Source organism: Sebastes umbrosus, chromosome 6 (genome assembly GCF_015220745.1).
Source record: "Sebastes umbrosus isolate fSebUmb1 chromosome 6, fSebUmb1.pri, whole genome shotgun sequence".
Classification (NCBI taxonomy): Eukaryota; Metazoa; Chordata; class Actinopteri; order Perciformes; family Sebastidae; genus Sebastes; species Sebastes umbrosus.
The window spans coordinates 28294111-28436904 of NC_051274.1; the positions used below are offsets into that span (position 1 = coordinate 28294111).

General features: G+C 39.3%; 9 protein-coding genes across 18 annotated transcripts in view; 4 read left to right on the forward strand and 5 right to left on the reverse strand.

Moving 5' to 3' along the window:
- Window positions 1-3550, forward strand: part of kif5aa (kinesin family member 5A, a) — a 24617-nt gene extending 21067 nt beyond the window's left edge. The window contains exons 27-29 of one of the 4 annotated variants that reach the window (XM_037773795.1): window positions 70-121; window positions 706-790; window positions 1620-3550. In XM_037773795.1, coding sequence (XP_037629723.1) covers window positions 70-121; window positions 706-784 — 131 coding nt within the window. In that variant the 3' untranslated portion in view covers window positions 785-790; window positions 1620-3550. Of the gene's footprint in view, window positions 1-69; window positions 122-705; window positions 791-1616 lie in introns of all 4 variants that reach the window. The other 3 variants (XM_037773796.1, XM_037773797.1, XM_037773794.1) reach the window with 3 other exon arrangements.
- An 18876-nt stretch (window positions 3551-22426) lies between these two features.
- Window positions 22427-55611, forward strand: LOC119490105. 3 transcript variants are annotated; one of them, XM_037773316.1, is made up of 25 exons: window positions 22427-22724; window positions 35844-36041; window positions 36947-39146; window positions 39228-39431; window positions 40088-40208; window positions 40389-40482; window positions 40632-40718; window positions 41201-41317; window positions 41419-41517; window positions 41705-41856; window positions 42342-42480; window positions 43629-43751; window positions 43850-44047; window positions 44616-45304; window positions 45398-45844; window positions 47506-47755; window positions 47931-48020; window positions 48327-48653; window positions 48740-48910; window positions 49096-49273; window positions 49367-49483; window positions 50870-51154; window positions 52071-52300; window positions 52598-52656; window positions 53588-55611. In XM_037773316.1, the coding sequence occupies exons 1-24, from the start codon at window positions 22722-22724 to the stop codon at window positions 52634-52636; spliced, it is 6558 nt and encodes a 2185-aa protein (XP_037629244.1). In that variant the 5' UTR covers window positions 22427-22721; the 3' UTR covers window positions 52637-52656; window positions 53588-55611. The 3 variants fall into 3 exon arrangements, with proteins under 3 accessions (XP_037629244.1, XP_037629246.1, XP_037629245.1); XM_037773318.1 differs by lacking the exons at window positions 52071-52300; window positions 52598-52656; window positions 53588-55611 and adding an exon at window positions 50399-50437 and having other exon boundaries at window positions 50870-50949; XM_037773317.1 differs by lacking the exons at window positions 52071-52300; window positions 52598-52656; window positions 53588-55611 and having other exon boundaries at window positions 50895-51031.
- A 679-nt stretch (window positions 55612-56290) lies between these two features.
- LOC119490211 (protein-glutamine gamma-glutamyltransferase 2-like) lies at window positions 56291-66534 on the forward strand. The gene is made up of 15 exons (XM_037773446.1): window positions 56291-56392; window positions 56777-56962; window positions 57115-57348; window positions 57525-57643; window positions 57803-57931; window positions 58602-58770; window positions 60150-60282; window positions 60462-60565; window positions 61794-61882; window positions 62147-62300; window positions 62578-62666; window positions 63819-64002; window positions 64115-64275; window positions 64973-65109; window positions 65931-66534. The coding sequence occupies exons 1-15, from the start codon at window positions 56383-56385 to the stop codon at window positions 66076-66078; spliced, it is 2046 nt and encodes a 681-aa protein (XP_037629374.1). The 5' UTR covers window positions 56291-56382; the 3' UTR covers window positions 66079-66534.
- A 4195-nt stretch (window positions 66535-70729) lies between these two features.
- On the reverse strand, window positions 70730-76093 carry LOC119489319 (kelch-like protein 10). Its single transcript, XM_037771564.1, has 5 exons — window positions 75487-76093; window positions 74027-74513; window positions 72516-73103; window positions 72153-72302; window positions 70730-71138 (listed from the first exon to the last, which is right to left on the reverse strand). Exons 1-5 carry the CDS (start codon window positions 75603-75605, stop codon window positions 70791-70793), a joined length of 1692 nt encoding a protein of 563 aa, XP_037627492.1. The 5' UTR covers window positions 75606-76093; the 3' UTR covers window positions 70730-70790.
- A 2876-nt stretch (window positions 76094-78969) lies between these two features.
- atp6ap1a (ATPase H+ transporting accessory protein 1a) lies at window positions 78970-89190 on the reverse strand. Its single transcript, XM_037773392.1, has 11 exons — window positions 89007-89190; window positions 86666-86792; window positions 85656-85730; window positions 85266-85459; window positions 83960-84000; window positions 83227-83312; window positions 82984-83133; window positions 82142-82299; window positions 81810-81860; window positions 81060-81297; window positions 78970-80699 (listed from the first exon to the last, which is right to left on the reverse strand). Exons 1-11 carry the CDS (start codon window positions 89135-89137, stop codon window positions 80490-80492), a joined length of 1461 nt encoding a protein of 486 aa, XP_037629320.1. The 5' UTR covers window positions 89138-89190; the 3' UTR covers window positions 78970-80489.
- A 1716-nt stretch (window positions 89191-90906) lies between these two features.
- Window positions 90907-98858, reverse strand: taz (tafazzin). Its single transcript, XM_037773443.1, has 11 exons — window positions 98727-98858; window positions 96664-96812; window positions 96127-96255; window positions 95996-96041; window positions 95826-95911; window positions 95522-95602; window positions 95362-95403; window positions 94415-94477; window positions 93707-93759; window positions 93549-93626; window positions 90907-92884 (listed from the first exon to the last, which is right to left on the reverse strand). The coding sequence occupies exons 2-11, from the start codon at window positions 96770-96772 to the stop codon at window positions 92783-92785; spliced, it is 789 nt and encodes a 262-aa protein (XP_037629371.1). The 5' UTR covers window positions 96773-96812; window positions 98727-98858; the 3' UTR covers window positions 90907-92782.
- Window positions 98859-99649: 791 nt separating this feature from the next.
- si:dkey-150i13.2 (mitochondrial carnitine/acylcarnitine carrier protein) lies at window positions 99650-106544 on the reverse strand. Its single transcript, XM_037773658.1, has 9 exons — window positions 106151-106544; window positions 104596-104688; window positions 103845-103972; window positions 102820-102910; window positions 102124-102241; window positions 101605-101677; window positions 101385-101494; window positions 100257-100378; window positions 99650-100152 (listed from the first exon to the last, which is right to left on the reverse strand). Exons 1-9 carry the CDS (start codon window positions 106259-106261, stop codon window positions 100090-100092), a joined length of 909 nt encoding a protein of 302 aa, XP_037629586.1. The 5' UTR covers window positions 106262-106544; the 3' UTR covers window positions 99650-100089.
- Window positions 106545-108329: 1785 nt separating this feature from the next.
- Window positions 108330-114697, forward strand: ndnl2 (necdin-like 2). 3 transcript variants are annotated; one of them, XM_037773661.1, is made up of 11 exons: window positions 108330-108415; window positions 108845-108908; window positions 110351-110470; window positions 110573-110636; window positions 110811-110890; window positions 111005-111099; window positions 111233-111312; window positions 111781-111823; window positions 111950-112012; window positions 113852-113966; window positions 114266-114697. In XM_037773661.1, exons 2-11 carry the CDS (start codon window positions 108858-108860, stop codon window positions 114359-114361), a joined length of 807 nt encoding a protein of 268 aa, XP_037629589.1. In that variant the 5' UTR covers window positions 108330-108415; window positions 108845-108857; the 3' UTR covers window positions 114362-114697. The 3 variants fall into 3 exon arrangements, with proteins under 3 accessions (XP_037629589.1, XP_037629590.1, XP_037629587.1); XM_037773662.1 differs by having other exon boundaries at window positions 108372-108438; XM_037773659.1 differs by having other exon boundaries at window positions 108398-108415; window positions 108769-108908.
- Window positions 114698-118152: 3455 nt separating this feature from the next.
- Window positions 118153-133335, reverse strand: si:dkey-96f10.1 (6-phosphofructo-2-kinase/fructose-2,6-bisphosphatase). 3 transcript variants are annotated; one of them, XM_037773656.1, is made up of 14 exons: window positions 132866-133335; window positions 127585-127710; window positions 125272-125368; window positions 125041-125107; window positions 124457-124531; window positions 123445-123501; window positions 122809-122930; window positions 122461-122668; window positions 121965-122111; window positions 120829-120933; window positions 120101-120230; window positions 119837-119899; window positions 119612-119676; window positions 118153-118607 (listed from the first exon to the last, which is right to left on the reverse strand). In XM_037773656.1, exons 1-14 carry the CDS (start codon window positions 132948-132950, stop codon window positions 118548-118550), a joined length of 1407 nt encoding a protein of 468 aa, XP_037629584.1. In that variant the 5' UTR covers window positions 132951-133335; the 3' UTR covers window positions 118153-118547. The 3 variants fall into 3 exon arrangements, with proteins under 3 accessions (XP_037629584.1, XP_037629585.1, XP_037629583.1); XM_037773657.1 differs by lacking the exon at window positions 132866-133335 and adding an exon at window positions 132178-132656; XM_037773655.1 differs by lacking the exon at window positions 132866-133335 and adding an exon at window positions 128836-129045.
- Between the last annotated feature and the right edge of the window lie 9459 nt (window positions 133336-142794).

Here is a 142794-nt window from a genome sequence, read left to right on the forward strand (position 1 = left end):
TTAATGATTAGTTAGTATTGATCATGCTTATCAATCAATGAAAATAAATTATTGTTTTGTTTCCAACAGGTAACAACCAAATCGAGAGACAGAGTGAAACGAGAGACATCAATGACAACAGGTGAGGATGTCAGTTGCAGTAAAACAACAGTAAACAGAAACACTGAGCTATTTATTGTTTCTGATCCCTTTAACTAACTTAAGACTAGATTAGAATAAATCAATTCTTGTCATATTGTTCAATCAATTTATTTTTTGTCAGTTAGACGCCTACACGTCTATGGAGGACAGAGGCTGCCAAAATAAAAAAATTAAATAAATGACTAGATAAATCATTAAATATGCCATTAAGTGTACCAAAAATAATATTAAAAATAAATAGGGGCATCAATTAATTGATCAAATGTGATATTTCTGTATAATTTGCTTCTTTTTTAATACCTATTAATTACCCTATCTATTTACTCTTCTATTCAATTTCCTTTTTTATTTATTTATTTTATGAACTTCTAAATTTACGTATTTATTTTTACAATTATTCTTATTTAGTTAAAATTTGTTTATTTATTTTATTTCATTTATTTATTTATTTATGATTTTGGCAGGTCCTGTCCTCCATACATTTCATGGGACTGTTATTAAATGCAGGATAACGATATAGTTGTTTGTGTACTGACTGTTGTGTTTGTGTCTCTGCATTACAAGAAGTGAAGTTCACTGTAGCAGCGAGGTGGATGATTCAAACAGGCACTACGTCATTCAGCAGGAGACCGCTGCAAGTTAATGCCTGGTAAATAACAAAGTACACTGAGTCACACACACACACACACACACACACCATAGACCGTATATAAGAAGTGGACGTAGTCACCATGACGTCACCCGTTGGTTTGAAGCCTCGAGTTCGGCATTTTGGCCGTTGCCATGTTGTTTTTTCGCAACCAGAAGTGACGCGAGAGGGTGGAGCTAAGTACAACCGAACACTGAATAACACATTTTCAGGCAAACAAAATGGTTATAATTAACTTTGATGAACTGAAAACACACTGTGAAAGGGTTAAAGTTGTAAGATGAAAACACGGACAACTCCCAGACCGGACAACGCCGTGGTAGCGACCTGTCAATCACAAAGCATCCCCTGCTTTATGGTCTATTTGACTCTAAATGGGACCATAATTTACTAAATGAACATCATGCTGTATTGAAGAAGACTTGAAACTAGCGATTGAGACCATAAACTCATGTTTACAATGTTTACTGAGGTAATAAATCAAGTGAGAAGTAGGCTCATTTTCTCATAGACTTCTATACAATCAGACTTATTTTAACAACCAGAGGAGTCGCCTCCTGCTGGCTGTTAGAGAGAATGGAAATTGCTCTAGACAGGGCCATTCGCGTTTTCACGATTTCGCGTCGGCCACTTTAGTTAGAAGGTAGTTGCAATCTGCAAACTCAATGCTAGATGCAAAAAAAAAAAAAAAAAACATTGCTATGGCTACTAAGAAACATCTGAAACATTAGAAAGTTAATTTATAATCATTCAATAGAACTTTTAACAGATTTAACTGTATTTCTCTAAACAATGACTTCCTTTTATCGTCTCTGTCTCTCTCCAGAAGATGACCAAACACTGTACCCAAGGACCCTCCCCTCCCATCTGCATGCGGCCCGTCCCTCCACTGCATCACCGATGAAGATGATGATGAAGATCTGTAGCCCTGTAGTCTTCAAACTAGATGAAGCCCCTCCTGCTCCCATGGTGACCATTCTCACCCTCAGGTTTGGGGTTCGGTCCCTCCCAGTTCAGTCATTACAGGAAGTAAATGAAGTCAGATTTTTTTTTTTAATACAGAACGTCCGCTTGTAATCAACTCATCGATGTCTCGGCCAATCAATTTGTCACCAGATATCACTGATTACCTCCTGAGGTGGTTGAACTGGAGCGGGGCTGACTCCATCCCTGATGTACACACACATGTTGTAAATAATAGTGCTGTATACTCCAGTAGAGGTTTTTGACCAGCAACTGTTTGTGTGAACGCACAGCCTCCACCGTCCCCTGCACACATCTTCTTAAGGGCATCATGTGGATGACATACTGTAGGCAGCAGACGTGACCTTTTTCTCTGTCGTAAATAAGAGTATAGTGTGTAACGCCAGCTTGTAACAGAAGACCCACACTCTGCATGCATGTCGCTTAGCGGGTTAGCTTTCAAAATCTTTGCATGTGTCCTGATTCCAGTCAGGAGCTGGTATGCTGCGAGTGAACGGTCTGATCGACTTCGACAGATGTCACAGAAAGAGAGAGAGCTGGTTTCCCTTTAATCCCGATCGTGGTCTCAGTGCTTTAGATTTTCTATTTTTAAAGTAAAACTGGGCTGTTGTGTTAAATGTGGTCCAGTTTTAATTTAATAGAAGAGGACATAAGGTGCGACATGCGTCAGGGAAACCCAGCCCAGACTGACGGGGGGGGTCTGTGTCGAGGAAACCTTTTGTAATCGCTTTGATACTGTGATGTTGCAGCTGTATGACGCCATTGTACATTTCAGGTAATGCTGCCCACCACATCCAATTTATCGTGGATTCCTCCCTGCATCGCACCCACTCACCTTGTGCGTCTTCATACCGAGCCTTAAGAAGAGCTGACTCCTCATGATCAAACTAACACGCTGTCATGTGCATACATTTGTAATTACTACCTCTAGAGCTACTCATTATATTACAGTATACTATCATCCTCTCAAACGCTGAGTAAGAGCTGATCTTAGAGTTCCTAGAGAGCTTTAGAATACCAATAGCTGTAAGTAGATTTAAAAGCTCTTATCAGAGCAGTAGTTATGTTCCTCTGAAGTTTCATTCATACACAGATTCCTCCTCCATCATGTAACAGGATCAGGACTGGGCTTCTAGTGCAGCAGAGGACCAGAAAGGTTAGGTTCACCACATCAGGGCAGGTCAGACAGTGTCTACAGGTATACTACATTGATATTCAGATATTTTCCTAAACTTTCTGGTGCATTTTCCTATTTGGCACCTAGTATGGCTGAAGTTACACTATTAACTGTGTGATCTACATTTTGATTTTAAAACCAGCTGATTAGACTGTTGTCAGGATATTAAATAGGCGTTATCAGTCGCTATAAGCACCATAGATGTGGGTTGATAGGGGCATACTACACCCACTAGTGGGTTTTATAATCTATTCAAATGGTAGATCACCGAAAGAAGGTATTAAAGAAGACGACAGCGACCGTAGTAATTATGACAGGAGCAGAAGCTGAAGTCAGGTGCTGTAGTTTAGACACAAGCCCCCAGGAAGTGCGCTGGACTTTGAAGCAAATTTTCGTAGTGGCCAAAACGGCGTCACTACAACTTCCTGGAGATTCAGGCTCTCTATATATGGGCTGGAGGTCAGGGGCGATGGATGGTTTTGTTGCCTAAACCTAAAGAAGCATTTTTGTTTGTGTTCAAAACGTAACGTTTCATTCAATTTTCAAACATGTTAGAACGTAGGGCTGTCCTCGAACAAAGAAATTCTTAGTCGACTAACACTCATACGATTTTGTCGACTAATCGATTAGTTGATTTAATCGACAAATCTGTGAAACTGAGTTTCTCCACAAAGAATCACAGCACTTTAAATCTTGTGTTTACAAGAGATGTGCTCATAAGTTTCTTAGAAATAAGTAATTCAGCATGAAAAAGCTTAAAAAAGGACTAATCAACTAAATAAATCTTAGTCAACCAAGATCAAAATGACCGATTAATCAACTACTCGACTATAGTAGGTGGAAGCCCTATTAGAATGTGTTGCTTTTAAGTTTCACTTTTACAACGTAGTAAGTGTTGTTGGCCCCTAATGACTCACATCTATGGGGTTTAAAGCGACCAATAACGCCGTTTTAATGGCCTGATAACAGTCGAAACAGAAGCAAAGTAACATCTCAAACCCCTTTTAGACTGTATGGAAGTTATTCAGTGACTCAGTGCTTTTTAATCAGAACCATCCGATGATTAGGAAGTATCTGCAAACGAGTCCCCAGCTGAGCAGCCACCAGTCTGGGATGGACGGGCCGTTTCCACTTGTTGGTTGTAGCTTGTTAGGTTGTGCTGTTATTCTTCTGTTATAAATCCTGACCAGCCAATCAGGATAGAAGAGAGCAGCAGGTGGGTGACGAAGACGTGGATGTGTTCGGACTGAGCTGAGTCACTGAATAAAAGGACGGATTAAACCAGAAGCGTGTCGCTCTTAAAGGAAACACAACAACCAAACAGATTTTATACTGAAAAATATGTGAAGTTCAGTGTATCACACGGCATGACTGGACTTGTTCTACGTGTAAATTAGCCCAAATAGGAGCCGAGTATGTAAAGTGAAGGTCGTCTGATCTTTAACAGCCTCATTTATCACATTACCGCTCTGTCTCATGCTCTCTACTGGCATTAACAACATCTCAGGGCTTCACATTCACAATCCACCATGTTCCATCACCACCGTCTTCCTCATAGAGTTTAAACCACGCGAGTGCTGATGAACAATCAGTCTAGTGTGTGTTCTTCGAGGCTTAGCAGATGAAACGGGATGATAAATCTACAGAAATAACTTCATATCACATCTCCATTCAAGCATGTGACATCCATAACATAAAAGATCCCCTCTGGTCAGACCCTACTGTACGTGTCCAAGCGAAACCCTCTATTTGACATCATGTTTTAAGTATAAATAAATAAATCTAAAGGAGGGGGGGAAATGTGTACTATATTGTCACCTGCTGTCCCACTGTCTGATTTCAACATAATCTAAAATACATGTGCTATATATTGTTAATCTTGTAAGTAAAATAGCGTGCCATGACATACTGTAGTAAAATGCAAAAAAAAAAAAAAGAAGAAAGCTATACACGCTATCTTTGTTCAGAGAAATGTTTGTTTTATTTATTTCTGTATGCCTATACTGTAGCGTCAACATGATTATGTGAAGAATCACAGTTCTGTATATATAGACTCATCACTATGCTGTACTGTATGTGAACCATTGTGTTGTAGTAAAAAGTTCAATAAACTTGTAGAAAGGAGTTTGTTGTAGGGATTGTTTTGGAGTGTGGGATGCAAGAAAGAGGCTGTCCCACACTGTCCATGTCTCCATCTAGTGGACGGATAATAAAATAGTATTGATGCAGATTTCACTGAATGAAGAGCCACTTTATATTAGATGACTCTCTCTCCTCTTTCAGCCCATCGTCTCTGAGAAGAGACAGCTGCCCTCAGCTCGACCTGCAGAGAGAATAAAGGTATACAGAGCGACCGCATCCATGTCGACTCCCTTTATAGAGTTTTTCTGCTCCATTTAGAGTGAAAGAGGGAAATGCTCCACTTTAAGATACTTCAGTGTATTCCAGTTATTCATATTCCAGCTGTATTGTTACCCTGTTAACTGCAACTGGCCTAAAAACAATTGATTTCTATCAGTCACTGCTGGTGAGTTGCATGTATGCCGGGCGCTCTCTGTTGTTATAACAACCTCTGACCTAAACAGGAAGTGAATTTTCTAACTATGCTATAAAAAGGACTTTTGCCATAAAAAAATGATGACATGTCATCAGTACAGTTACATACACCGTATCTCATATTTACCCGACCATACTTTAAGGAGATATCAAGGTGATGATAACACAGTATGCAGAGGAAAATACGCTTTAAGTCTAATCAGTAGCTTCTTCTATGTATTGGTTTACTTGATGGACATGTAACGTTGGGAAGAAATATGCAATAAACTGCACTGTGTATTTTAAATCATCAAGCAACAAGCCTTTGTTACATCAGTCATGTGAAACATAAATATTAAATGTATTTTTCTTGTCACAGAAGAAGAGGGGTGGGAATTAGAAACCCTGCAAATCTGAGACTGTTACATTAAACCCACTGAATCCCTGTACTGCTGCATTATTAGCATACTATATATATACTGTATTTACAGGTATATATACAGTAGTATGATAATAATGCTATATACTATATAGTACTGGTGATTATCCTCTGCATGAACAATGTCATCATCACCCATATTTCTCAAATTCTGTTGAAATGACGTAAAGGAACTTCCTCAGAGCCTCTTCTATCATAATAAGCTGCTCTTCATCTCTTCATCGTTCCCACGAGAAAGGAAGCAGTGATGTAAACAGCAGCGGCATCATCAGTAGGCTACATAAATATCTTTTTAGCCTGGCTTTTCCTATAATGTTTGAATTATCTCTCCCTGTTTATATGATTTTAATATTGCATCCTTTTTGTGATGTAGCCTAAATATATTTTAACCCATTTGTGCCCACAACTGAAGATTTAATTTCCTTTAGTGGAAGTGTTCTCTGGGTCGGCCTATAAGCACAAATCTGAAGAAATGTTCTGTTTGGCTGAAAAGTGAGTTTTTCTTATGATACTATATCTAGTATTTGGACACAGGATGGGACTACTGTTTTTACAATAGACTCTATTATATTTTAGGAAAAAACAGAAGTCCCATGTGTCCAAACACTACATATAGTATGATAAGAAAATGTCTGTATCTCAGAAACTACAAGGAGCACAATCAAGTATTTGATATCTATGAACTCATAACAAGTTGAATATCAAAGATATGCAGTGCAAAATCATATGGAAAACATTTAATAAACTCAATGTTAGAATTTTTCCTCATTTATCAAAAATCCTGAGATGTCCATAACAAATTTCTTTTGACCAATCAGAACATTTTGACATATTTCCTCCTGAATATAATCTTTGGGCATAAATGGGTTAATTTGACAGAGCAGAAAAAAAACAAATAAATCACCAGGTCATCAATGCATGATCAATATTCAGATAAAAAACAACAACATAAAGAACAAACATCCCTCCATGTTCATCTAACAGGTAAGATTCTTTATTGCATGTGTGCATCAAAAGTGTTAAGTGTGATTGATTTACTGATTGATTGATCTTATAAGGGGGGGTTAGAATGATGGATACATGATATCCTAATGTGTTTTTTTCCTTGTTTAGTTCCCTTCACTTCTAAATCGCATACTTTTTCTTTTTTACTTTACTTTTTAGTTATGTTTTTACTACTTAGGCTACTTTCTTTTCACGTACTGCAGCTGTCCTTACAAAGTACACATTTTTTGCATGCAGTATACATTCAATTGGGACATACTTTGTTGTTGTTTAACTTTTGTTGTATTTTTAAAATTATGTTAGCTTAGATCTTTCTTCCTTTTTTGTTATCTTTTTTTTCTCCTCCTGGGGTTGGGGGGAGGTCCTTTCTATAAGCCTGCGGCTTCTTGACTTCTCCTGACACATTTCTTTTTTTTTTTTTCATTGACTGGATTTTGTGAAGTCTTATATATGTGCAAATAAATAAATAAATACTAGATCTTTTTCTTTCCTACTAACTGCAGTAGTAAGGCAGTGTGTGTAGTCCTATCGGAGCGCACTGCTGCTCATTGATTTGCTCTCACTCAGCAGCGCGCATTGATCTCCACTCCGCTCTGCGCGCTCCGGCTGCCAGGTGGGTCACAATCAGTCACACTGGAGACTCTGCAGCAGCAGGAGGACGCTGGAGCTGCACCGCCGACAAGACCAGGACAACAGGACAGGACAGGACAGGACAAGACACCCTCCACACCTCCAGGTGGACACAGCTTGACTACTCCGGTAGCTGCTCGCTTGTTCCTGCTGCAACTCCAACACAGTACGCACGGTAGAGAGCTCCACATTCATTAAGTTTGTTAATGATGTATTGATAATAATAATAATGGGGGGTGGCCTAAAGGGGCACAACAGTGTTTGATTTAATCTTGAAAAGCTAAACCACAGACAGAGTTGTTGCAGTGAAGCTTCAATGAGACTCTTTGTGTATGAAGTTGGCACAGTGGCAGTAGTGACTCTGATTGACTGGTCGCATGACGGTGCCAAGCTGACCCAGCTACTGTTTGCCCTCTGGAGAGTCACACTAGATCAAGATCCAATTGCAGAACGAAATCGATTTTAATTTACAAGTCACAGTGTGGTGGATTCATAATGTCATGTGTTGTGTTCTCTGGAGTCTCCAGGCTCTGTGGTTTGGTGCTGTGCGTAAATGTGCACACATTAGTGTTGTAGTGAAACTGCTGTACAAGCTCGATTAGAAATGCATGTACTGCAGTATGTTGCTGCTGGAGAGCCAGGAAATAGCCTGATCCTGAATTATGTAGCTGCTGGATAAACATCTGGTATTATTTGATTAAAAAGGATTTTAATCAATATACAGTAGGGCTGCAGCTATCGATTATTTTCTCGATTAATCGATTAGTTGTTTGGTCTATACAATGCTGAAAAATGTTGATCAGTGTCTCCCAAAGCCCAAGATGACGTCATCAAATCCACATCTCCAAGATATTCAGTTTACTGCCATAGAGGAGGAAAGAAACTAGAAGATATTCACATTTAAGAAGCTGGAATCAGAGAATTTTCACTTTTTTTCCCAAAGAAAAAAACGATTAATCGATTATCAAAAATTGGCGATTCATTTAATAGTAAACAACTAATCGATTAATCGTTGCAGCTCTAATATACAGATCCAATCTGATAACGTAATACGGTGCTGCACAGCCAAATGTGTCCGTATGCCAGAGCGTATCTTAATAATTCCTTATTTATGTCTCATTCATTTTCATACACACATCAGCACCAGGAGGATTGTGTTTCACTCCTAATAGAGGAGGAATTAACTCATGCAGATATCCTTTTAATCAGAAGCCAACCAGGAGGTGATAATCTCCCCAACTATGTGCTCTGCAGGCGGTCAGTTACATAAACCTAAGACTGATGATGTGATGACACACTCTCACACACACACACACACACACACTCACACACACACACACTCACACATGTAAGACAGTGTGCTCGAGTGTCACTCGTCTAAATCAAAATTAGCCTGATTGAGGATGTGACTCCTCTTCAAAGGGCTGATATGTGATATTCATCGTATCGTTGGTGTTATTCCACCTGGAGAGTTTTGTTACTGATGACATGTTGTACTGCTGAACTCTTACAGCCAAACCTCTGCAAGCTTTTATTATTTTAGACGCAATTGTGTGATTAAATTGGATCGTTACACATCTTTTTTTCTCTTGGTGGATATAACAGTAGTTGAGTTTGTAAATTAACTCATTATTTATTGCCATATCATTATTCCATTGTGCCAAAAACACTATAACATGTCATTAGGGACGGCCCTTCTTAGTTGATTGGTTGACTAATCGTTGTTTTGTTCAACTAAGATTTCTTTAGTTGATTTGTCGTTTTTTATGCTGCTTATTTCCAAGAAACTTATGAGCACATCTTTCGTAAACACAAGATTTAAAGTGGTGCTTTTGTGTGATTCTGTCGATTAAATCAACTAATCGATTAGTCGACAAAAATCGTGTGAGTGTTAGTCGAATTTCTTTAGTGGAGGACGGCCCGATAGTACATGTCATGAACTTGCAGTCATTTTGATTTGAGATGAAAGAGGACATGACGATTTGCAAAAAGAGCAACATAACATTCGATTTAGAAACTACTAACTTGTAGTTAAACCAGTACCAGTGGCATTATTTTTAACTTAATTTAGATTTTCTGGTTATTTATTCATAGATTTCTTTTGTACATAAATATCATAATACCTTTGAAATGAAAGAGATAACTAGTGGTGGAACAATTACTCAATTAATAGATTAAATAACTGACTATTATTAGTATTAATGGGGGATTTGTCTGATTTTCTGTATTGGCTGAATTGAACTGAAGAGTTGATTATTTCAGCTTCACAAACATGAAGAATTGATTTTCTTCTTTTTTTTTTAAATAATATCAAAATTATACAGTGAATATGTTGGTATCCCTCTGTATGCAAATTTTAATAGGCATGGGACGATTATCCTCGCCAAAATAATTGCGATTCATGATATTATCACCATCATCAAAATATGCTTAAATCTGTTAAAATGGCACTAAGACATACTGGAATCACTTTACCTTACATTTAAGTAAGAAACAAATATTTTATTACATCACAGGTAGGACACACATCTTTCTTTAGTGAACATCCTTTTTAATAGAAATCAAACAATCAATAAGTTAATCATAAATCATAAGGTCTTCCTGCATAAATAAACAATAAATAAATGCAGAATTGTGTGAGTCTGTTCTTTCTTACATGATATTTCATGTCTTTTCAAATCAGGCTCCTTTTTTCACTTCTCCACCATGATTGCGAGCTGGACGACTTCTTCATGTCACTCATGTGACGATATTCACGATCATCCTGATAATGTAAATTCACCACGATCAACGTATTGTGAGTGTTTTACATAGCGATACGTGATAAAATCCTATTTGGTCCCATTCCTAAATTCTAATAAGTACTTTAATAAAAATATTATTAATACTTTGGGCTTTGAAAATGGTGGACTTTTCTTGTTATTTTTTGATATTATAGGCTAAACAATAAATTGAAAAGGTAATTGATAGATAATCAGTAATGGAAACAGCCCTAAACTGCTCTCTCTCTCCTAATGTTCAGTGTTCCTCCCGTGTGACCTGAACTCTTCGGCATCCTCGCTGTAACCAGCTGTTACTGTCTGTCCGTGTCTGCGTCTTCTCTGCTGTGTGGGCGAAGGTTATAAATAAGAGGCTGGAGGTTTTTGCGTGTGTGTGTGTTGTTTAACCAGCTGCTGGTGGAGGTTTGTTTGTCTCTCTGAGTGCAGGTGTACTCGCTGGCCTCTAGATGCTGTTCTCGGGCCTGTTTTAAGGTTCCCCCCCCCCCACCGACCAGCACTTACCGGTACCACCCTGCTCTTATCTCAAGGATTTGAGTCTATTTGTGTTGCTGGGTCAGCATCACCTGTCTCCTGTGTTTTAGCTGTGTGTGACGTTTTGAAATGTATTGTTCAAAATCTGTCCAAAAAAAGCCTGAAATGTTTGTTCCCCCTCCTATTTTAACGACACGTTTTAAAATCTTTAAAACAAGTACGTAGATGTATATATAGATGCCCTTTGTTTGGTACATATGAGTGATGTCATGAGGTTGTAGTTTGTTCTTTTTCCGGAGACGTCAAGGCTCAAAATTCATTACGTTGACCTTCAGAGATCTCTAGTGATTTGAGAGTTTGGGGAGGATCGCCTCGCTGGAAAATTCACTGAGAACACTTACAGCAGAGAAAAAAAGTTGAAGGACCTATATTTTGAGGTTTTTATGCTATTCCTGATCTCTGAACAGCTCCCTTATAAATTATAGCCTCTAAGTGTGTGTGTGTGTGTGTGTGTGTGTGTGTGTGTGTGTGTGTATGGTGTGTGTGTGTGTGTGTGAGTTCTCGTCTAGACAGAGAGGAGCATGGGAAAATGGCCCCGACTTTGCAGGATAGACCACCAGCAGTGACAGTCACAAAAATATATCTAAATATTGACAGCTTGATATCCACAAACTCATCAAACATGCATACAGTAGGCTACATATCACACTATTTTGTATTATATATATATATATATATATATAGAGAGAGATTTTTTTTATAGATTGTTTTATATATATAAAAAAAAATCGACAGGGAAAATAGTTTAGAATTCAGTCTTCCAGTAGTTTTTATGAGGATCACAGATCTTATCAAAGAGATGAGGTTTAAAGATTTTTACCACTAAGTAGAAGTCTGATTTTCTCCATTCCCAGAGTAATAAACAGATCCCTAACCCAGTGTCTGAAAGTAGAGTGTCTAGAACCGCCAACGGGTAAAATTTACCCACGGCTTACCCACTTTTGTTTCACTAAAATATTCAAGTCCCCCAGTCTGTGACTTTTCCTAAAATTGTGTTATGCAGCACCCCCTATTGGTACAATTTTAAAGATAAAGCCAGATTCTGAGAAAATGGCCTTCTATACCTGTAAGCACCAGCGGGTAATATTTACCCCTATAGAGAAAGCAGTCATTTTCATACTATTAATGATGTATGTATTTTGTATATGTTGCAATGGCAACACCTTTTGCATACTTGCCAACCGTGAGACCTCAGAAATAGGGAGGATTTCTAAACCAAATCATGACTTTTAAAGAATGAAAATATTTTAGATGGAATGATAATTTTTACATCATTATTCTCATTTTCACTGGAAAAAAATGATTATGGTGTGATTTTTGCGGGGTCTGTACCAAACAGAGATATTTTCTTGAGTCTTTTTGACACATTTCGCATTAAACATATATTGCGCCTCCTGCGATATGAAAATTGCAGTAGGTAATATTGCGATTTTGATCAAATCTTGATTAATTGTGCAGCCCTAGCATTTAACTCAAAGCACCACTCTGCCTAAGAACAGTCTCACAGAGTTGCCACTCTTATAGACTCATATTATAGTCTTGTTTATTTACAGAAACCAAACTGTAGGAAAATGCAGTTTAATGGTGATGTGATCAACAACGTTTTGCCTGCTGTGACTTGACAGTCAAGGCCACGGTTGCATGTGAATCATATGGGAGTCATAGTATTAGAACCAGCCTAAGGAACACGCACTGGATGAGTCAAACGTAAAGGTCTGTAAGACCTCGCCACCAGGCCAGAACTGGGTCAGGTCTATGGACTCACCACTTTTCTTAGAGATAACAGTAGTTGGACATTCATTTACTGTAACATGTTGTAGGAATATCAATAAGAACTGGAATATCTTGACTTGTATACTGTCTGTCTTCTGTTTCTTTTGGTCACGTTAGGTTATCTTTATACTCAATAATCAGTGTCCCAGTTTCCTGTCATGACTGTCTGTCTATTTTGTTTGTACATCCAGCTACTGTAGGCATCATATTTCAGTCAGACTCACACTCCTGTGAGAACAATATGTTTAAAAAAGTCCAGCCAGCCTCACAGTTCATTCAGAGTGACCCGAACTGCTCATGGTGATTTATGACGGACGGGGTCAGCTCCAGAGGAGGCTGTGAGAGGTCACACAGTCGGTAGACGGCCAAAATAGACGCCTCTCCTTAACCCCCCCACTGGGTCGATTAGTCTCTCTCAACCCGGAGCTGTTGAATCACGCTGCCTGGATCTCTTCTGGGTCAGTCTGTTAAAAGAGCTTTTCTGTAGTTCACTGTTGTGCCCATACTGGGTTTAGCATTGGTGTGGTATAATATTAGCACCCAATGGAGCACTGAACAGTTTTGTATGTCACACGGGTGTCGCGACCATAATGACTACATTCCTGTCGTGCCTGTCTGCACCTTTACAAAATGGGTCAGTACGTGACATGTATAGGTCGTTCACCAGGTCGCCTATAGTGTCGCTGTACTAAACTGGAGTTGGATTTACCTGCTTGGAAAAATCAACTGTAAAGGAATACTTCACCCTTAAAATGACCATTTGTATATCAATTACTCACAGCATGTGACCTTCAATTCTTGAAGACAACTTTGTTTTTCTCACATGCCTTCATGGTGCACGGAGAATCCGAAAATGGAGTAAATCCTTGATGAATTGAAGTAAATGGAGGACAGGTTTAACAACAGCAAAACTATATCAAAACAGCCATTTACAAACTTTAACCAGTCGTATGCTCACTACTTCCCAAACACATGTATTTTTGCCAAAATGTTACTATTTAAAACACTTACACGCACGCGCAAGCAAGAGGCGGTAGTGGCGGACGTGTGGGACAAACAGGTGGTGATCACCACAGCTGAGTGTCAGTCAAGGTCAACACCATAGACTGTATATAAGAAGTAGACATAGTCACAGTGAGGTCATTCATTGGTATGTGGAATGCTGTTTTGAAGCCTTTAATTCAGCATTTTGGCCATCGGCATCTTGTTTTTTTTGCAACCAGAAGTGGCACGAGAGGGTGAAGCTAAGTACAACCGAACGCCGAATAAGTAATTTTTAGGCGATCAAAAAGGTTATCATCAAATTTCATGAACTGAAAACACACTGTGAAAGGGTTAAAGTTGTAAGAAAACATGGACAACTCCCAGACCGGACAACGCCGTGGTAGCGACCCGTCAATCACAAGGAAGCCACGCCCTAAAGTATCCCCTGCTTTCTGGTCTATTTGACTTTAAATGGGACCATAATTTACTAAATGAACATCATGCTGTATTGAAGACTTGAAACAATCGATTGAGACCATAAACTCATGTTTACAATGTTTACTGAGGTAATAAATCAAGTGAGGAGTAGGCTCCTTTTCTCATAGACTTCTATACAATCAGACTTCTTTTTGCAACCAGAGGAGTCGCCCCCTGCTGGCTGTTAGAAAGAATGCAAGTTTAAGGCACTTCAGCATTGGCTTCACTTTTCAGAAGAAGAGGTAGCCCACTGATAAACACACACTGCCCCTCTTAAAGGGGCATATGGCACAGTTATTTTAAAATTGCAAAAAATACATAATATAGAAAAGGGAAACAAGCTATTGAGATCTCAGCTTATATTGACTTAATTTGACCTTTGACCTCCACATAGACATCAGGCATTGGATTGGCATTGGAAGGACTGGCTGTGGTTGTTGCTGCTTGGGTGAAAACCAATGTGGATGCAGCCAAGTGCACTTCAGCAGCAGAGAAACCATAGGGTTGTTTGCCAGTCTCTCCGTGTCCACTGACCACTGATTACAGATCACCAAACACACAAACAGTCAGGAATGAGAAGCTTGTGGTTGGTGTTTTTCAGATTGAGTTAGAGCCAAATTCTTTTCATATCTTTTCTTTTCTCCAGATGGTTTGACAATCACTGCACCAGATAACTGATTCGACCTTTCAGCTTCAGGTAGTGATCCTGTATCTAATGATGCTTTCTAGTAATTCTAAGAAATAATTAAGGTAACAGGACTGTACATTGAGATTGATATTCTTAGTCATACTTTCAATATGATCAAAAATACAGAAAATAGTTAAGAGAACTTTGTTTTGTTCCTCCCATGGTCTTCAGGAGACTCAAACGACGCTACTTCCTGTTGATCACGTGACTTGTGGAATGTGACAAATGTTTAGAGGGGGGATGTGTTAGGGTAACGGGAATGAGTGAAAACCTGGAGACACGGCTAAAATGTGTATTTTAACTGACATATCATGACAATGAGAAAGATGTATTTTATGTCTAAATTGGAAAAGGTACATAATAATACAAAAAACAAGATTTCTGAAGGATTGTAATCATTATATTTCATGGTGAAATCCTATTTTTTAAGTGTTCTAGGTAGTTTTTACTAAAGTTTTACGTGATGTATCTTCAAATTGCAATTAGGACAAAGTGCAGGACACTTTCTAAACTTTACTAAACTTGATATTTGCCTTTATCATGCTGTAGGACCGCAGTACACCCTTTCACGCAAACTGAGTGATAATTACCAAATGTATTAGAGGGACATTGTTGAAACTCAATGACGAATGTTGAAGAAACTGTAATGGTTTAATTGTTTAATTAAAATGTCAATAATTGCTTGAATAACAGAGGAAGTCTAGCTTCCCCTAAAAATTACAAACATTACACGGGACTTTCCCCCAGTAGACCGCTATTCATGTGGAACGTAGTAATTTTAAGCCAAACCATGATGTTTTTTTTACTAAACCTAACCTCGTAGCTTTGTTACCTAAACCTAACGAAGTAGTGTTTTCGCGTTTCAATTTACAACGTCAACCACGTGTTTTAAAATTTATAAAACGGTGACTATAATCAGAGAGAAAATATGTTTCCTTCAAAACGTAATTGAGAATGCAGTTTAGTTGTATGGGAACGTCATTTTGTGGGAGACAGGGTTGTCTGGTTGTCTGATAAGAGCATCGCCTACTGTCAAAAATATTAATCTGAACTTGATTCAATAGCTTTCTGAAACCTACAGCAGCTGCTTCTCTGTCTGCTTGTGCTGTTTTGAAACATGCCTGATTCCTAAGGACTCCATAAATACGTATAAGAAACACTGAAGCATCCAATTGCTCATAAAACTGTCAATTATATAAACTTCCTGTGCAGCCCAGCTTCGACTCCCTCCCGCTCGCTGGGGGAAATGCATCCCCAGTTATGTTAACTACTTTACAGAATGGTAATGAGGTGCGAGCTGCCTAAGCCAGAGTTCGGGGACGATGCATGCTTGAAGTGTTGAAGGCAAAAATAGAAGGCCAAGGCTCGAGGTGCGTTTGTTTCCATCAGTGGATGGATTAGCAGCTTCTAAACACTCCGTTCCATTAAGGCTATTGTAACAGAGTACATACAGCGACTCATGAACACACACACACCTTCTTAAATCCGCTCTGACACATCGATAGCACTGCTTCCAAATACAGTAAAGCCAGTGTTACATTCAGAGCGGCATGCTTGTTTTATTGGCTGTTTTTATCTGTCTGGAGCTGTTAATGTTGCATAGACACTCGCAGAGGGGATAAATAGAAAGATGACAGGGTAGACCGCAGATACAAACCAAATACTACCTGCAAATACTTTTTATGGTATGTTTTATAATCTGTGACTCTCGGAGTAAATTATTTAAAGGAACAGTGTGTAACATTTCGGGGAATCTTTTACCAGAAATGGAATATAATATTCATAGCTATGTTTTTATCAGTGCATAATCACCTGAAACTAAAAATCGTTGTGTTTTCGTTAGCTTGGAATGAGCCGTTTATATCTACTTAGGATGCTTAGATGGACGACATGACAGCTCCCCAAAAGTGAAGCCAAAACATCTGGATCGCCCCCTGGTGGCTGGCTGCAGTATAGGTCATAAATCCCGCCCCCTCCATGTTAGCCGATGGACATTAGCCAAACTAAAAAGTCAAAGTACACGTCAAATACATTTTTTCCCAAAGATGGTTTCTGTCATTTCAGGTAGTTCTCATCACATCGATGTTATATGTTATATGTTATATGTTATATGTTTGGTTTCAATTGGTTATTTGATGCTATAAAAGGTGGTGAGATGTCATGACGGACAGTTGTGATTCTCTCTCGCTGACGAGCTGCAGCCATCCTCTGTCTGATCACTACTTGCAGACCAAATGACGTCAAAGTCTCAATATGGCAGCTCCTGTATGCGGGATATTTTGACTTCACTTCTGTAGGAAGTGGGAGACACGTCGTCCATCTTTATATACAGTCTATGGTTTTTACGTTACCTGAAGGCCACTGTAGTTCTCCGACACACTTGTGAAACTGCGGTAACGTGAGCTGCAGAGTGTAAAACCGTGGCCCTGCCAGCCATAGTCTGACTTCCGTTGCTCCTACAGTAGTGTTATTATGGTGAGGACAGCCTCTGAGCAAGGAGAATGGTGTTATCTCAGTTTTGCTCTCAGCGGCTCACGTTACCGCAGTCTTGGAAAGGGAGGAGTGAGCGGAGGGGCACTCCAGTTGGTTGCAATCTGCAACCACACCACTAGATGCCGCCAAATCCTACACACTGTACCTCTAAAACTTTTCTCCTCTTATATTTTAACCGTTTAAGTGACACAGATCTTCCTAAACTTCAACTTGGTTTCCAGCTAGGTTGAAAGAAATTCTTGGAATTTGCAAATTGTTCCTGATTTGACTGAGAAATCTAGGTGTAGTGTTTGCACTGTTTCCAACTACTCAGTGCAAACTGTGCAGCTACAGTGCAGCATGTGAAACTATGTTTTGGAGAGATTTGAAACCCTGCATAAAGGATACTTAGACATTAAAATGCAGCAGTGATCTTCGTCTGAACCTCACATGTCCCCCCTGTATGAGTGGGTGTGTGTCATAGTGAAACAGTTATCATCCTCTGCTGGGTGAACAGTTAGTGTCTAAGGACACACACACACACACACAGAATTATATTTATTTTTAACCAGGAAAGCCGGTTCTGTGCAGATTCTAATTCACAATGACGCCCTGACAAAGAAGCAAAGGAGGAGGGGGGCAGAGATTTGGGATTAAGTAAAATGTCCTGTTTATAATATGCATGAGTGAAACAGAGAGAGAGGGAGAGAGAGAGAGAGAGAGAGAGAGAGTGAGGCTGAATAAGAAGGGGATTTTCAGAGAGAGAGAGAGAGATGAGGACAAGGGCGACAAGGCCTTGGCTGCGACCAGTTGAATCAACAGCTTCTCTCCTCTGGCGAGGACACGCTCGCTCTGCTCAAGCCTAATACCACAGACATGCTGTCACACACATACACACACACACACACACACACACACACACGCACACACACACACACACACACACGCACATCAATTTTTCTCTCTCACCCCGGCGCTCCCTGCCACTTTTTCTTCCCGTTCTCCCTCTCTCTCTCTCTGTGTTCCTTTGTGGCTTTTGCTCATTTGCCTTGTCACCCAGTAGAGTCAGTGCATTAACAGCCTGGAGGAGGACCAGAGAGAGAGAGTGGGAGAGGGGGAAAGGGGGAGAGTTGGAGAGGGGGAGAGGGGGGAGGAACATGAAGACAACAATGATCCAGTATATATAACAACAACATCAACACACATGCATGTCCTCGAGCTTGTTCTCAACTGCAGAAGTCGAGGCAGAGGGCACGCCACTCTCAGATACATTATGATGGATAAGTTGTTCTGTTGCCGGGTAGGAAACAGCTGGAATTTCCTTCTAGTCTTATTGGTGCATCATCAGCCAGTCAAAGCCATTTATGAAGCTAAAATGGCAAAAATAATCTGGTGTCTAGGGCTGCAGAATTAATTGAAATTTTATCGAAATCACAATGTGGCCTACAGCAATTTTTTTTTTTTTCCGCATGAGGTGCGATATTTGTTAAAGATGAAATGTGTCAAAATACCATTTTAAATGTAATATTGTTGTGCTGCAGAGATGTCCTTGCCTGCCCATCATATTCTACAGATTTAAGAAAACATCTTTGTTTTTGGTACAGATCCCCACAAAAATCACACCATAATCACTTTTTATATGTTTTTTTCAATGAAAATGAGAATAATGATGTACAAATTTGCATTCTCTCAAATATTCGCAAATCATATCACACTTGCAATATCAGTCTAAATAATCGTAATTATATATTTTTTCAAATTCGTTCAGCCCTACTGGTGTCAGATTATCAAATGCGAGGATTTGCAGCATTTTATATGACTGTTAATTGAATGGCTTTTGGTTTTTGGACTGTTAGTCGGATGCTTTGGTGGCTATGTTTTACTATTTTATATAAACAATTTTTTGATCGTAAACATAATGGACAGATTCATTGACAATTACTGTTTGTTGCAGGCATAAATAAATATAATACATTCATATTTTTATATTTAACAACATAAGCCAAGTTTTAAGTAAAGAACTTAAACTTATTCAACATATTCCTAAAAGGTAATAATCGCAACGTTCAAACTGGAAAAGTGTCAAATTGAAGTGCAGTTGAAGAAGTCAGTATGCATACTACATTTGCTTGAGTTGTTCTCCCACAATGCAATGCACAAAGAAAATGGAGGAGGTACAGTACTTACAGCTGGTGAGAAAACAGAAAGCGCACGCACTCATGAAATGGTGTTAATGTAGTTTTGCTGTCTCTTTGTGGCTTCCACAGTTGAAGTACATGGATATACTAACTGCAAAAATACTGTGATGAACTATGAAAATGTGTATATTTATACTGTTATGGAACAGATTAAAGCTGCTGTAATCAATATATTTATATTAACAATGGAAAACATGACTACTTGCATGTGAAAGCGGTCGCTCATAGCAACACAGAGAATTATCACCTGGTTCGTCAGTTCCCCCCAGCGTTTTAGTATCTTTCAGCTCATTGTTTTGGTTTTCTGGCCTGTAGCCCTACAGTTTTGGTTCATGCTCACTGCTCTCTCATAGTGTTGTTTTCAGCAGCAGTACTCTACGCCACCTGCTTGGCACCAAACAGCAGACAGAGTTAGCACCTAGCTGGTGAACGTAGTGGAGCATTTAGCAGCTAAAGAGCCAGATATTTCCCTCAGGAGGTGGTGGAGATCAAAAACAGAGCTAAAAGTAGAGTGAATATTACACTTCAGCTCACCAGGTGGCCAGAAACACGACTCCAAATGGTTGCTAATGTTGCTCCATATGTGCCGGGTCAGAGAGAAAGAGACCTCACTGTCAGTCTGTCTGTCTCTCACTCTCCACTTTGACATGACCAGGTCAAACATACAGAGACAAGACATTCTTGCTACTGTTTCACAGCAGCTTCAGTCAGTATGATGTTTCACCCAGCAGCACCGCCTCATCTGTTCTTTCCTCCTCTCTCACGTCTTCACCTTCACCACCATTTCCTTTTCTGTCTCTTCTCTAGTTTCATCTTTCATCTCCAAAATATCCTAAAACAGGATGACGAACTTCAGGTCTCCATAACAAACATGATTAGGTAGAGCAGTCATCCTTTGGTTCACGTCTTTTCAGCTCAAGTGCCTCTCCTGTTGTTTGTATTACGTTGGTCTTTTTCCGTCCTTCAGGGCAGATACTTCTCTACGTCTTCTCTTCTTCACGTGTTGCTGGCTTCCACTATCAGGTCCCATCTCTCAGTTTGTTCTCACAATGGTCTTGTGACAAGAAGAGCGAAGCAGTGGTGGATGTTTTTTTGAGCATTGAGCATATCAAACAATTTGTAACTGTGCCGCTGCAGCCGGCTGGTTAGCCCTCTGGGAAGCCGACTGATTCCCTCCTGATCTGAGAGATTGCACAAAATAGTGAAATGAAAAGTGTTCAGAAAAGTTTAACACAAGAAGCATAAATACTATTAAGCATGATAATACAATATTAGAGTATATTATTTATGTAAAACATATTTATTATATGTCTGTATGTTATTTCCCAAGTAATGTGCAGAAAGTTCCTTCAGTGTCCCATTTTAGATCTTGATATCTCTTTTTACAGTATATATCTGTATCTGCCATCCATCAACATAAAAACATATGGTATTGATACCAGTGTGCAGTTACTGAGAGCCTGACTCTAGTGCATGCACATATTTTTCAATTTGTTTTCAGTTTATTTTACTCTAAACTATTGTATATAACCAGTGTGGATATTTCAGTTCTTATTGAAAATTAAAACAGTAAATGGATTTATTTGGCATCAGTGAAGGTGTGCAGCATTTGTTCAATATAATGACGTGTGGTTTAATGATTTTTAATTTCAGCTAACAAAACACTTATATAGACCTTTTCAAACTTTACAACTAGGGCTGTCAGAGTTAACGTGTTAATGCAATTTAATTTTAACGGCAATAATTTCTATTAACGCATCAACGCAACCTGCAAATTTTAGGCTGTAGCGGGCTTTTAAAACTAGAGTGAAGATACTGGTATCATTTGAAACTAGAAAAACCTACAGTAATTAATCCATTGGTACCAACCACGTCATACTAGCTTTTCGTGAAGAAGGCTAAATAACGCTCCAAACTTACGCTAAATTTTAGCAATGAAAATAATGTCCAGAAACCCTCACAGGTACTGCATTTAGCATAAAACAATATGCTCAAATCATAACATGGCAAACTGCAGCCCAACAGGCAACAACAGCTGTCAGTGTGTCAGTGTGCTGACTTGACTATGACTTGCCCCAAACAGCATGTGATTATCATAAAGTGGGCATGTCTGTAAAGGGGAGACTCGTGGGTACCCAGAGAACCCATTTTCATTCATATACCTGGAGGTCAGAGGTCAAGGGACCCCTTTGAAAATGGCCATGACAGTTTTTCCTCGCCAAAGTTTTGTGTAAACAAGCTAGTATGACATGGTTGGTACCAGTGGATTCTTTAGGTTTTTCTAGTTTCATATGATACCAGTGCCATCACTCTAGTTCAAGGCAACATGTAGTAGTCCCAATTGTATGCATACTGCATGCAACAGTACATACTTTGTAAGGGCAGCTGCAGTACGTACGAAAAGTAAAAAGAAAAAGTATGCAATTTGGAATTTAGCGATAATCTTAACCATAAGCACCACGAACCTAATCTCAGCCCTAATCCTAAAATGTAATGAAAAACCCTCTGGGGACCAGCTTTTTGTCTCCAGGTGATTATTCATAAGGTGACAGTTTGACCAGATTTACCTCCTCACAACATGAGTAATACACACACACACACACGCACACACACACACACACACACACGCACACACACACACACACACACACACACACACACACACACACGCAGACACACACACACACACACACACACGCACACGCACACGCACACGGCTTGTTGGTGCCTTTAATTATAACTGTTATTGCCCCGTGTGTGTGTGCATAATGTAAGAAGATGCCACAGAAAAATACCTAAGAATTTGCACTTGCATACTTGGATTTACTGTGAAGTCTCTCTCTCTCTCGCGCGGTCTTTCTCCCTCCCTCTCTCTCTCTCCCTCCTCTCCTCATGTTTGGTCACACTGACCCTCTCAGACAAACATAGCGGCCGACACTCGAGGTGCAGCGAGAGGCAGAGAGCAAACACAGAGAGACAGAGCAGCAGCAGCAGCAGTAGCAGAGAAGAGAGCTCAGTAAATCAGAGAGGGAGAGGAAAACAAATCAGAGACTAAGTGCAGCTCAGCGGAGGACTTGACGAATGCTCATCCAGCTGGCTTAAGGTCATCCTCACTCACTCGGCTGTGAACGAGCGTCCGGGCAGAATGGATTTCGTTTTGGTCCGGCAGCCACCGAGCGGCTCTGTAGATTACTATCACTGCTTTTGGATTATTTCTGCTGTTGTGATGAACGGGAACGACAGCAGGCAGAAGGGAAGATGGTAATATGACACATATGCTCTGTGTGTTGAGATGCTTTTACTTCCATCCTGTTCTGTCTTTGTTCACACAGGATTTTGTCTTTTTTTGTTTGCTACAATAGCTGTCACCTCTGAATCATAATTTAACTTTAAACTGCCCTCAAAGTTTAACATTTACTCACTGAAAATGTGTAGTTCATCTTAAATGGCATCTTTCCTCCACTTACAGTAGCTCTCACTAAGAGCTTAAGAGCTGTTGGTATTGATTTATTTTGCTAATATAAAGCTTCTGTCATGTCCTGAGCTTGTGTTTACATGAAGACCAACCTGTCTAAAGGTGTTGGATGTCTTGTGGCATTTCAGCCTCCTGGCGTTCAACTCATAATCCATCATTTTCCTGTCATATACACGTCTCTGTGAGATGACAGAGGAGGATGAGTTGCTTTATGTTACTCTTACTTTAGTAGATGGCTTGAAAGTTTTGAATAACATCTTTAGTGATGAAACAACAAGTCGATTAATAGATTAGTTTAATAACAGAACATTTGTTGACAACTATTGTTTGTCATTCATCAAGCAAAAATGCTGAGCTTTTCTCTATTTTATTTCTTTTGTACATTGAATATCTTTGAGTTTTAAAACTATTGGTCAGATAAAAACAAGTTATTTGACGACGTCACCTTGCACTGTTTTCTGACATTTTTATCAATTAATGGTTAATCAGTTAATTGAAATCAATCAAGAAAATCATTACCAGCAGCTCTAAACATCTTATATGTATAGATCTTAGATACTGCCAGATCGTACACACTGGACCTTTAACCAGGAAGTCTCTTGAGATTAAAATCTCTTTTTCGAGGGAGACCTGGCAAAGATGGCACGCCATTACAAAGTTAACAAAAATTATGAAATAAAGCATGTCAAAAACAGAAAAATAAAACAAGGGACAATAGATACATAATACAAAATCCAGTTTAGGAATAGCAATTGCCTTCTTCCATTACACAGTTTTTAATCAGAGCTTAGAGGGAGACAAAATCATGAAGCTGTAGCGTGTTCTGAAGGTTATTCCATGACCGTGATTCATTCACGTAGAATTTCTTTGTACCAGAAGATGTGACGGTTACAACACTGTTTCCTTTATTAAATAGTACTACAGTCATTTATTTATTACGTCCTGACATGCAGTCTCTTATGTTGAAACATGCATGTACTCTGACATGTGTACAAGTACAGCAGAGCTCCCAGAGCTCCCACTGGCCGCTGCTCTCTGCTGGGTGTTTTGACTTGAGGTGAAGGTCTCAGGTTACGGAGCGTTACGGCAGATTTCACAAACCAGCTACTGTACCTGCTGCCTCCTTCCTGGATCACCGTTTACTGGCATGTGAGTCATGCAGTAGGAGAAACCGTCCTGCGGCATCAGGAAATAAATCACTGCTGTATGGATTTGAGTTTTGAAAGTTCAACACTTTCTTTTATTTTGTCCTGTTGAGAATCTCAGCCTGCATGTTTCTGAATGTGTGTGTTGTCACACCTCGGCTGCAGAGAGGGTGTGCCCGCCCGGTTGCACATAAAGTCGATTTTGTTTGGCGCTCTCTGACTGGGCGGATGTTATGTACTGAAGGGAGCTGCGTTTTTAAAATGCCCGCCCAGCTCTCCTGTAGGTTTGATTTGGCAGGACACTGTACGTGTGTGTGTACCGATGTGATTTTCCCGCCCTGTTTCCTGCGTATTTGCCGTTGAGTCCATTAACCCGACTATTCCTGTTTTGGGAGTGACCTCAATGTTTGGCTATTTGTTCCTGTGTTGACCCGGTTACACAGAGCATCCTTTTTTCTCTCAGCAGAAAGACGTCTTGTCTCGTCCCGGTGATGTAATGGAAACAGTCGGCTCAACAGCTCTGTTTGCAAAACTACAAATCATCACCTCACCTTTACACGGAGCCCGCTCCTTTACGTCGTGTTGGCTGTAGGAGCTATAGGCGGGGTCTGCATTCAGTGTACGCAGCAACACGTCCGATGATATGAAGAACTTTTCAGTGACTTTGAGTTGACGGGTCGACTGAGCTGGTGTTGCTGTGAGGCAGCTGTTCAAAGTGTATAACTCTGATGGGTGTGGACAACTGCAAGTGTTAATTTTTACTCTCTCAGCAAAACAAACACCGATCATTCCCCTGCCTGGTTTTGAGATTCAGTGTTTTCAGCCAAGCTTTTTTTTCAAGCAGAGCTGCCCTTCACATGAATACACTCACACATCAGATAAAGCTTTATATGATTTATAAGTTCCAGTTAGTGAGATCATGATTTGATCTGAATGTGTCTGCACAGTTTTAGGCTTCAACATGATACATTTTTAAAAAGATTTGATGTCATATACTTTGATGTTAGGTCTGATTAGCATGACTTGAGTGTAGTTCATCTGTGTTGTCACCCATATTATCTAAGTGATTGTTTCTGGGGCCATATTATTCTGAGAATACGCTAAGAAAGCCCCTAACAGAACTTAAACATTTCTAGTAAGGAGACCTGAAGAGTGATTTAGGACACTTCTCAAAGCAAGTCTGAGTAAGGAAGGGACAGAAGCGTTTACTTTAGTGAGGAGGTCTGGTTGACGCATTCTTTTAAAAAGGTGTGATTGGTAGATTCACTCTGATTCAAAATGTACTCTTAGTGATAATGGGCATAGAATGGATTATGAAATCGATAGGCCTAATAATAATAATAAACTTTATTTATACAGCACTTTTCAAAAACAAAGTGCTTCACAGACATTGGATGGGATGGCGAGCACTTCTAGCCATCCATCCTCTGAATGCTCTACGTCTCTAGTTTGTGGCTGTAAAGTTTCATGAAGCTGTGATTATCCTAGAGGTCACCACAGGTCATTTTATACAGTGAGGTCAAATTAAAAAAAAAAAAAAAAAAAAATGGTCTCACTACAATGAAATGGCTACTATGGGGATGAAAATCATTACACATGAATACAATTGGGCTCGTTGGATGCACAAGAGTCTCAGCTTTACAGTGATACCCAATTTATGTAATTCCAAGACTGTTCAGGGACCCCAGTATGCAGAAATATTCAAACACATCATTTTTAGAATAGGCAAAAATAACACATTTATACTGCATTCAAAAAAAAGGGGAGACTCGTGGGTACCCATAGAACCCATTTTCATTCACATATCTTGAGGTCAGAGGTCAAGGGACCCCTTTGAAAATGGCCATGCCAGTTTTCCCTTGCCAAAATTTGGCCTAACTTTGGAGCTTTATTTATTTAACCTCCTTCCCGACAAGCTAGTATGACATGGTTGGTACCAATGGATTCTTTAGGTTTTCTAGTTTCATATAATTGCTGTACCTTTACTTTAGCTCTAAACCTGATACAGCCTCTGAAAGACAGTGAAGTCGGTCTGCGGGTCTCAGAGGGTTAAGGGTTAAGGGTTCCAAAAGTCTCCAAGCAGTTTTTCACCTTAGGAGCTTGCTTAAGGGCTAAGATACTTTGTGAATAACTGTAGTCTTAACTTTAAGGGGAAATTCTTAGAAAACATCATAAAGAATTTTCTTAAAATTTGGTCACTGAGAGGAACTCTTTTTACTGTGAAGCTTTATGAATACGACCCCTGGTTGTTTGTTATGAAACCTGCCGGTGTGAGTTGCATTGAGCAGCACAGCTGTGAGCTAATTACAGATGAGATGAGTGTGTCAGTGAAAGCTAAGCCACACTCTGATATAATAACACGCCTCGCACACACACACACACTAACACACGGCGCAGACGCGTCACCTCACTCACGACGAGTTTAAAGACACGCTTAAAGTCTCGGCTCATTCATAATTCCCTGACGTGTTCTTTAATGACTTAAACACAGGCCTCGCCGCCTCCTGACTGCTACTTTACAGCCACCTTCAAACCGTCCTGCTGATCAAGGCCGTCATGATTAGTGTTTGCCTTCCGCAAGCTTCGCTTTTCTGATCCCTGTCAAGCTACTAAATATACCGTCTGGCCGTCTCAGTGCCTCGGTGGTCATGTACAGTAGCTCCACTCAGCCTGTGTTTATGTCCGACCTCGGTGTAATCTGGTTTGTGCTCGGCTGTCATCGGGTGTGTTGAGGTAGAGAGCCACAAGACGTTGCACTCAATAAACAAAACGGATAAGAGGGAAAAAAAACACTTTTCTGACTCTCTTTGTACCTTTTAGTCTAAAGGTGCAGCTTTTAGGCTAAAAGGTACAAAGTTGTATCTAAAAAGGTACATCCATTTACTCCAAAAAAGTAAAGCCCCCCCATTTGACAAAAGGTGGAATTTGGTACCTTTTCTATTTTCGTGCTGCAGATTTCAGAGCTGTAAATAGCACAAGAATAGTAAATTATTTACACAAGAAATGCTCAAAAGAGATAGCCTACTAGTGTTTTTGGCCAACCAGAAAAGATCTGATATTGTGTCTATTTTCATCTCAAATCTCTATTTGGGCTGCTGTATGAGGTAGCAACAATATAGAGAGACAATAAGCTAAACTAATTAAATATCCAAAGAATTGATTCCAATACATGAAAATTCAAAATAGAATTGTCAAAGGACACGCTCCTCTGACTTATTCAGATTTATGCTTATTTGTAATGTCAAATTATACTATTTTGTAATAATAGACACTGAAGGATAAACCCCTTGGGATGAACCATCTCCTTTTCAAATGGGTCCTTAGACACAAACACATGAACAAAGACAAAGTAAAGATGGTGCCTTCATCATGCTAATTAACTTAGTTTGTAGTTACTTAAAGAGGTCCTATTAAGCTTTTGTGCTTTTTCCCCTTTCCTTTAGTGTGTTATATAGTTTCTTGTTTGTGTAAAAGGTCTGCAAAGTTACAAAGCCCAAAGTCAACGCCAAAGGGAGTTAGTCTCCTCAACAGAATCACTGCTCCTGAACTGCCTGAAACGCCTCGCTTGAAGTCCCGCCTTTTCTTCCGTAACGTGGTGATGTCACCAAGTAACACATTTGCATAATACGTGCCTAGTGGCTAGTTTGGCACGCCCTTAAACAAAGCTAGTTAGAGCGGAGCTGCAGCAGAGTCCGAAGAGTTTGGTTCGGTTGACCAATCAGAGCAGACTGGGCTTTTTCACTCTCAGACAGACGGTGAAAGAGGTGCTGCAGCACAGCCGGTATGAGAAAAGTACGTTTTTTTAACATCAAAGCATATAAACATGTTCTAAAATAAACCTCAAATACAAATATCAACCTGAGAATGAGCATCATAGGTCCTCTTTAAAATAATACTTGAAGTTTGATATAAAGATTTGTTGATGTAATTCAAAACTGAAGGAGAAACTGTGATGAATAATGACGACTTCTTCACCATTTAAAGAATCTCAACTCTTAAAGGCATCCGTCTGTTTTAACAAGGGGACTCTTCATCACCGCAACAAATTCTGCGCCAGCGCTATAATCTGTTTACTGCACAATTGAATTTCCCTCCCAATTTACAAAATAGTTAAGATTGTTTGTCACTATCGGTGTTTCCTGGTCAGGGCACGAGAGCTGCTGTCATTCAGAAAGATGTCATTCTCAGTGAATCAGACAGCAGTTCATCACACTGACATGACGCAGATGTTAGCAAGGGAGTCCTTTCTGCTGAAAAGACAAGGTCAGATGTGAAAAGTTTGTTTTGTTGTTGTTTTTGAAATCTTACAGTGTTAAAGGAACATTGTGTAACATTTCAGAGGATCTATCAGCAGGAATATAATATTCATAAGTATGTTTTCATTAGTTTATAATCACTTGAAACTAGGGATGCACCGATACCACTTTTTTCAGACTGAGTACAAGTACTTACATTTGGGTACTCGCCGATATCGAGTGCCGATACGAGTACTTCTCTGTGTCAAAAGACCCTCGTTAACAGTCAGCTGGCGGGTGTGAGCGACACACGGCAGGCTGGGGACCTGATACTGGTATCGGTATCGGTGCATCCCTAATTTCAGGGGATCTATTAGCAGGAATATAATATTCATAAGTATGTTTTCTTTAGTGTATAATTACCTGAAACTAAGAATTATTGTGGTTTTTGTTAGCTTAGAATGAGCCCTTCATATCTGCATAGGGAGCGGGTCCTCAACAAACACAAGGCTTTAATCCAGGAGACCGCTGTTCGTGTCCAGTGGGTTAAGTTTCACTTTCACGTTACAATCCGTCGATCGTTGGTGTCCTTTGTTCACAACGTCAACGTTTCACTGTACAGACCGCACAAAAAAATTGAAGCCAAACCATTTTGTTTTTTTTCCTAAACTACAGTGGTTTTGTAGCCTAAACCTAAGCAAGTGTTTTTGTTTGAGTTCACAACATTAAACATGTGTTTACTGTGACCATAAAGTGATGCCAAGGGGGTCTGACGAAGCGTCTGTATGTGACGAGTTGGGATGAGAACGTGGTGGAAATACAGACCAGTAGCAAACACCTGTGTGCAGTGTAGCAGAGATTTCTAGGATGGAGAATGGTCAGGTGGAGAAGTTGCTGAAGTTTTAGTCTGGAGATTTTTCCGACAGAGGTCGGATACAGAAGAGTGCCCCTGGAGTCGATAGGAATTCAGCTGATGCAATTAATTTTGACCGAAATGCGTCGTCCGTCCCCCCGACCTTGACTCCTCAGTCACTGACTCAGCATCTAAAAATGATCTTTTATTTAACAATGTTCCAGGTGGTTAAAGGTCACATTAAGGACTCATACTTCCTCTGATTCGTCCTCTAATGAGACACAGCAGGAGGTTGAATGGGTGAAATGTGAAGGTAATAGACAAAGATTTATAAATCTGTACATTCAGAAATTCATAGGAAAGTCTAAGGTTGTAAGTAGCCCAGATGTCTTCTCCAAAGAGTAGACCAACAGGATTTAAATCATGTGTTAAGCCGGGCACATACACGAGAATGATTTGTGTTCACTGGCAGTGTAATATCAGATATCTTACACAAATATATCACCATTATATCCATCTAAAGTGATGGGAAACATTAAAAAGGGTGCATTTGTCATGACTGGAGACACAGGTCAGACCTGCTGATTGACGATGTTTTAACCGGAGTAGCTGTGTCATTTTTATAAGCTAGAAAGTGCTCAAGATGCTCATATCTTTTTGTTTAGGTGATTTTCATGTCCAGTTGGAGGATTACATGCACACAGTCTAGCCTTTTTAAAACCCATTTGAATATGAATATATTGTCCTTTCAACTTAATAACAAGACGTTATTTAAAGATTGTCGGGAATACATATTTCCAGAAGTTGTAATAATGAATTGGATGAAAGAACTCCTTCCTGTAGATAAATCCATGTCCGTCCCTCAGCTCTTCTTTGTGTGGGCAGCAGGAAAGCCATTATCAGTAGTTTGTGTAATCCAGTGGTGGATCTGTGGATATCAGCTCTTTTTTTTAAAGATGAAAACCCGCAGATGTAAACACAGGAAACGGATTCTTTTCATGCTTATTTAGAGTCAGTATCAGTGTCTGTGGAGGCTTTGAAGTTTGGCCAAATCACATCCGTTGTGCTTATTGTGCTTCACATATTTCTCAGGCATTTTGTATACATGATATTACACAGACTGAATATTTGTGAGGATACTTCATAGGACTGAGGGGGGTGGGGGGGCACAGTAGTTATATAAATAAGTAATAAGTAAAGGAAAAAATACATTTTCTATTGAACTTAGTGTACAGTAGCAATCACGAAAACGAACTATTTCTAATCTCTTTAAAAAACTTCAAAGAAATAGGTGCACATTACTACATGGTATCCATCCCATAATACAATTTGTACAGGTTTTCTTTTTCTAAAATTCCCCTTTAACACCAACTCACACATAACATGACCCACTTTCTGTCCAGAATACAACATCTTAAATAAATATAGAAGAAATATAGAGGGAACTTTAAGTGACAACAACACTAACAAAAGAAAACAGACAAAACCCCCCAAAAAACAAGTGTTTCTCATTACATCCTTCATTGTACCCAGTAGTTCTACAGTAGCCCAGAACGGACAAACCAAACTCTGTTAACTTTTCCTGCTTAGGCCGGAGTCGATAACGTTACTCGCTCCCGCCGCCGCCGCCGCTCTCTCTCTCTTGCTTCACCACTCACTTCCCACATACACCCACACTCTACGCACTGGCTCTGCTCCAAATGGCTCTAGAGACGGATATTCACGTTTTTGCGTTGGCCAGCGTAGCTCTCTAACACGCTTGGCACATGGGAGAGGCTTCAGTTGGTTGCAATCTCCTCACCTCACCACTATATATACCATCAGATCCTACACACTGGACCTTTAAAGACATTCTCTTTCAAGTTTCTCTCTTATTAATACAATGTGAATATTTTTCATTCTTTCCAGGATGCAGTTTGTCCCCATCATTTTACCAGGAATGAAATGAATGAATGATTTTGGACACAATTTATTCAAAATGCAGTCGCCATCTAATGGCACAGTTGGGGTCATCCTGGAGGCCTAGATCTAAAATGCAAACCATGTAATCTCAACATCTGCAGCTCGACCTCTCCCCACATTTCCTGTCACTCTCTGCCAGATACTATCAAATGAAAAAATGCTCAAAATACATCCTAAAAAACGTCACAAGTGAAGACTTTATTAGGGAGGAAATGTCCCACAGGAATTTATTAAGTCATGCATGCTTTCCTTTTTTCCACTGTTAAATATTTAGTTCTTGTCCAGGCAGGAACCTGCTTGACATCAGGAATGTGTTAAGACTATTTCTGTTTCATAATGATACTGGACAGAGACACTCAAACTGTCCTCGGCTCCCTCACTGGGACATCTTATCCACAGTAATGTGAGTCGTCATTTATTTCAGTGGCTGAGAGAGATCCTGGTGTTTATATAGAGCTGTGTGAATCTGCAGCATGCTGGTCCAGGTCCATACAGTCCACTCATACACCAAATGCTGGACACACACACATAAATAAAAACTCCCACAAAGCATTTAAACAGCATGACAGTGTGTATTCTTGTAGGCAGACATACAGTAACTGTTGATGTTGCTTCTCACAGCTGACTCATATTACCAGCAGTGTTAACACGCTCCAGGTTAGAATTTCACTCCCGTTTTGTAAGCACTCCAAAGGCTAGAAAGCATTTGCACGTCCTGTCACCATCCCCAAGGGAACCAACCTAACATTAACATTTATGTTTAGTTTTCTTCTTAAGGTCACATTCATTTAAATTTCTGCAATTTGCAAGCTGCCCTTTGCCAAGAATCCCATCCCAGACCTCCCTCACCGACATCTGAGAGAAAACAGACACTCACTGAAGCAGGTGCTCATTGTCTTCAAGATGGGGAAGCATTTCATTTAAATTTTATGAGCTGTGAACTTAATTTGCTTTACATTACATATTGTCGAAACTCAAAAGCAACGCACGTTGTAAAACTGAATGAAACATTGCATTTTGAACACAAACAAAACAGCTTCTTTAGGTTTAGGCAACACAAACACTTAGTTAAGTTTAGGGGATTTGGCTTTTTGGCTTAAAATAACTACGTTTCAAAAGTGAAAGTAAAACTTAACACACAAAGACAACTACACATTGTTGGTTTCATACGAGATGCAAAACCCCGACTCCTGGGCATAGACTGTGTATAAGAAGTGAACGTAGTCACCGTGACGTCACCCATTAGTTTGTGGACTGCTGCTTTGAAGCCTTTTGGCCGTCGTCATCTTGTTTTTTTGCAACCAGAAGTAACACGAGAGGGTGGAGCTAAATACAACCAAACGCTGAATAAGACATTTTTGGGCAACCAAAAAAGGTTATAATTAACATTAATGAAGTGAAAACACTGTCAACGTGACAATAATGCGGCGGTAACAACGCGGTGGCAACGCAGCAGTGACGCGGCAGCAATAACGTGGCAACGGCAATGCGGCAGCAGCAACGCGGCAATAACGAGGTGGCAACGCGGCAATGGCCCTATTGACTTAAAACCTTAAAACCACTTATAACGCATATTTAATGGCCTGATAACTGTCTGATCAGCTGATATTGTGCTTTTGAGCCTGCCACCATCCTCCTCTCATCCTCCTCCTTCATGTTATTATCATGATGACCATCACTGTGTTGTGTCCCAGCGGGGTCGAGGCAGGACTGACCAGAAAGCTCTGAGTCACGGTGTTGTTTCTGGAGCTGTGGGGGCTGCGGACTGCCTGAGAGTCCAGCATTGTTAGATCATACTGTAAGGGGATGAGACAGAGAGGGTGGAGGATGTCTGTTGTTGCTTGAGATAGAGAAAACAAATTAGAACATGCAGAAGCATATATATATATATATATATATAAGAAACAACAAACATAAAGGGACACAATACACAGGATAGGAAAGAGAATTCAGTGAGAAAGTCTGCTTGTTATACAGCACAGATCTTGCAAGTCTGAACGCCCTTCGGAGATCAGAGAGGGAGATGAACAACAGATAGCAGAGAGGCAGTGAGCCAGCATTAGTCTGAGGGGACATAACTCATCACACCCTGCAGTAACACACCCTCCTCTGTTTCCATCTCATCCACGTCTGTCTTTCTCCATCACCACAGCTGGAAACCAGCGAGTTCAGTGGAATGATTTTAACAAACAGATATGAGACTGTTATCGATCATCTCAATTAACTCCACCAGAAAGTGAATAAATGTATTTACCAAATCTAAATCAGTCATTCCCAAAGACTGGGTCGGAAACCAATGTTGTAATGTAACAAGTACATTTACTCAAGTACTGTACTTCAGTACAATTTTGAGGTTCTTGTGCTTTACTTGAGTATTTCCATTTTATGCTACAGTACTTTATAGGCTACTCCTACTCCACTACAATATACAGGCACATATTGTACTTTTTACTCCACTAAATTTATCTGAAAGCTTTAGTTACTTTACAGATTCAGATTAATAATACAAAATATAAATCAACTAATATGATGTATTATTACAGATTAAGCTACCCAGCAGTATATGAAGCCATTCAAATTAGCCCCACATTCAACAGCTGCAACATTAAAGTACACATTAATGCATCAATAATTATAATCCAGTAATATAATATACATGATTCTGAAATCGGCCATATACTGCATAATGAGTACTTTTACTTTTGATACTTTAAGTATAATTTGATGTTAGTACTTTTGTACATTTACTTAAGTAAAATTTTGAATGCAGGACTTTTACTTGTAACAGAGTATTTCTACACTGTAGTGTTGCAACTTTTACTTAAGTAAAAGATCTGAATACTTCTTCCACCACTGGGTCGGGACCCAGTGGTGGATCGCAGGAGATTTTATTAGGATCGGAAAATAAATTTGCAGGATTTCTTCCATCATCTTTTAATATTTATATCTGCAGTTCACCTTTGAGCCACATGAGGAAGCCTGACAGTTCGTATTGTTCTGATAACTGTAGGCCTACTAATAACATTGAATCTAATATGAAAGGCCAGTTTACTGTTCAGGGTAAAAGAAAGAATCAAATAGCCTGTTAAGTTCACCTAAATGCATTTATTTGGTCTCATTTATAAAGTATTTAACATGTGTATAATGTTTTAAATAACTCATCGCATGAGACTAAGTTGTAATTTGTCAAACGTATCTTTTTGAAATGGCTGGTTTACATATTCAAGATAATATAAGGTGATGCGGAAATGGCAGTAAAAATGGTCAGGAACAATCATTTAGGCACAAATTTGCTCTTCACATGATTTATAAATAAGGCCTATTGTAAATTCACGATGGTTTGTCATTTCTAAAAAGTGGGTCCCCAGAAAAAACTGTTTGGGAATCACTGATTTAAATGATTCTTTATACTCCAGACTAAACTAAGCTGCATTTCCTCGCTCCTACACTGACGCAATCTCATACAGTAAACGACACTGAGCACATGCCTGAGGGGGAAACGGGCAGCAACATTCACGCTATGCTTCGACATTCACACACAACCCTCCCTGATGCCATCCATCTCCCCACAGAGCCTCAGCCGTGCATGTATATACATTGACCCCGAGGTCCGCTGCCGTGGCCTTTGCCGGCTGCTAAATAAAGCAGGGCCTAAAAGAGGGTAGCGGGCCGTGAGTTCAGGTCAAAGGGAATGTGAAACCATAAACCAGGAGGCTAGCTAGCCTTGAGACCAGTGAGTGTTTGCTTGGATGTTTGCTGTCAGGCCGGCTGACTGTACGTTTAATGATGAGCACAGAGTGTGTTTGTGTTTGTGTAGCTATTCTCTCAGCGGGCCACGAGGTTCAGGACAAGGCCTCAATAATTTACTGTGAGAGACGCCAGAGAGATGAACGTGACTGACTCCAGGCTTCCTGTTGTGTAGCATTACTATACATTACAGCAGATATAAGGACATGTTTTTTCGTCAGTCGATTCAAATATTGAATTGCGATTAATCGCATGATTGTCCATGATTAATCGGGATTGATTAAATCGCAAATTAATCACACATTTTTTTATCTGTTGTACCTTAAAGGGAGATTTGATAACTGTTTAATACTCAAGTATGCTTGCTTTATGCAAATGTATGTATATATTTATTAGTTATTCCATTAGGTATATATATATATATATGTATATATATATATTTGGAAATAATTTAATAAATATTGTTTTTACTGTCTAAAAACATGCTCTACCAAACAGTTGAATTGTTATTTAGTGGTAAAAGTAGTGATGCTAAGATAATAAATTACATTTTTTTATGAAATAGAAAAAACTTTGAACACATGAACATTCACTGTTGTTAATATAATTTGTTGATATCATATATTTAATGTTATTCCATTATATATTAGATAAAAAAAACACATTTTACCCTTTCTGAGATGTTTTCAAAGTAGCCTACAGTAAATATAGTAACTATCTAGAATAAATACATGGAAATAATACTAGTACTGGCAATACTACTAATTCCATGGCAACAAATTGATGTATGTTGGTATACTAAACTATTATTAGCATAATAACAGTACATGGTTTGTATTTTACTTTTACCATGATAGTAGAGGCCTATATTTAAAAAAAAAACGGTGACGTCAACATTGCTTTTTTCTTAGTGAGGACATTAAAGGGTTAAGCCTCTGCTGTCTCTCTCTCTTGTGTTTTCAGAACCTTGATTCTCTGGAGAGCTCGATCCAGAACCTGCTGTCGGAGCTGTACCCGCCCTTCGAGGCCACCGCCCCCACTCTTCTCAGCCAGCTCTTCCAAATCCTTGACAGTCGTTATCGGGGAGACGCCCTGCGGTGCCTGCTGGACTTCCTGGTCCCAGCCAAGCACATCTTAGACACCGTGCAGCAGGCTGCATGTGTAAGTCACTCTCTCGTACACTACGGTGGTGTGCTAAGATTGTGTGTGAGTCTAAAGAGACACATACATTTCATTACATTTGTTAATATGACACAAAGCTGCCCTAAGATCTTCTTGCTATAATTAATCTCATAACAATAATAATAATCTATATGTATAGAGCACTTTTCAAAACCCACGTTACAGAGTGCTTCACAAGGGCAGCAAAATCAAACATTATTTAAAATAAATAAAAGATAGTTCAAGGAAATTAAGACTCAAATAAAATCAGGAAAGGCTCCTCGATAAAAGTATGTTTTAAGAAGGGATTTAAAGGAGTTTACTGACTCAGCTGCCCTGATTTTCTCAGGCAGATCATTCCAGAGCCTCAAAGGCTCCTGACTGCAAACGCTCTATCCCCCTAGTTTTCTTTGGAAAAGACAGAAGACTCTGCCCGAGGATCTCAGAGTATATACCGGTGCGTATCGTATTAAAAGGGCCGATATATAGCAGGGAGAGAGGCCATGGAGAGACGTAAATATAATCAGGACAATCTTTAAATCAATTCTAAAACATGCTGGGAGCCGGTGTCAAGACGCTAAAACAGGAGTAATGTGATCACGTCTCTTGGTTCTGGTTAAAAGCCTGTCAGCTGAGTTCTGTACAGTCTGGAGTCGATCAATAGACTTTTGGTTCAGGCAAGTAAAAAGGCTGTTGCAGTAATCCAGGCGTGATGAGATAAAAGCATGTAAAATGGTCTCCGTGTCTTTAAAAGTTAAGATTGATCATATTTTTGAAATATTTCTATGATAAAAAACATGATTTAATTACTGTCGAACACAAAACACAATATGCATAATGTTGATATACTTCATATACGTCTATTTCTGTAACCCCGTACTGTCTTTGTCCTCGTCTCCTTTCAGGCTCAGTACTCTGATGTACTCTTCCTGTGTGAGGGCTGGCCTCTGTGTTTGCGTGACCAAGTCGTCGTCCAACTCGCTCCCATCAACCCGCTGCTGCTTCAGCCCGGCGACTTTTACCTCCAGGTGGCGCCTTTCTGTGACCAATCGGCTCGCATCGTGGTCTGCAGCCTCCTGGAAGAGGAAGGGCTTATAGTGGAAGTAGTGGAGGAGACGCCGATCCCTGAAACCTCCTATCCGTGTATATTCAGCCGTGACTGGTTAGAGGAGATCAACCAGGGCCGCCATGGGACGCCTCTCAGCCAATGCCTGCTCGCCAACGAGCGGGGCGTGGTGAGGTTACCATGGGAACGGCTGGCTGTGCCGGATTTTGTGGACGTGCCACCGTGTGCTCGGAGTAGTATGGCCTCGGCTCCTACTTCGTATCCTCCTTTACCGCCTCCGCTTCCTCATCCTCCGCCTCTTCCTCGTTTTCCTGAGAATTCTTCATCATTTCCTCTTTCTTCTTCGAAGGCACCAAAACAGTATCCTGTAACCATTCAAAAGTCCATCTTAGCATCTTCTTCACATCCCTCTGCCTTCTCCGTGGAGACCAGAATATGTCCAGCGAGGCACGGCATCGCTGTGTCACTCCGCCTGGTGGATACTAGCGCTGCTTCTTCTTCTTCTTCTTCTTCTTCTTCGAGGCTGGTCAAAGTGAAAGAGACTGAAACTGAGCCGAAGCCTATTGGCTGGGTGTCCCCTAATACGTGGGACAGCTGCTTTACTGAGACAGATCCAAATACAGCCACACAAACAGACGCTGTTTCAGGTGCATGCACCCCTGCAGGTGGAGATACAACTACATGCAAAGGTGAAGATAAGAGTGTAATTGTTTCTGAACATATAGAGCCAGATCAACATAAAGATATAAGCAGGACAGAGCCAGCAGAAGGGGAATATATTGATATTCTTCAGGCCACTATGCTTTTTAGTAGAGCTCAGTCAGCACCTGAAGAACAGCAGAAATTAGAAATGCAACCACGTACACAGACTGAACCACAAAGATATCCACAGAGACGAGCACAAATGCAGCCACGTGCACAAACGGAGTCGTACAGGCAACTACAGAGACAGCCAAACACACCTCAAGCACAGTCACGAGCACAAGTGCCGTTACATACAAAACCACAAACTCATTCTAGATCGGAGGCTCCTGCAGAAACAGCTCTGCACCATTCCCAACCCCATCACCCTCACCCGGACTCCCTCGAACTCTCTCAGTGTGTCCGCTTCGCCGAGAAACCCTGCACCCCGTGCATGAGGAGAAGACAAGGTGGAAACGCTTCCAGAGCTCAGGAGCTGAGGTGTCGATACAGGGACTCCTACCAGGCTGCTATACAAAACCCTGTCGCCTTTGGACAGGAGAGGGAGAGGGAGAGGGAGAGGGGGAATATGTTAGCTGTGGTGGAGGAGGATGGTGATTTCTCACAGTGCGACGACAGACTACCAGAGACCGAAACAGAAGATCCATGGTGTCCAGGAATGTGGTTTGATCCTGGGATGCAACACCAGTCTCCGCCCTCCGTCTGTAAGGAGTCGGGAGAAAAGAACACGGTTCCATATTGGAGAACAGGAGATACAAACACTGCCCCCTGTATGGATCACAGGGGAACACATGCTTTAAAATGTGGTGGGCTACCAGAACAAACTGAAAGGGAACCAAGGGATGCACACTCTGCCAAAACGTACGGCAGTTTACACAACGTGAACGGGACAAATTTAGCAGCAGGAACGAGGATGAACGCTAATAGAGCGTTGTCGAGTTTAAACGATCAGTCAGATGTGATCTCTGCCAAACACCACAGATTACCGTTTACTTCAACTGAAATCTCAGCGATGAATGTGACCCCCAAGCCTCCTGAAAGGCTACAAAACAGAACCAGTTCCACGGGAGCGAGTCCAAACTTTCCCAAGCCTCTTTCGGCGCCACAGAACAGACGGGAATCCATGTCAGATGGAAGATGTTCGTCCCTCTCCACAGCCGTGGTGAACACCTCGGAGAAGTGCGCGCTGGTCATCGTCGAAGGTCAAAATGTGAGGAGAAGAGAGAACGCCGGCTCCTGTGCAGAGATTCCCCAGCTGCATGTGGTCAAATGTAAAAACAGCACAGCGTTTGGACTGGTTTCACCCAAGATCAACAAGAGGAGGATGGTCATTCCAGGTAGGAATTTAAGTTCTTACTACCAGATGTAAATCAGTGTTCTTCAGCCTCCTTACAGCAACATGTATCCACTCTCTACAGATGCTGCTCAGCCTGGCAGCACGTTCATGACCGGTAGAAACGGCCATCAGACGGAGAACCCGTCACAGACGGATCAACCTCCAGCAGCAGAGACACAGAAGATCTCCCAGCCGGCCTCTACTCGTCCCAGACCTGACCACCTTCCCCTGGGATCCCCAGACCCCAGAGCCCACCCCCTCTACTTAGGAGTGGCTTCTCTCACAGGTCAATTAGATGAGACACAGCGACAAAAACTAGGATGATCATAATATTCAATATACATTGTTTCGCAGCTTTTCAAAAGCAGAGTGACAAAGTTCTCCACAGTGCATAAAAAGACGACATATACAAATGAGAGTAGATAAATATATATTTGTATTAAATAAGAAATTAATAGTTTGTCTTAAAGCTAAGAGCATATCAGCCTGTGAGGGTAATGATTTTTTTTTATTTAATAAGGCAGAATATGACTTATTATTTAATTGTGTTTTATCGTGTCTTGAAAATTCCCTTTTTTTGAAATGGCAGTAAAACTTACCAACAGTAGCTCTGACCCTCTCTGTCTCTCTTCATATTTGCTGTTTTGCTCTTCTTTATTTTAACTTTTTGGTCTGTATGATTTCCTCTCATGTGCTGGTATCGGTTAACATATATTGAATTGTCAAGCCTTTGATGTTGCTGCACATTTTCATTTTCTGAGCATTTTTCTCTTCTTAGAAAATGTTTGCAGCACTTTGAAAACATGAAAACTATCCAGTTCTAAACATACAGAATGACTATTTTAATGTAAAGTGTACTTAAAGGTACAGTGTGAAGGATTTGGTAGGATTCTCCCAGAGAACAGCACGTTCCCTTATATTTCCGCTCTCTAACCCCCTCAGGTGGCAGAGACAGGACAGGCAGAGCAATAGTTGAGCTCTATGGACACCACCAGGGATGGAGATCAGCTGTCACCAGCCACGAGCTCTTCCAGATGCTGCTCTACTTCCGCACGATCATCAGGTAACATCCAGTAAATCAGTGAATGAATCAACAAATAAATTATTTTACCAGACTTGAAACAAAAAAACACCTGTTAATTTAAAGTCATACTGGATGGACGTTTTAGCATCTTTTGTAGTCTGTTTATTGTGGTCACTGTGGTTGTTGTGAACTTATTAGATTTTTTATCTCTCTATCTAGGAGAGAAATCAGAGAAGCTGGGATGACGCTCATTTTTGATTCAAGGAAGACGAATCCTCAGCCGCAGCTCTATAAGGCCTTGATGACGCTTCAGGTAAGAAGCACAGAAACCTCTGCATTACAGCGGAAATTAATTTCAATTGATCCCCATATGTGTACTCTGATTTATTAGTGATGATCAATAAAAGGGTGTAACGCATGAATGTAGTTAAGTAGAATTGATGGAGTGTTAAACTGTTGCAGGAGCAGACTCACCAGGCAGTAAACAGTTTCGTGCTGCTGGTGGACAAGGAGAGCCGCCTTCGGCCAGAGAGGTGTCCCGGCATCCAGGTCAGCTTTTTCACTCTTTACAACCTTTATTAGAAAACACTGCAGATGGAGAAATAACTCTGATTTGTTTCCTATAAAGGGTAATTAATCTAAGCTAATCCCTCTGTCCTTGTTACTAAAATATTAGTTTGGTTCCAAAACAGAAAATGAACTGGGAAGACAGGGTCCAAACGTAGAGATCTAAAAAATTAGCAAAATAATTATTTAGACATGGTTATTGATGACAACCCCATCAGACCCCACATGGTCACTTTGTGCTGTGGTGCAAGTTAAAAAGTTACGTAGTGCACCTTTAAGGTTCTAGTTTATTTCAGCACACTACAGTAGCTATATTAAATGAAAGGAAAATAAACAACATTGCAATATGATAATAAAAGACACAAAGGGAGTTATGTGGGGAATAATGCGCAAGAATCTCCCCGTTGTTCATTCTGTAGCTGTGAAAACGTGTTGATGTTTTGACACTCGTTGCCTCAAAACAGACTGAAGTGGTGACATCGATGAAAGCGTTGGTCAAGCTGGTGGAGGCGAGTCAGCTGAGCTCCCGTCTGGATGGCTCTCTGTCTCACAGCCACTGTGACTGGATAGAGCTGCACCAGGTGAGACAGGCACATCAATACATTACCTGCCTCCTCTTTGCCTCTCTATTTGTCTCTTCACTGCTCATGATTTACTCGTATCCACGTCTTTCATCCTCTAGAAACTCTTCCCGTTTGTGTCTGATCTCCATGAGGCGTCCAGCCTTCTTCTGAGTGCCATCAGTAAGCTGGAGGAGCCCCGGAGGACAGACACTGTACAGGTACCTTAACGCTGGCTTTTGACTGCTTACTCCTGTTGTTATTTGGGCCTTGAAAGCTCAGTTATTTAACTCTATTTATTTTATTTCTATTGGTGAACGCACATGGAAAACAGACAACAACAAAATAGTTGATGTGAAGGAGTTATTGAATCATTTGCTGATCTTAAAACGTCTCTTCGTCAATCAGACTGTGCAGCAGTGCATGGTGGACCAGAGGACTCTGATGAGGAACGTGCTGGAGGACAGCCGATTGGTCAGCCTGCAGAGGGAGGGTGGGGCCATCCTGGCGAGGCTGAGGAAGGAGAGTGACCTCAAATACCCGCACTGCGAGGACCTCAGGTAATAAACTCCTGCTCTCTCCTGCTATATTTACACGTGGGTATTGGCTCTACAGTCTTTATTTGGGGGGTAAACTTGTTTACTCGACCCTTGATACCCTGTGATTGAATATTCTAGCTGCTAGAAAATAAACAACCTGCCAACCACCACACCAAAAATAACTGGCTAAAATTATTAAATTGTGTAGCTGCAACACATTTTCAGCCTCATTATGTGATTTCAAGTACAGGACAGAAACAAATATTTCAATATTAGCCTATTATTGTCCTTGTGAGGAGGACACACCATCATATTTTTATCATGTTGAGATCATAATAGCTATAACACAACATCTGACTTTGTGCAAAACTTAGTTAAATGTTTCTGTGCCACAGTTACAGCATCTATCTTAAGGCATTTTTTCCTACTATGAGTCATGCCTAATGCATATGTGTTATTTATTTTTCTTAAGCCTACAGTATGATCTCTCTTCTTCCTACATGCAGTGACGCCGTGGACTCGGTGACCAGCCTGTACAACCACGTGGAGGAGCAGGCTCACGTCCTCGTGCAGAGGTCCAACATGTCACTGGAACACCTGGAGTATCTGCTACAACTCAGAGAGGTGGAGGGACACTTCATGCAGGTGTGCACGCCTACAGACGTTCATATGAATGCAACTCGCTTTCAAAATATATTAGGTTTTGGTAATTGCAGTAATTGTCCTAAGGCACTGGTTCCCAACCTGGGAGTTCTGACCCCCCACTAGGGGTCGCCAAAGCTTCCCGGGGGGTTGCAAGACCTAAATGAAATGCCTAAACTAAATGAAATGATTATTTAAGATATAAACTCTCAAAAAAATATCCAGACTCTGAACACAAGTTATATTCCTTCCTTACACAAGTACACAGCTAAAACAACCAAAGAGCTAATAGGACGAGGACCAAGCCTCTGGGAGAAATATTCTGCTCAAAATTCATCAAAATGACTCGTTTTAATTACTGCAGTTATGCATTAACTGGGTTAATTGTACAGTTTATCAGTTGTTCTGTACTGTTACGTTATACGTTGAATATAGTGTGATATATCCATAAAATATGTCACTTAGTCGGGAGTCATCAGTTTACGCAATGATAGAAAAGGGGTCCCTTAAGGAAAAATGTTGAGATCCACTGTCATAAGGGACCATATAGGACATTAGAGTCCCTGAGTTCATGAAGGCCCAGCGATCTAATGAAAACAGTTCATCATGTGGGTATGGTGATGATGAGTAGATCAAATATCATTCATTGAATTTCAGGATTTATCATTTGAATGGAAAATTAATTAAATATTTTGTTTAAAATAGATTAATCTCCTGTTTTTTTTGTCACATAAATCAGGGAACACATACTGTATTTTGTTTTATGTCACTGCATACTGTATTACGTTTTTTTGGGGACCGATGGTTAAGCTGCTTCGCCCTGGGTCGGCTGTTTGGTCTTTTGCTAACACTTGAGGCACGTTAGTGATAAAGGACTTTATCAGTTATATTTTTAATTGAGAGAAAATGGTAAGTTCATTCAGTTTACATTTTGCTCTTTTAAAACATACACATAATAAAAAAGAGAAACACATATATATATAAAAGTGATAAAAAAAAAGAAGCCCACACTCCACCCACCAACATCCAACAGCAGGATACTAAATTAAGAGTTAAACTTACAATATAAACTATAATAATTTGCATTAGATTACAATTTACATGCTCATACTACTAGACACATTGTTGTTTTGCATCTTCTGTCCCTGCAGATGCAACAATGGTTTACCGTAGAGGGAGAGCGCCACCTGCTGGAGGCTGAATCCGTCGAGGACTCTGGAGACAGAATGGAGCAGATCCTCAACAGCTTCACTGGATTCCTCATTGAGGCTAATGTGAGTCTACGTCTCCTTGTGGCTGTCATGTATTAGTGTGTCTCTGTTTGTCCTCCTGTCTGACTCTCTCTCTCTCCTCCCTCCTCCTCCTCCTCCAGGACCGAAGGCACCACGCCATGACGTTGGTGTCCGAGGCAGAGCGACTCCAGCAGGCCGGGCTCTGCTACCCGGAGACGGAGGCCTTCTGGACTCTAGTCTGCAGCTTCAAGTCCGGCCTGGAGGACTTTCTGTGCAGGGCAGAGGCCTGCGGCAGGGAGCTGCAGATCATGGTCAATGTGTGTGATTTTTGTGAGCAGGTTGGTGTAAGATATATTATTAATATTATCAGTATTCATGTATTCAAGATCAGTAAGCAGCTGGTGCTCTTACTCTGTAGAAACATTTATTCGGTCCAGTTTGTCACCCACAAAGACATCTCTATGGTTGTTCATTCAATTTTAATTATGTGCAATATTTTGTTTCTCTTTTGCAAATTTAACTTTGGCAAGAATGCAATTATATAGAAACAGTATGTAGGTATATAACTACTACAACAACAACAACTATACATTCAAAATGTAGAATGATGCAAGGCCAAAATTAACCAATCTCACACTAATGTAACTGAGCAGCTTTTTCCAGATACAAGAGGATGTTCTAAAATCAGTAATTCTTCATTAAATTAATTAAATCATTGAAGTATTTTGTAATATTTTTGCAAAGCATGCTGGTTTGCAGTTATAGTAGTTGTCAGCATCCGTGCACTCCTGCTGCTACTTGGGTCATTTGTGTCAGGTTACAGCACTTCAGCCTGAGTAGAGTAGCATGGTAATAAAAAAGTAAATGTGAACATGCACTTTAGTTCTCTCTGTAATCTCCAAACAGGCTTCAGCTCTGGCCAGCGAATGCATCGAGTACCTGGACCAGAGTCAATCCAGAAGCCATACAATGCAAGACCATGACCAGAATACAACACCTGTCAATAAAACAAACACTCAACACCAAAACCAAGACTCTGGACCGAGCAACGCTTCCCTTTGCCCGTCTGATCCAACCACCACCAGTGTTTTATTTTCAAGCAACGACCCCTCCATCTTCCAGACTTTCCAAGACCGGTTCCTCCAGTTCAGCCCGGAAAGGTTTCAGGAGGTGAAGGCCCAGGCCAGCGCCCTGCGGGGCTCCAGGGGGATGCAGGTCTGGAACATTGCCTGGCTGAGATGCCAGGAGGCCCGGCAGCAGCTTCAGGAGAGGATGCAGGACGCGGAGGAGGTTTTCCACCAACAGCCAGATTCTAACAGCTGGTGTGAAGGTCATTATGTCGATGTGGTGAGCACTAACGTTCAGACGCCGACTCCCGGTGGCCAGAGTCTGGTGGTACAGTCGACGCCCGGGCCTCGGCACCCGCAGTGGGAGGGCATCGTGTCGGGGGCCGTGGATTTAGGGAAGAGAAGGCCGTTCCTGGGCAGCAACAACACTGACTCAACGACTGTAGCCTGCTCTAACATCAAACCTGAGGAGCACATTGATGCGGGAACCAGCCAGGGGTCAAAGGTCACTCCACAGACATCTCACGGGTAATTTGTTACTCAATTAATTTCGCTCAACTAGGATCTATGATGCTTACGAAATATTTTCAGTATTGGTGCCTTTGTATCATTTAATTACAGGTCACCAAGGAGAACAGAAAGAGAGGCGAGGAGGAGACAGTCGAGCAGAGCGAGGAGCGAGCGAGACGCCGCTGCTCTCTCTCAGTCCCACACTGTCGGCTGCCAGTGGTTTCCATGGGGACGAGGTCTCAGAACGAGGTCGGTGAGCCAGGACTCGTGCACTACGGGAGCGGCGATGGCGGGGTCGTCCTCTCCTCCGGAGCAGCGGGTCCGATCCCCGTCGTCCTGCTCCCACCACGGTCAGCCGTCCTGTCGGATCCTCCAGGAGGCTCAGAAGTTCCAGATCTCTCGCCACGGGAGCTTCTGCTCAGAAGACTCCTGTATGAGCGACCGCGGGGCTGCGGGGGGTAACGGGAGTTTATGCTGCAAACACTCCAGCCTGCCCATCGGGAGATATGAGGGGGGGTTTTGTTTGGCAAGTCCACAGGAGAGTGCCAGCAACGCCCTGTAAGTTTACTACATGTGGCTAAAATGTGTGCTTGCATCACTGATTGAAATCTGAATTATCAGACGTTTGCTTTGATGATATTCTTTGAGTTGAATGACTTTAATTTGACTAACCTTGTGAGTCTTAATGAGATTTCATGCGCTCTTTCTGTCTCTAAGCTTCCAATGAAGTACTACAGGTACTGTCTCTTTTGATTCTCTTTGCTTCTCTTTTTCTACTTGTCAACATGATGGTTTATTACTGAACAGGTCTACCAGACACACCCCCAGTGACTGATATCAATGACATCTATGTATCGCATTAGAAAGTTAATGGGCTCAGTCATAAGTAGGGATATCCCAATCACATTTTTGGCTCCTGATAACAATTTAAGTCCTTTAATATGCAGTCCAATTATTGAATTTTAGTTTTTTTTTTCTTTTATTGCAACATAATAGAGCTGCCTAGCCTATACATACAGTAGGCTACAGTAAACCAACACGTTCTCATCCCAACTCGTCACATACCGCCGCTTTGTCACTTCCCTCTGCGTCGCTTTAAGTTTAGGCAACAAAACCACTATAGTTAGGTTTAGGAAAGAACTACATGGTTGGGCTTAAAACTACTACATTTGTAATGTGAAAATGAACGTTGTGAACACAGGACACGAAAGAACAGCTGTTTGTAACGTGACGCGCGTGAGGCCTGAACAGCGGCCTCCTGGATGAAAGCCTTGTGTTTGTTCCAGCCGCGTCCGCCCTTTGTCTCTCATTTTACTCTTTAAACTTCACCACAGTCACTCCCGGCGCACTTTCTCTGAGCGTTTACTGTTGCAGGGAATGAGTTTACATTTTAATTAATGGAACGCCCGTTGCGTTTAATACCGATGCCAAAGGGTGCCGTGTGCGGTGGTGTGGAACGCTGACAGCCATGACAAAGCCTCAGTATTTGAGGGCCTGGGAACGAGAACGGGCTGACTAAACTTAGTGAAGCAAATTAATACGTTTGTATGTCAACAGAGGAGCTTCTATGTAGGATGGGAGAGGTGTTTTAATGGTCTGTGCCCATTCTCATAATCCATCCATACTTGTTTTACTTCTTTTCTATCACGGTCTCATCTAGAGAGAGTAAAATGACAGCATGTCACTGTATTATCTGCTGAAATGTAGAAGTGATTTATCTTCTCACCTCGCTGCATTGAAGTTCAGGTGTACCAGGTGAAACAGGCTTGAAACTGTCACCTAGAGAGGGCAGCAAAACACTGCTTTTCAGTCTGGCACTGAGTTGCTCTTTAAATATTAATTCAATATCCTTTCATCACAAGCATTTTTAAAAAAAAAAAGAGCCTATGCAGATCTGACAGTGGCAAGAAATAAAATACTTCAGCATCATTCATCAAATAAAACAAAGCAAGGGGAAAAAACACAGTTAAATGATGGAGAGAGATAAAATACAAAGCCTTTGTCTACACATCACTACCAACCCCAGACTTAAAAACACCCCCAAATAACTTTCCTAATATTATCTGGTTTGTACAGATGCAGATAAAAACACAAGATATTCAAAAGATGAGAAGATTAAATGAGTTATTTGCAGATGCTACTAGCTAATAGATATATTATTGAATAATATGTACTGTAGTGCATTAGGTAACAATCTGTGTTTGTGTTGGTGTCACCAGGAGGCTGCAGCGCGTCCTGGAGGAGCTGCTGTTCACAGAGAGGGAGTACGTTCGCTCGCTGGGCTACATCCTGACCCACTACCTCCCGCTGCTGGACCGACCAGACATCCCTCAGGACCTCAGGGGCAAGCGAGGCGTCATCTTCGGTAACCTGGAGAAGCTTTACGACTTCCACAGCCACTACTTCCTGCCGGAGCTGGAGGCCTGTCAGAGGGAGCCCGCCATGGTGGCCCGCTGCTTTCTCAGACATGTGAGGAGTAACTGTACAATCTGCAACCACACCACTAGATGTCACTAAATCCTACACACTGTACCTTTAATATTCATCTGTTAATATTGCAGATATATGTGGCTACCAAGAGTAAAAATTGGCTTATTGATAACAAATGCTTTCTAATATGTTTTAACTTGGGCTCTTTCCACAGAGTGAGAGTTTTGGCCTGTACGCTCTGTACAGCAAGAACAAACCTCTGTCAGACGCCCTGATCCTGTACCGTCGCCATGACATCTTCAAGGTCAGTTCATGTGTCCTGTCTTTCCCTTAACTGAATCATACGAGCGGAAGAGTTTCCCATTTTAAATCTTCTAAAGCAGATGTTTTACACCCCTTTCTAGGTTACAGTACATAAGCTCCATCTTCCTTGGAAATCATTTTAGGACATTGTATCCGTACACTTGCACATGAACCTTCATTTTTCATTTTAGTAGGTTCAAAGTTACATTTTAAGCTTTGATAGCTGCTGTAGTCATCACACCCTGGGAGTGTTAGTGCCATGTTTCACCTTTCAAGCTTTCCAGCTCCACTTTGTCTCCCCTCACAGAGGAAGCAGCAGGAGCTGGGGGACATGATGGACCTTTCATCCTACCTGCTGAGGCCCATCCAGAGGATCAGCAAGTACAGCCTCCTGCTGCAGGACATGTTGGCTCTGGCCGGCTCATACAGGCCAAAGGACATGCTCCAGGATACACTGCTGGCATCCAGTGTGTGCGCTCAAAGCGTGTGTGGCCCGGGTTCGTATGTGCCTGATCTGACGAGCAGCGAGAGGGAGCGGGAGAGGGCTGAGATCCAAGCGGCTGCAGACCTGGTTCGGTTTCAGATGCGTCACGGCAACGATTTGCTCACCATGGACGCCATCCAGGACTGTGATGTAAGATAATGACAGATAAGATAGACTTGATATACCTCAGTTACATTAAGTTAACGGTCTTCTTTTGCTTTACTCTGCTCTATCAGGTGAATTTAAAAGAGCAGGGCCAGCTGGTTCGTCAGGACGAGTTCACAGTTTTCTTCAGGAAGAAGAAATGTGTCCGCCGCATCTTCCTCTTTGAAGATCTCATCCTCTTCAGCAAGACCAAGCGGACCGATATAGGCAACGATGTTTATGTCTACAAGCAGTCATTCAAGGTCTGCACACATCCTTGTTTATCAAAAGGCTGTCATGATATACAGTATATTCTACTTCAAAGGCGTTTTCCAGTAGGTTTGATGCAGAGCTCCAGTAGTTTCCTAGTGAAGCTGAAACATCTAACCACATGTGATTATTTCCATCAGTGTAATTTCTGCGTGTCTCTTCGTGTTGAATCTCCCAGACGAGCGACATCGGGATGACCCACAACTCAAGTGTGAGCAGCTTGTGTTTTGAGATCTGGTTCCGCAGGAGAAAAAGTGAGGACACCTACACCCTGAGAGCCTCCAGCATGGAGGTGAAGAAAGCCTGGACCACCGACCTGGAGAGGATCCTGTGGGATCAGGCCACTCACAGTAGAGGTAATAACATAAAGAACTTACCGAAGTTTACAGTTTACAAAGTGCTGTACAGGTTTTAAAAAATGCATATTGTTGATCTACTATATGTTCCAGAGCTGCGTATGCAGGAGAGGGTTTTCATGGGAATGGGCCGCAAACCTTTCATGGACATTCAACCCAGTGATGCTGCCATCTGTGACCGAGCCGTCAGCTGCGCCCTGCCGGGGAGAAGTAAGGAGCTGCACACACAAAACATTTCTTTATGACAGAGCTTAAGAATATTTTTTTCAGACTAGTTATTTAAGTGAAAACATTTCACACTTCAAACTAAGTTCACTTTATTCAAAATACACACTAAATCCTCTCATGACCATGTTTGTGCCATCATTCCTGTTAGTTAATGATAACTTTTTATTTACCAAATTAATTGTAGATCTATGGGCTTGTCTATCTTTATAAAATGGTTCATTATAGCAGAGTCCCAAGTTGAAAATAAATATATTTTTTACCATTTATTTGGAAAATAACAAAGACAAATGTGAAACCATCACTGAAACTGTCAGTCGAAAGTGTCTATTAGATTCTCCAGAGCAACTTCCCACTGTAGTGATGTACATTAATTGTGCATTTTGCAATATGATGACATTCGTTTATGTTTTTATTTAATTAATTTTTGTATTATTTCCAAATAGATTGTCTGGATAAATGTGGATTTGTTTAGGAACCAACAAATAAAAAAACAGTGACTGTCCAGTTTACTTTTAAAGGAAGTCCTTGGTATTAGTTGGCAGTCTGAAAAATATCCGAGGCATTCTTATTGTGAGTTTAAAATCCTTTATTAAGTCATGGATGATTGTTTAGGAATTAATTGGCTTTTTTCTGGTGAATGCTGAGATTGATGTCAGAAATGATTTTATCCACCACTTTGGTCCAGACTCAAGTATCTTAACAACTATTGGATGGATTGGCACTAGATTTGGTACATACATTCATGGTCCTCGTGGGATTAATCCTACTGAATTTGGTGATCCCATGATTTTTCCTCTAGCGCCACCATCTGGTTCACATTTGTGTTTTTTAGTGAAACATCTCAACTGTCGGATGGATTGCCATGAAATTTGATACAGATATTTATGTTTCCCTCAGGATGAATTGTAATAACTTTTCATCTAGCGCCATCATCAGGTTAAATTTTCAATTTTGTTTTGTGACCAAATACCTGCAAAACTAATGAAGTTCCCATCAGCCTCAGCTGTGCTAATAAGCAGATGTTAGCATGCCAACATGCTAAACTAAAATGATGAACATGATAGACATTATACTTCTTAAGCATTAGCATGTTAACATTGTGAGCATGTTAGTATTTTGCTTAAAGCACTGCTGTGTGCAGCCTCACAGAGCCACTAGCATGGCTGTAGACTCTTAGTCTCGTTTTCATTTTTACATATTCTTTACTTTTTATTCATTCATTTCATCTTTTACATTTTGTTGTTACGTTTAACAAAGTAAAACTAGTAACTAAATACATTTTTCTGCCATAACTGCTTGTGTCCTCATTGCTCTCTGACCCAGCTTATTAATTTGTCCTTGATGACATCTATTCATGTGTGTTGTCAGTCCCTGTGGCCTGTTGTTCACACAGGAGCTTAGAGTATCCACGACCGCACTCCATTGGCTCCGGCAGCACCGCCTCCACCACCCTCAGCCAATCATCTTCCTCCTCTGGACGGGGCTCGCTGCCTCCTGCTGGTTACCCCGGTAACCAGTCACAGGGGGTGGAGACCAGTCCTGCTGTCTGCTCCTCCATTGAGGGCGTGACTGAAAATGAACTCAACCATCATCATCTTCATCAGCATCATCTTCATCGTAACTGTGAACAATGGAAAAGTCATCATCCGCTGAGTGAGTTTTTTTTTTGTTTTTATTTTAGTTTTTTTGTCCGATAACAGAAGGGTCTGTTTGCTGTTGAATTCTTGTCTCAATATGACTCTAAATAAAGTCCAGTGAACAGTAGTATGACATTTGAATATGAGAAGGTATTTTTAAAGCATAGACTGTATAGAAGAAGTGAACTTAGTCACCGTGGAGTGCTGTTTTGAAGCCTCGAGTTTGTCATTTTGGCCGTCGCCATCTTGGTTTTTGCAACCATAAGTGACACGAAAGGGTGGAGCTAAGTACAACCAAACGCTGAATAAGACATTTGACCGATATGTTACAAGTTACTTTCATGACCTGAAAACACACTGTGAAAGGGTTAAAGTTGTAAGACGAAAACAGAGACAACTCCCAGACCGGACAACGCCGTGGTTAATCACAAGATAGCCCCACCCTAAAGCATCTATTTGACTCTAAATGGGACCATAATTTACTAAATGAACATCATGCTGTATTGAAGAAGACTTGAAACTAGTGATTAAAACCATAAACTCATGTTTACAATGTTTACTGAGGTAATAAATCAAATAAGAAGTAGGCTCATTTTCTCATAGACTTCTATACAATCAGACTTCTTTTTGCAACCAGAGGAGTCGCCCCCTGCTGGATATTAGAAAGAATACAAGTTTAAGGCACTTCTGCATTGGCTTCACTTTTCAGACCCGGAGGTTGCCCACTGTTATAAAGCCACTGTTAGTTTGAAAATTCTTTAGTTTGGCGCTATCTGGTGGTAGCATCAAGGATGACACTATGGTAGACGTCACCACCGATATGTACTATATCTGGACAATGTGAACATTTTTGGATGCCATTATGGAATTTGAACTTATATAATTTTTTTCATAATGCACACAAACCTCTGCTTTCATTGTTTGTGCTTTAGTGGGCAGCACTGAATCACCTGGAGAACGCATCAACCTCTTCAGCAGCTCAGAACGCAGCTGCCTGTCCGCCATCGGTGGAGAGGTGGTGGACGACTCCTCCTCGATCGTATCCCAGAGTTCAAAGCCTTTACTTTGTCGGACTCCCAGCCTGAGGAGAGACGGCTCGCCATCGGTTACCAGAAAGAAACCAGGTGTTGCCCCCAAACCTCCACATCTGGCTAATGCTCAGGTACAGGTTAAGGTGTAACAGTATGACCTTTATGTATTATATGTGTATGAGCTGAAGACTAAATGGTCTCACATGTCGTTCATGATCTCAGCTGTGGAGGTTTGAAAAAGGTTTGAATGTGTGTTAGTCAAGATGAAAGCCGAAATACTATTAGATCTATTAGCACACTGAAGGTTTTGCACAGCATCTCTCCAAAACAGATGAATCAGTATTATTAACTATGAACTCATGTTATGAGGGTTGTTTTTTGATAATTTTATTGAAGTATGATTTAATATTTGATATCTTGCATTGCAGGGGGATGACATTATAATCGGAAAATCAACAGAAGTTTAACCCTGGATTCCCTGCCGAAGGTAAGAATGTAATGTTCTTAAATTAACATGCAGTTAAAGTGAAAATATAGGAAATAAAAAATATATGAGTTATTTTCTAATCTTAGTTTTGAGTATTTTCTTAAAAAGGTTAAACATAATTAAATAAGACACCGCAACACTTCAATTTTTTTTTAATATATATTATAGTCAGGTTTGTGGGACATTATTCATAATTATAATAATAATAATAATAATGATTATAATAATAAACTTTCTCTGTATAGCACTTTTCTTAATGTTACAAAGTGCTTCACAATAAGAAAAAAATACAATAATAATAAAATACAATAAAATACTACATAGATAAATAAATTGAAATCAAACAAAATGTGCACAGAAATAAAAGCTTTTTTAAAGAAGAAAGTTTATTTATTTGTAATATAACATATAAGAGTTATTTTATAAGATATGACAGCTTTTTTCTGATCTTCCTTTTTTGAGTTTTTCCTTTAAAAAGTTAAACATAATTAAACAGGACACACAATAACAATTAAATGATTTTTTTATATAATAGTATAGTCGAGTTTGAGGGACATTATTCATACTTAAAATAATAATATTAATAATTATAATAATCCTCTTTATATAACAAAGTTACAAAAAGTGACAAAGTGCTTCACAACAAGAAAATATACAACAAAACAATAATAATAAATAAAATATACATAAATAAATTGCAATGAAATGATATTCACGTATAGATAAAAGCTTAAAAGTTTATTTATTTGTAATTATTGCTAAAACCGACCCTATATTTTATTTAGTTCCTATTTCACAAATTAATCCTTTGTATAGTAGCAGCCATCTCAGATAACCTTACTTCGTATGAAAGGTGTTATAATAAATGTATTATTATTATTTTCATTGGCTTCTGTAGTAAGAACAATTTGTGACTTTAATATTGTTGCAGATCATCGATCCACTGAAGCTGTTCAGTCGTCTTCTGGCCGCCTGCAGACGGACAGTTTATCTGAAGTTATTTTATGTGGCTACGCAGTCACAAGGCAGTCAGCTTTGTCTGGTCACAAGGTTTGTTTTTAATGATTTATTGAAACAATTGAGGTTTGGTGTGTTGGTATCATAAGTCCGTCATGTGTCAAATGAGGTTGTCTTATATCACGTATGGACTAATAAGAAGAAGGAACAAGAGGCTGCTGCTGTACATGGATGATGTGGTTGACACACACACACACACACACTGTTTAGTGGGATCTTCTGTGCTGTACAGCCTGTACATTTATTAATTTGCAGGGATCAAACTAGAGAAGGTTGTATTTATTATCTCTTATGGAAATCAGCAGCTTGTGTGAAACAAACACACACAGGACCAGCGTCACCACACAGTGTGAGAAACCACTTCACTTCAAGTGTATCGCTCTGTGTTTCATGCTCCATTTCATTTGTTAGCAGGCAGAGCATTGCTTGAGAAACAATTGTGTATCATTATCTCTTGACGGATGAACTACAGTGTTTTAGTTACAAGGGAAACTTAATGGAGTCCATAAGAAAGTCCAGATCCACTGGCCATAAGCCCAGAACTAGCTGAAGATCTAAACTTCAAGTGCGATGACCATAAATGGAGAAGCATTTCTGTGCAGATACAGAGAAGTAAAATGATTTGTGTTTTCATTAATATAGAAGTAATTAATATATAATGCTATTTCTTTTCTCCTGTTTATTTCTTTTGGGTCATTTTTATACTACTGCTGTCTGTCTAAACATGTGTTTTTATCTGTCTGGCTCTTACAGTAGTCCTGTATTTAATAATTTATCAGAAGGGACTGACCACTTGCTCATGTGTTTTCACATCTGGATTTGAAGTACTTTGCATCTTGGAAGACTGTTCTGTCTACATAATCACACAACTACTGCACACTAGCAGACACGGTATATAACTACCAGGTAAAAACTACTTACTGTTATTTAGGGTCCACTAATGGTTCCATACTGATCAATGTTCCAGCTACACCCTCATGAAAATGACCATTACAAAAAAGTATTTTTCAGATTATTTAGTTTTCTTAAGTTATTGATGAAAAGTGTCTTCTTTTGTTCTTTTGTAAGTTCTTTGATTTTTATCGTCTGTGCAAAATATACAAATCATAAAAACTGAGGTCATAATGTCGACCTCTGTTTATTTTAATTTAAAGCCACTAACTTTTTATGACATAGCAGATCCATGTTTTTTTTTATTGCTTACTTGCTTTCTTTCAAGCTTATTTGCTTATTCAAACGTGAGGTCCGTTGTTGTTTTCTTTACTTCCTTTGTTTTTCTTGTTGTTGTTTTTTTTTAAAGACAAATTCTACGTTTTGTATCGTGCAGTTTCTTATCGTGCGGTTTCTTTAATCTGAAGTATCACCAGACAGTCTTGCAGTAACATGAGGATGTGGCACCAGACTGATGGTGCTTCACTTCCTCATTCCACAGACACAACAATTTCTGCAGACGCTTATCGCAAAAGGTTTCATTTCCCTTTGTGCGGGTTTTACTACTGCTATTTTTCAGTTCTAAAATGCATTTTTAATGAATACATTTTGTGGACAAATGTAATGAAATATAGACTCTCACAGTCCCGTCTGGTTCAGCCTATAACGAATGGTTTTGTTCCTTTGGTCTGTGCACCAAATCCAAAAAAAAACTGCACATTCAAGTTGCAGTTTCATGACCTATTTACAACTTCCTCCTGTAACTGTCAATGTGAAAGTCTCATCATGACCTGAGAAAGATGTGTGAAGTATTTTACTGTCTTGCAAAGAAGAATCGGCTGAGCTGCATACAAATTTGAACTGTATGACATGTCATTTCCTGTTTTACATTATAGAATTTAATTTAACTGTTTTGATTCATTTTGAATTATAACATTTTATTTCTGTTGAATCATTATAATAATTTACAGTATGTTGCAGCTACGGAAAATGGTATAAATAATTTATGAAAAAACTTTTGTTGTTGGTTTTATTTTATTATTATTATTATTTTTTTTTTTAATCTGTAAAATTTATCTGCTACATGTAGATAAGTTTAATGTGTTACGTTATTATGTATATTACAGTATGACAGTGATTTTCAAAGTGGGGGCCTCAGCAAATTGGAAAGGGAAAATGCAAAAAAATAAATTGTATAATTATTATTATTATTATTATTATTGTTATTATTGTTAATAATAATAATTATATATTGGAATCTTAATTGCCGTGCCAAGTTTTATTTTATTTATTATTTTTTTTAATATTTGCCGCAGGGTTTTTAAGATCTTGCAAAAAGAGGGGCCCCTTGCCATAAGCTGATGCTATTTGGGGGGCATTGGCATGAAAAAGTTTGAGAACCCCTGTATTAGGTAACCAACATTTTTAAAACCTCAAAATTTGTACATTAATGATAATTTGCTGACTGAGGACCAACTTTAGTAACAGGATTTAATGCCGTTTGAGTTTTGAAGCTTTTGTTTCCAGTAGAAATCTTTCACAATAGTTTTAAAAGCCAAGGTCTAATTGAAGAATAAAGGGGAAGGGGTGTTGTAAGTCTAAAAACAGGATTACTGAAGCGACGAATAGAAAAAGGGGGGGGGGGGTGTCTAGATCAGGTTTCACATGCTATAAATACAGGGGCTGTTACACTGCAGGATCATTAACCAATAAGCACCGGCTGCAGCTGAAGTGTCACTCTGCATACACAAGTTGAGGGTCAAGAACTTCTCTGCAGACATGAGTCCCGGTAAGGAGGAAGAAAACCCTTTTTTTTCTCATGTTGTATGATGCTATTAGTGGAGTGTGTTATCTACAACTGAAGATGCAGTTTGACTCTTACTTCACAGAGTCAAACCGTTTTGAAGTGTCAGATTCATAGTCAAGTGTGAAATGTGATGAGCAGGAATGGTGGATGACATTAGATATGTCAGATCTACAGAGTAGAGTAAAACTGTATCTGTGTTGGGGAATGAATGCTGATGATTTGTTGTGATTTATTATCTGGAGAAACTTTGAGAGGGTGATTAAATTTAGATAAAGTTATCAAGTCAAATTTGTGTACTTTTACTCTTTTGACTTGTGTTAACTTTTGAATTGATGTGACATCTGTGTTTCCGTTTTCTGCACACAGTCTTGGATGTCGAGCGCTGTGATCTTGACATTAAGAGCAACAGCAGCAGCCACCATACGGAGCTGTGTGGAGCGGAGCGTTTGATTGTAAGAAGGGGACAGCCCTTCAATATCATTTTACATCTGAAACCTGGCAGCGAAGACTTCAAACCGGGTGAAACAAGCTTCACATTCATCGTTGAGACTGGTAAGCCTCTCTTGTATCCCAGTGATTACACTTACATGTTTATACACAGTTTGTGTGTGTGAGAAAGAAACATTTGGAGGGAGTGTGTGCATGCATGCATGAGGATTTATGTTTCTGGATTTAGATTTAATAGTCCATCTCTGTGTCTCCAGGTCCGTTGCCCAGAAAAGAATCAGCCACTAAGGTTTCTTTTGGTCTAAGTGACTCCACAGAGGACAGTGAGTGGAGCGCATCTGCCACCAATGATCCCTCCGGAAACACAGTGTCTGTATCTATCAGTTCCTCGCACTACGCCCCCATAGGGGTCTACTCTCTGACTCTGGACCAGGAGGGCCAGAAGACCAGTTTAGGACACTTCATCCTGCTTTTTAATGCTTGGTGCTCCAGTGAGTACATAACGTTTTTTTTCCTCTCCAAATGATTTATGATGGATTATTTATGCTTTGTTTTGTGCATCACATGCAGCTTGAAAATTAAGATATGCCACCTGCAGCTGTCAAGCATGGAAATGTTATATTGGAGGCAATAAATGTGTTGGTGCTCTGTCTGTACTGACTCACAGGAGATGCTGTTTACATGCGCAGTGAGACGAAGAGGCAGGAGTATGTTTTAGCACAATATGGGCAGATCTACAGAGGAACACATAACCGAATCAGAGGGAAACCCTGGAACTTTGCACAGGTAGTAAACAAACTGTATAATCTCTAAATGCTTCTTCACTGTGAAAGAAAAGAACAATGCACATAAAATTTATTCAGATAATAATTCATTAACCAAATACAAATATAGCTGACACAGCTAATCTCCGGCCTTCTCCTCTGATTATTTGTCTGTCTGTAGTTTGAACCAGGGATACTGGATATCTGCCTGAAGCTCCTGGATGAAAACCCCAAATTTGTCTCGGATGCCGACAAGGACTGCTTTGCCAGGAGAAATCCCGTCTATGTGACCAGGGTGCTGAGTGCTATGGTAGGTCTGAGTTCAGGCTTAAGTGGATGCCATTTAACCAGCCTGTGAATAGCCTTTATTAAATAGCTGTGCAGGCAGAGATTCCCATGGTGCACCAGAAAAAAAGCCCTCTGCTTTATATTCTGAGTCTTATATTGTTCTCCAGGGGGGGACCTCTCCTTCTTTTGAAACTTTCTCGTCTCCCCAGACAACTTTTGTGATAGAAAGATGCAGAAAAAAGAGTATTTAATCATCATGTGTGGCTCTGATTCCAAACAGGTGGCAAAGAGAAGTAAATTAAAGTCTGTTGGCTGCAAGTCAAAATAGCTAAATGAGAAATCCAGGGCTATTTCTAGTAGTCCAGAAGTTGTCACTATACAATAAATCAGTACCAGGCTTGTTCCAAGATGAACAGGATCATGCACTATAGAAATGTGAATGAGCTTGATGAGGTCCGATTATGTAACATTTATTTGTCCCAAATAAGCCAGTGTTGCTGCCAGAAATTATAAGCATCATTTAGGAGACTTTTCCCACGAAAGACTTAGAAAAGCAAATTAAAAAACGTTAAAGAAACCGTGTACGTATTGATTTAAAATGTAAAGCCCACCACTCAGCCCTGGAATGTCACAAAATGTTCCCATTCTCTCATTCACTCTCTCTCCTGCCCCCCCTCTGTCTGCCTCCACAGATCAACAGTAATGACGACAGCGGAGTGCTGGTGGGAAACTGGGGAGAGATTTCAGACGGGGTTCATCCAGGAACGTGGATCGGCAGCGGTGACATTTTGCACCAGTGGGCGGAAAGTGGTCCCGTCCGCTACGGCCAGTGTTGGGTCTTTGCTGCTCTTGCGTGCACAGGTAGGAGCACAGTACGGAGTGCATGAGAGTTTTGGTTTGACTGGATTCAGACCGTCTTCAATTTATTGTGAAATTAGTTATTTTTTAGGCAGATGCTATTAGAACCCAGGTGTCCGTAGACGACAATGACATTTTCACCCGACCCGGGCACACTAGATACCGTGTGTGTTGTGTACTGTATATGTACTGTATGTATATTTTGCCTAAACCTAACCAAGTAGTTTTGCTGCCTAAACTTAACCAAACTGTGACTGAAAATTGAAAATTATAACAAATGAATAAATAATAAGTCAACTAAGTGTAAAAATAGACTTCTCAGGAGACTTGAACCCTGGGGTCCAGTTTGACCTATTCACCCACCTCAACCTATTCCTTGTAGGTACTTTGTCGCTCTTTATATTACTAATACTACTACTAAGTCTTTCTGCCAGAAAGGGCTTTCTGGCATAAAACCCTTCGGCTAGCTAACTATTGTTAAATTTAGTAGCATATTCAACTTGGCCGTTAAATAGCCGAATAGCTGCCAAGTTTCTATTCTCACCTGGGTGCAAATAGACACTTGTTTCATATGCACTATGTGAGTTATTGTGTTTTACATACCGGTAGATGATATTCACACGCCATGTTGACATAATGCCATTTTAACAGAGAGAAAATGCATTACATGCATGCATTAAAGTTAAAGGTAGGGTCGGTAATGTTGAGAAACTAGCAAGAGTACACTAGATTTTAAATATGATCCAACCGAAAAATGCCCGGTGTTGCCAACTCTTTTCCAATGAAAGTCGCTAGCAGCACCAGCTCCAAAAGTCCCCAAATCTAGAGAGAAAGTCCCCGAGTCGGCAACACTGACAGTCCGTTCAGGCCTCCCTCATGAGACACTCCCCCAAAATTATCATTATGAACGTAAGTGAACATGATTATTGTTCGTACTCACAGCTGTCAAAGCTAGCAGCTTGTGGACGACTCCGGTGACCAGAATGAGTGCACGGGCAGAGAGCATGCAGGCAGGTAGGTAGGTAGGCCGTGATTGAACTGGTTTATTACAGTCCTGCAACAACCACAGATACCGGATTAAACAAACTGCGTGCCATCACTCAGCGTAGGTAATTTAGAAACTATTTTGTAACAGGATACTGTCCCAACAGTACGTAAAACACACCATCTGTTTCATCTCAGTTACATCCTCCGGTCCACCTCCACCGCCACACAACCCAACCTTTTTATCAAAACCCTAAATTTAGAATCTAATGTCATGACTTTGAAGCGCTCTACCCCATGGGACATTTTTAGGTGATGTCTTTATTTGAGTCTTTGATGACAGTTGCTATCACTGGTGTATGTGCTGTGATTAAGAGTGGCCCTCCTCCCTCCTCCAGCGTCCCGTGCCCTGGGCATCCCATGTCGAGTGGTTACTAACTTTGGATCGGCTCACGATACGGATGCCAACCTGATAATAGAAAACCTGTATGATGAAGATGGTGAACGGATGTCTCATGGTGATTCGATATGGTGAGTGCATGGTTAGCAGGTTGTTCCTGTATGCATAAAAACAACTGTCACTTTCGAGGCATCTGTCTCTCGTTATCTTCCATGATTCCGAGAATTAACTGTTGTTTTTTTTCTACATTATTTTACTGATTGAAGCTAAATGCAAATATTATTGTCCTTTATTTGACTAATTTCACCAGGAACTTCCACGTTTGGGTGGACAGCTGGATGAATCGTCCTGATTTGGGGTCGGAGTTTGATGGGTGGCAAACCAGTGACCCGACCCCGCAGGAGACGAGTGAAGGTAAACTTTGATTTTAATGTCCAGTTGTTTGTCCCGTTTCCCCAAAACTGTTAAAAAAATGTGTTTTTCCAAGAGCAAGTCCTGCACGTAAGACCGTGAACTGACAGTTTCTATGCTGCCTTGGCAGTCCAGTTATAGAACAAAGGCCAAACACTGTAAACACTTCATTAGAAATGAACTGTATCAAAACTGCTACAAAGATGGACCATAATCATAATATCAACAATATTTAACCGTGGTGGTTAGTTTCAGTTTCAGCTTTAGTAGTCACAGGTTTGATGAATGGTTATGACCAAACTTGTGATAACGTTGGTTTGGCAAGTTCACATGACTCATCTCAAGACTGTTTTTATTAATGCACCTGACATATTCATATCAAATGTGGTTAAGTAAACCTCTTTTGCTATTAAGCGTTGTAAATCATTTTGGCTACTCTTCGTTTTTGTATAGAGTGCTACCGGGACGACGTATTTTTGTAGGCCAACCCGGAAGTTAGCATCGCCTTGGTTCCCTCGACAAAAAAGCCAATGGGATTTTTCCATTGCCGAAAATAAGCTCTGTGGCAAACAAACATTTATGATACTTACACGTTTTGTTCAGCAAGATAATCTCCACAAATGAACACCACTTTTAGGATTTTTGAAGCCTGAATGCAATCACCAGAAGTAAAAAGCTAACGTCATAACGGCTATAAACAAACCACAACACGGTCACATGACTTTGCGTCACCACTACTAAACCAAAGGCGGACTAGTGGTCGGCGTGATGACGTTTAGTAGTCTCATTTAGACACTTGTTAGCAACTGCCTTTTTTAATACATGTAAAAGCTCCAAAATTCACGAGTGGGATATTTACTGACATGCTTTATGTCGTAGAACAAAACGTTAAAATCTCTTACAGACCTTATTTCAGGCATCTAACAAAAAACCCATTGACTTCCAGACGAGGGAACCGGAAGTGCTAAAATGCTAACTTATTTCCGCGTTTTAGGACTCCTGCAGCACTCTATTAAGAAACTGACTGCAAAACAACAGTTAAGGTTGTTAAAATACTTCTTTCTCTCTAGAAGTGATTATAATATCACCAAAAGTATTTTGTTTGAGTGGCTTATTTGATTCTATTTTACCACATGAATGACTTGCATGGCCTGAATCGATGCCTTGTGTGTGTGTGTGATTCCTGCTGAAATGAAGCTGAAGTCTGTCTCTGGATGTGTGATGCTTTCAGGTGTTTTCTGTTGTGGACCGTCCTCTCTGAAGGCCATCAAGGCAGGAGAGCTGACCAAGAAGTATGACGCTCCCTTTATTTTTGCTGAGGTGAGTTTTTTGCTTAAACCTTTAAGTGGAACGTTTTAAAGTGAAAATGTACATACTTTACATTTAAGCTGGACACTATCGACCGTAATGGTTTTAATGAAGGTCCAAGTTTTGAGACCTGAGACCTGTGTGTATGAAAATATCCCTTTCTGCTGTTACAGATTGTTTCAAATACTTGTCAAAAAATGACAAGCCTGTTTTGTTATCTGAATGTCTTTAAAATTAATTTTAGTTCATGTCATCTCATGTCGTGTGTGGAGTCAGGTTAATGCAGATGTTGTGGAACTGGTGCGCCTGTCAAATGGAGAGATGGTCAAGTTCAGTGGATCAACTAAATCTGTTGGACGCTGCATCAGCACCAAAGCGGTGGGCTCAGATGAGAGACACGACATCACACACCAGTACAAGTATCCCGAAGGTACTGCAGAGACTTCACAACCACACACTTATTTAAATGGATCTAAAAGGATCCCAGGTGCATCTTCAACGTTTCGATTAAAAAATATCCATTTAAACAAATTCTGGGTTTGGAGTCAGTGTGCAGGCACTACATTATGCTCCTTCTACTGTCATCACAGACACACATGTTACATACATCTCACATGAATATAGACGGATGACCTCAACTACCTCAATTTGAAGATGTAGTCTTAAACGAGACTGTCGTACTATTCTGTGATTCTGCTGGTTTTCAGGCTCAAAGGAGGAGAGGAAGGTGTACGAGAAGGCGCAACACCACAACAAGCTAGAGCAGCGAGGAGAAGAGCCGGGGCTCCATATCAAGGTGTTTTTTGTTACTGTTCATACTAGTGTAAGAAAATATCGATACACTGGAGTATTGCAATATTATGTTTTGTGATACTGTATCGACTTTTAGTTAATAGTTTACATGCAAAGATTAGTGGCTCATTTTGTGTTGTATTTAAACCACCCCGGTGTTGTTATCCATCTTCAGCCATAGAAATTAAGGCTATATAAATGATGAAATGTAAATACATTTTATTATTATTATTATTATTATTATTATAATAATATTTATTATTATTATTATTATTATTATTATTATTATTATAATAATTATTATTATTATTATTATTATTATTATTATTATTATTATTATTATTTAATATATGGTGAAAACAATGGAGCCTCATTATATACACTTATACTATGACAGTTTTCCTAAATATATATTACCTTGCATACAGTATTGTAATATATTGAATCTTAACCCCTGTATATGTATCATATCACCAGATTCTTGCCAATACACAGCCCTATGGTTCATATACAGGTGGTAGAGCAAATACTGTATAAACACATCATATAAAAGAAATTAAACTCTGAAATAACTTAACTTATTTAAAATGTTACTGCGTAGGCGGGTCTGTTCAAGCTACAAAAGAGATGTTACGATGGGCACAATGATATGAGAGTTTTCAAAGCAGCACGAGACAACATTAGAGCTCCAAATAGGCCACATCCTCTCTGCCTGAATTGCAGGTTCATTAGTCAAAAGAACAGAGACATTATTATGTATATGTCAAAGGGAACTGTATCAAAATGAATGCCAATATATGCAAACTGTAGCAAGAAAGAGGAACAAGTTGAAAATAACCATGATTGGTATGAAAGGCAAACAGTACACATGTGGTTATTAAATACTGCTAACTGGCATGTAATTTAATATGAAAACAAGTATCATTAAGTGTCCCCTTTTAGGTAGACAGATGACTAGATTATTAATCCATATGTCAATGCTGCATTAGCTTTGAAATTCATCTGACCATAAACAATTTTATCAGCATATTCTGTTCCAAAGATCACAGAATCATCTTTTCTTTTTTTTTTAACATCTGCTTATAATTAGAAATATAAACTATACTAATGCATTCATATTATTGTATAGTCAAACGAATAATCTTATAATTCTCAGATCAAACTGGCTGATAACATGATCGTGGGCTCGGACTTCGAGGTGCACGCTGTCCTCACTAACAACTGCTTGGAGGCGAGGACCTGCACCTTCCTGTTCTTCGCCAAAGCTGTCGGCTACAACGGGAAACAAGGAGACAGCTGCGGCTTTACTTCAGACAAAGTGGAGGTGCCCTCCGGAGAAGGTCAGCTCCGATCTTTACACCGCCGCGTCTGTCAAAAATCCGATTCTCGTGCCGAGATTGCATAGTTTTAATAACCTAATTAATATGTCCTAAAATGTATGTGGTTTTTCAGTGAGGTCACAGTCCCTCAGACTGGAGTACGACCGGTATGGATCAGCGATCACTCCTGACAGGTTGATCAATCTGTCAGCCATCACCATCGACAAGCAGATTACAAATTACCATAAGGTTGAGAAGACCATTGTGCTGGACGAGCCGGATATAGAGATCAAGGTATGGACGATGGACAGGTCAGAGAAATGTATTTATGAGCAATACAAATGTTACATTTTAGAAGGGAAAAACATTGTGAATAAATAAATGACTTTACATCCTGATCAAAACAGATGTTGAGTAACAAAAATGTCAGCGCACATGAGCTCAAAGCAAAGCAGGCGTTTAATAATTACATTAACTAAACTTTTCAACTTTTTGTCTCATTGATATAAAACTGTACAATGATATGGTACAGTTTCATACTATTACTTCTCTGTCTGTTTGAGAGTAGTAGAGTCTGTAGCCTACAGTGTGTCCGTCTGTTTCTCAATCACATCTGGATCACTCTGCTACTGCAATTTGTATTTTGTAGAAGTAATGTAACCAGTTTTTCGAACTTGACAACATAAACATTGTAAATGAGCCCCTTTGTATTTCCTGTTGAAATGTTTGTTAATGCAGTAGCTGACAGGAAGTAATCTTGGACTAAAGCTGTTGCCCTGGCAACAGAATGGCGATGAAAAGGTCTATTGAACGTTTACCTTGATTCAGGTGGCCTTGATCACAGATCACAGGAAAGTTGGGATTTAACTAGAAAATGACTGTATTTCCTGTCATTACTTATTGCCACTCAGGCACAGGTTTATTATGACATAATCGTAATCATTTACAATATTATAGCACCTCTCACATCATGAAACCTGTTTGTCTGCAGCTGGTTGGAGAAGCCACAGTGAACCAGCCTGTGTGGGCAGAGCTGACCTTGTTGAACCCGTTACCAGAGTCGCTGCAGGACTGCAGCTTCACCGTAGAGGGGGCCGGCCTCACCGACGGCAAACCCATAACAGCGAGGTATGTCAACTCCATCCAGGGCTGGGCGATATGGCCAAAAACTTCTATCCTGATATAGGTCATATTATATCTCAATAATGATATCACAATATAGCAAGTAATTCAATAAATAAATAAATAGTCTATATGAAATAACCACATGGTAAAGCCTATACACTGTGTGAATGAAATACTTGACGAATGAAAGGTGAGTATTTTCTCATTTACTTAAGAACTTAAGCGCAAAATGATGATGAATTTTTTGAGAATTTTGAGTTAGTATGTGTTATTATCAATTTAGACAATTGTGTGGCTTGATATCTCAATATATGATTTAATCACAATATGATTCCAATGAAAGATGATAAATTATCGTATTGAATTATCACCCAGAATCTAAATCCATCCCAACTGTTATGAGTGGATTTATGCGTCAATTATTTCTTTTAGCATTTCCATGCTTTCTTTTCTTCTTTATGGATTTACTTGTGTCACCCAATTCCCATTACAGTTTATCTATGCAGTTCAATGTACAAGATGGTGTTTCTGCAAAGTTTGTACAAAAACTCAAACGCACCCAAAATCACAGTGAACTTTTCCCAACAACTACCACACAATGCTTCCTATTTCAATAATAACAAAATGTTACTTACAGCTCTAAGTATAAGATGTGATCTGTGATTTGTGGTGATATACCCATAATCACAGTTACATTAAGAATATCTTAAACACTAATATGTTATATATACAATAGATGCCAATGCCACACTGATACCTGAGCTGAATAGAGATAAGCATAGAGAAAAGCAGAAAACATGAAACTCATCTCAGATTTTTTGCAGGATTGGAGCTGTGGGCCCCAAACAGGAAGCCAAGGCCAGCGTTGACTTCAGTCCCACCAGCACCGGCTCCTGCGTGCTGCTGGTGAACTTTGATAGCGACAAACTGAAGAACATCAAGAGCTTCATCAACGTTGTTGTGAAGGAATGAGCCGGCACAGAACGGCTTTTTTTAATTTTGTTTCTTTAATTGCAGTAGAGATTACAGAGCCGCCCAGAGGGGCTTGAGGTTTTTTTTAATCCACTTCTTATTTTTATCCATATATTATACTAGAATAAACCATATTATACGATCAAGTTTTTTCTTGGGTAATTTCATGATGAAACACAATGATCCACATCCACTAACCACTATGTACAGGGCCTCTATTAGCTGCAGTAAAATGAGATACAGACAGAAACAAAGTTACTAATGATTTTAGTAATCATAATTTAATATAATCATAAGTGACAATAAAGCCACTTCTGCCAAAGCTGTGAGTAGAGCAAGTGTTTGTTGAAGGGAGCAGCGCTTCCTCTCCTCTTTTTAGAAAACATTTTGTTATTTGTGATGAAGAAAAAAAATCTAATTTGTTAACTACAAATAAAAAAAATGCAAAATTAAAAAGTGAGGCTCAGTGTTATTTGTTGTCTTGTGGTGTGATTGTGTGCCTGCAGAGTGAAAATAAACCCTCAGTGGAGGGATATCGCCATCACATACATATATCTCATTATTTCTCTGTATTTTATAAGAGATGTGATATTCAGTGTTTTTTTTTTTATTATTATTTCTAAACCCCTTAATGGAAAATTACCTTATTATCTCTCAGAATTGCTCCGTCACTCAGATGGGTTTTATCAGACACACTGATATACTGACTGGCTCCTGCTTCATGAGCTGTTTCACCTTTTCTTTATGGATGTGTCAAACACCCAACAGATCGCTAAAGATCTCTTAGAACTTTATTAATACCAATGACATTGTTCAACATACAAATAAAAAAACACAACAGAGTAATAAATATAAAGTATAAGATGTAATATTAACACTAGTGCCTAGTAGAATAACAATAAAAGTAAGAGTAAAATAAGTGAAAAGTAATATTATGCATTATATTGAGAGAGTAATATTGGAAATTATATTGAAAAAATAATTTAAAAAAAAAGTAATATTGCACAGGATATTCTGTCATTGTGTTACTTATAAATGGAATCATGGTGAAAATAAATGATTCCCCTTTTTGATTGGGACCATCTGGAACCTCCTCAAGGACCTCTGGGGGTCCCCGGACCCCACTTTGAAAACCACTGGGCTAAAGCATGCAGTCTGAACTGAGATAAGATGAAGTCATCAATTACAACATTCTGTTAATGTTTTAAGAAACATCTTGTAGTGTACTGTTTAGCTGTAAAATGACAAAGTTTGTGACCCGGCAGCCATGTTGAGATCAGTTGAGGAAATACCAAGCACCGCCCATCAGCCGGAGCACAGCCAATAGGAACGCTCTCTCTCTGAGATGGCCTGTGATTGGCCAAAGTCTCCCATCACTGGCTATATTTTTTTAAAGCCTGAAAACAGAGCCATGATCAGAAATTGCACTGTACTATAGAATTATATTTGGTTGCTTTGATTACAGTTACAAAGACAGTAATGCATTTTTTCTTATTAATTTAATTTTAATTCTCGCGAAGTTCCACATTCACAGGTGTGAATTTACCAAAAAAAGCCTAACTTCTTTGTATTTATGAAAGAAATGGAATTATATCTGTCAACAATTTCTTCCTCACAAAACAAAAAAGCAATGGAAACACTGCATGTATGCAATATCTTTAATGTTTTTAAGTGAAATTATTGTCATTCTCTCATGTGTTTTTTTTTTAAATATTTTTTTATTTTATGTTTGTTTTGTTTCATTTCTGTTGTCCTTTTGTGTTTGGCACAGCTCTTTGTTTATGTTTTTGCTATGCTTCTTCTGTATGTAAATGTTTTTAATGTTTTCTGCTGTTACTATGGATACTGTCATTTTGAAATAAATAAATAAATAAAAAAAGAAAACAGAGTCATGAGGAGGTGCAGAAGTCGAGTTTTCTCTCAGAGCACTTGAATTACAATATGCTGAAAAGGTTATTAAGGATTTTTTTGCCAAATGATGCCAAAGATATTCCACTGCAGGATAAATTAGTTAATTAGTATTTCTCCTCTTGCAGTGGTTGCTATGGAGACTGATCAAATCCAACTCTTCCACCGGGACTCAGGAGGCGCTGTCGTCATCTCTGTGGTTTAATTAGCAGCTCTGTTGCAGGCAAGATTTAATGGGTTTTTTTTTAATCTCAGAGCTTGTTTGTTTCTTGTTAAATTGCAGATTTAAAAGTAGACTGTAAAGTAAACTTTTCACACGATGATAACACTACAGGAAGGGAATCTGATGAACCCTGAAGACCACAGGTGAGCTCTTAAATGTGCTCAAAGCCAGCCAGGTAAAGATCACCTTTTCTTATAGTGTGATTTCCTGTCAGCTGAGAAGTTCATTTGCTTTGCTCAGTGTTCATATTGTGATGTTATTAGTTTAGTGTTGTTATCTCAAAGCGCTTGTGTTGCTGACTGAGTGGGAACATTGTGTTTTCAGGGTGTTGTGGTCGTTGGCCTCCATTATGGCTAAAGTTTAAGGGCCTCTGTCTCCTTTAAGGCTGCTCAATCTGGTTAATAAACTCATGTTCTAACACTCTGTCATACAGGTTAACATGTGGAGGGGAAATCATTCACATTACAGTTTTTCTCGATTGTTTACACACATTTTCTGAAAGCATGCCTCATACTCTCAGAACTCTACACACAAATCAAAAAACACACACACAATGGGCAAAACCCCTCAATTCTCCTGCAAAATGAAACTTTACATTCAAAACAATGTTATTTCTTCTCAAAATGGTATTTTGTTTTCAAATGACACACACAAACCATCATATGAATAGACATTTATAAGAACCAGTTGAACACTGATGTGCTCAATGTAAAACACTATGATGAATGGAAAACACTTCTTCTCCATTCATCATAATAACTTAGGCCTTTTTTTTGTTACTACAGACAGTACATCCATAAGTGTGTTGTAAAATATTTTAGAATATTGTTTTTATACTCAGAACACACAAATACACGGTAACAAATATATTTTATTTTCCCCACAAAAACAATGTACACAGTGTACATCCCAACCAACACAAAGTTGCACATACAGTGGTCTACATACAAAACAACAGAAGAATTTACTGTATACAGTTACAGTAAAAAAAACTATGCTGCATCCTCTCTTCTGTTTCGGTCTGGCCACAGCACCTCATCCACATCACAAGCAATGTTTGCCCTTCTATGCTAAAGCTCTGATTGCTAATTGTAACACTGTGTGACAGGTGTTTGCCCATGTGATGAGTCAGTGTGCATAGTAGGGCAATTGACTTTAGAATTTTGAATGACAGTGTGTTCCTTGTGAAAACGAGATTTTCTTCATGAAAATTGTGCCAAATGCAGAGAATTGTGTGTAGTGTTTTGAAAAAAGTGTGTTTTAGAACTGCAATTTGAGTGTAAAGCAGGAATTGTGCTTGTAGTTTAGCAGAATTGGTTCAGGGGGTTGGTGCATGAGTTACATGTTGTGGTCATTGTGTGTCAAGTACCAGTATTTGTGTGTAAACAATTGAGAAAAACTGTAAAATGTTGTTGAGGTCAGAAAGTGATTGATTTCTGACTGAATGTCCCAGGAGAGTTACAGGCTACAGGTGTACTTTTATCTCTTGCAATATTTCATTTATTTATTTAATGAACATCAGTATAAAATACAGGATGTAAACATGCAGGAGTTAGAAAGAATGCTAATTTCCATCCTTAGTTCCTAGGCAGGTAACAATATACAGATAAAATAGACAACATATCCAAATAGTAATATAGTAAGCTACGTGTCTGGACTCAAGAGTAGTGTGATTTGTTCTATGTGTTCCTGTTAGGAGGTTTATTGTTCTCTTATCCACCCATTATGGGTCGATGTGATGTGATTCCTCCATAATAATCTAGTAGGGCAGCAGTGAAATGCCACAAATTTCTGTTGACATCTCTATGTGATGTGCCTGTGTGGATATCAGGGCTGTTTGTGTATTTGCAAGATTCTGGCGATATGATACGTATCATGATACAGAAGTTACTGTAAGCAACGCGATTTATTTAGATTTGACTGACGGGTCCCAAACTTTCTCATTTCACAGCTAAACAGTACACTACAAGATGTTTCTGAAATCATTTTTAGGAGAGAAATAGCCATTACAGTAAAAGAATATTGATTAATATTTGATCAGCGCTGCCTAGTTAGACCGTTTGATGGGAGTGATTGACAGCTGCTCAGAGACAGCAAGGCTCCAGCTCGGCTCTGATTGGTTGTTTTCCTCCAGTCTGTGAAATCTTGCAGCTGCCATTAGGAGCACCTTTCAACGGGTAGGTCAGAGGTCACGGGGGCCAGTTAGTGGTCCCATAACTGGGCGGCTGTGGCTCATAAGGTCACATGTCGATGTGTACTTGAGCAAAACACCAAATTGCTCATCGGTGTGTTAATGAGTATTTAGATTAGATCCTGTGGGACAAAGTTGGCACCTTGGCAGCCTCTGCCATCAGTGTATGAATGTGTGTGTGGATGCTGACACGTAGTGTAAAGCACTTTGAGTGGTCGGAAGACTAGAAAAGCGCTATATAAATGCAAGTCCATTTACCATTTACCATGACATAAAGCTGTCACACAAACTGAAAATCTGTAATTACTGGAGTAACAGTAGCACTGCCGTAGTTGGATACATATATAGAGACATTTATTTACAGAACAATACAGCTCATAGCCAGGTGGATTATTCCACATCATCGTCCTCCCCGGTGGACAGTTGCGGGGAGGGATGACGGGCAGCGTACTCGGCCAGGTTGGTGAGTCCGTACACCACGCAGCAGCTCAGGGCGCTGCGGGTGATCGCCATGTCACAGACCGCAGACCACTCACCAGTTTTGGCGTCAAAGCACTCAACGTCATGGGTGGTGGATAAGCCGTTGAAGCCCCCGACCACAAAGAGACAGTCATCGAGCACTGCGATGCCGAAGTTACTGCGGGGGCTCAACATGGACGGCACATCGTCCCACGTGTCGGTGTGAGGGTTGTACTTCTCAGCAGTCTGCAGACGGCTGGTTCCACTGAAACCGCCAACCTTTAACAGAAAAGGTGAAATATGAAGTCGGGATTACTACTACTACTATTTGATTCTCATTTTATACACAACACTCTTGTTAGGCCCGATCAGGCAGAGTGTGTTTTAGCAGCTTTGGGTGGCTTTTTTTAAAATTGTTGTTCAATGAGATTAAAGCGTTTTGCGCGCTGCTTTTGCGTTGCTGAGCGCCTCGTGTTTATACAGGAACGCCCTGAACGCCTCGAGTTGAAAAAAAATTCAACTCGAAGCGGAAAAGCACCCGACGTTATTGCCGTTTATCAGCTGGAGGCAAATTAGTGCGGTAGCCTACTTGAGATTTCGGTTAAGTTGTTTTCAATATTTTAAACTGCACTATTAAGTATTTGGGTCAAGGACAGTTCATAGTTTGAGATAAGGTAACGCTAACACTCGTTTGGTGGTTGCCTAGCAACATATAAAATAAGACACAGCAAAGACTTTGTCTGATGGGACAACAAAAAGGCAATGTGTATGTAGGGCAGTAACTGACAATTATTTTCATTATTGATCAGTCTGCTGATTATTTTCTCAATTGATAGTTTAGTCTAAAAAATATCAGAGGGAATAATGCCCGTTACAATTTCCCAAAACACAATTTGAAAAATTCTAATGTTCGTGGTTTGATCCGATCAAAACTTATAAACCCAAAGATATTCAGTTTAATATCTTGGAAAACAAAGAAAAGCAGCAAACCTTCACACTTGAGAACACTTGAAAAATGACTTAAACGATACTGGATTATCCAGCCCGTTCTCATTCCCAGTGCGTCAAATACCGAGGCTTTGTCACGGCCTTCAGTGTGTTTGATACCGCCGCACAAGGCACCCTTTAGCACCAGTTTGAGACGCACCGGGCTTTCCATTAACTACAATGTTTCTCTGGGTTTCGATGATATGTGTTTATCTAATTGAAACCTCTGCCAGCAACATACTTTCGCACCTTTCTGTCTCAGAGAGTTTCTGTGTTGTGAATATCAGCAGTGTTCAATGTGCTTACTGCAAAGATATGGTCTGCATAGGTGATGACCCCGATTCCACTGCGCCTGTTGCCCATGGAGGCGATCAGTGTCCACTGGTCGGTCTCTGGGTCGTAACATTCAGCCGATGACAGGCACTCGTTCCCAGTGAAGCCACCGCAGATGTACACCTGGAGAGAATTAAAGAATTAATAAGTCATTTCTAGACTAATTTCCACACCTTTGAGGATCAAACTTGCCAGTTGCATAGTTAAATAAAGCAGTGAGGTTTGTTCAACTTCTGTTTTTCTTTAGTCAAGCTAGAGATGCGCAACTTCTGTGCTCTCCCTGCTCTCACACAGAGCTGTCTGAACTATTCAGAGCTGCTCTTTAACTCCACCTACCTTGCCATGGAGGGTCGTGCAGCTGGCGTCACTCCTCTGCTCGTGCATGGTGGCAATAAGAGTCCACTGGTTGATTGCGGGCTGATAGCGCTCAGCAGTTCTGAGTCGCTCGTGTCCATCATAACCTCCCATGGCATATATGCAACCGTCCAACACAGTTACGCTGACATAGCAGCGGCTCATGTGCATTTGTGACACCTCATGCCAGCTGTGCGTGTCCAGGTCAAACCTGTGCACAGAGCTGAACAGCGCTACACTGTCAAAGCCACCGACGCAGTAAACTGAGCTATTGAGGAAAACCAAGCCGTGGTAGGCCCGGGGAGCCTCCTCATTGTTCGTTACATCGACCCAGAGGTCAGCACGGACATCGTACGCTTCTATTGCATTGGTGGGACTGCCGCCGCTCCAGCCTCCAACGGCAAACAGAATGGCAGGAGGCAGTCGTGGGCGGACCAAGCCAGATTGTTGGTGAAGCACGGCCTTCATGGTCCTGTCGAGCATTAGTCGACACTTTTTGCTCGCCTTCGCCAGGTCGTTGTTTCTCACACAGTCTTTCAAGTAATCTGGATTCATTAAAGCCAGTCTGATCTACACAGAGACATGAGGACAGAAGTTGGAATTAAATTGTCTGAAATAGAGCCTAACCAATACTTTTGACATGGCTGATTTTAGCTTATCAAAGATATATTGCATTTGCAAATACTATGTTGGCCTTTAAGTAACAAGAAATTGCAGTAGAGAAATGCCAAACATACGTTTGAGGTCATTTGGAAACGGTGTTGCAAATATGTAATTTGTCCACTAGAGAGCACTGACAATTTTTTTTTTTTTAACTGAAAAATATTCCTCTCAGTACTGGTATTTGTCACAATTTTTTTAATAATAAAATTTAAAGAATTCTTATTTAAAAAAAAAAAAAAAAAAATTTGGAAAAAAAAATATTGGCCAATATATCGTTCAGGTAAATTTTTTTACACTCAAATATCGATATCAGCCGAAACATCCAGTATCACATCAATGTTCTTTACATCGTTCGGCTTTGGGCTGTTTGACCTTTACACACACTATTTACTGTAATTCACCAAATTCTTCCAAAATGTTCAAAAAAAGAAGAAAATATTTTGAGGAACTAAACCAGATCGTAACATTTCTCATATTTCTATTCATAGATTCATCAGAATCCTACAATCGTTGGATGTTGAAAGGGTTTCATACAGAGCTCTCACAGATCTATCTACATCTCTCTTTATCTTAATTAACCCATTAAGCATTTTGCATTTGTAAAGATGGGAACTGGTCTAGAATAGGACTCAATGTGACCTGGTCTCAGTTTTGATTTTGTCCTGACCTCTTTACATGTGGCCTTGACTGTGCAGACTTTACCAAGGGGGGTTTTGACAGCCCTGATCATACTGTTGTATTCTAGATAACACCATTAGCGAGATGTAAAATATGCAAATCAAAAGTTAATGTAGTAGCGGCTGACTAATTGTTCGTCACCCTTCACTTACGTTGGACAGAAGCAGAGGGATGTATTCTCTGCGTTCCTCATTTTCGTGGGCGATCCAACGAAGGACGGCCTCAAACACCGTTTCCTCCTGCTTCACATTGAGTTGGTCTTTCTCAATGATTTTAACAAGATCCCCCGCAGAGAGCAGCAGGAACTCTTCTGAGGTGGCGGCAATCTCCTCAAAGTGATTCAGCATGAAAAGGAAGGCCTTGTGGTTGGTTTCGGGGGTGTAATGGAAGCCCGTGAACCACCAGATGCCGATGCAGTTCTGAGGGCTCAGCTGCCCCTCCAGGAAGGAGCAGCACACTTTTACGATGCCCATTACATTGAACTGGTCCGCTGCTACAAAAAGCTCTTGTACATTGTCTTGTGTCACAAGAACAGAGTCCGTGTAGGCAAAGTCTATGATGAGCTTCATCATGTCAGCTGTTACATTGGGGATGTCAAAGTCCCGACTGTCTGGGGTCGACCAGTGAGTGAAGAGCTCTCTGTGAGGCAGGAAGGAAGCAACACAAGGGTTTGAAAATAACTCGGTCCACGTTTTTCGCTTCATAGTCACACTTCATAGAATAATAACATAGATAGGAGATAGGAGATAGCAGGTCAGCTGTATTATGTCGCATAGATGTGGTGTACATCATCATTGTACGTAGTATCTGAAGATTAATTTGACATGCAGCTCAGTACTGTGTGTCAAGTTGTTCATAAAGTCATAAATCAGATAAAAGGTGTATAAGGACTTATGATAGAAGTATATTATGGCCATTCCCCTGCTTACTTATGTGAAGACACCAAGACCTTGAGGAACACCATACAAAAAGCCATGCTGTGATTTGGTATCAAAAACTTTTGACATTTGGAGATGTCTACCAGAATTGTATTTTTTGGAGATTAAATGGCGATCACTTCTGTTCTGGAAACTTCTCAGAAACCCCCATATTGCGAATATACCTAGGAAAGCCATCCATCCTCTGAATGCTCTAGGTTTCTAGTTTGTGGCTGTAAAGTTTCATGAGGCTGTGATTATCCTAGAGGTCACCACAGGTCATTTTATACAGTGAGGTTGAGTTTAAAAAAATGATCTCACTACAATGAAATGGCTACTATGAGGACTAACATCATCACACAGGAATACAATTGGGCTCATTTAATCCACAAGAGTCTCAACTACATGAGTTTAGTATAGGCGAAAATAACACTTCAGATATCTTGAGGTCAGAGGTCAAGGGACCCCTTTGAAAATGGCCATGCCAGTTTTTGCTTGCCAAAATTTAACGTACATGTGGAGCGTTATTTAACCTCCTTCACGACAAGCTAGTGTGACATGGTTGGTACCAAGTGATTCCTTAGCTTTTTTATATGACGACAGTATTTTCCCTCTAGCTTTAAAACTTAAAGCCCGCCGCAATCTCCGAAATATCGATTGTGTTAATGCGTTAAAGAAATTAGTGGCCAACTCACTTGAAGTATGAGCTGCAGTTGCAGAGGATGATCTTGTGCACGTGAAATTCAACGTTGTCCACTCTGATCACCGCGTCACAAAGCTGTTGCTCCAGACGGAGCTCGTTATACACAGCCATCTTTGCTCTTGAGGATTTTAAGTCTTTATAACCAATAGGTGCAGGTTTCTCCTGCGACTCTCAGCAAGTGTATCTAGCTATGTGTGAAACTTCTGCTTCTGCACAGAGATGACGACAGGATTCTAGAAGGGACCATTATGACATCTGGGAATCTTGTGATGAACAGCAGCCTCCATTCCAATTACAAGTTCTACAGAAAATATTCTAAATACAGTGAATACACTCTCTCTGCCCGCTGAGCAGCTGAGCGGCTCTCGTTTTACGCAGACAGGCCATTAAACTAGCTAAATAAAATAACAAACATTGCCCAACCCTAATGCCTACCATTGTTTATATTTTAAGTAACCTCTCGCCTGCCTTCCTGCTTTATGACCCACGGCCGTGCAGGTCAGAGGATGAGATCGGCGCATGATGCGCACAGATACAGACATAGATATGAAGAAGTTTTGTATGTGTACAGATTTCGGAGGAGACCGGCGGCGTTGAAAAAAGCTTGCCCTTTCAAAACTACTCGCTAACTGCTAACGTTACTCACGTTAAATAGCGGTCCACTTCCGTGTTTTGGTACGGTTGGCTTTCACACCTGATGCGAACAGTACTCGAGTCCACACGAACCGTACTCCAGACCACCTTTTCAAGTGGACTCGTGCACGGATCGACGAACCGTACCCGAGTACGGTACGGAGTGTTCACACTAATCATGATTGGCCATTACTGAATCTGGCCCAATTCAAACTGATGATACTGCATTACTCCTTCTGTACTGTAAGTAAGTAATATGCATTCATTACATCACACATTGATGCGCTCTTACTTGCCATTGCACTTGTGCCCACAATGGGCCGAAAAGAGATCATGTTTTAAAACCATGTCCGTTGTGTACTTGTGATGTCACTGGAGAAATTATTAGTTGGAGAGTAGAACCTAATGTAAAATCACTTTTAGAGCTCCAAAAATGCTCAGGTCAACCTTTTGAGAAGATTTCTTTCAGAAAAGTAATCCACAAACTCTCTACTTTTACTGGGCTCTGATTCCATTTCAGTCTGTGTTAGCCAGCTGTTCTTGGTAAAGACTCATACTTTATAAAATGATTCTTGGGTTAGGGTTTCTTGTCGAAAAAAATTTCATGAAAAAAAAGTCATAGTATGTCGGAGAAAAAAAAGTCATATTATATAATGTCAAAATATTTGATGAAAAAAAGTCATAGTAGAGTATGTCGAAAAATTGACTCGAATAATCAGAGTATAGTTTTGTCGAAAAATAATCATATTATAGTAGGTCGAAAATTTGATGAAAAAAGTCATAGCATAATATGTCGGAAAAAAATCAGATTATAATATATCAAAATTTTTAATGAAAAAAAGCCATAGTATAGTATATCGAAAAAAGTCATGAAAAAAAATAAGTAATATAAAAACGTTGAAAAAAGTAATATTACAGTATGTCAACGTTTTTGATGAAAAAAGTCATATTATAATATATCGAAAAATTTGATGAAAAAAGTCATAGTATAGGATGTTGTAAAAAAATCAGATTATAATATATCTAAATTTTTAATGGAAAAAAGTCATAGTTTAGTATATCGAAAAAAGTCATAAAAAAAATTCATGAAAAAAGACATAGAATAGTGTGTCGAAAAAAGCTCATATTATAGCATATTGAAATTATTTATGAAAATTATTCATAGTATAGTATGTCCAAAAAAATCATAGAAATGTTTGTCGAAAAATTTCATGAAAAAAGTCATAGTATAGTCTGTTGAAAAAAACTTTATAGTATAGTGTCGAAAAAAAGTAATATTATAATCTGTCAAAATATTTGATGAAAAAAAGTCATAGTGTAGTATGTGCAAAAAAATGCATATTAAAGCATATCGAAAAAAAGTCATGATATGTCAAAATATTTGATGAAAGAAGTTATAGTATATTATCTCGAAAAATTTCATGAAGAAAGTCATAGTATAGTCTGTAGAAATATTTCATGAAAAAATTTCATATTATAGTATGTCAAAATATTTGATGAAAGAAGTCATGGTATAGTATGTCGGAAAATGTTGCAAAGAATTAAAGAAAAGTCACTTATACAAAGGTCATCATAAAGTGTGCAGTGAAATAGGAGTCAAACAAACAACTATAATTTTTAAAGCAAAGTTTATTGCATATAAAGTAAACCAAAGGATCAGTAAGTTTTGGCTGATAACAACGCCGCTTAAGCTGCCAGGTGCCAGGAACTCCAAAAATGATAAAGGGATTAGTTCCAGGTTACCTGCAAAACACGGCATAAAGAACATTTAAGCAGCTTTGGACACATCATGAAAAATTTCATTAAAACGTCATAGTATACTACGCCATCAAAACATCATACTGTATGTTGAAAAAAGTCATAATATAGCATGTCGAAAAAAAGTAATAAAAAGTAATAGTATAGTATGCCTGAAAAAATTATAGTAAAATATGTCGAAAAAAGTCATAGACAAGTGCTTTGAAAAGTCGTAGAAAAGTCATAATACAGCATGTTGAAAAAAGTCATAGTATAGTATTTTGAAAAAACAGTCATAAGAATGTCATATCATAATATGTCCAAAAAAGTCCTAAAAACGTTATAGTATAGTATGTCGAAAAAAGTCGTAATAAAAAGTCATAAAGTACATCGAAAAATCGTAAAAAAGTCATAGTATGTCGAAAAAAAGTCATAAAACCTCATGGTATAGTGTGTAAAAAAAAAAGTCATGGTATGTAGGAAAAGTGTGTCGAAAAAAAAATCATGAAAAAGTCATAGTATAATATGTCGAAAAAAGTCGTAAAAAAGTCATATAGTACGTTGAAGAAAGTTGTGAAAAAAAATCATAGTGTAGTATGTTGAAAAAAGTCATAGTATTATGTCAAAAAAAAATTATAGTAGTGTGTCGAAAAAAAATCATGAAAAAGTCAGTATATGTCGAAAAGTCATAAAAACGTCATGGTATAGTGTGTCGAAAAAAGTCATATTATGTAAAAAAAAAAAAAAAAAAAAAAGTCATAGTATAGTGTGTCGAAAAAAGTCATATTATGTCGAAAAATGTCATAGTATATCATGTAAAAAAAAATTAATAGAAAAGTCATAGTATATTATGTTGGAAAAAAGGCGTAAAAAAATGTCATAGATAAGTGCGTTGAAAAATTGTAAAAAAAAGTCATGGTATATACTATCTTGAAAAAAAGTCATAAGAATGTCATAGTATATTTCGAAAAAAAGTCCTAAAACGTTAAAGTATAGTATGTTGAGAACCGTCATAAAAACGTCATAGTATAATATATGGAGAAAAAAAAATCTATAAAAAGTCATAGTATAGTGTGTTGAAAAAAAGTAATAAAAAGTCATTGTATAGTATGTCGATAATTTCCAGATGTTTTATTGGAGTCACAGCAGCAGGACGAAACAGGACCACATTCAGGACCTTACATCATTGATTTTCACTACAAATCACAAAAATAATAATTTCACATTGAGCATATTTCAGTGCACATCAGTTCTGGAAAACTTGACTTGAATAATAAATATAGTAATATGAGCTCATGTTTTGATAAGACAACCATTAAGATTATTCACAAACAACTGGAAATGTCTGACTTTTAATGCTGTATTTTAGTGGTCCGTTCATGTTTTACATTGCCCTACAAAACAAGAGATTGCCTGGAATGTCCCTTTTTTCAAGAATATTGGAGTTAAAGGTGCTACATTTCAAATTCAGAGCATATCTATGATTGAAGGAGTGCCTCCACACGGCTCTCATTATGGTGACAACCAGCAGGTAATGGTGCTAACAGAGCTAAAAGTTTACCTGGGAGGGAACCGGAGGGTGGGCAACACGCACTAACATGCACACGCGGTCGGACCGGCTATGTAAACGAAGCACAGAGAAACTCAGATTACGACACTTCATTCTCTGCTCAGGTAGACATTACTAGTCTATATCTTTACATAGCTACTAGTTGTTTGCTGCATCATTAATGCTCTGAATTTCAAATGTAGCACACTGAACTGTATGCAATGGATATGATTTATCTATCATCCATACAGAAAATAATCCCTTCATTTCACTTCACAGACACAAAACACAATTGTAAACACACACACAAATTAGTTTCACCAATAAATAGCATTTCATAATTCATTTTTCATGAAGTTATTTTTGTCCCTGTATGTACAATTTGTATCCCTTTCATTTAAAAAAACAATAAAACTAGCTGCAGTTTGTGTCTCTCTTGTATTACCATTATTCCAAATGTATTTCCAGAAGCCTCAAAGACTCTTCTAACCATCTGGGTTCCAAAAACATTGAGTTTGCTGCACAATAGCAGATTTTTAAATCGTTTCTGAAGTTGTGACTGTTTCCTTTCACATTGATGTTGATTCAAGAGGCTATAATCAATATTTTTTAAATAACAATTACGTTTATATTTCAGGCTACTATCTTTGTTTTTAATAGAAAACACAACTTTGGAGACAAGTAAAAAATCTCTGTGTATCAGACAAATATTTTAGGTTAGAAGAGTCTTTGAGGATTCTGTTAATACCTTCATTGTTTCTTTAGTATTGTTAAATCACTTTCTGGCTAATGAATGTTTCCCACTGTGACTCAAATGTTACGCTAACACATGAGAAGCACAAACCGGGGCGACCTGAAAACTAGATTCGTCAGTCTCAGGATGCACATTTTTAAGTACAAACCGACACCTATGTAGTGATAACTAAACCCTTATTATGACAACACCACTAATTAATCTGCATAATGCCCAAATACAGGTGAACAGGGAGTGGAATGTAAAGGGTGGGAGTGGGAGTGGAAGCATTGCACTAAGAGAAGCATTGGAGGGCCAGAAAAATGGAAAGTGAAGTCGTGTGTTACTCTGTTAGGGGCACGGAAATAGCCGGGCCCTTGGGGTCATCAAAACGGTCCATAGTGCGGAGCTGCATGATCATGTGGAGGCCGTAGGTGAGCACCAGGACCATGAGAAGACTGGTCATCAGACCCATCCAGATACCAGGAGAGAAGAAGCCTGCACAGTCGCTGGCATACGCGAAGTTACTGCCGGTCACGTTAAAGCCCTGGATCTGTGGAGGGAGAGTTATAAAAAACAACAGGTGAGGGTTTTGATATCTCTGTAAAGGCTAATTGTGGTTTTGTTAAGGCTGCCGCGCTTAGTCGGCGTAATATTTTAAATCAATGCATGTTTTGTCTTTGGAGCTGCTAAATACTCAAATAAAAAAAACTTAAATAAATGAGGGTTAAACTTCCTTCTGTTTGTTTTTCATGCAGCTCTGCCAGAATAGATATGAGAGTGGCATCAATCTCCTCATCTAACGCTCAGCAAGAACAAGTAAATCTCCAAACAGTATCACACTTTGAAAACCCCTGCAGCAGAGAAACCGATCATCATGCGCAAAAAAAAAAAAAAAAAATCACTATCTTACCTGAAAGTCATCAAAGAAGACCCTCCACTGATTGGCTGGATCTTTAGATGTGCGTGGGGTGAGCAGGGGCCAACGGAAGTTGGTGACGGACTCGCAGCGGTACGAGTACTCAGCGGGGGCATAAACGTTTCTGCTCCCGTTAAATGTGGCTTTGGTCCCGTCGTACTCCAGCTCCACGACGTCCAGTGTGAACCAGCGGCGTGCAGACACCTTGTAGAGACGCTGGCTCATAGCAAAGCTGGATACAATCATATAGACAGTTCAACGGATTATTGAAGGATACATTGATCCATGTCCATTAGCATTACTGAATTATAGTGTTGAAGGCTTAAAACAAATTATCAGTTAAAACTAGGGCTGTCAAAGTTTACGCAAATAAAGCAAATTTGTTTTAACGCCACTAATTTCTTTAACACATTAATGCAATTTTTAGGTTGTAGCGAGCTCAGTTTTAAAGCTAAGTAAAGATACTGGTATCATGAATCTAGAAAATGTAAGGAATCCATTGGTACCAACTATGTCATACTAACTTGTTGGGAAGGAGGCTAAATAACACTCCAAACTTAAACTACATTTTGGTGAGGAAAAACTGTCATAGACTGATTAATGTGTGATTAATTTGCGATTAACTATGGACAATCATGCGACTAATTGCGATTAAATATTTTAATCGCTTGACAGCCCTAGTTAAAACTGAACACAAGATGTAGAATTTTGTGTGTGTGTATTATGTATGTTGTGCAGACTCACATCAGTTTGAAGCTGCGGTGGCCGAGGACATTCTCATAATTAAGAACCAACCTGTGAAGAACCAAAGATCAAATTCACTTAAAAAACAAATCATATAAAGACATTATTCATCATAGTGGATTTTAAGGTCTTGAATGAGGAGTCCAGTGTTGGTGTTGAAATAAATGTGAAATAAAATCTATTATGTAATGTTATGACCCTTAGACATGGCAATAAATGACATTAAACATCCCATTATTATTCTCCTGTAGCTAATACACTGACTGAAAAGGCCAAAGTGGCCTAATAATCACTGCTAATGACTTCTGAATTAAATAACAGGTATGAACTACCTCGCTTTGGATTTGTCGCAGCTTGAGCCATGGAGTATCGGGCTGACGCCCTCCCCAAAGGTAGACGGGGTCAGGTCATGGACCTCCCAGACACTGTTCCGCAGGATGCTCACTGTGAGGCCTTTTGCCCAGAGGAGGATACAGGTGTCTTCCCCCTCCTGTAGAAGAGGAAAAAAGAAGCACAGGTGAGAGATGAGAGGTCAAGAAAATAAGAATTAGAGGATAAAGCTGGCATTATTGCATAACCAACAATGTGTTGGTCTGTCTCAACACTTCCTTCTGAAGACGTAAATCTTTAAAAACAAATCACAATTAATATAATAGGGATGTGACAGTGAGGACATTTTCCCACCGGTTAATAAACTTGTGACAACACCGGTGTTGCCGATTACACCGGACATTTTACAATAAAATATGACGGTCAATATGCGTAGCGCGCTTATTTTAATCTTTAACGTCAGGTGGCTGTGTGTCTGGCCTCTCTGGTTAAGCTTTCGCTGCGGGGCCGCAGGTTTTCACACGCACACACCTGCTGTGGACCGCTCCCTCTTGGTTAAACGGTTAATTATTAACATCCCTTAACGACCCTCTTGATTATTTGCAGTTAACAAAACAGAAGAGTATTAATTTTAAGACCTATAAAATCGATTTTGGACCTTTTTAGCCGTAAATTTGAATTTAAGACTTTTTAAGGACCCACAGAAACCCTGTGTTAAATACATTCACTGTTGGTTCTGATATTTTCATGGGATTTGTTGACAATAAGAAGTAAATAGAGTATCTTCAGACTCTTTTATGGCTAAACAATAACAATGCCAAGTAGAAATCAAGAGTCACTCCACCTTAAACTCCACTGGAGCGTAGATCCCAGCCTTCTCCTTGATCCTGCGCTGCCTCTCCCGTTCCATCTCCCTCTCCCGATATCCACCTCTGGCCTGCAGGAGAGAGCGTCCTCCACCCAGGCCTGCCTCCATTGAGAGAGACGCCGCCTCCTGTGAAGAGACAGAAAAAAGAGTTGGATCAGAAAACATTAATTAAACTGCTGCAGTGACACATTGTTAATAAACATATGAACATTGACTCACCCTGGAGGGCTGCAGGGCTGTGTAGATGGCCGTGTATGGGACAGACTGGGTCTTCATGGTGCTCAACACCTGACCAATCACCTCATCTGATAAACAATGTGTTCATCTGTTAGCATGGCGTTACCCAGCAAATTATCACACGCAAAAAAACTGAATGATTTCCATTTAAATGTATTTTTTTTTTTTAATTTATATATCTAATGTTTTCTTTCATTATACTTTGTTTATTGTTAGTAATATGTTGTCAATATCAGCATTTATTACACGGCTCTGTTGAATACTCGATTCCGATTGGTGACGGCATTCTACGGTCTGTTACTTCTTTATAGCAGACCGTTGCTATGGACGCAGTTCTGATCTCGGACTCTGGAGGACCATTTTTGTGTCAAATTATTGATTTCTTAAGTAAGTAGCCGTATAATAAGTGGGATAATGTACGGCTAGCGGGTCATTGTTGTGAAATAAACCTCTTCAGAGCGATGCAAGACCCCTCCGCAAACAATGACTGGCTCGCTGCACATTATCCCTTACATACTATATATTTAAGTTGATGCATCATTATGTTTAGAATTTAGCTTTTTTTCTTCAAGTACATTTGCATATATTTGTACACGTGCATTTTTCTTTTTCCTTTCTTTTAAATACATTTGCTCAAACAAAAATGGAAATGTTTATGTATCTTACATTTTGAAGTTGCACTGTAAATTGAGGATCTTTGAAAAAAAAAACTCACCGTTTCCACTGAGAATCTCCTTCGCAGACATCAGATCAGACCTGCAAGAGAGTGAGACGAGGCAACAATGAGGAACTGACAAAAAGAAGAAGGAAGTGAAGGAAATTATTAGCACAATTAAAATCAAAGGAGCGGGTAAATAAAGGCCAGACGTCCCCTGAGGTGGATCGTGTGCATATAGGGATGGGTATCGTTAAGATTTTAACGGTACTACTATTCTGACCAATACTACTTATCAATCCGGTACTTTAACGGTTCTTTTTGTTGTTTTCTAAGAGAAAAAAACGATTGGTATAATAAGAAGGGTTAGTCTTCTTGTCACCACAAACTGTCCCCTTACTCTTTAACAGTCTAATTTATCCCCATCTTTCATATTGTAATATAGTTTGGGTGAGTACTTCTCCTAATAATCTTTAAATTTGAATGATGGGCTAATGAAGCTTTGGGGCTTTCTTTATATTTGTGCCGAAAAAAGATTTGAAGCTTCTAGGCTTCAGATGCAGAAGCAGCGCGGTGACATCTGGTGGTTTGTATAAATTACAGCAGCCCTTCAAGACTGGAGCTAAAGCACTACAACACCTCTCTGATTTTCATGGTTCTAGTCTCATATTTGTGCAATAAAAGTCCAACAAGCCTGCATGTTCCTATTAAATTCGTCATACTTTTGTTCAAAAGTGCTGCATTAGATGTAGATGTTATTGTGTAATATGTTATAGTAAAATAATTAATTACTACATCGTCCAAAAAGCCATACATATAAAATATTTTTGCTAACAGGAAACATTAACTTTAGCGCAAAAAAAAATCAAAATCAAATTTTGCGCAAGTTTGGAGCGTTATTTAGCCTCCTTTGTGTCAAGCTAACTTCAAAACTCACCCCGCTACAACATAAAACTTGCAAGTTGCGTTAATGCGTTCAAGAAAATAGTGGCGTTAAAACGATTTTGTGTTTTGTGAACTTTGACAGCCCTTTTAAGTACGTAAATTACGTAACAAAAGTAAGGTAGTAGTACGACTTGGTAGTTAACAATGGATTCCTTAGGTTTTCCAGTTTCATATGATATCAGTATCGTCATTCTCGCTTTAAAACTGAGCCCGCTACAACCTAAATATTACAAGTTGCATTAATGCGTTAAAGAAAAAAATAATTTACGCTAAAGCGTTATTATCATGTTTACTTTGACAGCTAATTGAAACAGTGCCTTTCACAGAGAGTAAGGAGTGAAACAAGCTTTGGAGTTTCGGTATCATTCGCCCATCTCTAGTAATTTTTCGCTCTCTCTGATTATGCATCCAGTGTACGTACCCGATGCCGTATGGCAGCCTGAACACCAGCAGGGCGGGTGAAGAGCCGTTGAGCTTCAGCTGACTCAGTGTCTCAGGGTCCATGTACAGAGGGGAGGTATCTAATTGGTCCTGCAGTTGGCCAATCACTGCGTTGGAGGCAGGCCAGGAAACCGCAGGTAACACCAGAGGGGAGGACGAGGACATCAGAGCGCCCTGTGACAAAACATCGGTCAGCGACATACACATAATAACCTATCACAGAGGTGTTAAATAAGTGAACCAAACAAACAATTTGCGCCGTGTGAAAAGTTTGCTTCGTGCTTGGTGTGAAAAGATAATAAGATAAATTAAAAGATAATGGGACTGAAAACATTACACCGATCTTCACATCCTCTCATCATTATCTTACCTCCAGGTTGGGGAAAGCAGTGTCCTGCTTGTTTCCAAAAGCCCCTCCATACATGGTGAAGTCTTCTATGCTCATCTGGGGTGGAGACAAGGAAAGACAAATAAGCAGATAACATGAATCCCAAAATGGACACAAAGAAACTAGAAAACTCACTGTTACAATGAATAGTTGAACAGAAATATAATTTTCAGAGGGCTGGCATGGCCATTTTCAAAGAAGTCCCTTGACCTCTGACCTCAAGATAAGGGAATGAAAATGGGTTCTATGGGTACCTACGAGTCTCCCCTTTACAGACATGCCCACTTTATGATAATCACATGCAGTTTGGGTCAAGTCATAGTCAAGTCAGCACACTGACACACTGACAGATGTTGTTGCCTGTTGGGCTGCAGTTTGCCATGTTATGATTTGAGCATATTTTTTATGGTAAAAACAGTACCTGTGAGGGTTTCTGGACTATGTGTCATTGTTTTGTGTTGTTGATTGATTTCGGATAATAAATATATACATACATTTGCATAAAGCAGCATATTTGCCCACTCCCTTATTGATAAGAGTATTAAATACTTGGCAAATCTCCCTTTAAGGTACATTTTGAACAGATAAAAAATTAAATTTGCCATTAATCGTGATTAAATATATTAATCAATTGACAGCCCTAGAATGAAGCTTTGAAGTTTTGATCTATTCAGTACAGCCCTAGTAATTTTTCACTACTTTTTTGACATTTTAGAGAACTTAATTGAAACTAATTGAAAAAATAAGAGATTAACCAATAATGCAAATAATCGTTAGTTGCAGCCCTGATACTGATATTCAGTAGCCTTGGGCATGTTCACAAATTGACTGTTAGTGGGTTATGATTGGCAGACTTGTAACAGCTAAACAGCTGGTGAATTTTAGTGACATCTGTCAAATAATGTATAAAACTTCTGTGATTATTTAAATCCTGTATACTTGTAATATAACTGGCAGATTCAAATAAAACATTTCAAAACATGTGTGTGTACCTTGTCCTGAAGGAAGAGCACTACATTTCTTGGGCCCACATTGAGAGCTTTCTCCAGGTACGAGGTCAGCTGCTGCTGCCCAACGATGTGTCCCGCTGTAGGAGGGGACTGACTCGGCAGGGAGATCCTGGAGGAGATTCAAAGCAGTGGTGGAACGAATATTCAGATCATATATTGAAGTAAAAAATACCCATACAATAATGTAAAAACACTACATTACATGTACAGGACATGCCTTCACTATCTTAAAAGTAAAAGTACCCATTATGCAGCCGTATTATTACTAATATAGTACTACGCATAAACGCGTGAGAAGCATTTTAATATTCAAAGTTAAGCTATATTTTATATTTACATTATTATTTACTTTCTATTCTGTTGGGGAAAATTAATCTGTGCCAATGCACAATATTGTATAAAGGCATCATCATGTGTTTTGTTAGCCTCTCATGTATTGACATTACGTTCAAGTCACAGGGCCCTAAAGATACACCTGGCCATCTTTGAAAACCCAGGTCATTTAACATTCAACACAAGACTTACAGCTATCCTGAAGTTATTTCAAGAATACTTCAGTCTTCAACCACATGGATGAAAACATATTCTGTACTGCACAATAAAAAGCTACTGCTATGTTCCGTTTGTTGTGTCTATTTATGTGTATGTTAAGCGTCCTTGGGTTTCTTGAAAGGCGCTATATAAATCCAAGTTATTATTATTATTATTATAATATTCTGTACTGCACAATAAAAATGCGTTTTCAAATTGCTCAATTTGTGCAACCAAAATTTATAATTATTTTATTAGTTATATATATATATATATATATATATATATATATATATATATATATATATATATATATATATATATATATATATTTGTAGTAGGTTATTACTATTTTTACTTGAGTAAAATATCTGAGCACTTCTTCTACCACTGCCTGTATCCAATGGTGGAAAGTAGCTACTGAAATTATTTATTTATTGTACATACTACATTTATTTATTGACACACTATGTTCACCCATTCACTCTGTATCTTTTATATCTCTATTACTGTTTTATAATTTTTGTATACCTTTACCTCTCCTGTGTTTCACTCTGTTTGCTGATGTTGCTGCTTTGACACCTGAATTTCCCTTCGGGGATTAATAAAGGTTCATCTTATCTTATCTTATCTTTTGTATCTATTCTTGGACACATTTTTTTTACTTTCTCTATTTATCTCTTGTTATTTCTGTCCTTGTGCTGCTGCAACACCTGCCATTTGAAACCAATACATTCTCATCTTATCTTTATGTGGATACATTTGGTCTGGAGATGAAATAAAATGAATGAACCTACTGCAATAAACAGCTTCTTACCAATCATATGTCAGACAATATAATATATAGCCAGAGGACAGGTGATATGGCACCTGACAGTCATGAGGATTAGAGGACATTCTCATGTTACGCTTCCTTCATTTAATTATTTAAAACCCATTAAATAATCCACAGTTTGGTCTGCATTTTAATAATAATTTTATAATTTAAAACGCATTAAATAATCCACAGTTTGGTCTGTATTTTAATAATAATTTAATAATTTAAAACGCATTAAATGAACCACAGTTTGGTCTGTATTTTAATAATAATTTAACCATTTAAAACGCATTAAATAATCCACAGTTTGGTCTGTATTTTAATAATAATTTAATAATTTAAAACGCATTAAATGAACCACAGTTTGGTCTGTATTTTAATAATAATTTTATAATTTAAAACGCATTAAATGAACCACAGTTTGGTCTGTATTTTAATAATAATTTAATAATTTAAAACGCATTAAATGAACCACAGTTTGGTCTGTATTTTAATAATAATTTAACCATTTAAAACGCATTAAATGAACCACAGTTTGGTCTGTATTTTAATAATAATTTAACCATTTAAAACGCATTAAATAATCCACAGTTTGGTCTGTATTTTAATAATAATTTAATAATTTAAAACGCATTAAATGAACCACAGTTTGGTCTGTATTTTAATAATAATTTTATAATTTAAAACGCATTAAATGAACCACAGTTTGGTCTGCATGTTAATCATAATTTTATAATTTAAAACCCACTAAATGAACCACAGTTTGGTCTGTATTTTAATAATAATTTAATCATTTAAAACGCATTAAATGAACCACAGTTTGTTCTGCATGTTAATCATATAGCAGCAGATACCTGTCTGATAACGGCGCTAGCTTACAGCCTGAACATCAACCGCCACTCAGAGCGTCAAAACCCGCTGACACATCGCACCGATTCTGAGACGAAGAAACGGACTAAATTCAACATTACTCACCCTTCGCTTGTCCACAGAATAAGCGGCACCTGTTCATCGCAACTCCCCGTCTTTAATATGTTTAATAAACCGAGAAAAACGGCCAAACACGCAGAGATGCGGCGGAGCTGCAGTGAACCTGTCGTCGCCATCTTTAAAATCTCTCTGCTCTAACAGCGGGTGACGTCGATGAGGACACGTGACGTCATCGAGGGAGGATGGAAGGAGGCTGGGAGTATTTGAATACTTTTAATACATTTAAAACATGAAATCGTAGTGAAGCAGTGTCTAAATCACTTGCATCCACTGGTGAAAAAATTAAAGAAGTACATTTACTCAATTTAAAGCAGAAATACTTTACAATTTGGGGGACTTTACTTGAGTATTTCCATTTTATGCAACTTTATACCTCTATTCCACTACATTTTGGAAGCCAGTATTGTACATTTTATTTCATATGATAACATTAATAACTAGTCACTTTAAGTTTATACTTCTTCTCACTCATTTTCGAATATGTAAATCGAGGCATCAAGTTTTGACAATTTATTTTTCTTACGCTTTTCATTGTATGTAAATACTATTTGTTTCTGACTGTCCACTTGTTGGTATGATCATTCTTTTTCTTTCTTTCTTTTTTCTTTTTTTGTATTCTACATGTTCGAAATACATTTTGAAATGAAGAAAAAAAAACTTTGCAGATTGAGATTATTAATACAAAATATGAGTGATGCTTAATTACATTAATGCATCAATTACTGTATATTCCAGTCATATGTTATATTATTCTGAAATAGGCCATTCTAAATAATGAGTACTTTTACTTTTGGTATATTTTGATGCCAATATTTATGTACTTTTACTGAGGTACAATTCTAAGTGGAGGACTTGAACTTGTAATAGAGTATTTTTGTGGTATTAGCCTTCTATTTTTACTTGAGTAAAATATCTGAGTACTTCTTCCACCACTGCCTGTATCCAAAGTAACTAAGTACAATTATTTAAGTACTGCAATTAAGTACAATTTTGAGGTACTTGTATTTCTTAAATGGAGTATTTCCATTTTATGCTAATTTATACTTCTACTCCATTACATTTTGGAAGCCGATATTGTTCTTTGTACTCCACTATATTTATTTGACAGTTTTAGATTTAGATCATTTATACAATATATAAATTAATTAATCATTTCTGATTATTATTATTGTAGATTAAGCTACCCTGCAGTATATTAAATAGTTAAAATTAGCTCCATCCTTAATGCGCTTTAATGCATCAATAATTCTAATTCAATAATATAATAAATATATAAATACCATTCTGTATAATTATTACTTTCACCAATAATGCCAATACTTATGTACTTTTACTTAATTAAGAATATAAACACAGGACTTTTACTTGTAGCAGAGTATTTTTACAGTATGGTATTTCTACTTTTACTTGTAAAAGATAGTACAATTACTCAAGCACTGTACTAAAGAAGGCTACAATTTTGTGCTACTTGTACTTTATGTGAGTATTTTTATTTGATGCTACTATATACTTCTACTCTACTACATCTCACAGGGAAATATTGTACTTTTTACTCCACTACATTTAGTTAACTGCTATCAGAGGTGAAATGCAAGTACATTTACACAGGTATTTACTGTAGTATTTTCATTTAATTTAATACTTCTACTCTACTAATTTCAGAGAGGAATATTGAACCTTTTTACTCTTTTCAGATTAAGATTTTACATGCAAATCATATGAGGATGTTATGAAATATAATGGAGTTCTTCACTATTAAATTAATCTACTAAACTATATTTATATATATATTCTCATGTGACGTGATTTCATCATTTGTGGTTTTGCGTTATTTTGATCAGTCCATTGGGACTGGGAGGTGAGGGTTACGTTTCACAATACACAATTCAAATTTAGAAAAGTTGAATATTTATTGGCGTTCACATACAGTAGGAAAGAGTGGCAATCACAGTAAGGCAATACATGTATAAAATAACCACAGATCACTTAGCTGTGGCCTTTCCTCTTGTAGAAAAGCCATTGATCTTTGTGATAATATAAGTTATATACATCTGTAACGGGGTAGCATTCAGAGGTTGAAAGGATCTACAGAAAACATTGTAGTTTAATACTTGTCATCTGAAAAAAGAAAATATCAACATTAGCGAGAAATGATTTGCAAACTTCATTTGAATGTACAAGAGAGGTTACAGAGAGAGGGCAGGGCACATGGTGATGTTATGGACCGTATGACCGAGCAGTCGACTCGTTTAAAGCTGCGTGGACGTCATAAAAGCAAAACATATGATTATTATACTATCTAACAATCATTTACTCTGCATGCCTCTTCCTGATAACAGCTGTAAAGGTTAACCATGCAGTACAGCACTTATTCATATCATTACAAATTATAAATCTACATCACTCCATGTGTATGTGCACAAAGGAGCACTCTGCTTACTGATGTAAATTGTCCTCAAAATGTGGTAACAGGTTGATGCAACCCGAACGCCAGAGAACGTCAACACTGGCCAATTCTGCAAACGTTCGGTTTACATCCAACAACTCTTTCTACATTCAATGCCAACGTTTCTTTCATTCCTGCATGTAAAATGGCATTTAAACTACAGTTAAGGTATTATCTAATGATTGGTTTAAGTTTTAATCCTTAACATGTTCATGAAATCCAATTTTTTTTGTATACTATTTCTAGAGTACGTCATTCCCACGCTGGATTTAAAATGCTTTCCTATGCAGGAGGAATTCACAGGAAATGATGCAGCATATAATCCAGTGTTACCGTTTTACTTTTATCTCATTGATATCAGCCTCACTCTTCACTGTTCACTCTACTACAGCAGCTGGATTAATGCCAACCTAACATTTCCTACTGCTGTTGCTTCATATTAAAAGCGTTCAACTGGTGAAACACAAAGTGGCTCTTATTGTGAAGCAGCCAAAGGAAACACGATGATTGGCGCGGACAGAAATCATCACAAATGTGTCTACAAAACAAAACAACAGTCATTTTGGGATGGTTTTAAATATTACAGGAGTATTGGAAGCAGAAGGAGCAGCTGTGGAGCTGTGTCCTGCTGCTGAGTGGAAAACTACATGTGCCGTGTGCAGCGTGAAATCAGATGCCTGTTGCTCATAGCAAGGATTTCTTTATTAAAACAACCTGAGTTTATTTGGCTGTGCTGTAAACAGATGCACCGGTTTCTCTTTTCTTGTATTTCTGATAAAGTTAGCTGCTCAATGAGTATTTTTGGGGAGTGAGTGGTGACGCGAGAGAGAGAGAGAGAGAGAGAGAGAGAGAGAGAGAGAGAGAAAGAGAAAGAGAAAGAGAAAGAGAAAGAGAAAGAGAAAGAGAAAGAGAGAGAGAGAGAGAGAGAGAGAGAGGGGCGGCATTGAATGCAAATCGTGAGGCGTGGAATCATCCAATGAAGACTGTACAGTGGGATGAAACACAGCTGTGCAGCTAAAATGAAATAAGTAACACTAACAGTGCTTCATGCATCAGCATTGATGGAAATGACCCTCAGTTTTTTCCTCCGGTAATGAAAATGATCCCACAACACCACTTAAAAAAACCCCAAAACATTCAGAAGCTTGTGATGACATCCCAGTGTGGAGGTGTGTAGAGAAAGGGAAGGGAGTAGACAGCATAATACAGCCCTGTGTGTCGGTGGACTTCCAGTAGTAAAGGGATTACCCTCAGTATTGAGTAAAGGATGACCAGTGTAATTGGCTGTGAGGAGTAGCGGGCAGGACGGCCGGGCTCAGGATTTGGTCTGGATCTGCCCATGGAGGGCCTCGGCCTGGCCTTTCAGGCTCCGGAACTCCCCCTGGATGAAATCAGTCAGCGTCTTCCTCATTTCCATCTGAGAGGGACATGTAAATGCAAAAACACATTATTGAATGCCTTACGTGGTACTTTAACCTACCATAACTGTAACCAGTGTTGCCAACTTTAGCCAAAACTATTTGGAAAATGATTCGCCAAGAATTTTGATGGTTAATTAATTAATTGTTTCTCTAATTTTTCAAGCAACAAATGCCAAATATTTGCTGGTTCCAGCTTCTCAAATGTAAGGATTTGCTGATTTGTTGAATATGTTTGGGTTCTGGACTGTTGAAGACATCACCTTGGGCCCTGACAATTGCCATTTTTCAACTATTTTACTAGACAAAAACTAATTTTCAAGACAAAACAACCAATTGAGAATTTTTTAAGAAGGAAAGAGAGATAACTGGTTGCTCAACCGCAAGGCAAAATCATGTCAGGTGCTGTTGGAAAACGGGGAAAAAATGTAAGCCCAGATGAAGACCTACAGAGGTTGAAACATGTCGGCTTTTTTAAACGATTTAGCCACTGTTATAAAGGCTTTTTAATACATTTCCTTCCTTGCAATCTTTCTCAATCTCAATATTCCTGGGCTAGCAGAATAATTATAGTTACATCATTAGTGTAATACGTAGTACCATTACAAGCACTCCACTACAGCCCGGCCCAGCGTGTACATGTATAACACAGTCCGTCCTCACCTGGCTCTTGTTTTCAGCTCGGAGGGATTCAACAAGGTCTTTCACACTGAACGGTTTCCCCACCAGGACTGTGATTTTCTGGAAGCAAACCAACTGTTACAACTACAATATGAACACAATGTTAAAATACTGCCAGGATTAGATGTAAGTGCTCCTACCTTGCCAGTCTGAAGAACGTAGGGCTTCTCATTCGGCAGAACATCACTCAAACCTGAGAAAAAAGTAGAACAGGAGGACAACTGCTTGGTTTTCACATGAAGTGATGCTACTGTTGCTGTTACTTGATATCATTTTGTGTTTGTTTCTATTTTCGCCTGTTTTTAAAAAGGCACAATGAGGAGGATTTATCGGTTGAGGTTTGTAAACATAACATTCAAAGTTGGCGCCTTCTCGCCAGCGGGTGAAATACAACCCCAAAGCTTTGTCCGCCTGGCGTTTCGCCTCGCTATATTTTTGTTTTTCGTGCCATTTCTGTACCTTCCTCTTGGATGCATGCTTACGATCTGGCACCTGGCCGCTACGTTTTTATAGAAGTTGATGCCCAGAAACATCCCGGACACAACAACATAATAATATCCAGGCAGAGTGCTGCAGGATCTCTGTAGATACAGATACCATCACACACCGCTAGTGGGTCAGAACTGATGATTGAGAGGGATTATTTTTGTACGAGGTTATACATTGTTTTTTTATGAAAATCATACTCATTGTGCCCTTAAAGGATAAGGCTGACTTTTCACGACATACTATACTATGAATTTTACGACATACTATACAATGACTTTTACGACTTTAAAAACAAAGTGATGAAACAGCAGAACTTGTGAGATAACGTGTTGTCATCTGTGGTTTGTGGTGTTACTCACCCACATGCCAGAGCGGCAGGATAATCGGATTAAGGGAACACTCTGCTATTAGCCGACCCACACCTAAAACACAAAACAGAAATGATCTGAACCAGAATCCCTTTCACACTGACAACTGTATGAAGTGCCGATTCGACCAAAGAACGTATATTGCTAAGAAGTGAAAGTCAATTGAGCGCCCAGCAGCAGAGCTACGCTTCCGCCATTCTGGACCGAAAGCGACTACCGGACGCCAGTAAAACGTCCGCCTACAATGTGCCGTACAAAAGCAAAACTAAATTATTTCTATTCTATTGTTATATTTAATGTCTCTACTGAAATGTCTTGTGTTGAACAATAGAAATATTATAAATATGCATACTATACTATTTACTTACTTATTTATTTATTAAACTAGCACTACCAGCACTACTAGCTACCGGCCGATAGCCGGTTGTTTGGGAACAGAGACGTTAATACATCCACCACGGTACACGCTTACAGCATACAGCCGTGATGAATTACAGCCAATATATCCATAATTACAGCTGCATACAGCTAGCAGGAAGCTGGCAGAACCCGATATGTGGAGGAAAATAACTCTGGATTCAGCTAATAGTTCATTTTATAACTTTTAGGACATAATGATTTAAATAAGGGCTATTCAAATGTTCCTACTGGGAAGTTTATTTACTTAAAAAAAAATTATCCTCTGATTTACAGACGTCTCTTTACACATCCATAGCCACAGACTCATTGGAGTTTTCACTCAAAAATGACGGCGCCATCTAGCGGCTGTTGTCAAAAAAGCACCAGAGTTTCGTCTCTTCGATTCTATACTCTTTGATTTGATATAAAAAGGCAAACAAACTCTCTGCATTCATCTTTCCATAGCTCTGTTGATCTTCACAAATCTGTAACGTACATGTGCTGAACATGTTGAGCAGTAACACATGCGCTCTACTCACCCCACTTTAACCGTATAAATTCTTCAGTCATGTTGACTTTGCCTGTTAAATGAAGAAGGAGAGAGGAAATGCTTATTTCCACAGAACTAAATCAAAAAGCTGTAGAAAAAGAGGACACGACTACAAGAAGACTGAAATGTGAGGAGGACGGTAAAAATACCTTCAGGAAAAATGTGCACCCATTCTCCTCTGTTCAATTTCTCCACTATAAAGTCCATGCCTTTCTGGTAAACACCATCGCCTACAGAAAACACAATCGTAATGTAAGTGGTTCGTTCCACAGACAACATCTTACCATTCTGCCCTCTTTTCTAGAGGGGCAGGGGACAGGAGATGTTCAGGGGGAGATAAACAGATGTCACATAGAAGTGGTGTACATCATCTGAAAGCTGGGAACCTGATGATTAACCAGTGGGCTGTCGGAGTGTTAAAGGTTAGGGTTAATGATGTTGACAGAGACTCACCTCTGCAGACGGGAACACACTTTCCACGGCTGAAGAATCGTGAGTGCAGCTCTTTTGTGAAACAGATGTCAGAAGCTGCTGGAGTCCTGCACAGTTAGAGGGAAATAATTATCAGAAAAACAAAAACAAAAATCACGAGTGAACGACACGTAGAAGTTATAAAAACTCACCAGCGCATCTTGTTGAAGGTCCACAACTGTCTGAACTTCAGAACACCTGTCCCAAACACACAATTATTTCAGTATTTTCTGATGTTACTGTCTAGAAGTGTGAGATCACAGATTGTGGATCTGTTTCTTACCCCAGATATGTGGGTCATCCATACAAGACTGGTGATTGGACAGAGTGATGAGGGGCGTGTCAGAGGGCCTCTGGTCAATCAGGTCCAACAAAACCTCATGGTTGTGGACCGTCAAGCAGTTCATGTACTCTGAAGATCAGGAGGGAGAAAACTTGTGAGAGTATTCTTCTTCTTGGTATTGATGGTATGAACCCATTTTCGTTCACATATCTTGAGGTCAGAGGTTAAGGGACCCCTTTGAAAATAGCCATGCCAGTTTTTCCTCGCCAAAATTTAGCCCAACTTCGGAGCGTTATTTAGCCTCCTTTAGGAACACTTCCTCCTTCAGTTTATCACAAACATTCAACATCAATACATCTGGATATACGTGGTTTTCACTGGACAGAAAGGGGATGAAAAACTGCAAAAGTAACTAAAACTGTCAGATAAATGTAGTGGAGTAAAAAGTACACTATTTAACTCTGAGATGTAGTGGAGTAGAAGTATAACGTAGCATAAAAGGGAAATACTCAAGTAAAGTATAATATATACACTTACTGGTCCAGAAGTAGGAATAGGAGCCCACCATCCCCATGATCAGTGTGCTGGAGATCCTCCATGCCAAAGCAGGGCATTGTGGGAACGGCCATTTGACCTCCAGGGGCATCACAGCGCTCCACAGACACTACATCCACACAAACGTTAACCTGGAACAACCCGAACACAACGGCAATCAGTCTGAGGGAAAAACTAAGTTAAACAAAACATATATATATATATATATACTTAAAGTGTCAAAAGTAAAAGTACTCATTATGCAGAATGGCCCATTTAAAAGTATATTATAATGTAATATTGGATTATAATTACTGATGCATTAATGTGTTCATCACTTTAATGTTGCAGCTGATAAATGTGGACTAAATACTTTATCTGCTGGTTACCTTGTGGATTTTCCCCCCGGGGATCAATACAATTTTATCTTAATCTATAATACTACACCATCATTTATTTGTTATTCTATTTTGTATTATTTTCTGCAAAGGAACAAAAGTTAGAATAAATTTAGTGGAGTAAAAAGTAATTTATAACATTTCCCTCTGATTTGTATTGGAGTAGAAGTACAGAGGTTTTTTTTATTTGTTTGTCTGATTTTTTATAATTCTATTCTTTCTTTTTATTATAATTATTATTATTATTATTATTATTATTATTATTATTATTATTTCTTTTCTTAATTTTATTTAAATTTGAATGTTGCAGTTGTTTTCTCTAGTGTACTTAATGAGTTCTTCTATAAGCTCAACTACTTAAAAAAATGGTTTATAAATTATTGCAATTACTAACTGTAAATTGCATATATGAAAACAACCTAAAAAAAGGGGAAAAATAAAGTATATATATATAAATAAAGGATATAATCTATAATAATACATCATGATTTATTTGTTTTTTTATTTTGTATTATTATCTGCAAAGGAACTAAAGTTAGCATCAATTTAGTTGAGGAAAAGGTAATTTATAATATTTCCCTCTGATTTGTATTGGAGTAGAAGTATAAAGTTTTTGTTTGTTTGTTTGTCTGATTTTTTATAATTCTATTCTTTCTTTTTATTATAATTATTATTATTATTATTATTATTATTATTATTATTATTATCATTATTATTTCTTTTCTTAATTTTATTTAAATTTGAATGTTGCAGTTGTTTTCTTTAGTGTACTTAATGAGTTCTTCTATAAGCTCAACTACTTAAAAAAATGGTTTATAAATTATTGCAATTACTAACTGTAAATTGCATATATGAAAACAACCTAAAAAAAGGGAAAAAATAAAGTATATATATATATATAAATAAAGGATCTAATCTATAATAATACATCATGATTTATTTGTTTTTTTATTTTGTATTATTATCTGCAAAGGAACTAAAGTTAGCATCAATTTAGTTGAGGAAAAAGTAATTTATAATATTTCCCTCTGATTTGTATTGGAGTAGAAGCATAAAATAGGCAGAAAAAAGAAAAAACACAAGTAAGTACAAGTACCTCAAAATTGTACTGTAGAGTAACGTACTTGAGTAAATGTATTGAGTTACTTTCCAGCACTATTGGTGTGACAGTGTGACAGAGTGACAGAGTGACAGTGGAGGAGCTGAGAGCTTGTTGGTGTGACAGTGTGACAGAGTGACAGTGGAGGAGCTGAGAGCTTGTTGGTGTGACAGTGGAGGAGCTGAAGAGCTCTGAGGTCAAAACATCTCGAGGTATGAAGCTACAACAGCTAGCTTAGCTGACGTTAGCCTGCTAGCTAAAGTCAGACACATATAACTCTATCCCTGTACAGATATTAACTAATAAACTAGTAAATCAAAGGGTAAGTTGCTGTTTTAGCCTCACAGTATCTGAACTGACACCCTCATTCAACAGTTAACCCAGTTAGACATCTGCATTTTCATTCATCAATTCACAACATTGTGATGCTACAACAGCTAAAAAACAGCCTTTTTCGCTCTTAAATATAAATATAATGAAGCCTGTCTGTATATTAGTCATTGTCTTATATATTTAAGGCTTTTAATAACTTATGAAATACAGAAAACATCACAAGATCAAACATTTACCTAACTGTTCTCCTGCTGCCAGGCTGCTGGTGGTCACCGACCCCGGAAGTGAAAGTCACGCATAGGATTCTGGGTATTGTAGTTTTTATGAGAAACGCCTGATTTAAAGTAATAATGTTCAAGAATTGCTGGTTGCTGTTTGTTTTTTTTACTATATTTTAGTTACGGCTTCATAAATAATTAGTGTTCTGTCAAATCATGTTAAATGTAGTTAACGAGCTGCTTTCCGTGTTGAGAAACTAGGATCTATGGGTAATGGATGCTGTGAAGTAGGCCAAAGGTGAAGCCACTAAACCAATGATTTGACCTGCTGTTACTGTTTTTCTGCAGCCCTTTGTGGAGAAATACTGGAATAAAATATATGGAATGCCATTTCATTCAAAATTACATAATGAACTGTGTTATGTTAAATTGTTAAATGTGAAAGTTAAAAATGAATAAATACATTTAAAAATAAATGAACGAATGAATAAATAAATAAATATTTGCACTCTGTAATCTCAATCAACATATAGATCCTTCGTTGCTTCCATATCTGCTGCCTAGATCTGGGGTTAAAGTTGAGCGAAGACAGCATGGCATGGGTGAATCAGGGCTGGTTTGGCTCACTAGAGGGCAAACATGAGCTGTGAGGCCGGATTGAGTCCCTCACATTTGTTCCCCCAACACATTTTGCGTCCTAGAAACCAACCAGTACTGAAATACCCTTTGCCAAGTTTGCTGAATGTTTTTGATAATTTGTTTAAGAACATGCAGTGGGTAAATATCGCCTGAAATATTACAGTATTAAAACTAGTTTTATGACACAGGAAGACTCTACAAGAGAGGCCCTCAAATTGTGATATACTGTAATATAACCCTGACCATTTGTTTTTATTGTGCTTTAATGGTGCAAATTAAAAAACAAATTACAGTAGACACTATTATTATTCAAACACTTTAATCAGAAAGCTTAAAAAAACTCCCAAACACCCAAAATAAATTAATACAGACTTTTTGGCAGAGCTCATAGATTAAAAACATATTTAAACCCATTCTAAACTGAATGGTATTAAATTTACTATCTGACATTTTACAAACATCACAAATAGTTGAAAAAGTGACAGAAAAGCTCAAATCCTCCCAGAAAATATATTCATAATTATGCTATATCTCAAAATCATACATTCATAAGTGTGCGTTTCCGTTGTACCATTACTCACAAAAAGTGAGTGTAAAATATCGATTACAAAGGATAAGTAATTTGTAAAATTAAATGAAAAATAACATTTAAGAATACAATAATTCATTGCATTTTAGCATCCTGAAATGTGTCTCTTTGTGCTGCTTTGTTTCCATGAGAGGCTGGTCCAGACCGATGATTTCACCAGCTGGGAGCGAGGGTATTCAGTCCCTTTAATGCCAACTCAAACCCCAAAAAACAGGCCTGAAAGAGGAAGAAAGGGATGAGATATTAAATAAAAGGTGGCTTGTAGTTATCAGGAATTAAAGGAGCAGAAATATGAGAGTAAAATAAGAGTAAAGATTTACCGCGTTGGCAGGGAAGGCTCGTAGAAAGACAGCGTTGAATCCTTTATAGAGGGCTTTAGGTCCTTCTTCTCTGAGCAGCGTTCTCAAGACGTCCACCAAACCTCTGTACTTCCCATCTGCAGCTACACACACACGCACGCACACACACACACGCACACACACACACACACACACACCACACACACACACACACACACACACACACACACACACACACACACACACACACACACACACACACACACACAGTTAAAGGATAGTGATCTTCTGCAGTAAAACATTATTAGTTAATAGTGAAGCAACAATGTTAGAGCAGTGTGTGAAACTGGTGGAGCTGCTCCAGGTGGAGCTACTTTAACTATTTTATATACAGTTAGCTAGTTTAGTCCAGTAGGTCCCAACTTAGGGGTCGGCCTCATCGTGACGTCAGCCATTGCTTTGTGTACTGCCGTTTTGAAGCCTCAATTTCGTCATTTTGGCCGTCGCCATCTTGTTTTTTTGGAACCAGAAGTGACAAGAAGGTGGATCTAAGTACAACCGAATGCTGAATAAGATATTTTAAACGACCAAAATGTTACAATTAACTTTCATGAAGTGAAAACACACTGTGAAAGGGTTAAAATTGTAAGATGAAAATACAGACAACTCCCAGACAGGACAACGCCGTGGTAGCAACCAGTCAATCACAAGGTAGCCACGCCCTAAAGCATCCCCTTCTTTCTGGTCTATTTGACTCTAAATGGGACCATAATTTATTAAATGAACATCATGCTGTATTGAAGAAGACTTGAAACATTTTCTCATAGATTTCTATACAATCAGACTTCTTTTTGCAACCAGAGGAGTCGCCCCCTGCTGGCTATTAGAAAGAATGCAAGTTTAAGGAACTTCACTTCACTTCTCAGACCTGGAGGTTGCCCACTAAGTACAACATGTGCCTCTGAACTGTAGTGAAGTAAATTACAGGTACCTCAAAATTGTACTGAAGTACAATACTTGAGTAAATGAACTGAGTTACTTTCCACGCTGAGCACAGAAAGTTTGAATATAGAAGCTCGTCTATTTTCCTGTCTTCTTTATAACGCGCTACTTTCAGTGCTCAGTGTAGAGCTTTCCATCGTCTCTTACCTGTCTGGAAATTGGACTTGAGGACATCAGGAGGAAGAGCGATCGTCCAGTTTAATATCCCTGCGATGCCGCCAGCCAGGAGGATTTTGGGAGTGCTGAGCTGAGAAACACTAACACATAAAGTTACACATTAAAAATCAAAGGTGAGTTTGACAGGACTTGGACTTAGATGAGCCTTGTGGTTTAGATAAGCTTCCACGCTGTAACCATTGTTACTCACCTTTGACCCTCAGGAGTCAGGAAGTGTTTGAGGTATTCGTATGTGAGGAAGTATAGACCACTAGAAGGCACGTCTAAGAGAGAGATAGGAAGAACATGTGAAGCTGTTAATCCTGTAACCAACTGAATTTTCTCGCGTGTGCCAAACATGTTGGAGCATGTTGGTGGCTGACACGAAAACCTGAAAGTCTCTCTCTAGATTCAGTGTTCGGTTTGTCCGTTCTGTGCTACTGTAGAAACATGGCGGAGCAACAAGGAGGACTCCGTGAAGAGGAACAGCTCCCTATGTAGATATGAATGGCTCATTCTATGGCAGTGGTTCCCAAACCTTTTCTGCAGGCTCCCCTTTTGTATTTGAATATTTACAAGGCCCCACCAGGCTTGTGCAGAACCATACATCATTAATAATTTGAATGCAGGACTTTTACTTGTAAGAGAGTATTTTTACCCTGTTGTATTTCTACTTTCATTTAAGTAAATACAGTGTGAATACACAAACAGAAGCCAAAGTGATGTTTACCTCTGATGAGAGTAAGCACAGTCCCTTTGTAGACACTGCGGATCCCCTGCTCCTTATAGAGCCGGACTGCACAGTCAAGTGGACCCGCATACCTTGAATGTCCACCGCTAGCCTGCACCTGGAAAACACACATTTCAATACTTTAATTCACGTTAAATTTTAAAAAGTATTTAGAGAGTTGACGATGCTCGAGTGCCTGAAGGCCACATTTGCATATGAGGTTACAGGTAGTAGCTCCAGAAATAGGAAGCTGAATAAAGAGCGGTACCTTCTGGGTATTCCTCTCATCTTTGCAGTGGTGAAAGTACATTTACTCAAGTACTGTACTTTAGTACACATTTGAGGTACTTGTACTTTACTTGAGTCTTTTCTTCTCATGCCACTACAATTCAGAAGTAAATATTGAATTTTTTATTTCACTTAAATTTTCTGACCGCTTTAGTTACTCTGCAAATTGTTGCATAAAAACATATGAAGCGCTATACAACAGTATGTAAGTCAATAGGAACTCTTCATCTGTATTTTTTTCATGTAAAATGCCAGACATTTCATGGTTCCAGCTTCTCAAATGGGAGGACTTGCTGCTTTTAATAATCATAATATAAAGTCATTTTGGACTGTTGGTTGTGAAAGTGTCACTTTGTGTCAATTAAAGGGGAAAATAATCAGCAGAAGAATCCATAATGAAGACCTTACCTGCAGTAAACATTTGATCCTCTCTCCTGGAGCCACAATGACTGTAGTGAAGGACCCTGCCAGACAGCCAGACAGGAATATTTGAGTGTGCCTGAACAGAATAGAAATGAATCACCTTCAGAGAGCTGAGGGGGAACTAAAGAGCTCTGTGGGTTCAACAGGAAGGAGTCCTTTGACATTATACAGTATATCATCATTGCTTGGATGAAAAATATTGATATGAGCAGCTTTAAAAGATGCTATGGGAGCACCAGAGGACACCGGAGGACACCGGAGGACACAGAGGCACATTATTTTTTTCAGGTTACCTGTTTCATTTACTACTGTCACGATATAGCGACCGTTTTATAAAAATAACTTTTTTTAATCATATTTGCTCCCATCTCACCTACTTCAGCTTTAATGGTCTGGAGACCACAAACTGATTCTGAGATATTTACCATAACAGGAAATAGCTTTAGTACAGACACTAGCAGTCTGTGGTCTTAATCACTGTATTGTTCATTCTGTTCTTTGTGTTTCTGTTGCAGCAAAAACTTTCTCAAGCCAAATGGAACAGAAAACAGAAAACATGTGTATATAGGGAGCGCTGCCAGGGAGGGGGGGGATGTGTGCATTGGATGTGGTTTTGACGAACACAAGGTCTAGAAATCCTTCTGGGGTGAGTGAGAGGCTACCGGTGGTTTCTAGCACCGGTGACATTGCCACATACATAAATAGATAGAGAAGCAGACGGGGTCAAAATAGAAGGAGCTGACGACAGGTGACAGGTTGGTGGTGGTGGTGGGAGGTGTCAGGGTAACATGAGGAAAGGGGTGTAGAGGGGGTGTGTTGCTTCACATAGGCGAATGATAGCAGAGGGGAGGGCAGCAGAGAAATGGTTATATATAGAGCTTGTATTCCAGGTATTACAAACACACTGTAAAAGAAACACTCAAACTAACTGTGTGTGTGTGTGTGTGTGTGTGTGTGTGTGTGTGTGTGTGTGCGTGTGTGTGTGTGTGTGTGTGTGTGGTTTTACTTACGTTAGGGGTTTGTTAGGGTCTGTCTGCTGCAGCTGTTTACCCAGACCGAACCCAAAGAAACTGATGGCCATCATAGGAGCCATGCCCGCCATGGGAGCCCCCATTCCTTTATAGAGGCCGAGGACACCCTGGACACACACACACACACACATCAATAATCTAAAGCTGAAAATGTACGGTGAGACTTTCTGAACCAATTTTCATCTTTCTGCCATTTTCAAAGGGGTCCCTTGACCTCTGACCTCAAGATATGTGAATGAAAATGGGTTCTATGGGTACCCACGAGTCTCCCCTTTACAGACATGCCCACTTTATGATAATCACATGCAGTTTTGGGGCAAGTCATAGTCAAGTCAGCACACTGACACACTGACAGCTGTTGTTGCCTGTTGGGCTGCAGTTTGCCATGTTATGATTTGAGCACATTTTCTATGCTAAATAAATGCAGTACCTGTGAGGGTTTCTGGACAATATCTGTCATTGTTTTGTGTTGTTAATTGATTTCCAATAATAAATATATACATATATTTGCATAAAGCAGCATATTTGCCCACTCCCATGTTGATAAGAGTATGAAATACTTGACAAATCTCCCTTTAAGGTACATTTTGAACAGATAAAAATTAATTTGCGATTAATCGCGATTAAATATTTAAATCGATTGACAGCCCTACTTTTAACTACCTCTTCTTCAGTGGTTTAATACACTGCTATAATAATAGTGTGTGTGTGTGTGTGTGTGTGTGTTCACCTCTTTGGATACGGTCTTGCGGATGCAGTCGTAGGTTCCTGTGTAGAGCACATACTGAGCGCGGGAGGCTTTGGGCTGCGTCTGTAGCCTCACCTGGGGTACAGAATTTAATTATAAAGGTCAACTACACACACAAAACATATACTGTATCTCTGGCCATGTGTTTTGGAGGGGAGGATTGTTGAGACATGAGATAAGGGAAACACCCATTGATGTCTGCTGCTCGGGGTCACTGATAAAAAAAAAAAACAGGGTGTTGTGAGTGTCTGACAGTTACACTGACAGTCAGATACAACATGCTCACATTTAGATAAACATAGCTTCACAATGTAATGAATAAAGCAACATCAGACTGAGGAAGGTTACAGTTACACCCAGTGGAAGATTAGTAATCACTTCCTTAATGAACGCAGTTGATACTAAATGATTTGGGGAATACTTTTTTCATTTCTAGAAAGCTGCAGGGAAGAACTTTGTAATGTGGCACTCAGTCATTATAGAGAGGATAGGAAGTTCCGTGAAAGAAAATCTCCATTAAAACCCAAATAAGTACTCATGCTTTATTAATTTATCAATGGAAACGTTACTCTTTATATTTGCTGAATTGCAAAACAGACCTGCAAGCTAAAGAAAGGCAAAAATGTACATTTGATATATTCTATAAAACCTTTTGTCACTTTATATTTTGTTGAAATGTTTTCATTTGTGTTATGGGATGCTGTAATTGTGTTGTCTTTCAAGGAACAACGTGGTATGGCTGCTATTACATCTATTAGTCACTGATCTGTAACTGTGTAAACAAATCTGTAAATGTGTACAGAGATCTGTAAATGTGTAGATAAATCTGTAAATGCGTACATAAATATTATTCGCTGAAAAGCAAGTATTCCTAAAAGTAAGTATTTTCTTTTACACATTTGCAAATAGGTTTGCTACAATAATCTACAATAATAAAGGAAATAATCTTTAGTTGCAGCCTCCTTCTCCTTTATAAATAGCCTATAATCTAATACTATTATACCCTCACTACCAGACACAACTCTTAAACCTAATTATTTTTTGTGATCAATTTTGTATTGGTATTTAAGCATAATTATATAGGGTGGGGTTACAAATTGATAGATCACCATTAGAGTAAAAGAATATAATCACAAATGTCCATGTACTAATCAATACAAAATTGGAAAGTAGCTACAGAAAAAGAAAAGAAAAACACAAACAAACAAACAAACAAACAGGAAGAAGAAAAAACAAAACACACAACAACAAAAAATCATTTAAATAAAATCTTCTTAAACCTAATTCTTCTATCTTTCTTGGAGCTGCCTCACGGCCTTTGGTGACATTATAAGCTCATTTATCAATAATCCCTTAAACACCTTCGTCTGATCTCTGACTTTTTCCCCCCACAGTTAATCTCTTTTACAGTGAAACTCCAGAATAAAATGTACAAAAGAAAACAGGATGATAGAAACATTTAAGTGGAGATATAAATAAACTTGTGTTACATTACAGATGGTCTAGCAGCAGTATGTATATAATAAATGACAGTCACCTTGATGGTGTCCAGTGGGTGTCCTGCCAGCAGCAGACAGGCTCCAGCGACTCCTCCAGCCACGAAGTTCTTGAGCGGAGAAACTCTAGAAACTCTTCCCTCTTCTCCCATCCTCTCCTCCGCATGGCCGAACCACACAGTCCGCTGTCCTGTCTCTCTCTCTCTCTCCCTCTCTCTCTCTCTCTCTCTCTCTGTCTGTCTGTCTGCCTCTACAGCTGTCTTTCTGCTGCCACGTCCTGTTGGACTTTGCCTTCAGAGAGAGCTGAGTAGGACTGAGAGCTACTTCTCCTCTAAACAAGTTATACTACTTAAAGACTGCACTCATCTGGTAGTATTACTGTAAAACTGTGTTTACTCATGCAGACTCATGCAGAGTGTGTGGCTCTACAGCTCCTCTCCATAGAAGATACAGGAGAGTAACTATATATATATATATATATATATATATATATATACCTACTGGGACATACCGACCACAGAGACCTCTGCTGGTGACACAGCGCACATGAAATACCTGCAGCTACTGCACTACAGTAGTGGAAAATAACCAAGTACATTTATAATAATAATAATAATAATAATAATAATAATAATAATAATAATAATAATAATAATAATAATAATAATAATAATAATGATGATAATAATAATGACAATAATAATGATAATAATGATAATTAAAAATAATGATAATAATAATAATGATGATAATAATAATAATAATAATAATAATAATAATAATAATAATAATAATAATAATAATAATAATAATAATAATAACAATAATGACAATAATAATGATAATTAAAAATAATGATAATAATAATAATGATGATAATAATAATAATAATGATGACAATAATACTAATGATAATAATAATAATAATAATAATAATATATTTATTTATATAGCACTTTTCAAAACAGATGTTACAAAGTGCTTCACAAGATAATAAAAGCAGATAAATAAAGTAAAATAGATAACTGTTCAAACAGAACAGAACAGAACATATCCAATACCATATACCAAATATATATATACATAAATGTGTATAAATGTACACATGCATACAGAAACAGATTTATACATACATATCACAATATATTCCTGAAGTCTGAGGTGCAAAAAAAATGTCCCACATTAGGCTAATTAACCCTATATTTTGCTGAACATTATTTTATTAAATTTAAACTTATTTCAGACTGTGCTGGGATAGGAGACTTACTGTATGTTCTGAGTGGCATTGCACAAGACACATCCTACTTCAATTTGCTCAACACATAATTTACTTTCAATTTGCACAGCAGAGTGTATATCTTTAATTTCTATTTTATTGCATTTTTTAAATTTCTTTTTTTCTTTTATCTAGTTTAAAATAGTACTAGTTGGTGTGTGTATATAGAGATTTATAAATACAGTGTTTTTTGTATTTACCTCGTGTCATTTGTAAATTGCTGCTGTAACAAACTCAATCAATAAAGTCTATCTATCTATCTAGGAATGGGATGTAAATAAATCTGGGATAGTTTATATATTATATTATATCATATTATCATTCTATGATATATGAGTTATTAGAGGAGCAGTGAGAAAGGGGTATAGGGAAATATAAGTTTTACTTCTACCTACTCCTTTTCGGACACTACTACTATTGTTTTGTTTGTTATTATTTTGTAGCGGTATTTATTTATTTTTATGTTTGAAATAAAGTCATTCATTCATTCATTCATTTATCTATCTATCTATCTATGACAGTCCATAGAAGTGAAAAAAGGAAGAAAAAGTTCACAGTGTGGTATTAGTACTTTTAATTATGGAAAAGAACAGAATTTTTCTTCCACCACTGTTAATTAGGAGACTGAACTGTTTGTTTTGTAAATTTTTTCAATAAAGCAAAGAAAAAAAATTATTATTATTATTGTTATTATTGTTATTATTATTATTATTATTATTATTATTATTATTATTATTATTATATTATATAATAATAATAATAATAATAATAATATACAAATATATACAAAAATAAATATATATATTTTTTTCACCTTGTTCTACCATTAACCACTTTATTATTTATTATTGATATGTTCTGTGATGTTCAGTTTTAACAGTTACCTTATATTGTTTACTTTATTTATCTGCTTTTATTGTCTTGTGAAGCACTTTGTAACAAAAAAACAACTTCCGGTGCGCCCATTCATGATGTCATCAACAGGCGCCTGCTCAGACTAGCGGGAGTTTGACTGGTTCGTAATCGACTGATGAGATTTTGCATGTAAACAAAGTGAGTGAATATCTTCACTGAGCCGGTTGTATTGTTACTGCAGTCTGCGGAGACTGAGAAGAGACTAATACACGTTATTTAAGTTAGAATGTTTTGCTTTAAAACAGATAGTTAGCTCTGAGGCTACCAGCTAACGTTACTTTAGCACTAACGTTCATCACTTCCGTGTCTTCCTCTGGCTCTGTTTCACTCTGTTTCACTCTGCTTCACTCTGTTTCACTCTGCTTCACTCTGCTTCACTCTGCTTCACTCTGTTTCACTCTGTTTCACTCTGTTTCACTCTGCTTCACTCTGCTTCACTCTGCTTCACTCTGCTTCACTCTGCTTTAGTGGTTATGTTTGTTTAAAGCCACATGAAGCACACTGACTGAGCTGGCCGTGGTTGTGTGATCGTGTTTATCATCAGGTATCGTGTCGTCATGTCGCAGAGGAAGAGGCTGTCCAACACACAGAGCTCCTCTCAGAGCAAGGTGAGTTCACACCATGGATGAAGGGTTCACACGGCCAAGACAGCTTCATTGCATCTGCTTGAGCATGTTCAGTCAATAGATATGTACATCTTTGGATCAGCCCCTCTTTCAGCATAAAGCAGATAGATAGATAGATAGATAGATAGTAACTTTATTGATCCAGAGGGAAATTCAAGTTTCCAGCATCACAGTTCCATAGTGCAAAACATGTTAGTAAAAAGGCAGTAAAAAAGTTAGCAGTGCAAAATACAAAAGAAATATACCAGGTATAAAAATACAAGGAGATGAAGAAAACTGTTAAAACTGAATGTAGTGCAGGGTAACAGCTGTGATACAGGACTATTAAAAAGTGCAGAACAGACTGTTAAAAGTGAGCATAGTGCAGGGTAACTCCAGTAGCTTAGTCTATGAAAGTGCACTGTGTGCATTATTATCTGTCCTGCAGACCGATCTATGGTTCAGCCCCTCTTTTAAGCATTATGTAGTCATGGATAGTACAGGTGTGAAAACAATTTCATAAACAAACAAATAGTTCCAATGGCACCAAAGAGAACAAAGCTACTCACGCTTAATCAGTGTTATGATTAATAGGGGGTCCTTGGAAAATGTTCTCGTCTGGAAGGGGTTCCTGGCCCTAAACAGTTTGAGAACCCCTGATTTAGTCTATTAAAGATCCCATATTATAAAAAAAGTGAGATTTTCATGTTTTTTTATTAAAAAGCAGGCTTAAGTCGTATATGAATACTGTGAAAGTATCGAAACACTCAATCCACAGGGAGATACACACAGCCCGTATTCAGAAACTCTGCATTTGAAACAAGCTGTCAGGATTTCTGCCCATTCGTGATGTCACAAATATACAATATTTAGACCCTTGACACAGATTTAAACGTAAACATTCTAAATTTGTTCCGGTTTATCCCTGGTTGCAGTGTATATGAATGTCATCAGCTGACAGGAAGTAAACATGGACCCAAGCTGTTGCCTAGCAACGCAATTCTGTTGCAATTCTGTCAAAATGCGCTAAAACGGAGCGTTTCAGACAGAGGGTAAATACAGGCATATTCAGGCTGACAGTATGAGGAAAATAAAGTGTTTTTTGAACATTACAGCATGTAAACATGTTCTAGTAGAAACATAAAATACAAGTATGAACCTAAGCACAATATGGGACCTTTTAAATGGAGTAAAAACATGAAAATAATGCACATGGTGACATCTTCAAATTGCTTGTTTTGTCTGACCAACAGTTCAAAACCCAAATAAATTCTATTAACTATCATACAAAACATATATTGTGTATGTATATATTTCTAAGCTAACAGTTAAACAAGGTGGTCTGTCTGGGCTACAGCATGCTCAGTGTTCTGTTAATGATTATGACCATGGTGGTGTTGTGTTAGACAATGCGACTGGTTTCAGCTGAAGTTTTTTGCATGTAGAGGCAATCGGGCAACTTGGTGGTTCGGGAAGAAGATGATGACTCAACCTTCACTCAGCCGAGTACGTCACAGGTCCAGAAAGGGCTGGAGAAGCTCACACCTGCACAGGTCGACCAAAAGGTAAGAGAAGCACAGAAAAGTGTTATTTTAAATAATTACAAGAGTAAATTTTCTCTTCCTTTTTAATGAGTTGTTCACACACCTTGTTTGTCTGTCCTGCAGACAGCTGAGGTGGTGCAGTACTTCTTGATGAAGGACCAAAAGAAGATTCCTATACGCCGAGCAGGTACAGCAGCATGCATACACCATGCGATAACAACAGTCACAAGTTCATTACCTGTCACACTGTGAGACATGGGAATAAACATTTAAATTGGCCATTGGTGGACGTGACTCAGTGTGAGCTAAGACTAAAGTTTTTGATGATTAATAGTGCAATGTATGTTTTCTGCCTTTTCAGACCTGGTGAAACACGTTGTGAAAGAGTACAGAAACATCTACCCTGAGATCATGAAGAGAGCAGCACGTACTTTTGACCAGGTCTGAGAGCATCAGTGGCAACGCTGGAATCAGCTAAACAATGTCACATTAAAGAAATGTCACATTAAAACAAAAAAAAGTCACAATGTTGTTCTTATCCACTGTTTGAAACAGGTATTTGGCCTCAAAATGATTGAAATCGATGCCAAAAATCACATGTACATACTCATCAACAAGTTGGAGACAGCTGAAGGAGCCTCACCGATCACGTGAGTATCCCATATGTTTTGAATATCTCTGTCATTAACACTATTGCATCATGTCAGTATTCATATAAACTGTTTTAACCATCACAGTACGTATTTGTTGGAAAATCTTTGTTTTCCTTGTGTGTGTGTGTAGAAGCCCGACCAATCCAAAGATGGGTCTGCTGTTTGTGATCCTGAGTGTTATTTTCATGAAAGGAGGCGTTGTCAGAGAAAGTAAGTGACAGCTTTCAACTATTCAGTGTCCTTTCCAAGTAGGCGTCCATTACATACTGTTATTATGCTGTGTTCAGAATCGGACCAAGAGCGGAGCAAATTTTCGCCTCACTTTATTCATGCGAGTTGGACCGCTGGTATCATTTGTGTTCGTTCGCGCTAGACGCACCGGAGAGGAGAGGTAGCTTGCCTCCATAGATACCAACTACTTTTCTTTCTGCCATTTCTGTCACCATGGAAGAAACCATGGAAGAAATAACAACTGTGGCTGCTTTGTACATGTTGTGGAAGTCCCAGATATGTCAGAAAATCAAACATCGTTATTTGTATTCGCCTCTTTGCATTGACTTTGTATGTAATCGCACCGCACGGAAAGTTTGCTTTGCTCTTGGTGTGAACACACCATTAGTCCAGTTTTCATTTTGTTGCAAAAACACCATTTGAAAATAATTTTGTTTTGTGCTGCAGACCTGATCTGGAGCACGCTCAAGAAACTCCGTGCTGACCCCGGGTAAGGCCAAACATTTGTATGTAATACATACTGTACTGTATGTGTGCATTCTGCAGCTGATTATTAATGACCTTGAATCTTTTTGTTTCTATTCATTATTTGTTATTCGCTATTGTGATGACGCAGAGAAAAACATGAAGAGTTTGGTGATGTAAAGAAAGTTGTCACAGACGAGTTTGTGCGTCAAAGGTAAGAATGAACAGTTAAGCCTCATTTACCTTCAGTATGTTTACATGCGCACAAGGAACCAGGTTATACAGGGAATCGGCCGATACATTTACAGTCCGCGTATGCATATTTAATTTAATTTTATTCCATATATTGCATATGTCAATGACCTTATTTTGGAAGTATTACTTGGACATACTGTGTAGTGAGCAGTTTTTCCTCGCAGCACAAAATTAACAAATATTCAAATGTTCAGCAGTGGAAACGGCTAAGGCTTTGTTTATACTCGCGCAAGGCCTCCACAGATGGTGCGCGAGCTACGAGCACGCACGAAGGCGATTATGCTCAACTATCCTCTGAAATTGCCAGAGGGAATATATTCTGAGAAAAAGCAAGAAGTCAACGGCTGTTACTGGCAAAACGCCATAAACCAAACTCTTCAATGCTGAGGAGAAACTATAATTAACTGTACAGTCATATCTCATATTCATGGACATACTTTATCACCTTTATACAATCTTTTTAAAGAAAGGAGTCAAGTATTAAATGTATTCTAATAAAACAAAGGTTGAAAGGTTTAATATCCTTTTAAAGATAGAGATCTCCTGCTTTTAAAACATTTATAAATAAAATTGGCTGTCTTTCTAATTCATTATTTTACTTCTTAACTTAAATTATTTGCTTTTATCTTATTGCAGCAGTCATGTCTGAAAGCCCAGAGCGCACCGGGCGCCGAGTTACAACAATTCAGAGGTGTACAACCAAGCGCTGCGACAACCTGCGGAGCCTCCGGGCTTTACGGCTTTAGTGTATTTGGTTAAAGTCCGACTTTGAATACAAGGATGTATTGCTCTTTTCTTTCATCCAGCGATAGTTTCCCTGTCTGAAGTCTTGCACATGCGTACATGTAAAAAACAATTCACAGATACATGGCCAAGAAATTGGCTTTTTATAGGACAAATCTTGCAGGGGAATCCAGGATTCTAGAAAAAAGGAGGTCAGTCTGTTTCAACACACTTACACCCAAAACAAAGGCCAGGAAGCAGTCAGTGTCTTCTAGTAATACAGTTAAAATAAAGGAGTCATGTTTCCAAAATAAGGTCTGGAGTAGGGGACACATCTGATTACTGACCTGCTGCATTTATGCAAAGATTTACGTCTCCGACGTAACCTGATTTCTCTGAGTGGTATAGTTTCTTGTGTGCATGTAAACATTCTCCTGAAATCAGGTTTCTCTACCCGAATGATTTATAAGGAATCAGATTACCTGTGTGCTCCTCCCCCACCTACTGAAGGTGTGAATACACACAGTATCTGGTTCTGAGCCTGGAGCTTTAGGCCAGGTGATAGCTCAGTCATGTAAACCGGTAGATCTGTGATAAGAAGGTCACAGGTTCAAGACCCCTGCTGGGAACACTGTATTAAACTGTATACTGGTGTGATCAGAGCCAGTGTCTGTCAGACCATAGACTCTGGTTTATACCACACCACAGATCAACAGGAGAGTGGAAGAGACCAGACCACTACAGCAGAGTGGCTGGACCAGCACTGACTCCAAACATTAATCATTATTATGTGTTGTCACGATGTTTGTCATTACAAAGGTTACAAAGGTTCTTATATATATATTTTAGGGCTGTCAAAGTTAACTTGATAATCATGCTAGTTTGCAGGGATGGCCTTCGCTGATTGGTCAAACACACAGCGACGCTGGCACAGTTGTGTACGCGGTGTTTTCTTTCTTTCTTTTAGATCCTTTGATTTATTTAGCAGTTAATTAACTTGAATGTGCAAACGTATGTTTCACATTACACATGACAAGCTTATTGTGTGTGCTGGTGTGTGTGTGTATGTGTGTAGGTACCTGGAGTACGTACGAATCCCTCACACAGAGCCAGTGGAGCATGAATTTCGATGGGGTCAACGTGCCGACGTGGAAGTGTCAAAAGCCAAAATCCTCGAGTTCATGGGTCAAGTAAGTATCTGTGTGAGATGATGTTAGTAAAAAGATCAGGATGTCAGTTGGGTAGGCGGTCCTTATTGTGGCCCAGGACACATTCACTACACACTGCTAAATGAATGTGGCCATATGCGGCCCAGAGCACAATGAATGGGATCCGATCTCAATGCGTCTCGAGTGCGTTCACACCTGTACTTGGAGCTGTCCACTTGTGAGCCGATCACTGAGGACGCATGTTACTACCAGGTCTGAACAGGGCTTTAGTCATTAAGCTGAGCATTTGTACCTAATGAAGATCTGTTGTTTGATCTCAGCTTCATGAACAGGAGCCTCAGAGCTGGAGCCAGCAGTACAGAGAAGCCCACTCCATCTCCAACTCCTCGCAGGCCGGCACCAGCAGCCAGAGATGACTCTTCTACTACTGTATCACCTTTCATTTATTTAAGTGTTGATGCTGAAAGAGAGAAGCTGCATCGGACAGACAAATCTACTGTTACAAAGTCTGTTTAAACTATCAATTCAAATCCTGCTCATATTACATATTGTACATACGTTCATGTTCATACTTTACCTTTTAGTCCGGGAAGTCTCGAATTCTTGATGTCTTTTTTATTAAATAATATTTAATATCACACACAGTTAGTCAGGTATCCATTTTCATTTTATTGCCTGGACTTTAAAAGTTAACAGTTATTTGCTCAAGTTCATAAAATAAAATATTTTGTAATAGATTACTACATCATTGATTGACATTGTCTTTTGATTCATTTCTCTCACGTTGCTGTTAGACAAGTTGACGTACCTCTTTGACATCCCAGTCTCTACATATTGAAGAGCTCAGGACACACAGGCACAATTGCACATGTACATATAATCAAGAGAAGAGCAGTTTGACCAAACAGAAAGCACCAGTTTACTGGTTCGACACTAGATTTTCTACCACTGACGGTAAGAAGTGAACGACTTAGATTCTAGTTTTCCGACCGAGACACTCGTCGTCACATTGTGTGGAAAGACGTACACATTTATTTACACTGTCATGTGCTGGCATCCCTTTTTCTTTTAGATAAAGGTCCCCTGAGAAGATAGTTCTTTCTATTATTTTCTATTGCTCCCTCAGGTGACACAAATAAAGACGGGGGCCTGTAACACCGAGCGAGACGAGTAGGGCTGCACAATATATCGCTTTTTTTCATTGCAATGTCAACTTGCGTGCGATAAACACATCAGGAAAGACTGCGATATTGCACTCAGGATTTGTTTGAGTTAGTTGAGAGCATCAGTACAAAACTGCACTTTAAAATGTACCACTTTTTTTTTATTGGTGCCTTTTGTATTCAGCTCAATTTGTTCAATAAAAGAAATTGGAAATGAAATCCTTTCTTTTTTACATTCAACAATCTTGTATTTTAGCAGAATACTGCCAGCAGCATGTTTATTTTTTTATGATTTTCATCACTAAATGTCCTCACTGCAACATTACAATAACCTTTTTTATTTTCTATAATATTTTTAAGACATTTAAATTTCATCAAGCTTTGTGCATCATTGTAAATATTGATATAAAAAACTTTTTTTTTAAAAATAGGGGATTTCATAATTTTCTCTACACCCTGAAAAATGTAGACAGTAAGATGTCTTCATACACAAAAAATATATAAAATGTTATTATGACCGATATTGCAGTTCTAATGACTTTAAAGGACATATTGTGGAAATTACATTTCTGCTAATATTGCAGATAAATGTCAGCTAGCAAGGTCTGCTAGGTTAGCTTTAACTCTAAGCATCTGATATACATGAATTCAACAGTCATATTAAGTTATTATTTAAATGTTACCAAGCTGTATGGTAAGAATAAAAGATGATCTTCATCTGCTACCTTCTGTTTCCATGGAAACCAGATTTATTTGGCGTTGATTAAAACGTATGGTATTTGTTCAGTGTCGTGGAAAGGACTCAGTAGTGTGGGAGGAACATTAAGATGATAAAATCATGTAAATGATTTGTAAACAAATAAATAATTTGAATATAGTGTAAAGTAATATGCATAAGAAACAATTCCATTTGAAATAATGTCAGATTATAATTGAATTAGATCATTTTACGTATCTCAACCACAGTTGTGGGACATGAAGAAAAGTGTTTAAACCCAGAAAATGCTTCGTGCATTTAATTAAATCACATTATTTAGAACCCATTAAAATTTGGAGGGAATCCGAATCACAGGACGGACACATGCACTATTTTTCACATTCGTTAACATTGCGAGATATGGCATTTGGGCAAGTTGTGTGATCATATTGTATTATATTTAATAAATATTATTAAGAACTTTGCCTCTTTCCTGTGAAGGCATAAACTCAGAGTTATCGGAGTCGTTTGAGAACCAGCTTCATGGTACCAGTTATCCAGGATCACTCAGGTGAAGCCAGGTAACCCAAAGAGAACCAGACTGAGTGAAACTTGCTTTGTGTTACAGGCCCCCAAATCTGGACCTAAGGTCCAAGTAAACCTATTTAAAAAGAACACATTGCACCAGATCCCCTCATGTATCTTAATAAAAAATGACTGATAAAAACATGTTAAAAACATGGACGGTGCATAGAATCATCATGTGTATTTGACTCATGTGAGGCACATCAAGGTATTTTTTGGGCAGTTAAAGTGCCAAATGTCCCAAAGGATTGTGGGATGTGTGGTTTACTTTGTACACCAGTTTCATTCAGTGTTTATACCAAAGTCAACACCGTGATAACTCCACCTCCTCTCTCTTTCTCCACTGTGACAAGTAACAAAACCACATCCACCCCCCAAAAATAAATCAGTGTGATTGTATGATGTACCTCCATGTGGATGTAGAGACATGAAAATGACTCCAACTTACAGGCCAGTTCAAGTTTAAGGAATAGTTTGGAAATACACTTATTCGCTTTCTTGTCTATACAGTACTGTACATTTATTATGTTGGTTATTCTGTACACATTACATCTATTGTACGTCTGTTCGTCCAGTTTTTCACGGGGACTTTTCCCTTATTCGTATTAAGGGTGAAAGGGCAGAAGGTGTCGTATGTAGGGCTGCAACTAACGATTATTTTCATTGTCGATTAATCGATTAGTTGTTGGGTCTATAAAACGGTGAAAAATGTCGATCAGTGTTCCCCAGAGCCCAAGATGACGTCCTCAAATGTCTTGTTTTGTCCACAACTCAAAGATATTCGGTTTACTGCCACAGAGGAGTAAAGAAACCAGAAAATATTCACAATTAAGAAGCTGCAATCAATCGATTATCAAAATAGTTGGCGATTAATTTAAACTGACAACTGTGCTTTGGTGAGAAACCAACATGGCGGCCCGTTTGGAAACTCTTATATTATGAAAATAGTTCACCGAAATGCGTTTCTGAAAACATTTTATGAGAAAAATAAGCCGTGCAGTTGCTGAATCGGTCTTTATTTTAGATCGACAACGCTTAGTTTAAAAGTTTCTTGGGAGTTTCCAGAGGCGGCGAGTCGCGTCGGACGCCCCTGATTTTCCATAAAGTAGCCTTGACCTCAACTTTGTGCAAATGAGGAGCAAACAATGTGACGCCCCGTCTCTCGAATCGCTCCGCCACGCTGCCAGAATGCACTGCACGGCTGCTTACGTAGACAATGAATGGGAAGCGTGGAAAGGACGGAGGCTGTGGACACGTACCACTATCGTCACTATGACATTGCCAGACTTTGGGAAGTCACTGCGCCCGGCCAAGAAATAGTCCCGCACATATTTCCATTTTTACCCTTTTGGTTTTTGTACGAATTAAACCAACCAGATATGACACGTTAATTATTGAGCTTTAGAGGGAAGTGCTGGTACGAATATTTTTTTTACCTTTGGATGCCGTTTCCCCCTACTTCCAGTCTTTGTGCTAAGCTAAGCTAACATCTCCTCGCTTCGTATTTACCGTGTTGATCTTCTCATCTAAAGTCACTCAAGAAAGCGAATAAGTGTATTTCTCAAAAAATATCAAACTATTCCCTAAAGTCTCATTTAGCATCGTCACTGAAAACTTCCTCTTTGCACCACTGTGACTACCATCAGAAAACACAAATAACACAGCTGCTTACCAGTCGTCTGGATTCTCTATGACGTACCTCTGCGAATGTGGAGACAAGATAACGTGATGGCTCAGAATGACTCGCCAGTTTCAAGTTAAGAACTGGCTGAATGATTTAAAGTCGGTTAATGCTTCAGTACCAGTAGTGAAGAGGAAACAGAATGACGGGATGAAAGGAGGAAGAGACAAAGACATGCAGGTGACTACGTTGGAGAATATCCATAACAGTGTTGAGCAGTAGCAGTTCATTTTTCACAGTAAAGGAAGCCTCTTCTTCATATCACGGACATCTGGCCTGAGCCTGCATTATAAAGTGCATTTACAATGGAAATAGGCTGCCATAGGAGAAATGTCTCATTTTCATTATATCACAATGATTTTCCATTTCACAACACGATAAAACGATGAACACTATGATTATCTTAAATTAAAAGAAAGGCCACTTTCCATGAGGCTGGATGGAAATGAGACCAGCTCCCTGTTCTGTTGCGTCCTCTAGATGTGGTCTGGGACCGTCTCTAATGCCTCCGCCGGCTCTCGGTCCACGTCCACGTTCTGAGAAAGAGACAGACAAAATACTTTCAGAGGCTCTAGCAGGTTCAGCTATAGAGCGAAAGTGAAAGTACTGATGTGTCATACTAGCTTGATGATGATGTTAGTCCCCATAGTAGAAATTTCATTGTAGTGAGACCACTTTTCTTAAAGTCGACCTCACTGTATAAAATGACCTGTGGTGACCTCTAGGATAATCACAGCCTCATGAAACTTTACAGCCACAAACTACAGACCTAGAGCATTCAGAGGATGGATGGCTTTCATAGGTAGATTGACAATAAAAGGGTTTCTGAGCAGTTTACACAACGGAGGTGCTCGCCATCCAATCGCCGAAAAATGCAATTCTTGCAGAAATCTCCAAATGTCAAACGTTTTTGATCCCAAATCAAAGCATGGCTTTTTCTATGGTGTTCCTTTTGTATTTTGGAGGGATTATTCATCTTTGATTTTATATTTTATATTGATTTTATCAATTGATGAGCATAATAGAGCATGGGAATGGTCATCATATACTTCTATCATAATGTTCTAAGCCCTTATACACTCTCGCAATTCATTTTAACTAATTAATTAATGTTTATTTCTGATTTATGACTAGAACAATTTGACACACAGCGCTGAGCAGCATCTCAAATTAATCTTCAGGTTCCCAGCTTTCAGATGATGTACACCACTTCTATGTGACATCTACTGTTGACCTGCTATCTCCCCCTAAAGAGCCCCTGTACCCCCCTAAAAAATGACAAAAACGGTTCTATTGTGGGTCTCGGAGGGTTAATTATTACGTCCACCCACAGCAACATTAAAGGGATAGTTCAACTATCTAGTATTTGGAGTAGAGCAAAAAAATATTCATATCTCAGAAAACTACCTGCCCCTCTCTACATGTTTGTGAATAAATGATAATAAATAAGTAAGTAAGTAAGTAAGTAAGTGAGTGAGTGAGTGAGTGAGTGAGTAAGTAAGTAAGTAAATAAATAAGTAAGTAAGTAAGTATTAATTACCACTGGTTTGTCTCTGTGTGTGTTGACAGCTTCAATGTTGAGGAAGACAGACTCCACTTTACAACCTGAGAGGAAAAAGACAAACAGCAGCATGAATGAGTCTGATGCAGATGTGAAGTTTTTCATGGTGCTAAAGGAAAGATGAAGAGCAGTAGAAACCCAACAGGAGACAAGTAGAGCAGCTGTGAATGTGTGAGAGGATGAATGTTGAACAGAGAGACTGACCGTAGGCGACCGGGGTGAGTTTCAGGACGGTGTGGAGAGGACACTTCAGGTAGGGCAGCTCATCTGACACACAGGGACAAAGAAAAGTCAGATTTAAACGATATAGATGTGATTTGCCCTATCACATATATAATGTAGTGTAGAAAACATATTTAACTGTCGGCCCTCTGGTTGATAATTATGGAGGTTAGCATTGAAATGTTGGGATGTGTAAAACGGTGAGACCTGAGTTGTGTTATTGTAAATAAATTTAGTTTCTCTCACGAGAAGTCTTGTCCAGGAAGTAGGCGAGCAGACATCTCATAACAGCCTGGTGACAGATGACCAGAACGTTCTCCTGCCTCTCCAGCTCCATGATGACGGGCTCCAGACGCTGGACCAGGTCCTCGTACGACTGGTGAACACACACACAGAGACAGAGAGATAGACATGTTTAACTGTCCAACTCTACTGTGGCTCCACATTACAAACAAACACACAGTGAAAACAGGAAAATCCCCTCCTCTCTATTACTGTCTCACAATCAGCTTTCATCTACACTTTCATTTGTTAGTACTTATTTTATTATAATATATATATATTTTATTATAATATATGTATATAAATAATTATATATATATATATATCAAATTATATATGTTATGTATTTCCTTTAAAAAAGAACATCTTTTTGTTTCTACTTTTAATCATAAACAACTCACTTCTGTATAAAGTGGCTGGAAAAACAAAAAAAAACAAAGATTCTTTGGTCCAATGTTTTGTCTCATCTTGTTGGACAAAGTTTAGAGAGAAGAAATAAGTCTCACTTGATGATGAAGCCAGAGAGAAACCTGAAGGCTTCATCAGTTTGTTCATTTTATCATCAGGACGTCTAAGTCAGGTGAATACTGTAGACGCAGTCCAAATCTTTTAGAGTTTAAAACACACACAAACATACACATACTGGGAAATAAAATGAGGAAAACAGGCTGGTTTTCTTTTTATTCACTCACTTCTCCTTTAGGGTAGCGGTAGCGATACTTGTCTTGGTCCCTCAGTGCAAACTCCTCTGGGTAATGCTCCTGAATCTCCTCATAGGTCATGTCCTCACAAACCCCCTGAGATGGAAAACACAGAAAAAAAACCTCTTAGGCTGTCTTTTCATACGGACTTAGGAAAAGACAACCGTGATATTGAGAGAATCTGACTGCAGCTTTACTATAGGCGCTGTAATGATGATAGGACGGCGGCGGATGTTAGTGACATGGGTCTGCCGTGATGAAACTACAAAGTTCTGATGAGAGACTACAAAAGACGCAGCTTCCCCCGTATCTTCGTTCTGCTGTAACACACCACATCAACATATAATAAAGGATTATCTGACCTAACGAAAAATATTACTTCATTACCAAGCTTGGAACTGAAATAAAAAAGGAATAACTTACAGGATACCCCAAAAAGTTCATACGATAAATATTGAGTTATTTTTTGGAGTTGTGGTGAAGGAGTAGAAACATTAAATGTAGATTTCTTCCTGCTCCTTTTTGGACGTAACATTTATTTATGTTGATTAGTTGTTTGCTATATGTTTACTGTTTATTTTATTTGTTATTGTTGTTTTGTTTTTACATATTTGTTACATGTTGTACATAAATAAATAAATAGAAATAAAGTGAAACAAAATGGTTGTCACTGTCCACTCATATTTATCAACAACAATCCCAACTAGTATATGACTGTCTGAAAATAATATGCAACATAAGCGTTTGTTTTCATGAACGGCAGAATGGTGCATCGCTTTAAAAGTTGCGGCCGCAATGAATTGTGGGATGTTATTATCTCCTTTCCTTTGGTAAAGGATGGTCCAGTGTATCCTATGCTAAAGGAGATAATAGATGAAGCATTGAAGCTCCTTTCCTTAACATTTACAAACAGCTCTTATCATGGCTGCTACCGAGAGTTAGGAACCTTCCTAAGAGAAAAAGACCGCAGCATATATCTCTCTTTCTCATCCTCTGATACACAAACAAGCAGGAAACAGAGTTTATAAATATTTGTGAAATTAAACAAACTATGATGAGTAGAGTTCATGTAGAAGGTCATGCCGAGGTCATCATACAGTATGAAAACGCTGCTAACACACACTCACAGCGTCTATCTCATTGAGGGCCTTCCACTGCTCATAGGGGACTCCCAGAGCCTCGGCGGTCTGGATGGTCCTCTTCATGTGACTCGTCCACACCTTCAGGTCACTGATGCACTGCCCACGCATGTACGCCCCCAGAGCACTGGCAAACTGATGGACACACAGAGAGGACATGGGAATATAAACAGGATGTATATGTAGGGGCTTTGGAAAAGGAAAAGTGGGACTGACTACACCTTTGTAAAAGGTACAAAATGGTTTAGTCCGCCCCTCAGCACTGGGATTCATCTCTAAACGCAGCCACAGCTATGAGCCGAGTGACTGCTGATGCTGCCTGGAGCACCAACGACGTACACTAGTCATGTTGTTCGTGGACCTCGCGGTAAAGACAGTTCAACTTTGGAGTGATATTTAGCCCCTTTTCCAGAAAGACAGCATGACATGTTTGGTATCAACGGATTCATCGCAATCTCAATGTCAGAGAGCAGACAGTCCTAACCTTTGCCCCACGAGGCGACAGCCCAGAGTCTCCCCCGATGCGACCCACGAGGTTGAGCTCGCTCTCTCCGTGGCGACACAGGTAGATGGATCTCGGGGTGACGTGGATGTTCATGAGGTAGTAGACAATCCTGCTCTGAATGTGGTCCTGGACCCGGTTCACCAGGTACCTGCTGCCCACGTTGAAGATCTTGATGTAAGACAAGTTCCTGCGTAAAGACGAGAAGAGGGTTTTGTTATGATACGTAATAAGTCTGGTGCTATTCTAGATTTGACTTATTGTCGTCTTATTGAAACGACCAAATGACCATGGAACACTGGGCTGGTTACATATTGCAGATGCCATCACCTGTCCGTGTTGTCATCCAGAGGGATGTAGGTTAACTTGTAACATTCGATCCTCTTCAGGAAGTCAGCCACAGCCTCCTCTTTGTCACAGTCCACATAGTCGGGACTGCTCAGCTTCACTTCCTGTTTAGAGACACAGAGAGAGAGACATAAAACTACAGTGCCAGCCTCCTCTAGTGTCCGACATTAGGGGACACAACATCATTTTCGGATTCATATTCTAATCATTTCTCACTTCCATCTCACAGTAACTTTAACTGAACCAAGCAGCTGTAATGAGCTTAGTGTGAAAGTGAACTGAAAACAGGAAATAAAGGGGAAACGAAAGTAAAAGATTGATAGCAGCAGGAGAGTCATTCTCCATATGTGCAAAGCATCTTGTTTTGGAACAAATGTCACACCAGATTTGAGCCAAGACACACGTGACCTGGCAGCATCTGACTGGTGCTCCGAACACGGTGGGCTCGGCTCAGCTCAGTTTGTTCCACCAGCAACAAACCAGAAACACACTGGGCCTCGGCTCCGAGCAGCTCTTGGCTCATAGCAACGGCTCTCACAGTGATGCCGGAACCACAACTTCCTGTTCTAACACACACACCACACTCACACACATACACACACACTATATTTCACTTACTTTAATATTCGCAGCGATGATTCCCGGATCATCACATATTGACTCCACAAAGAAAACCTGGACACGTGGAGAAAGAAAGAGAGAAGTTTACATTTTTTAAGTTTCCATTTGTTGGTTTTATTTTGATAATATTTTTATTTAAGAAAGAGAACATTATTCACAGATATTTAACATAGAGCAATTTCACTTTCTCCCCCCCCCCCCCCCCCCCCACTGCCTACACAAAATAACGTATAATAACATATCTACTCAGGGAATGATGGTTCACAATTAAGTAGTAAGATAAAAAAAAAAAATGTAAAAAAAAAGAATAAAATAAATAAAAAATTAAAAAAGCCAACAAACACAAAATTTATAAAATAAGACATACATACAGATTAATTAATTTATGATTCTTGTACATATACATGCTTTGAAATATAAACAAATTTAAAAAAAAAATCAATATAGTATCACAAAACATAAAATCGCGATATTCGATTTTTCTGATATTTTCTTACACCCCTAATTTACCATCAGTTATTACACGGCTGTGTTGAATACTCGATTCTGATTGGTAAATCACGGAGTTCTGTATTTTCTGTATAATAGACTGTTGCTATGTATAACAGACCGTTGCTATGGGCGCAGCTCTGATGTCGGACTCTGGCGGACTGTTTTTGTTTCAAAATATTGATTTTCTTCAGTAAGTAGCCGTGTAATAAGCAGGACAATGTACAGCCAGCGTGTCATTCTTGTGATAGAATCCCCTTCAGGGCGATGAGAGACCAGCACCGCCCATGTCGGGGATTCTTTCACAACAATGACCGGCTCGCTGTACATTATCCCTTACTTATTAACACTACATTCTAGTGTGTAGAGCGTTAATCATGACGATTAAAATCACAGTGCCTGGCTAATTTTGGGGAAGCGTCTTAAGCCTTTCGAAAAAATAAAATACTAAAGGGTCCCATGTTGTAGGGAATTTATAGGTTTCCATTTGTAACGGAGCAAAAAATAAACAAGAACAAACCTTGTAACCGTTTTCCTTGGCGAAGCGGAGGATGACCTCTCTGCGCTCCAGGGTGGTGTTAGTGGCATCAAAAACCTGACACAGACAGATGAGATTAGTCACAGATTGTTTTTGGACTCATTAATAAGAGTACCAGAGACTTTAGGACTTCAAAAAGGGTTTATAAGTCAAGTAAACGACTCACTAAGTAAGTCCAAATGTGACAAACTAAATACTTGTAGAGAGAGATATACAACTACTGCATGTGTGACAGAAAAAAAAAGTCTTAATGTACATTTTTTTAGCATTGACTCTGAGAACTCATGAACGCAAGTTGAGTAACCTTCCCCTGATACAAGCGAAGCGTCTTATTGCTAGACATTGGGAAAGTGTTTGTGGTCCATCTTTGAACCTTTTAGTGGATTTAACGTTACATTGACGCTGTTCGCTTGCCCTCGCAGCTTATTTAGCGTTTGCCGATTACAACGTTCTCCCTCAATACTGGAACAGTTTCAGAAATTGTTGTCCTCATTAGTCATGGAAAAATCCAGGATAAAAAACACCAAACTTACTCTTTAAGGATTACAAGGTTAGATTGGACTCACCACGACCTGCCCCTGCTCTCTGGTGAAGTAGTCACACACATCTTTCAGGGCAGCGATGGCACAGGCCCTGTGCACGGAAATAGAAAAAACAACAACATTAATAATGCAATATTCCAAAACCACAGTCCGATCTGGACACTTTCATACCTATTTAATGGATTTATATTCTAAGGAGATGTGCTAAGTCACAGATTGTTGGCGGTAACATCGGGTGAAGCTGAAGGTTCGTACTTGCGTATCTTCATGGCTTCTGTGTTGTCGGGTCTAAAGAACTCAAAGCTGTTGTAGATGCGGGTGGCATCTCTTCTGTACTGGCCCACGTTGAACACTGTGAAACAAAGGAAGAGATCAAATGAAGGCCAGAAAGTTTCTGCTGACATCAGAGGACTGAAGAAATAACGATAACGACCTCAAAGCTCCTCGCCACAACAAATCCACCTTGTTTATACTGGTGCGAAACACCGTGGCGCAGGCCAAGAGCATGTGTGGTTCGTTGGAGTATTCTCCTAAACGCCAGGGGGCGTACTAACTAAATATTCAGTGAGGAAGCAAGAAGTCAACAAGTGTTACCGAAAGAACGCCACAGACCAAACATGCAATTCCTCAATACCGGGGAGGAATTTTAATTAACCGTAAACTCATATCAAATATTCATGGACATACTTTATCGACTTTATACAATCCCTGTAAAGAAAGGAGTCAAATATTTGGAACAAAATAATTATTTCTAAGATCTCCTGTTTTTAAAGCATTTAAAAAACAAATTGGCCATCTTTCTAAAATCCTGAGACATATTAATAGTAAAAATGAATTCATAATTTTAATTTCTAATCAATTTTAATCATTGACTTCAGACACAAGACTGGAAACAAAGTTAGTGTCATACACGGCGAAGATGTTCAGATTGTGGAGTCATATAAATACCTTGGAACTGTGTTGGGTTGTAAACTTCAGAGTCCATCGTCAAACGAGGTCAACAGAGAATCTACTTGTTGAGGACGCTGAACCCTTTTAATGTCAGCGAGAGGATCTTAACTATATTTTATTGTTCTTTCATCGAAAGTCTTCTAACCTTTTCTTTTATTTGTTGGTTCAGTGGCTTAACCATTACGGACAAAAACAGCCTGTTACGCATTGTTAAGGTTTGCTCCAAGATTACTGGAGTCCCACAAAGAGACTTGTGTTCCCTCTGGAAGAATCAGGTGGTACAGAAGGCTAAATATTAATATAATATTATCAGCCAACCACTTCATGTTCTGTCTCCTGAGTTCTCATTGATGCCTTCAGGCTGCCGTTATCAGGCACCTCTGAGGAGAACTAACCTCAGTTAACCTTACTCCAACTCTTTTATTCCTTCTGCTATCAGGTTATTAAACGCAGACAGTAGTCATTTCATGTGAGATTTTTATTGACAGTTCCCTTACATGATAACCATGTAACAATGTCTATTTATTATCCATTTGTTTTCTCTTGTTATCTATTTTATGGCTATTTATTATATTTTATTAACTTATCTGCTGTCCTTTACCAACCTCTGTTTATCAGTTTTACTGACCTGTGATTGACATAACATTTTGGATGTCTGTCTGAATGTTGTCTGTGTGTGTTTGTGATGGGGTAAGCTGTGAATTGAATTGCCCTTCTTGGGATCAATTAATTTGTCTGAATCTGAATTTAAGTTATTTCTTGGACTGTCAATCGATTAAAATATTTAATCGCGATTAATTCGCAAATTAATCGCACATCGTTTATCTGTTCAAAATGTACCTTAAAGGGAGATTTATCAAGTATTTAATACTCTTACCAACATAGGATTGGGCAAATATGATGCTTTATGCAAATGTATGTATATATTTGTTACTGGAAGAGGTCAAGGGACCCCTTTGAAAATAGCCATGACAGTTTTTCTGCGCCAAAATTTTGCGTAGGTTTGAAGCGTTATTTAGCCTCCTTCGCAACAAGCTAGTATGACATGGTATGGTTGGTACCAATAGATTTATTAGGTTTTTCTAATTTCATATAATACCAATGTCTTCACTCTAGCTTTAAAACTGCGGGCGCCTAGTTACAAAACTCCGGAGGTGTGCAACCAAGCGTCGCTTTACGCAAAATATACAATGACGTCATTTTTGGCTCGGCAATCCTCCGGCCGGCGACACTACGGCGAGTATAAACCTAGCTTTACCTTTAAATGTTTTTATTGGGTTTTCAAACATTTACACATTATACAGTATAATAAAAAATCAGGGCTGTCAAAGTTAACGCGATAATAATGCAAATTTGCTTTAACGCCACTAATTTCTTTAACTCAACTTGTGATTTTTAGGTTGTACCGGGCTTTTTGTACCGGCTCAGTTTTAAAGTTAGAGTGAAGATACTGGTATCATATGAGACTAGAAAACCTAAGGAATGCATTGGTACCAACCATGTTGTACTAGCTTATCGCGATGGAGGCTAAATAACGCTCTAATACAATCTCCATTCTTTAGGAATGAATGAATGGTTTATGGTAGTGACTGAGTGTTAGTTTCTGTCATGTGATACCTTTAGTCGTGACTCCGATCCAGTTCAGGTATCTGGTGAGCTTCTTAGAGATGTAGGTCTTCCCTCTCGCCGGGAGCCCCACCATCACGATCATGGTGGGGGAGTTGGTGAACTGGGGCACCGATGCTGAAACACACAAACACACACAGACTGAATGTTAAAAACACCTGCGCTGCACTCGAAGACATGTTGATTTCCACTGAGGTTTATGTAGAAGTTCAACACCGATGGTTGAAGATCGATAAGCTGCTGCATGTAAAGTGAATTAGAAGTTGTGTTGTAAGACATCAGGACTGAGTCACACAGGAGGAGTCTGATAACTGACATTCTGGTAAGTACAGTAAACAGTCAGTGTCAACAAACAAGTAGAACAAACCAGAGATTTGCATATAAGAAACATTTCCAGGGTTGACTATCAAGGTGAAAAAAACCCATTTCTGAACATTTAGACCAGTCCGGCTCACACGATGACAAAACTACTTTTCATTTTGGTGGCGTTGGCCAGTTTACTGACACAATAACTAGGTTTAGAAGCAGGAATGAAGTGTTTTGGGTGAGTTACTACTTTTTTTCAGACATGCAATAGAGTTGTGATGTCCCTTCAAACAGCTGTCATGATTGCACGTACAATTTGAGAAATTTAAGACTGTTTGAGAAAAACTGAATGAGGACGTCATCTTGGGCTTTTGGGAAACACTGATCAACATTTTTCACCATTTTAAAAACCAAACAACTAAACGATTAATCGAAAAAAATAATTAACAGATTAATCAGCGATGAAAACAACTGTTAGCTGCAGCCCAATAACTTCTCCCCCCCCCCCTCACACTGTTAATCGATAAACAAAGTAATTGTTAGTTGAAGCGATGTCATGTTACATCATCTGGCACAAGAAAGAATTACATTTAATTATGTGACCGTGCTGGAGATGGTCACATTAAGTTGAAGAAAAAAGAGAGTGTACACTTGGTCTGATGGTGAACTTTTGGGGTGAACGTCCCTCCGGTCTGTCCCAGAGAGGGACGCCGTGCTCTGCTCGACAGCAAAACACTAAACTAACAGTTGCTCTGAAACCGTCTGACACCTCCTTCAAAACACAAGTAGCAACTCGTCTGGCTGAAGCGAGACGAAAACAAAGACAGACAGTGAAGTAGTTTGTCAGGTATTGTGTGTGTGTGTATGTGTGTGTGTGTGTGTGTGTGTGTGTGTGTATTTGTATGTGTCCGGTAGTGTGTAAGCACGTGTACTCACAGCCTCTGCGTTGGCTCAGCCGGCTTTCCATCCATGGACCCCAGGTCTTCTTCAGAGGGTTTTGAGTGAGTGTTTTTTTTGTCTGTGACATGGCTTCAACAGGCCACTGAGTGTGTGTATAAACCCTCTGTACTGTGTGTGTGAGAGTGTAAGTGTGAGTGTTTGACAGAAGGACGAGGTAAAAGAGGAGCTCTCCAGGTGAGCGGACAGATTTTGAACTTTCTCACACGGTGTCAGCAGTGGGAGGAGTTTGAGTCATTTGTCAGTCAGCACACCTGATGGAGCGTCTCCGATTGGTCGGATGAGGTCGTCCACCAATCACCAAGAGCAGCTGCTACACTTTGCCCCCCCCCCCCTCCGGCACATACAGGAAGAGACAGACCAGAAACAACCACGCTGGGCAGCTTCTTTGTGATCTTGCCAGATGACATCAAATAGAGTTGTCATAATGTGTGTGTGTGTGTGTGGATATTTACTGTGAGAGTTCTTGTTGGTTCTTGCATGTTTGGAGCAGGGTTATTATACTCAACTAAAACAAAAGTAAATAGTAAAAAATATTATTAGTAATCTGAAACTAAATAAAATGTATATCCTTAAAGAAAAACTAAACTGAAATGATATTTCCTGGTTAAAAAAACTAATTCTATTGATTTTCACTGTGAAAACAGTTATATAATACAGTTATAATGGAGGGGGCTTTCTAAACTCTGACAGAATGACCCTGCTTATGTCACAGTGATGTCACCGGGGTTATCTCTCGGCCTGGGCTTTGTTTGCCCTTTGCACATCACCCATTTAGACATGTGATTGCAGGGTAAACACAAGTGTAATTAACAGGACTGTCAATCGATTATAATAGTTAATTGTGATTAATTCCAAATTATTCACACATTTTTTTTATCTGTTCAAAATGTACCTTAAAGGGAGATTTCTTCAAGTATTTAATACTCTTATCAACATGGGAGTGGACAAATATGCTGCTTTATTCAAATTTATGTATGTATTTATTTCTGGAAATCAATTAACAACACAAAACAATGATCAATATTGTTCAGAAACCCTCACAGGTACTGCATTTAGCATTAAAACAATATGCTCAAATCATAACATGGTAAACTGCAGCCCAACAGGCAACAACAGCTGTCAGTCTGTCAGTGTGCTGACTTGACTATGACTTGCCCCAAACTGCATGTGATTATCATAAAGTGGGCATGTCTGTAAAGGGGAGACTCGTGGGTACCCAAAGAACACATTTTCATTCCCTTATCTTGAGGTCAGAGGTAAAGGGACCCCTTTGAAAATGGTCATGTCAGTTTTTTCTTCGCCAAAATTTAGCGCAAGTTTGGAGCGTTATTTAATCTCCTTGCCGACAAGCTAATATGACATGGTTGGTACCAATGAATTCCTCAAGTTTACTAGTTTCATATAATACTAATATCTTCCCCATGGGCGCCGGAAGTAGGGTGGCCAAGAGGTAATAAAGCATATAAACACAGAGGTGTAAACAGGAATGTAGTATGTAATAAGTAAGGGATAATGTACAGCGACCCAGTCACTATTGTGAAAGAGACCACGACAGGGCGATACTGCATCCCGATGCTCTCTTATCCCCCTGAAGGGGGTTATTTCACAACAATGACCCGCTGGCTGTACATTATCCCGCTTATTACACGGCTACTTACTGAAGAAATCAATAATTTGACACAAAAACGGTCCACTAGAGTCCGACATCAGAACTGCGCCCATAGCAACGGTCTGTTATACATAGCAACGGTCTGTTATAACAGACTGTAGAACGCTGTCATTGACCAATCAGAATCGATTATTCAACACAGCCCTGTAATAAATATCGCTATATATATACACAGAGCGGTAAACAGGAATGTAGTATGTATGTATATATATACATACATATATACATATATATCTATATATATCTATATAGATATATATATCTATATACATACATATACATATATATATAGATATATATATCTATATAGATATACATATACATATACATACATATACATATATATCTATATCTATATCTATATATAGATATATATAATCACCCCTCACCCTTGTGGGGTGGTATCTGTGTCTTCCTCAAGCTCGGGTCCTCTACCAGATGCCTGGGAGTTTGAGGGTTCTGCGCAGTATCTTAGCTGTTCCTAGGACTGAGCTCTTCTGGACGGCAGCTTCAGATGTCGTTCCTGGAATCTGCTGGAGCCACTCTCCCAGTTTGGGGGTCACAACCCTGAGTGCTCCGACTACCACGGGACCACGTCGGCTTTGACCTTCCACATGTGTTCCAGCTGTTCTTTCAACCCTTGATACTTCTCAACCTTTTCATGTTCCTTCTTCCTGATTTTGCAGTCAGCTGGTATCGCCACATCTATCACCAAGGCCCTCTTCTGCTGTTTGTCAACCACCACTATGTCCGGCTGGTTAGCCAGCAGCCGCTTGTCAGTCTGGAATCTGAAGTCACACAGGACCTTAGCCCTGTTTTTCTAAACCACCTTCGGTGGTACGTCCTATTGGGATTTCAGACATCCTGGTCTGATGTACTATGGTAGATCCTGGCTTCTATGGCCCTTGTGCTTAGGGCCTGTTCTTGTGCTGCCATGATTAGTGCTTCTGTGCTGTCTGTCAGTCCAGTGTTTTCCAGCCATTGGTAGGTCTTCTTGATATCAGCCACTTCCTCTATCTGACGGTGGTACATGCCATTAAAGGGGCTTGTCCTTCCATGTTGTCTGCTCCTCTTCCTCTTCACTATCGTCAGGTTTCTGCTGTCTGAGGTATTCACTTAGCAGTTCATCTGGGGCCATCTTCTTGATGTACTCCTGGATTTTCGATGTTTCATCCTGGACAGTGGCTCTGACGCTCGCCAGTCCTCGGCCTCCCTCTTTCCGCTTAGTGTTTAGCCTTAGGTGCTGGACTTGGGATGAAACCTTCCATGCATATACAGTATATATATATATATATATATATAGAGGACCCGAGCTTGAGGAAGACAGAATCACACCCCACGAGGGTGAGAGGGATTTTTCTTTTCTTTTTTTTATATTTATATATACACAGAGTTGTAACAGTTTGTAAAACAGTGTGTGGGGGCTATATAAAGGTAAATACTTAATGAATAGTACTTCTTCACCACTGATGTCACCACACATGACGAGGAGTTCACATTTTTACCACGAAAAATGTTTTAATACTGAGTCATCATGCAGAGCTGCATGCAAAGGGTGTGTGTGTGACAGAGAGAGAGAGAGAGAGAGAGAGAGAGAGAGAGAGGTTAATCATCTGTCTCCTCTTGAAGCTGTTAAACTCAAACCTCACCTGTGCTCTCGCACCGCACGCGCCGCCGCACGCTCCTCTTGGCCTCCATTTGTCTCTCCAGGCAGCAGAGAGGCTCAGGGGACACGTGGGTCTCTCCTCGTCACTCTCTCTCTCTCTCTCTCTCTCCCAAAATAACCAGCTGGCTCCCCCGCCGAGCAGCCATGCTCTCTCTCTCTCCCTCTCTCTCTCTCTGCGGTCTACTTCCTGACTGACTGACCTGGCGGAGGAGGACATACCCAACACCTCCGAGACGCACCACGTCCTGCTGCACGCTGCTGCTGCAGGAGGAGGACTGTCTGTCTCTGCAACAGGACACGCTGTCCTCTCCTCCATATGTCCCCAAACCCTCCCAGGCTGCAGCAGCAGGAAGCAGGAACCCTCTCCTCTCCTCTCCGGGCGTTACATAATGACGCAGCAGAGCAGAGCAGAGCGCGTGTGAACTGAATGATCTGATGAATTGTTTTTCTTTGCATCCCACCACGCGCTCCTCGATCTGCTCTCTAATCAATGGGAGTGATCAACAAGAGTTTGCGTCACGGAGTCGCGCACGCGCACATAGTCCATCTCTCACGCTGCTGCACAAATGAATGAAATAAAGAGGAAGTGTGCGCGAGTGGTTTGCATTACATAATCCAGTCAGTCAGCTGTGTCTGTTTGTACGTGTGTGTATGTGTGTGACGTCACTCACCGTGTGGCCGCTGGAACCGGAGGAGCCCCTTCCTCGCGCCCCCCTGCGGCTCGGTACCGTCTTGCGTAATCGCCGCTTCGTTCATCCTCCAAATGTGTCTTCCTGGTGGAGTGCGTGTAGCATGGACAGCCTGTCTCTCTGCTGTGTGATGGTGATTGTCGCTGCAGACTAACTTCCAGCTCGTTCAGTCAGTAGTCGCTACAATGTTGCTTCTCGCGTCCTCCGGTTTAGAATGTTGCTTCTCGTTTAGAATGTTGCTTCTCGTTTAGAATGTTGATTCTCGTTTAGAATGTTGATTCTCGTTCTCCGGTTTGTTGCTCTCCTCCGGTTTAGTATTCCTCCGGTCTCACACACACACACACACACCGTCTGCGGCAGGAGAACTAGTCCTTGGTTTTAACCCCTCGGTACCTACTCTACCCTCCTTCCTGTATGACAACAACTAGTCCAACTAGTCTCTGTACTAATAGATGTTCCCATCATGCGCCACGCCTCTCCTCTCTGTCCTCTGAGGCTCTTCCTACCTCGATCACTGATGCTCCGCGTGTCTGTGTCCCATTATAGTGTAGTTCATTAGTTGGATACCGTTTAGGGATGCAATGACATTGTTACTGCAACATTTAAAGGGGCACTCCAGGAATTTCAAAAAATAAAGGTAACTTAAAGGGACTGTTTGTAACTTTCAGAAATGCTTGTTAACAGCGACACCTGTGGCCGTTAAGTCAACGAAAGTCAGCGTCGGGCTCGCGCTTGTGCTCGCTCTACATAGACATGAACGAGCATCACTCAAAACAGTGAGGCGACACAAGTCAGCTAAAACCACAATATCGCTCTATATTTCACCGCTGATCCTAGTGTTGGCTTTTCCTGCTTCAACCTCCGGGCTGAAGCAGGAAAAGCGGGTCGGTGCCGGGGCTGAAGCAGGTAGAGAAACGTTATCGTAATCTAGCCAGTGACGGGAGACTTTGACCAACCAAAGGTCATTTCAGAGAGAGAGAGAGCGTTCCTATTGGCTGTGCTCCGGCTGGTGGGCGGTGCTTGGTATTTCCTCATGTGGTCTCAACATGGCCGCTGGGGTCACAAACTTTCTCATTTCACAGCTAAACAGTACACTACCAGGTGTTTCTGAAAACATTTGAGGAGAGAAATAGACATTAACGTAACATAATATTGATTCATATTTGATCAGCGCTGCCTAGTTTGACCTAGTTTGCGAGTGATTGACAGCTGCCCAGAGACGGCAGACTCCAGATCAGCTCTGACTGAGTGGCCCATTTTGTAATTATGCAATGCTATATTATTGGATTAATTTAGTAAAAGTATAAAGTAGCAGAAAACAAAAATACTCAGTAAAGTACAAGTATCTCAAAAATGTAATTAAGTACAGTACTTGACTTAATTACTTTCCACCACTGAGTGTAACACACACACGCAGGTACCTACAGGGTAATAGATTTAGGTGTGTGTTTCCTGCTTCACTGCATTCCTTCTTCATCACACACTACCTCGCTGTCACACTTATACTGTATGTCTTAAAAACAGTGGTGGGAAGTAAGTGCATCAACATCTAGTACAATCTTAAGGTACTTGTACTGGATCCTGAAACCCCATCCCTTACCTTAAACTGAACTTAGACCTCAAAGGGACTGTATGTAAGTTTTTACACTTATCAACGTTTTTAAAACACTTTTTATCGCCAATGTGTGAACAGGTTGTAACCTAACCTAAAAAAAATGAGACCTTCCATGACTTTCTAGGTTTCCTCTGTCAGCCTGTGGACTGCTTTTAATGTGAAGAATGTGGGTGTTTTTTTGCGGGGAAATCCAATCCAATGTGACGTCATGCACACTCGTGAGTGCCTTTACTCTGTTCAGCTCCGCTACAGGGCTAACAGTGTGCAACCATAGCTAACGTTCAGTTAAGAAATGGAGTCCTCTAATCCCAGCAAACGACCAGAAGTATAGACTCAGAAGTTTAAAATAAAGTTAAAAAAAATATACAAAATGGCCAGGGAGTAATGATTAAACCCAGCAACAATCGATAAAATATTTAATCATGATTTATCGCAAATTATTCGCATTTCCGCATTTACATCTGTTCAAAATGTACCTTAAAGGGACATTTGTCAAGTATTTAATACTCTTATCAACATGGGAGTGGGCAAATATACTTGCTTTATGCAAATGTATGTATATATTTATTATTGGAAATCAATTAACAACACAAAACAATGACAAATATTGTCCAGAAACCCTCACAGGTACTGCATCTAGCATAAAAAATATGCTCAAATCATAACATGGCAAACTGCAGCCCAACAGGCAACAACAGCTGTCAGTATGTCAGTGTGGCATGTCTGTAAAGAGGAGATTCGTGGGTACCCATAGAACCCATTTTCATTCACATATCTTGAGGTCAGAGGTCAAGGGACCCCTTTGAAAATGGCCATGACAGTTTTTCCTCGCCAATATTTAGTGAAAGTTTGCAGCGTTATTTAACCTCCTTCACGACAAGCTATAGTATGTCATGGTTGGTACCAATGGATTCCTATTTTCCTAGTTCCATATGATACTAATATCTTCACTCTAGCTTTAAAACTAAGCCCGCTATAACCTGAAAATCGCAAGCTGCGTTAAAGAAATTAGTGGCGTTAAAACATTTATTTGTGTTAACAACCAATTATTTTAAATAATTGGTTGTTAACACCACCAGGAGGTTAATCTACTGATACAGACTATTTTCTTTGTCCATTTTAGAACCGTATGACACCATCAACCCTCAAACTGTCCTCTGGACCGGCCAAAATGTCCTCTAAAACTCAAACAGGTCCTCACAAAGACTGAGGAACAAGAACACACACAGAGATGAAGGTCTGTTCAGGATATGCGTAGACCATGTTTATTATTAGTTGACAGTCTGGGGTTAGTTTGTCAGATACAGTACAGCGCACAATGCAACAAGCAGGTACAACATCAGCACACCTCAATATTGCAGTACACCCCTCCCCCCACCCCAACCCTATGTATATGTGTGTGTGTGTGTGTGTGTGTGTCCAACCACCCCCCCCCCCTACACACACACACACACCCTCCCGATCCTGTGATACTGATTAATTCATTGTGTTACTGATCGTATCATCGCTACTGACGACAATACTGACCGCGTCATCCTCACTGATAGTAGCACTGGTGTTGTTGTTATCAATAGCAGTATTCTTATTAGTTATACCTAAAGTTTTTCTCTTTTTTGTGTTTTTTTTTTTACTAGTTTTTATGTTGTGTTATTTTTTCCCAACGTGTTTATATGTATAAAAGAAGGCTGCGACACAGACAGACAGACAGACAGACAGACAGCATCTGGAGCAGAGAGACAGACAGGAGCCGGGCCGAGACCTGGGAGACGTTTAACAAGGCAACCATGTTGAAGTTGGACACTGAGAGATGAATGAAGGAGTTGCACGGTCATCTGTCCTTTTGTTTGACAGGTTGATTCCAACACAAAACAGGACAAGAAAAGGAAAAACATCCTGCCCCGAGACCACATGCCGAAAGTTCGCCGGGACTTAATTTATGGTGCCTTCAAATGGGGTCGTGTTAACCGTGTTCACGAGGAGAGTCCATATGAACGCCCCCCTCTTGTGGTATTTGTGACCTCGTAAGTGGAAGGTTTCTGAAAGTCCGGAGTTCACGAGTTGTGACGCGTTTGTTGACGTTGTCAGAAATGGCGGAGGCCATAGAAGTACATTTTTCGTCACTTAATAAGTGAATATATTGTAATTTTAGTCGTATATTGTTTTTCTTCATAATTTTATAATATGTCTGAGGAAAATGTTGATATTCCCAACGGCCTCATCGTTTTTCCTCTGTCATTATGCCTTTGCATTTACTGCCTTATGTTACCCACTTGCTAAATTGTTAGCCTCTGTGGCTTCTAGACTTAATATTCTTAATCTTGAAGTTGCTTAGCAGCGATGTTTTCGCGACTTAACCACTTGAACGCCAAGCATATCGTATACACGACTTCCCATGTTGTAAACACAAGCTCATGAGTTTCATTTGAAGACAACATTAGACCCTGGTCCTTGCGGTAGAAAGTTACTCCAAAGGTTCTTAGTTACAGGGAAAGTTCCTGCAAGTCCTGGCCGTCTCTAGAGCCATTTGGAGCAGTCAGTGTGTAGAATGCGTGTGTACGTAGGAAGTGAGTGGTGAAGCAAGAGAGAGAGAGCAGCGGCGACGACGACGATGGGAGCGAGTAACGTTATGGACTCCGGCCCAAGCAGGAAAAGTAAACAGAGTTTGGTTTGTCCGTTCTGGGCTACTGTAGAAACATGGCGGAACTCTGTGGAGAAGACCTGCTCCCTATGTAGATATAAACGGCTCAACCTAAGATAACAAAAACTCCTTCTCTCAGAGAAATGGAGAGAACTAAGAGAAAGAAATACTCAAGCAGGAGCAAAGATAAATAAAAACGGATGAATATTAGTTTATAACAGAGATTCAGACGCCAAGTTCACACCAGACGGGCGAATTATTCGGTTTCCTTTCCTGGGAGTTAAATGTAAAATCAAAAGTTTAACATAAAGTTGCAGTGTACTTATTAGTTTGTTATTTTCACTCTTTTAAAGTCACCAGAATGCAGGAAACAAAGTCTCTGAAACTCAAAATGGGGAGGACCCCGCAGAAAAGAAACAAAGAAAAAACCTTGAGACGTTGGCAAGTACGTGTACCAGGCTGTAATCATGTTTATTTCTGCTGTAAAGTTGGGCATTTTAACATGGGAGGGGCGGGGCTACTATGGAGATTGACTTGCTTTGGAGCCTCAAGTGGTTATTTGAGGAACTGCAGAAAGTATTAAGAGACGCACTAACATATTGTTGTTGTATTTTTTGGTCTTTAGCGCTCTCTGCTCAAGTGTGTGAAGTGACTCATCAGACTCGTTCCTCCCGTCCCTCTCTGCTCCACAAACATTAAAAACAAACTCTGGGTCCAAACACATGGGAAGTTCCTGCTTGGTAATCCTGCTTCACATCATTTGTCAGATTTGAGTTTGTCTGGCACAGCGGAGCCACAAAAATAAACCCTCTAAGTATTAAGATTGATTTCCAGTATCAGTCCATGTCCATCAAAACAGCACTGCCATGGCGAGGTGTATAAATGCTAACATTTATGACTTAATAATCAATATTATCTGCTGCATCTCTAAGAGCTAAAAAAGAAACTCAATGAAGGAGAGGGGTGGTTGTTCTCGCTATGATTCTAGTCTTCTCTAAATGTCTCTGGGCTACTAAGTGACACAAGAGGAAAACCTAAGAGGAGACGATGGTAGGGGGGGGACACAAAGGCTGCAGCAGGTCAGCGAAGGAGCGCTGCAGTACAAAATCAAACAGAGCAACAGATAAAACAATTACAATTTGATCATCTTATAAAAGAAGCAAGGGAAATTAAAAAAAATGACAATCTCAAGGTTCTATTTACATTCAGAGAACGATACATCAGATTCTCTATTTCTGTCTCCTCCTCCTCCTCATGTTTGTCCTCCTCTTCCTCTCTCCTTCAGAGAGGTCCCATATGGTTTTGCTACAGAGGACCGGCCCTCCATGTGGTTTCCATAGTCCTCCACTTTATGCATGCATTGGTGTAAATGTGTGTGCATGGTGTGTATGTGTGCATAGGAGTGTATTTCTGTCTGTAATCACACTCTACAGTGGCCCTGCAAGCTCAATGCAACTTAAAAAGACACAAGTAAATAGACAAAACATAATAAAGATGTGACGTCCCTCCCCTTCCGGTGGACCACCATGGGACCTGATTTAGGAAAAAATATGTTTGTTTTATGTATGTCAACGGAGAGAGACAAATATTTTTCTATCCTGTTTGAATTGCGCCATGAATCACACATATGATGTCTGTCAATTTAAAAGATCATTTTGCAAGTCAAGAAATTAGGTTTGTCATAGTATCATTTAGTTAGGCAAAAAAATGTCCGACAAATGTAAAAAAAAAGTAAAAAAAAAAAATACTGACAAATGTCCTAAAGAAGTTAAAAAGAAATGTCCGAGAAAAAGTAAAAAAAAATCCCAAACAGTCCGCCAAATGTCAAAAAAAGTAAAAAAAAAAATGTCAGAAAAATGTCCGACAATACTGCGCCATGAGTCACACATACGATGACAATTTAAAACAATTAAGAAAGTCTCAGTTTGTCGTAGGTCTGTCGTACTATCATTTAGTTTTGTGTGAAACCGCTCAGTGAACTTCATCTCTCACAACATAAACATTATAAATGTATTGTCGGACATTTTTCGGACATTTTTTTAACTTTTGTTTTCGGGCATTTTTCAGATTTTTTATCTTTTTTTTTCCGGACATTTGTCATCTAAATGATACACCAACAAACTGAGACTTTCTTGACTTGCAAAACTATCTTTTAAATTGACAAACAGCACGTGTGATTCATTGTGCATTCAAACGTGATCAAAAAAACATTTGTTTCTCAATGTTGACAACCGTTCATACTTTTTCTGATATAAGGTCCCATGGTGGTCTACCGGAAGGGGAGGGACTTCTCCACTCTACGCAGAAACATGCTGCAGGTCATACAGAACTCACTGTAAATTATCTGTAAAATAACAGTTTCCAGGGGATACTAAAAAGTGATGAACACGCCATGCGGACACACCTGGGACACGCAACTTGTTGCCATGGTTCAGGAGCTCACTGAGGTCCAACAGTTGTGTTCGACAATGAACAAACAATGTCCGTTTGTGTTTAAGTTTATTTTAACAGTCGGATTGCATGATTCAGGTATTATTGCAGGTATTTGCTGTTAATCTAACATTATCTTTTTGCTGATTATCAGCTTTCCAATTCAAATAATATTACATAATATGTGAATTGTGCAATCAGAATGTCAAAACAAAAAATAACCTGTTAGCTAATTTCCATGAACTGTTTCTGTCTGCAGTGCTATGAGCTCTCAGGGCCACCGTAGCATCCTGGTTCTGCATTTTACCTGCTGAGCAAACAGGAGGATGATGGAAACGTAATGTGTGTGAGGAGAAATGGATGACTGACAGATGGGTGGACAGAAAGACGGAGGAGAGGAGGCTCAACTGGACTCTCTTAAGGCAACAGATCTCCCATCGCTGCAGGTTATAGAGCAGGGATGGCGAGCGTGAAACAATCGCACACACACACACACACACACACACACACACACACACACACAAAGTAACAGTCAGTCATTAAACTCATACGCTAAATATCAACTGAGTGATTTTAAAATGCCTCAGGGAGGGGCATGCTTCTTAGGTTTGGGAGCCACTCTGGCAGCCGTACACATCAATAAATAGCAAGATCATCCCCAGACGCATGCACACAAACACAAATAAATAGCTAGTAAACAGCGTAAACAAAGACACGTAGTGGTGACGTTTGACGGTGACGCACAAAAAGTAAAAAAATATAACTGAAAGAGGTGATGTTTATATAAAAACAATGACTTCAAAATGCGTTAATGAAACAGAATAAATGTTTGAACAAGATGAATGGGAGACATTTTGGTCAGACAAGATGAAATTTCCCTTTTTCTTTGTTTCACTCTTCATCACATCAGCCTTCATCTTCCTCTCCCGGACCAGGTTGCACCAGCTGTTTGTTGGAAAGTTTGGAGACTGGGTTGTGCCAGTCAAACGTAAGAGAAGTCTTAGCTTATAAAATCAGTAGGCGATTTGAGGGGAGATGGGAGGGGGATGCCACGGCTCTGAAATATCAGTAAGTTAGAATCTACGGCCCCGACCACGGCTCTGAAATATCATCAGCCTAACTGTGACTTTAACTACTTTAACTTTAATTTTATAATAGGTCTGAGGAAAATGTTGATAATCCCAACGACCTCATCTTTAACCTCCGTCATTATACCTTTGCATTTACTGAGTTATGTTACCCGCTTGCTAGCTTGCTAAATCGTTAGCCTCTGTGGCTTCTAGACGCCGACAGTAACGTTTATAAAGCCGTTGCTTAGCAGCGGTGTTCTTCATGACTTAAACGCCACGCATATCGTGTACACGACTTCCCATGTTGTAAACACGAGCTCACGATATTCATTCGAAGGCACCATTTCACAGCAATGCAGCAAAAAGCCTCTTCTCTCTCCAGTGTGTCGCCTGTTTCTTTCCAGGTATTTAAGGTCATGTGACTGTCCCCATGGTCTCTCAATGAACAGTTGTTAGAGACGTCTGTAGGGGAGAGTGGGGTAAGATGAGCCAGTGGGTAAGTTGACCCACCCCCTCTATCTTGGCAACTGTGATTATGTTTTGTCATGTGACCATTATTTTAGGAAGTACCCATCATTTCTATCTTGCTGTGATGGAGTTAAGCACATGGGAGAAGTAGTAAGTACTTTTTTACACCAAAAACTGTTTTTTCCCTATCAAAGTAAATTTTCTGCATGTCAGGAATAATGGATGTTAGATCAAAGCAAATTTATCCAGGTCTAAAAAAATATATTATACACGTTGGTGATTTACTAAGGTATAACACCATGTTAATCCCTTCTCTAAAGATTAGCCTGAATTGCTAATCTAGGCCATTTTTTCCAAAATGGTAGCTATGGGGCAAAGTGAGCCAAAGGCTATGGGGTAAGTTGAGCCAATGGCTCACTAATATTCTACTGTTATTCCGAGCCACTGGCTCAACTTACCCCACCATAAATTAACCAAATTAATTATCTGAAGTATAAAATGGTATTACTGTTGAGTGTTACACAACTTGGTTTGATTTTTTATATGTTAACCTTTATAGAAGAGGGAGATAAAGGAAGTTAAAACAGGTGGTTATAGTGGAACAGCAGAGGCAAAGAGGGTCCTCACAGAGGAGGTAGAGAAGGAGCTTGCAGACCATATCAAGAAGCTGGCTGAACAGTTCCACGGCCTTACTCCAAAGAAATGCTGTGAACTGGCATTGGAATTGGCAGAAAGAAACAACCTTCCTGTCCCCAACAACTGGAAAGAGCAGGGTTTAGCAGGTAGGCCTAGGTCAAACCAAAGACCAAGACGAAAATCACAGCGTACAGCAGTTCTGAGGAGAGTGATGTTCCCATCCCATTTGATGACACTTCTGAGCATGAGTGTTCTAATGATGAGAGAAGTGAATCAGACATCACAGATCTGTTAGTTGGTGACTTTGTCATAGTAAACTTTGTATCCAAAGGCAGAAGCTACCATTACATTGGCTTGGTTGAGAGCCTGGAGGGCAACGAAGTGAGTGCAAGATTTCTCAGAAGAATCCGGGGGAACACTTGACGTGAGAAGCCTACCTTTGCATTCAAGGAAAAGGATGAGGCATCTTTTCTGCTGAGTGATGTGCTGAAGAAGCTACCTCAACCTCAAAAGGCTGGAGGAACTGCAAGGAGGGAGCAACAGTTCATATTTCCCTGCAACCTTGACGACTGGAATATAGTCGAATATTGAATGATATTTTGATTGTTCAATGGTCTTGAAACTCACTGGTGGTTTGTTCTCACAAGTTCATAACTGTGAAACTGTTTGTGAACACACTTATGCTGAGGTTTAAACTTAAAAACTCAGATGTTCAGTTTACCCCACGATGGCTCAACTTACCCACTGACTCGGATCAACTTACCCCTTACCTGGGGCAAGTTGAGCCACAGGAGCACTTTTTTTGGGAAGGTCATTTTTTTCAGACAGCTTTGTTATAGATGCATGCTGATCATTTCATTTGATAGGAGAGATCCTGAATTTAAGGTTCATGTTTTCATTTTACTTCTGTCTCATTTTTCCTAACCTCGAGGACAGCATAAGTAAAAATTGGCTCATCTTACCCCACTCTCCCCTACGGGTCAACCTGCTCGGCCAGTCTTCCCTTTGAAGGCGTCCATGTTGGAATGAAAAGCGCAGCGCGTAGTTAGAAAAA

Coding starts and splice junctions, on each gene's coding strand:
- ndnl2 (XM_037773661.1), top strand. CDS start 108,858: ATGTCGCAGAGGAAGAGGCTGTCCAACACACAGAGCTCCTCTCAGAGC. Junction 110,637..110,810: donor GATTCCTATACGCCGAGCAG/GTACAGCAGCAT, acceptor CTGCCTTTTCAG/ACCTGGTGAAACACGTTGTG. Junction 111,824..111,949: donor AAACTCCGTGCTGACCCCGG/GTAAGGCCAAAC, acceptor GTGATGACGCAG/AGAAAAACATGAAGAGTTTG.
- LOC119490211 (XM_037773446.1), top strand. Junction 57,349..57,524: donor TTTTAATGCTTGGTGCTCCA/GTGAGTACATAA, acceptor ACTGACTCACAG/GAGATGCTGTTTACATGCGC. Junction 62,667..63,818: donor AGCCGGGGCTCCATATCAAG/GTGTTTTTTGTT, acceptor TATAATTCTCAG/ATCAAACTGGCTGATAACAT.
- taz (XM_037773443.1), bottom strand. CDS start 96,772: ATGCCCCTGGAGGTCAAATGGCCGTTCCCACAATGCCCTGCTTTGGCA. Junction 96,256..96,663: donor CTATTCCTACTTCTGGACCA/GTAAGTGTATAT, acceptor CCTGATCTTCAG/AGTACATGAACTGCTTGACG. Junction 92,885..93,548: donor GAGCTGAAAACAAGAGCCAG/GTGAGGACGGAC, acceptor TGTCCCTCTCAG/ATGGAAATGAGGAAGACGCT.
- LOC119489319 (XM_037771564.1), bottom strand. CDS start 75,605: ATGGCTGTGTATAACGAGCTCCGTCTGGAGCAACAGCTTTGTGACGCG. Junction 73,104..74,026: donor TCCCTCTGCTTCTGTCCAAC/GTAAGTGAAGGG, acceptor GTCTCTGTGTAG/ATCAGACTGGCTTTAATGAA. Junction 71,139..72,152: donor ATGCAGACCATATCTTTGCA/GTAAGCACATTG, acceptor TTTCTGTTAAAG/GTTGGCGGTTTCAGTGGAAC.
- si:dkey-96f10.1 (XM_037773655.1), bottom strand. CDS start 128,926: ATGTCACAGACAAAAAAAACACTCACTCAAAACCCTCTGAAGAAGACC. Junction 124,532..125,040: donor GAGAGCAGGGGCAGGTCGTG/GTGAGTCCAATC, acceptor TGTCTGTGTCAG/GTTTTTGATGCCACTAACAC. Junction 120,231..120,828: donor ACCGCTACCCTAAAGGAGAA/GTGAGTGAATAA, acceptor TGTGTTCACCAG/TCGTACGAGGACCTGGTCCA.
- LOC119490105 (XM_037773316.1), top strand. Junction 36,042..36,946: donor CCGTGCAGCAGGCTGCATGT/GTAAGTCACTCT, acceptor GTCTCCTTTCAG/GCTCAGTACTCTGATGTACT. Junction 51,155..52,070: donor GAAAAGTCATCATCCGCTGA/GTGAGTTTTTTT, acceptor TTTGTGCTTTAG/TGGGCAGCACTGAATCACCT.
- atp6ap1a (XM_037773392.1), bottom strand. CDS start 89,137: ATGGCGACGACAGGTTCACTGCAGCTCCGCCGCATCTCTGCGTGTTTG. Junction 85,731..86,665: donor TGCTCTTCCTTCAGGACAAG/GTACACACACAT, acceptor TCTCCACCCCAG/ATGAGCATAGAAGACTTCAC. Junction 84,001..85,265: donor AGGCTGCCATACGGCATCGG/GTACGTACACTG, acceptor ACTCTCTTGCAG/GTCTGATCTGATGTCTGCGA.
- si:dkey-150i13.2 (XM_037773658.1), bottom strand. CDS start 106,261: ATGGGAGAAGAGGGAAGAGTTTCTAGAGTTTCTCCGCTCAAGAACTTC. Junction 102,911..103,844: donor GACCCTAACAAACCCCTAAC/GTAAGTAAAACC, acceptor TATTCTGTTCAG/GCACACTCAAATATTCCTGT. Junction 102,242..102,819: donor GGATCAAATGTTTACTGCAG/GTAAGGTCTTCA, acceptor TGTGTTTTCCAG/GTGCAGGCTAGCGGTGGACA.